At 36.8% G+C, this 121,896-nt stretch overlaps 1 long non-coding RNA gene across 2 annotated transcripts; it reads right to left on the bottom strand.

The window, feature by feature from the left end:
* Positions 1-18,143: 18,143 nt before the first annotated feature.
* On the bottom strand, positions 18,144-117,413 carry LOC145540946 (uncharacterized). 2 transcript variants are annotated; one of them, XR_014078655.1, is made up of 9 exons: positions 116,872-117,413; positions 99,710-99,791; positions 96,867-97,568; positions 93,502-93,624; positions 91,283-91,355; positions 34,465-34,503; positions 33,462-33,648; positions 29,950-30,090; positions 18,144-18,415 (listed from the first exon to the last, which is right to left on the bottom strand). It is a non-coding gene; the product is annotated as an uncharacterized LOC145540946 (long non-coding RNA). The 2 variants fall into 2 exon arrangements; XR_014078656.1 differs by lacking the exons at positions 29,950-30,090; positions 91,283-91,355 and having other exon boundaries at positions 18,152-18,415; positions 97,434-97,568.
* Between the last annotated feature and the right edge of the window lie 4,483 nt (positions 117,414-121,896).

The following is a 121,896-nucleotide window of genomic DNA, read 5'->3' on the forward strand; positions in this document are numbered from 1 at the left end:
TGAAACTTGTTTCTAAGTGTAATCTCTCCCAAGGTACAAAAGAATTAAGAATCTGATAACGATACAAATATTGCTATAGAGAATTCTTATTCTGAAAAGTTATAATTACAGCATCACATGATCAATTTAGACATCGTATTAAAATGAAGCAAAGCTTTTCCTGAAAGGCCATAATAAAGTACATTTGAAGCAATTGTTTAAATAAAATCTAATCCTAGTAATGGGAAACTCTGAAATAAAGAGCAGATGTCATAACATAGTATCACAAATAGCAAAAGGAGAAAACAGGACCACAGAAAAGGATTCAGAACATAGTGATTGTTCCCTTATGACCTTGTTGATTACAGGTTATCACAACCATTTCTCCAATGTTCCAGGTAAAACTGGCAGACAAATATATGAATCATCTCTATACAAGACAAAACTCAGCAAGAGAACAAACTCTTTATAATAAGTTTTATTCATTTTTACCTTCAAAAATATTTATAAAACTTCTTTTATATCCAGGACTGCTGTGGGTACAGGAAATACACAGGTGAAAAAGATTATAGAAAGGCCTACATTCATGAACTTTATAGTTTTGTATGTGCTGCTTATAGCAAACCAAATTGAGTTATCATAACAAGTTGTAATATGTCATTCTCAATAAATTATATATCAGATATATATCAGAGATGAATTCATGGATGTGTTGTAAGTTGGGACTTGAGGAAAGTAGGTAGTGGGAGAGATGAGACTCAGAGATGGAATCATAGTCAGTGTTTATAAGCAAAATGAATCTTTTAAGATTTAATGGCTATCCAAAATATGTCATTAGAGAAGAGAAACAAAATTTATATAGACTCAAGCAAAACTTTTGATGGCAATAGCTTGATTATAATAAAAAATATATGTATCATCATTGGGATGAGAATTCACTAGGTTCCAAAACCTGTTTACATATTTTGTTAGTTTAAGAATAAAAGAAGGCAATAAGGGAAGGGAAATACAAAAGGAAGAATGAGAAAAGGAAAAAAATAAGAGAGAGAGAGGGAGAGTGGAGGGAAGGAAGGGGGAAAGGAAGGGAGGTTGGAAAGGAGAGAAACTTACACCCCCATTGACTCTCTATTCTTAGGCACAGAAGAATTGTGCCTTGGTCCAGGTTGGTCCAAGTTGGTGAGACCTGTCGCATATGCTTTTCCCAATATTCCCAAATACTTTATTGCTTATTGTCAAATTAGATTACAGATCTTATTTTTATTTATAAAAACTATGCTGTTGTTATTTGCTAAGATGTGTCCAACTTTTTACGACCCCGTGGGCTGTAGCTCACCAGGTTTTTCTGTCCATGGGATTTCCCAGGCAAGGAAACTGGAGTGGGCTGCCATTTCCTAATCTAGGAGGTTTTCCCGACCCAAGGATTGAATCCACATCTCTTGAATTGGCAAGCAGATTAATCTGCTTTCAGTTCAGTTCAGTTCAGTTTAGTTCAGTTGCTCAGCAGTGTCTGAATCTTTGTGACCCCATGGACTACAGCATGTCAGGCTTCTCTGTCCAACACCAACTCCCAGAGTCTACTCAAACACATGTCCATTGAGTCAGTGATGCCATCCAACCATCTCATCCTCTGTCATCCCCTTTTACTCCCACCTTCAATCTTTCCCAGAATCAGGGTCTTTTCAAATGAGTCAGTTCTTCTCATCAGGTGGCCAGAGTCTTGGAGTTTCAGCTTCAGCATCAGTCATTCCAATGAATATTCGTAACTGATTTCCTTTAGCATGGACTGGTTGGATCACCTGCTGTCCAAGGGACTCTCAAAAATCTGCTCCAAGACCACAGTTCAAAAGCATCAGTTCTTCAATGCTGTTTTCTTTGTACTTCAACTCTCACAACTATACATGACTACTGGAAAAACCATAGCTTTGACTGAATGAACGTTTGTTGGCAAAGCAATGTCTCTGCTTTTTAATATGCTGTCTAGGTTGGTCATAACTTTTCTTCCAAGGGCCAAGCATCTTTTAATTTCATGGTGGCGGTCAACATCTGCAGTGATTTGGGAGCCCAAGAAAATAAAGTCTGACACTGTTTCCATTGTTTCCCCATTTATTTGCCATGAAGTAACGGGCCCAGATGCCATGATCTTAGTTTTCTGAATGTTGAGCTTTAAGCCAACTTTTTCACTCTCCTCTTTCACTTTCACCAAGAGGCTCTTTAGTTCTTCTTTGCTTTCTGCCATAATGGTGGTGTCATCTGCACATCTGAGGTTATTGATATTTCTCCTGGCAATCTTCATTCTATCTTGTGCTTCATCCAGCCCAGCATTTCTCCTGATGTACTGTGCATATAAGTTAAATAAGCAGGGTGACAATATACAGCCTTGACGTACTCCTTTCCCGATTTGGAACCAGTCTGTTGTTCCGTGTCCAGCTCTAACTGTTGTTTCCTGACCTGCATAACAGATTTCTCAAGAGTCAGGTCAGGTGGTCTGGTATTCCCATGTCTTGAAGTATTTTCCATAGTTTGTTGTGACCCACACAGAAAGGCTTTGGCATAGTCAGTAAAGCAGAAGTAGACTTTTTTTCTGGAACTCTCTTGCTTTTTCAATGACCCAACGGATGTTGGCAATTTGATCCCTGGTTCCTCTACCTTTTCTAAATTCAGCTTGAACATCTGGAATTTCACAGTTCATGTACTGTTGAAGCCTGGCTTGGAAAATTTTGAGCATTACTTTGCTAGTGTGTGAGATGTGTGCAATTGTGCAGTAGTTTGAACATTCTTTGACATTGCCTTTCTTTGGGATTGGAATGAAACTGACATTTTCCAGTTCTGTGGCCACTGCCGAGTTTTCCAAATTTGCTGGCATATTGAGTGGAGCACTTTCACAGCATCATCTTTTAGAACTGGAAATAGCTCAACTGGAATTCCATCACCTCCCCTAGTTTTGTTCATAGCGATACTTTCTAAGACCCACTCACTTCATATTCCAGGATGTCTGGCTCTAGGTTGGTGAATATGTTATCGTGATTATCTAGGTCATGAAGATCTTTTTTGTATAGTTCTTTTTGTGTATTCTTGCCACCTTTTCTTAATATCTTCTGCTTCTGTTAGGTCCATAGGTACTGGGGCAGCAGCTGCATAGCGCTGGAACAACTTTGAGGAGATACCCCGCGTCCAAGGGCAAATGAAAAGACCAGTAATATGGTAGGAGGGGTAAAATCATATGTAAGAATTAAACCCCATACCCGCCAGAGATGCTGAGAGGGCTCAAACAAACCTTGTGTGTACCAGGACCCAGAGACCCCACAGAGACTTAGACAGAACTGTGTTTGAGTGTCTCCTGCGGAGGTACCGGTCAGCAGTGGACTGTCACAGGGGCAAGGGCTCTGGGTGCAGCACACATGGGTATGGCATAAGCCCTCTTGGAGGAAGTCACCATTATCCCTATCATAGAGCTGCCAGAACTTATGCAAGACTGGGGTAACAGACTCTTGGTGGGCACAAACAAAGCCTTGTGCACACCAGGACCCAGGAGGAAGGAGCAGTGAGCCCACAAGAGACACCCATACTTTCCCGTGAGTGTCCAGGAGTCTACGGTGGAGGCATGGGTCAGTGGTGGCCTGCTGCAGGGTTGGGGGCACTGAGTGTAGCAGTGCATGCATGGGTCCTTTTGAAGGAGACTATCTTCATTACCTCCACCATAGTTTGGCCTCAGGTCAAATAACAGGGAGGGAACACAGCCCTTCCCATGGACAGAAAGTTGGATTAAAGACTTACTGACCATGGCCCCACCCATCAGAACAAGACAGTTTCCCCCTCAGGCAGTCTCTCTCATCAGGAAGATTCCATAAGCCTCTTATCCTTCTCCATTACACTGAAAACCACAATCACAGAAAACTAACTAATCTGATCACATAGACCACAGCCTTGTCTAACTCAATGAAACTATGAACCATACTTTGTAAGGCCACCCAAGATGGATAGGTCGTGGTGGAGAGTTCTGACAAAACGTGGTCCACTGGAGAAGGGAATGGGAAACCACTTCATTATTCTTGCCTTGAGAACCCCATGAACAGTAATAAAAGGCAAAAGGATAGGACACTGAAAGATGAACTCCCCAGGTCGGTAGGTGCCCAATATGCTCCTAGAGATCAGAGGAGAAATAACTCCAGAAAGAATGAAGAGACAGAGCCAATGCAAAAACAACATCCAGTTGTGGATGTGATGGAAGTAAAGTCCGATGCTATAAAGAGTGATATTGCATAGAAACCTGAAATGTTAGGTCCATGAATCAAGACAATTTGAAAGTGATCAAACAGGAGATGGCAAGAGTGAACGTCGACACTTAAGAAATCAGCAAACTAAAATGGACTGGAATGGGTGAATTTAACTCAGATGACCATTATATCTACTACTGTGGGTAAGAATCCCTTAGAAGAAATGGAGTAGCCATCATAGTCAATAAAAGAGTCCAAAATGCAGTACTTGGATGCAATCGCAAAAATAACAGAATGATCTTTGTTCATTTCCAAGGCAAATCATTCAGTATCACAGTAATCCAAGTCTATGCCCCGACCAGTAATGCTGAAGAAGCTGAAGTTGAATGTTTCTATGAAGATCTACGAGACCTTCTAGAATTAACACCCCCAAAAGATGCTTTTTCATCATACAGGACTGGAATCCAAAAGTAAGAAGTCAAGAAATACCTGGAGTAACAGGCATTTGGCCTTGGAGTACAGAATGAAGCAGGGCAAAGGCTAATAGAGTTTTGCCAAGAGAACACACTGATCATAGCAAACACCCTCTTCCAACAACACAAGAGAAGACTCTACACATGGACATCACCGGATGGTCAATATCGAAATCAGATTGATTTTATTCTTTGCAGCCAAATTGGAGAAGCTCTATACAGTCAGCAAAAACAAGACTGGGAGCTGACTCTGGCTCAGATCATGAACTCCTTATTGCAAAATTCAGATTTAAATTGAAGAAAGTAGGGAAAACCACTAGATCATTCAGATATGACCTAAATCATATCCCTTACGATTTTACAGTGGAAGTGACAAATAGAATCAAGGGATCGGATCTGATAGACAGAGTGCCTGAAGAACTTAGACAGAGGTTCGTGACATTGTACAAGAGGCAGGGATTAAGGTTATCCCCCAAAAAAAGAAATGCAAAAAGGCAAAATGATTGTGGGAGGAGGCCTTACAAATAGCTGAGAAAAGAAGAAAAGTGAAAGGAAAAGGAAAAAAGGAAAGATACACCCATTTGAATGTAGAGTTCCAAAGAATAACAAGGAGAGATAAGAAAGCCTTCCTCAGTGATCAGTGCAAAGAAATAGAGGAAAACAGTTGAATGGGAAAGATGAGCGATCTCTTCAAGAAAATTAGAGATACCAAGGGAAAATTTCATGCAAAGATAGGCACAATAAAGGACAGAAATTTGCTTTATAAAGGGACATATGCTCCAGATATACAATCACAGCCATTCAGAGATATGCAGGTGTTTTAAGGATACACAGCTCATTGTCCTATCATTCTTTGTAGGAAAAAAAGATTAGTAGAGCTATGCATCTTTGTTCCCTTGACTAGAATGTTCCCTTGATAAGCATTGTTTTACCATGTCAACTTTATGATTATTTATGCTTTATATCTAAGTTTTAATTTTATTAATTGAAAATCTGGAAAATTTTGGGACTAAGTATATTCAGTTTACAAAGCTTTCATGTTAAGTGTACCCATATGTTATATACATTGGATGAGGACATGAAATGAAGAATAAATTACATGTTGTGGAAATGGTGTTTCACAGCAGATTATATAAAGAATAATGCAAATTATTATATACAATCATGACAACCGGCTCAGTTTAGAGCTGTGGAGTTCTATTCTTTGAACCTTCTTTCTTTCAGAGAACAAGGCTAGTACCCATTTTTATAGAAATGCAGAAGTAAGTTATCACTGAAACCCAGTACTGATTTGATTAAATTTGTGGAAAGGTTCATTTTTAATTTTCTAACTTATGTACAAAAGATAAAGTCATAATGAAAGTATCATTTCTGCATAATGTATTCTGAGTCAAAAATAAAGAATCAAATTCTTAAATCCATTACTTTAATCTAAGCCAGGATCATATGTTACTAATGATTTTTAGGATTCAGAAGCAATTAAGAAGTAATTAAGAAGCAAAAGCAAAGTAAAGTGAGAGCTGGAACAGCTCCTGGGACTCCTCAAAAATATTTCTCTCTACATTGTACATGTACTCTGTATATAAAACCTACAACATATTTATTGTATAATAGATGAAGCCTCTGTAAATTGTGTTTGTTATCTCACTCAACAAAGAGCACTGAAGTTATGAAGCATATCCATTTTAACTCTATTATATAATCTTAGTTCTGTACAGCTTTATCACATTCTCCAGAAAGCCATGTCTTATAAGTACATAGATGTGTAAGGTTGTTGTTCTTATTGCTGTTGCTATAAGCAGTTCTCAACCAGGGATATCCTGCTCAAGGTATTCCACAGGTAAGGATTCTGTTCCTAAGAAGTGCCCAGAGTCCCGGTCACCTGCCTTCATTTTTCACTTCTGGAAACACCTCCCAACAATGTTGTTATTGTTGTTTAGTTGCTGAGTCTCTTCTGACTCTTTGTGACCCCATGGACAGTAGCCAGCCAGGCTCCTCTGTCCATGGGGTTTCCCAGGCAAGAATATTGTAGTGGGTTGCTATTTCCTCCGTCAGGCGATCTTCCCTACCCAGGGGTCGAACTTGCATCTCCTGCATTGTTAGGGGGATTCTTTACCTCTGAGCCAGTGAGGCTTCCTCCTCCCCCCAATAATTAAGGATAAATGAATCACACACAGATTAGTTGCTTTAATTTCTCCCTCCACATATTTAGACAGTAGTGCTTTACAAAAGAGAAAAGGGAGAACAAGCTATGCTTATTAAAAGGAAATTTGTAATCCTATTAAAAAGTAAAGGGTAGAGTTACCCATTGGATTCTCATCATAAGTTGCCTGCTGATCAAACAAATTTCCTGGATATCAGGCAGATTTTGCCCTCCTTAATGGAGACTGTGTTGCTATGGAAGTATGGTTTACATTCATTGGGTAAAATAGCTTTACTTTTAGAAAAGACACAAGCAGCTTCTCAAAGATATCTATCTGGTTTTAAGGGAGACAACATTTTTTCCCAAATGTGGATAAAACTTGCCACTTTAAAAAAGCTTTTAAAATTAGGGAGCAGGTATTTTAATTTTAATAAAAATAATAGAAGATAAAATATATTGGCCACCATTTTGATGATGTCAAATATAACAATCTTACTGAGCACATCATTTTTGTCAGATTTTGTCAGATTTAACTTGAATTTCTTTTATCCTAAATCCTGAGGAGAAGTTGAGGATTCCTGGTAGACAATTTTTTCTATTTTTAATATTTTGAATCTCTCAGTATTCAATAATTAATATTTGAATATTTGAAGTTAAAAAAACTCAGAAAAACAATTTGTACATATAGCTGTGTTCAAAACAATTGCAATATTATTATACCCATTTCACATCCAAATTAAACATAGCTGAAAGAAACTAACAGATATGGCTGCCAACATAAATCTAGTTGTTAAAGGCGGAGTGGGCAGAGTACAGTTCTTTCTTTCCTAGTGTTGGAAGAAAAATATAAATTTGCCTAGCACTTTCTGTGATCCAGGGACTGTGCTAAGTACATTTTCCATAACCTTAAGCCTTTAATATTATTATTCTTTATTTACAGAGTAAAAATCTTTGAACCTTAGAGAAGTTAAAATAAAAAGTTCATGATCACATGGCTATTAAGTTATATAGCTTGGATTCAGACTCACATTGGACACCAAAATGATTCTCTTCTCACTCAAGCCATCAATATCTTTTTCTTTTTTTTGGCCTAGTACATATTGCATTAGTGCTTCCCTCATAACTCAGCTGGTAAAGAATCCACCTGCAATGCAGGAGACCTGGTTCAATTCCTGGGTCAGGAAGATCTGCTGAAGAAGGGATAGGCTATCCACTCCAGTATTCTTGGGCTTCCCTGATGGCTCAGCTGGTAAAGAATTCTCTTGCAATGTGGGAGACCTGGGTTCAATCCCTGATTTGAGAAGATCCCCTGGAGAAGGAAACAGCTACCCACTCCAGTATTCTAGCCTGGAGAATTCCAAGAACTGTATAGCCTATGGTGTTGCAAAGAGTCAGACATGACTAAATATATTGCATTGGCCAAACTAAAGCGCAGACCAATAAAGTTCTAATACAACAGTCCGGTAGAAATATGATAAAACCACAAATACTAGCTAATATGTAACTTTAAGATTCTAGTAGTCATATTTAAAAAGCAAACACAAATAGTTCAACTTAATTTTTTAATTATATTTTGTTTAAATAAAAATATCATTTTACATGTATTGATGTAAAATTGTTAAAGAGCTATTTTACACTCTTGGTTTTGTACATAATTGTCTAAATGAGGTGTGCATTTTACACTTACAGAACACCTCCATTCAGACTAGCCACATTTCAAGTGTTGTAATAGTTAGGTTTAAAATAAATAAACCTGTGACTAGTGGATACTGTTTTGGACAATGCAATTTTAATGCATATGGGAATGTTTACTTTCAATTTAAAACAATGCTTCTCCTTTTATTATTCTTTAGGGCTTCTGCCTTTATGTATACATTTAATACATCCTACTGGACAGGGTCCAGAGGATCAGAGTAGGCAGGTGCTGTGCCAGTTTCATTATGCAGTTCTGCTGAAGTAGTTAGAATTTAGTGGGCCACTATCCTTAATCCCATTCCTTGTCCTCACCTAAGCGGTCCACTAAAACAAAAATGTGATTATTGCCACATCTGAAAACCAGAAATCCAATAAAGATGTTTCAGAAATAGTAGCCTTTCTATGGTAGGTGAGAGAACCAGTATATAAACTGGAGTTTTCAAAAATTATTCAAAACTTCTCTCCATGATATGTATAGCTCTAATTTACCTAAAGTAGTTATTTATATGTCATTTTATGATGAAATAGCAAAGTTTATTTTTTCATACTCATAATATGTATGCTCTATCTATTGTTGTCGTTCAGTCACTAAATCGTGTCTGACTCTGCGACCCCATGACCTGCGGCACACCAGGTTTCCCTCCCCTTCACTATCTTCTGAGTTTGCTCAAACTTATGTCCATTGAGTCAGTGAGTCCATCCAACCATCTCTTCCTCTGTCACCCCTTCTACTCTTTCTCTCAACATCTCCCAGCATCAGAGTCTTTTCCAGTGTGTCAGTTCTTCACATCAGGTTGCCAAAGTATTGGAGTTTCAGCTTCAGCACCAGCCCATACAACAAATATTCAGGGTTGATTTCCCTTAGGATTGACTAGTTTGATCTCCTTGCTGTCCAAGGGACTCTCAAAAGTCTTCTCCAGCACCACAGTTCAAAAGCATCAATCTTCAGCACTCAGCTTTCTTTATGGTCCAACTCTCACACCCATACATGACTACTTGAAAAACCATAGCTTTGACTATACAGACCTTTGTTGGCAAAGTGATGTCTATGCTTTTTAATACACTGTCAATTTTGTCACAGCTGTTCTCCCAAGGAGCAAGCATCTTTTAATTTCATGGTTGCAGTCACCTCCTCATTGATTTTGGAGCTCAAGAAAATGAAATCTGACACCGTTTCCACATTTTCCTCAAATATTTGCCGTGAAGTGATAGGACCAGATGCCATGATCATAGTTTTTTGAATGTGAGTTTTAAGCCAGCTTTTTCACTCTCCTCTTTCACCTTCATTGAGTCTCTTTAGTTCCTCCTCACTTTCTGCCATTAAAGTGATATCATCTGCATATCTCAGGTTGTTAATATTTCTCCAGGAAATCTTGATTCCAGCTTGTACTTCATTTAGCCGGCATTTTGCATGATGTACTCTCCACGTAAATTAAATAAGTTTTAAAATCTTTCTTGAATCTTCCTACTCAACTTGCTTCCATATGTATATAGTCTCCTGCTTAGTTGTCATAATATATTTAAATAACACGGTTATTAAATAAGCAAGTGCTTGTGTGTTCACCTTCACTGAGCATTGCTAAATATTTGCTTAGATCTATTTCAATAATTTGCCCTCATGCCTGGGAGGGTCTGTGAACTGTGTGATGTGTGCTCAGTCACGTCTGACTCTTTGTGACCCCATGGACTGTAGCCCACCAGGCTCCTCTGTCCTTGGAATTTTCCAGGCAAGTGTTCTTGCCTGGAAAGTATTTTCCTGATGCTGACTCTGACTCTTTCCTGGTGCTGATTCCTGACTCTGATGCTGGGAAATATTGAAGGCAAGTAGTATTTCTTACTAGAGGGAATCTTCCAGACCAAGGGATCAAACTCGGTCTCATCTCCTGAATTGGCAGGCAGATTCTTTACCACTACACCACCTGGGAACTTCACAATACTGTACAACAGAGATTTCTCTATTTTCCAAATGGAAATGAACCCCAATTCTTCCACTAACTTCAGATAGTAATTGTTTTGTTTCCCCACCTACACCATGCTGTTCTCCATCTGTATGTTGCAGAGACAATAATGACAAAAGTTGACCTCTGACTATTTCTTCTTTAATGAGGACCATGTGTAACTACCATTGTGTGTGAACACACATGATTATTGGAGCAAAAGGAAAATGGAATTTCTGCCAATGGTGCAGACTCTATATGAAATAGATTCATAAATCCACTGTTACGCATAATGGAATTGTTCTCTCTAAATCCTGGGTCCTGAAAATACAAACAGTGTCCACAAAAGGAAAGGGCTGAGGCTTAAACTCTTTCATTCCTTTGTAATACCTAAGAATACACAGAAGAACTATACAAAAAGATCTTCATGACCTAGATAATAACGATGATGTGATCACCAACCTAGAGCCAGACATTCTGGAATGCAAAGTCAAGTGGGCCTTAGGAAGCATCACTTCAAACAAAGATAGTGGAGGTGATGGAATTCCAGTTGAGCTATTTAAAATCCTAAAATATGATGCTGTGAAAGTGCTGTACTCTATATGCCAGCAAATTTTAAAAGCTCAGCAGTGGCCACAGGACTAGAAAAAGTCAGTTTTCATTCCAATCTCAAAGAAAGGCAATGCCAAAGAATGCTAAAACTACTGCACAATTGCACTCATCTCACACACTAGTAAAGTGATGCTCAAAATTCTCCAAGCCAGGCTTCAACAGTACATGAACCATGAACTTCCATATGTTCAAGCTGGTTTTAGAAAAGGCAGAGGAACAAGAAATCAAATTGCCAACATCCGTTGGAGCATCGAAAAAGCAAGAGTTCCAGAAAAAAATCTACTTCTGCTTTATTGAATATGCCAAAGCATTTGACTGTGTGGACCACCACTCTGGAAAATTCTTAAAGAGATGGGAATACCAGACCACCTGACCTGCCTCTTGAGAAATCTGTATGCAGGTCAGGAAGCAATAGTTAGAACTGGACATGGAACAACAGACTGGTTCCAAATCAGGAAAGGAGTACATCAAGGCTGTATATTGTCATTTTGCTTATTTAACTTATATGCAGAGTACATCATGAGAAATGCTGTGCTGGATGAAGCACAAGCTGGAATCAAGATTGCTAGGAGAAATATCAATAACCTCAGATATGCAGATGACACCACCCTTATGGCAGAAAATGAAGAACTAAAGAGCCTCTTGACGAGAGTGAAAGATGAGAGTGAAAAAGTTGGCTTGAAGCTCAACATTCAGAAAACTAAGATCATGGCATCTGGTCCCATTACTTCATGGCAAATAGATGAGGAAACAGTGGAAACAGTGACACACTTTATTTTTTGGGCTCCAAAATCACTGCAGATGGTGACTACAGCCATGAAATTAAAATTCACTTGGTCCTTGGAGGAAAAGTTATGACCAACCTAGACATCATATTAAAAAGCAGAGAGATTACTTTACCAACAAAGATCTGTCTAGTCAAAGCTATGATTTTTCCATTAGTCTTTAATGGATGTGAGAATTTGACTATAAAGAAATCTGAGCGCTGAAGAATTGATGCTTCTGAACTGTGGTGTTGGAGAAGATTCTTGAGAGTCCCTTGGACTGCAAGGAGATCCAACCAGTCCATCCTAAAGGAAAACAGTCCTGAATATTCATTGGAAGGACTGATGAAGCTGAAACTCCAATACTTTGGCCACCTGATGTGAAGAGCTGACTCATTTGAAAAGACCCTGATGCTGGGAAAGATTGAGGGCAGGAGGAGATGGGGACGACAGAGGATGAGATGGTTGGATGGCATCACCGACTCAATGGACATGAGTTTGAGTAAGCTCCAGGAATTGGTGATGGACAGCAAGGCCTGGCATGCTGCAGTCCATGGGGTCACAAAGAGTCAGACATGAGTGACTGACTGAACTGAACTGACTATGAGGTTCCCAGGATTCTCATGCAGCAACTAGACACAGAACTTTCCCCACCAGTCACTTAATTATCTCATCCTCTGCCCAATATGCAGAAGCCCTTGCCTTTACCTTATAACTTCATCCACAAGTCAAATATACCTGTCCTACCCTCATGGGTCAAAGACAAATTAGCTCACATGACTATATGAGCAAAATTTTACAGTAATATACTATTTTGCATAGACTAGTGTCCAAAGTCCTGACCATGGACTCCAAGCCCTAATACTTTCTGGCTTCCAAGTATGTCCTAATTTCATTTCCTTCCATTTTTCATCTCTATTATTTGTTTTAGCCATACTCTTCCTGCTGCTTAGTCAACCAAGTGAGCTCTCTCTCCAATGACTTTTTCCTTTATATGTAATACTCTTCCAGCAACCATTAGCTTGTTCACCTCTCCCTGCTTTTAGATCTCTGTTCAGATGTCCTCTGTTCACCGTAGCTGAAGTGAGATTTCCTCTCTCTTCCACTTCTGCTTTTTCTTCAGAGTAAAAATCATTATCAGATGTATTGTATACTACATATACATTTGTCTATGTTTTGCTGTCTATGTTTCCCAAAAGCTCACTATGATGGAGGCACCATGCATAGGAGTTGTTTGAAAATGTGCTTTCTAGTAATGTATGACTCATTTCCCATAATGAAGATAATAAATACTGCCATGTATTGAATGCTTATTTGAACAAGATACTTTATTATATCATATACTGGAATTTAAAAATGTATGTTGTTTCAGCAATGCTATGAGCAGATAGTATTATCTCTATTTTATAGATGAGGATATTTAGACCAGATGCAAACCTTATATCTTCTTTATTTCTATACAGTATAAGACCTTACAAAATTGTTTTACCTTTATTCATAGTCATGGAGATCAAGGAGGCCTGTGTGCAATTTTGTGGTAGTGATTTTAGGCGCCGTGATAGGCACACAGAAAACATATTTTTAGACAGGGATGTCTTTAATCATCCAACAAATAGTATCGTTTACATGACTACTTTCTTAGCCTGCCACTTGTAACAGTGCCTCCTGAGAAAAGAGTCTTTTTTTTTTTCTGTAATTGTACCATTTTGGTTTTAAGAGACTTGTATTTTGAATCTATGTCTTTTTTACTCCTGCCTCTGAATCATTATTCTAAAATTAGTTCCCTTTGTCTTATTGTACCTGTCATTCTTACCTCATGGTTTTAAAGGAGCACAGTTGTTCAGGCTAATACCTGCACTAATCCTGCCACCTAGACTAGCCATGTTAAACTGTTCTCAACTCACCTGTTGCATCATTGGTTCTCACCCCTGAAACATAGCCCCTTGACAACAAGCCTCATCTACAAATATATTTAGAAAATGGTGAGGACGTCAAATATTTATTCCTTTTAAAAGGTTTAATATGTTCTCTTGGGGCCTGATTACAGAATATCTTAATGCTTACAAATTTCTTCAGAAGAACAGTACTAGTTTGTCTCCTAGGAAACAAATGCACTTATACTGCAGTGCACACATCTTTAATCACTAAATTCTGTCATTTCTTTGTGAGTGTATAACTGCTAAAAAATTGTTTGTCTTTATAGGAGTTACCAGCTACAATATCACTGAGGGTAAATTTACAAATACATTATCAGTTAAAGATTATTTCAATTTATCCTAAAATATGAGAGAGAAGTTCAATGAAGTAAGCTTAAAATAAAAATACATATTCTTTCATGTCTGAGTTACATGCATAACTCTGAAGTGAGTTTGAGAGACATATATACTTGCCTCTCTTGTCATCTCCAGTCTCATTCTTTTTTTCACAGAAAAGATAGGTTAGTAATTTCTCCATTTAAGAAACTGGCTTGGATTTGGATGTCTTTCTCTGCTAACCAAATATTAACTGAAAGCTATTAGGAGCCCACAGAAGGGACAATGCATTTTTAAAGTGACATTTTAGCATTCAAGCCATTCATATTTCTCGATGTGAATATAATTTTTATCTAAATGATTTCAGAGGAAAATGGATTCATTTGACTACAGTGCTTCTAAGACCAGTAGGAAGCTCATCATCTTAATATTGAATCTGTAAATCCTTTCCACTAGGGATGATTAACAGCTTTGTCAAGTGTTTATTTTACTTTAAGAAGAATATGTAATTTCCTGGTATAATGCAGGCAGATTTCAGTCTATTTCTCCCTTCACATGTCACATTCATACCATGGACTGACATGATCTAGCTTACCTCGATTAGACTTCTATTTTGCACAGTGAAATGATAGCCTAACAAGTTTTTATAGTTTAATGGACATACATCAGTCTGTTCTATGATTCGTTTTTACTTGATAAAAAAAAAAAAAAAGAAATCCTCAACAATCCTGACAAGAAGCAATAATTGTGAATAACTTCCAGATGGCACTTTTGCTGTGCTACACATGTGGTCCAAGCTACCCATGGGACAGAAACTTCTATTAGTGCAGAGATGGACCAGTCATATTTATTTTTGTATTCAAAGCCTTGGTGACCTGTACTCAGTACAGCTCCAGCCATTAAGCACATTGGAAGTAGGTAGCTGTAAGAAAATTTGCATTCTTGGTTTATTCACATGATACCAAATCAACCATCAAACAAAAGCAAAAATGGGGAACAATTCACTGTACACAGGTTCTTTATGAAGTTATGATATAGATGCCTTCCGTGGAGCACCAGACTGTTAACAGATCCATAATCAAATGGAGTCAGCCAGGAAGAAGTCAGTGAAAAATCTATTTTCTGAAGTAACAGTGAAATTAGCCACATTTCTTGGCTTTGTAAAAAACTGAGAATCTAGGACATTGCTGTATTTAATCATAATATATCCATTTTTTTCATTGAATATTGAATAAAGGAATTTCAAGCAATCAGAACCCTCAGATAATAAGATTAAAAAAATTTTTTTCTACACTTTTTGTGAGGAGGAAACCAATAATTAGGGACAGCAAACTGATTGAGCAGTTGGTCCGAAAGTAGCTTCTCAATGTCCTTGAGTTACTGCTTTTACAGCTTAATCTTTTTCATCTACTTCTTAGCAATTATAATTCCTGCTCAGGATGGTGATCTTGAGGTACAATAAAAAGAATGAGCTACAGACATTAGATTGAATTAAGTTCAATATATTGTTTGAAAAACAAATATATTTTATAAAATTTTACAACTAATATTTAATCATATCCTCATCCTAGTTTAATCAGAAATTCAGTTAACCAGAACACAACCCAGAAACTGAGAATTCTTTTTATTGAGATTTAACATGTTTTAAATCTTGTACTGAAAAAGGAAATATATGTACATTTCAATTTAATTGTTCTCTTCATGAAAAATGAGAGAGAATAGTAGCCAAAACCATAGTCAAAAGAGTTTATTTTCTCATATCAAAATGATCTTTTTTAATATATATAATTTTATTTATTTATTTTTGGCTCTGCTGGGTTTTTGTTGCTGTGCGGGCTTTTTTTCTAGTTGCCATGCATGAGCCTCTTATTGCGGTGGCTTCTGTTGTTGCCAACCAGGGGCTTTAGGGCATGTAGGCTTCAGCTTTCTGGCTCTCGAGCACAAGCTCAGTAGCTGTGGCACATGGGCTTAGTTGCTCCATGGCATGTGGGATCTTTCTGGATCAGGAATCAAACCTGTGTCTCCCACATTGGCAGGAAGATTCTTTACCACTGAGCCACCAGGGGAGCCCCAGGTGATCATATTTTCTAATTGAAATTTGTAAAATTGTATGCATATGTCCAACATTACTTGGTTTCAAAATCTAAATCTCCTAATACAAATCTATATGGAAAGATTGCCTAAGTATTGGAAAATAACATACATTTACTGAATCACAATTTTCAAAATGACATTGAATTAGTGACAAATCATGTTGAATTATCTTTCTTTATAAATATATGGTGAGGACACAAGTGTCTTAATAATCCAAGATCCATGACTCTATTCAGCTTTTGAAATAGTATTATTTTCAGAGAGTAATACATGTTATTTATTTTTAATTTCCTGGTCAAAGTCTAAAATATAAATTGCAAATTAGAAAATCCTTTGAGGATAGAGTTCAGCAAAGGAAATGTTTCAAGGTGAGTTTTATATTAGTTTCACTCATTTTAATGAGCCTTTGTTAGAAACCAAGCAAGCAAATACTCTACGACTGAAGAGTTATCTTTTAAAGAAACCATCATAAATCAGAACCTCTAACTCCATGCTTATATTATCAGGTTGACACAACAAAAGCATAAACTGATAGCTAGATGAGATAGCTTTTATTAAGAAAGAAAATGAGGCTTCAACTTTGAATATCAGCTTAAATATCAGGTTTGAAACAGGCTAGAGACACCCCAATTGACAATACATTTCTATTGAAATTAAAAATTGACACTATTCTTCAATATATGATATATAAAATGGATTGAGGAAAATTTATTTTTAAGTATGGACATAAGTTGATAAAAATGCATACACATGAGTGCACATACATACACACACAAGACAATAGTAGAAAAATATTTCATTAATCAGTGAGAATTAGATGAGCCACTTTAATGCCTAGGAAGCTTGAAGGTAAAAAAAAGAAAAAAAAATCTTGTATTCAAGGGACTAATTTTTCTCAGTACTTGCTAACCTTGGGCTGTCTGCTTATAACTACAAGTTGTCCTTAGCTTGAAAAGAGCCTTTTAATATTTAAAATTATTGGTCTATAGTATCCATGTAATTTCTTCAGCTATGGGGCTTCATTTCCTTTGATGTGTATCGAGGTTCCAACTGATATTACTACAATTCCTGCTGTCTCTTAGCCCTGAGAAATGTTTCTATCTCTCTAAAACTGATAGCAATGTTTGGTCTCCACTCTGAGAGGGAATTTTATCCATTTGTATAATACTGAGGCTCAGATGGACATGGTACTCTTCTGAATAAGTTTGATCATTATTTTATCAATTTTAGCTTGTTTGTTTTGTTTTGTTTTTTTCCTCCAGGATTAAAGGTATCCACAACAAGTGTCTCTAAAAGTAAAATCACATTAAGTCTGGAGATACTAGTCTAGGCAGATTTAGGATCTCCTTTATAGGTATATAGATCTTATTTATACAAAGAAGATAAAGCGGCAGAACACATTTTATTTTCTGTTAATCTAATATTACACAAATATTTTTCCAGGAAAACAAACAAAAATTAAGAAAACCTCCAGCTTAACCAAAAAAAGAGCACTATATGCAAAAATGTAGTAGTTTGGTAATGTCACAAGAACTCACCTTCAACTGGGTTTTAAATGTGTTGATAAAAAATCAATTGGATTTTAATAGATCCCAAATGATACTGATATATAATACTAAAGCAGCTGCTCTGTTACCTTTATTTTTTCAAACATGAACTATATTCAAGTTTCCACTTCTTGAAGCTACATTACGATGAAAACATTTATTTTTCTCCACCACTGATAGCTAAGATTATCTTTTAAAATCATCTGTTCCTGACTAGTAGCTGAAAGTTGTTAGAGTGCAACAAAAACATTTGTTTTACAGAGCTCTTGTATGTAGACATCTTCCAATATCTTTGACATTCATCTTGATTTCTGAATGTGAAATAAACCAAATGCCTAAAAAGTCAATATATTATAAACTGAGATTAAAATAATTTTAAAACAGATTTTGAATAAAATATTAAAAAACAGAAACAGATTGATAAATGGATTCCTGAGGTTAGAGCCATAAAGTAAAAGTGCTTTTATTCCACATGATCATCAGGTGAATTTTGGCAACTCTAATACTGTGTCCCAAGAATGAAGAATTGGTTGTAATCGCCTTCATCAAATACAAAGAAACAAAGCCTTCAATCTCATAATCCAAATAAGACCCTGAAGAACTCAAAGATGCCTTGAAGTCAATCCTTTAGCTGACGAGAAGTCAATGGATGAATAAGATTTCTGTGATAACTCTGGTGTCACTTCATTTTGAGTTAGAAGAGGACTGGAATATTTTGCACCATGTAACGAATGAAATGATTGTTAGCAGGGTCAGCAGTCAAGATTTAAATAATCAGTGTTTGAATTAGTCATTCTTCATAGCAAGTCAAGTAATAATAACATGATATGACTAACATTAAAATTTCTATACTACAACTTCTTTAATACTGGAGATAAAGAGGAAGGTATAACTAACAATATACAGATGCAATCAATTGTTTTATTTATACCTGTTATTCTTTGAAAATATGTATATTGAAAATATTAATACTTCATGTGTGTGTGTGTGTTAAGTTGTGTCAATCATGTCCGACTTACTGCAACCCCGTGGACTGTAGCCCGCCAGACTCCTCCGTTCATGGGATTCTCAAGGCAAGAATACTGTAGTGGTATCCCATGCCCTTCTCCAGGGGAATCTTCTGGACCCAGGGATCAAACCCACATCTCTTACATCTCCTGCATTGGCACGCATCACCTGGGAAGCCCTATATATGTGTATGTGCGTGCTCAGTCACTTCAGTAGTGTCTGGCTCTTTGTGACCCTATAGACTGTAGCTATCCAGGCTCCTCTGTCCATGGTGTTTTCCTAGGCAAGAATATTGGAATGGCTTGTCACTTCCTCCTCCAGGGAATTTCCCAACCCAGAGATCAAACCTGCATCTCCTGTGTCTCCTAAACTGTAGGCAGAATCTTTACCTATTGAGCCACCTGTGAAGCCCATACACGCACACGTGCACACACACACGCGCGTGCACACACACACACACACACACACACACACATATGTGTATATATACATAAAATGAAAACACCCTACAATCAAAAACTTGTTTTAAGTTCTGTTTATCATTTGGCCTCAATCTTGTCATCAGTCTTAACCTATAAACTGGCCAATAAATTTTCACTTTGTCAGCCACACTTTGAAGAAAACAGATCTTGAATATTGTTTCATTACTCATTCTGAAAGTGAATATCTGAAGTGTGCTAACAAATATTTATCAATCAGCTTTGGAGGAAAAGAAAGAGCTTTGATGTACAGCATTTGCCAATTTTCATGGTGTAAATACTACCAACATTGCTAAATTCAAACTACCAGTAGTTTAACAGATGTCTTGAAAACTACTTCAAAATGTAACAATCAGTCCTTGAGCTAGTACAAGCCTGTTCTGTGCACCACTAGCTGATCCTTCACACACCCAAATATAACATCTTTAGTTATATAATGAAAAGTGAAAGTGAAAGTCACTCAGTCATGCCTGACTCTTTGCAATCCAATGGACTGTAGTCTGCCAGGCTCCTGTTTGTGGAATTCTCCAGGCCAGAATACTGGAGTGGTAGCTGTTCTCTTCTCCAGGAGATCTTTGCAAACCAGGGATCGAACCCAGGTTTCCCACATTGCAGATAGATCCTTTAGTGTCTGAGCCACCAGGATAGCTGGTTGATAAATATTTATTAGCACACTACAGATACTCACTTTCAGAATGAGGAGTAATCAAACAATATTTAAGATCTGTTTTCTTCAAAGTGTGGCTGACAAAGTGAAAAATTTTAAGAGTATTTTAAAAATATGTATATTTACTTTGTTCTCTCTATCTGCAATATACACATCTGTATTCCTGGCAGCCCTAAATTTTACCTTTTTTTCCATCTAATTTTTTCCCCAAACCCCCACACCCACAATTGATGAGCTCTGTCTTCTCCATTGTGAGGGCAAACCTCATCTGTGATTACCTGACAATTCCCAAAACCACTGCTGTAGATGACTATTCTATTATTGCGATTTGCATCTTTCTTTGACCCACATTTTTTTTTCTTAATTTAATTTACACTACCCAAGTAACATCACTATGATAATCCTTGCCCTAGTTTCTGCTTTCCAGAAATCCTAAGCTGGAGACATGTGGTTATAAAATACATTCCACTGGTTAAGTGTTGTGATGAAAAGATAATCATTTATTATAAAAATAATGTTGTTAATGTTTCTAAATCTATGATGTCCTGTTATATTTTTAAAATTAAAGCAGTTTGGGATAAATAAGATGGACGTATTTTTAAAACATTTTTTAACATATCAACATTTTTACTTTCCATAAATATTTTTCTTAGAGATTTATTATTAATAATATGTGATTTATGTATCATAAAATTAACCCTTTTAAAGTATACAATTCGATGGCATTTAGTTTATTCACAGAGTTGTGTAATTATCACTGCTATCTAATTTTAGAGCATTTTCATCACGCCCAAAAGAAATCCCATATTTGTTAGCAATCACTCTCAGTTCCCTCCTCTTTCTAGTCCCTGAGAATCACTAATCTGCTTTCTCAGCCTAAGGGATTGCTTATTCTGGACATTTTATATTGATGCCATCATATAGTACATCACTGTTTGGACTGACTTATATGACTTAACATACTGTTTCTAAGGTTCATCCATGTTGTAGAATGTGCTACTACTTCATTCCTTTTTATTGTCAAATAATGTTTCATATGAATATAGAACATTTTAATCTATTCATTAGTTGATAAACATTATGGTTTGCCTACTTTTTGGTTATTATGAATGCTTCTGCAATTAATATTTGTATACAATTTTATTTTGCAGGGATGTATAGTTTAATTTCTCTTGTGTATAACTAGGATTATAATTGTGTCAAATGGCTTACATTTAACATTGAGGTGTTACCATTCCGTTTTCTAATCGCTGTACGATTTTACAATATCAACAACGAATGAGGATTCCAATTTCTTGTCATCCTGATCAATATTTGTTGTTGTTGTTGTTGTTTCTATTTTACTCATTCTAGCAGCTATAAATCAGCCTCTCATGGATTTCTTTCACATTTTCCCAATGATTTGTGATTCTGATTGTATTTTCTTGTGTTTGTTGGTCATATACATATCTTTTTGAAGGAAAGATCTCTAAAAAAAAAACTACCTAGTTTTAGATTGATTGTTTGATTTTTTATCATTGAGTTTAGGAATATTTTGTATATTCTGTATGAAATTTCTTTAAATGATTTATAAATATTTTTCCTCCATTGTGAATTCCCTTTATATTTTTTATTTGAAGCAAAGTTTACTGGAGTATATTTGCTTTATAATTTTGTGTTAGTTACTACTATACAATGAAATGAATTAGCTATATATATATATATATATATATATAGACACAGACACAGACACAGACACACACATATATATAGACACACACACACACACACACACACATATATATCCCCCCTCTTTTTAGACCTCCTTCTCACACCACCTCATCCCACCCATCGAGGTCACTAAAAAGCACTGAGCTGAGCTCCTTGTGCTGTATAGCAGGTTCTCACTAGCTCTCTATTTTACACATTAGTGTATATATGTCAACCACAATTTCCCAATTAATTGCATTCCTTATTCCCCCCAATCTGTGTCCACATTTCCGGCCTGTACATCTGTGTCTCTATACCTGCCTTACAAAAAGGTCACCTGTACCATTTTTCTAGACTCCACATATATGCATTAATATACAATATTTGTTTTTCTCTTTCTGACTTACTTTATTCTGTATGACAGTTTCCAGGCCTATCTACTCTACAAATGACCCAATTTCATTCCTTTTAAGTGGCTGAGTAATATTCCATTATGGATATGTACCATATCTTTTTATCTGTTTATTTGTCAATGGACGTTTAAGTTGCTTCCATGTCCTGGCTATTGTAAACAGACCTAGAGTGAACACTGGGGTGCATGTGTCTGTTTGAATTATGGTTTTCTAAGTATATATGCTCAGTAGTGAAATTTCTAGATCATGCTGAGCTAAGTAGTCGCTTTAGTCGTGTCTAACTCTGTGCAACCCCATAGATGGCAGCCCACCAGGCTCCCCCATCCCTAGGATTCTCCAGGCAAGAACACTGGAGTGGGTTGCCGTAATATAGTAGTTTTATTTTTAATTTTTTGAGGAACTGCTATACTGTTCTCCACAGTGACTGTATCAATTTACATTCCCATCAATAGTGCAAGAGGGTTCTCTTTTCTCCACACACTCTCTAACATTTACTGTTTGTAGAGTTTTTGATGATGGCCATTCTGACTAGTGTGAGGTGATACCTTACTGTAGGTTTCACTTACATTTCTCTAATAATTAACGATGTTGAACATCTTTTCTTGTGCCTCTTGGCCATCTATATGTCTTCCTTGGAGAAATGGCTTTTTAGGTCTTCCAAACATTTGTTGATTGCTTTGTTTGTTTTTTGGATATTCACCTGCATGTACTATTTTATATGTTGGAGATTAATCCTTTGTCATTTGCTTCAATGACAAATATTTTCTCACATTTCAGAGCTGTCTTTTTGTGTTGTTTATGGTTACCTTTTCTGTGCAAAACCTTTTAATTTAAATTATGTCCCATTTGTTTATTTTTGGTTTTGTTTACATTAGTCTGAGAGTTGGGTTAAAAAAAAATTTTTGCAGTGATTTATGGCAAAGAGTGTTCTCCCTATGTTTTGATCTAAGAGTTCTATAGTGTCCAGTCTTACATTTAAGTCTAGGAACATACATATCAATAATTACCTTAAAAGTAAATGGATTAAATGCTCCGAACAAAAGACACAGACTAGCTGAATAAATACAAAACAAAACCCAGAAGCAGAAAGCAAGAGAGAATGGGAAAGATATACTCAAATGAATGCAGAGTTCCAGAGAATAGCAAGGAAAGATAAGAAGGCCTTCTTCAATAAACAGTGGAATGAAATAGAGGAAAACAACAAAATGGGAAAGACTAGAGATCTCTTCAAGAAAACTGGAGATACCAAGGGAATATTTCATGCAAAGATGGGCACAATAAAGGACAGAAACATTAAAGACCTAACAGAGACTGAAGGTATTTAGAAGAGATGGAAGAACACACACAAGAACTATACCAAAAAGGTCTTAATGACCTGGACTACCATGGTGGTGTGGTCACTCCCCTAGAGATAGACATCTTGGAGTATGAGGTCAAGTGGGCCTTAGGAAGCATTACTACCATCAAAGCTAGTGGAGGAGATGGAATTCCAGCTATTTAAAAACCTAAAAGATGATACTGTTAAAGTACTGCACTTAATTTGCCAGCAAATTTGGAAAACTGAAAAGTAGCCACAAGACTGGAAAACATCATTTTTCATTCAATCCCAAAAAACGGCAATGCCAAATAATGTTCAAACTATGGAACAATGCTTTCATTTCATACACTAGCAAGGTAATGCTCAGTATCCTACAAGCTAGGTTTCGGTGATATGTGAACCAAGAAATTCCCAATGTACAAGTTTTGTTTAGAAAATGCAGAGGAACCAGAGGTCAAATTGCCAACATCTGTTGGATCATAGAAAAAGCAAGGGAATTCCAGAAAAAACTTCTACTTCTGTTTCATTGGCTATGGTAAGGCCTTTGACTGTGTGGATTACAACAAACTGGAAAATTATTCAAGAGATGGGCATACCAGATAACATTACCTGCCTCCTGAGAATTCTGTATACAAGTCAAGAAGCAACAGTTAGAAGCAGACATGGAAAGTCTGGCAGACTGGTTCAAAATTGGGAGAGAAGTATGACAAGGTGATATATTGTCACCCTGCTTATTTAACTTATATGCAGAGTACATGATCCAAAATGCCATACTGGATGAATTACAAGCTGGAATCAAGATTGCCAGGAGAAATAACAACAACCTCAGATATGCAGATGACACCACTCTAATGGCAGAAAGTGAAGAGGAACTAAAGAGACTCTTCATGAAGATTAAGGAAGAGAATGAAAAAGTTGGCTTAAAACTCAACATTCAAAAGACTAAAATATGGCATTTAGTCTCATCACTTATGGCAAATAGAAGGGGGAAAAGTGGAAGCAGTGACAGATTTTACTTTCTTGGTCTCCAAAATCACTGCAGACAGTGACTGCAGCAATGAAATTCAAAGACACTTGCTCCTTGGAAGAAAAGCTATGACAAACCTAGACAGCATAATAAAAAGCAGATACATCACTTTGCTGACAAGTCCATATACTCAGAGCTATGGTTTTTCCAGTAGTTCTGTAAGGATATGAGAGTTGGACATTAAGTAGCTGAGTGCCAAAGAATCGATGCTTTTGAATTGTGGTGCTGGAGAAGACTCCTGAGAGTCCCTTGGACTGCAAGGAGATCAAAGCAGTCAGTCATAAAGGAAATCAACCCCGAATGTTCATTGGATGAACTGATGCCGAAGTTCCAATAATTTGACCACCTGATGGGAAGAGCTGACTCATTGGAAAAGACCCTGATCTTGCAGAGACTGAAGGCAAAAGGAGGAGGGTGTGGCAGAGGATGAGGTGGTTAGATAGCATGACTGACACAATGGACACGAATCTGAGCAAAATGTGGGAGATAGTGAAGGACAGGGGAGGCTGACATGCTGAAGTCCTTGACGTTGCAGAGTCAGGCATATTTAGCAAATAAACAACAGCAAATATACATGCTGTCTATAATAAAAGAGACCCACTTCAGACATAGGGTCACATACATACTGAATACGAGGTGATGGAAAATATATTTCATGCAAATGGAAATCAAAAGAAAACTGGAGTGGCAATGCTCTCATCAGATATAGCAGACTTTAAAATAAAGACTGTTATAAGAGATAAGGAAGTACACTATATAATGATTGAAAGATGAATCCAAGAAGGTATAACAATTTTAAATATTTATGCACCTGACATAGGAGCACCTCAATACATAATGCAAGAGCTAATAGCCATAAAAGTGGGAATTGATAGTAATATAATAATAATGAAGGACTTTAACACCCCACTTACACCAATGGACAGATCATCCAGACAGAAAATTAAGAAAATTCAGCTTTAAATGATTCATGTCAATGTATGGCAAAAACTATTACAATATTGTAAAGTAATTAGCCCCCAACTAAAATAAATAAATTTATAAAAAAATAAATAAATAAATAAATAAATAAATAAATGACTCAATAGACCAGATAGATTTAATGGATATTTATAGGACATTGCATACAAAAACAGCAGCATGAATTTTCTTCTAAAAAGCACATGAAACATTCTCCAGGATAAGATCACATCTTGGTTCACAAATAAAGTCAAAGTAAATTTAAGAAAATTGAAATTATATCAGGTATCTTTTCTGACCGCAATACTTTGAGATTAGAAATAAAAAAAATTCTAAAAAAATGCAAACACATGGAGACTGAACATTATGCTACTAAATAGCCAAGAGATCACTGAAAAAATCAAAAAAGAAATAAAAAATACATAGAAACTAATGACAACAGGATCACAAACACTCAAATCCTATGGAATTCAGCAAAAGCAGTTCGAAGAAGGAAATTTATAGCAATATAATCCTACCTCAAGAAACAAGAAAAATCTCAAATAAACAACCTAATCTTGCACCTAAAGTGACTAGAGAAAGAGGAGCAAACAAGACCCAAAGTTAGGAAAGGAAATACATCATAAAAATCAGAGCAGAAATAAATAAAATGTAAATGAAGAAAACAATAGCAAAAATCAATGAAACTAAAAGCTGGTTCTTTGAGAAGATAAACGAAATTCATAAACCTTTAGCCAGATTCATCAAGAAAAATACAGAGATGATTCAAATCAATAAAATTAGAAATGAATAAGGAGAAATTACAACAGACACCACATAAATACAAAGGATTATAAGAGACTAATACAAGCAAGTATTATATATGCCAATAACATGGACAATCTAGAAGAAATGGCCAAATTCTTGGAAAGGTACAGCCTCCTAAGACTGAACCAGGAAGAAACAGAATATAAACAGACCAATCGCAAGTAATGAAATTGAAACTGTGATTAAAGTCTTCCAAAAACCAAAAGTCCAGGACCAGATAGCTTCACAGGCAAATTTTATCAAGCATTTAGAGACGAGCTAACACCCCTCCTTGTCAAACTCTTCAAAAAAACTGCAGAGGAAGGAAAACTTCCAAGCTCATTATATGAGGCCACCATCACCCTGATTCCAAAACCAGACAAAGATATTACATGTATCTATTCTTTGTCAAAGTCTTTCCCCAATTAGCTTGTTATAGCATATTGAGCAGAGTTCCTTATGCTCTACAGTAGGTCCCTATTTTTTTCTTTTGTTACTTATGACTTTGAAATCATCACTAAGAAACCATTAAATAATATAAAGTCATGAAAATTTACTCATACGATTTATTCTAAGAGTTTTACAGTTTGGGCTATTACATTTATGTCTACAATGCATTTCAAATTACTTTTTTGTATATGATGCGAGCTAATAGTTCAAATTTTTTTTCTTTTGAATGTAGATATCCATTTGGGTACCATCTCTGTTTATTCAAAACAGTATTCTTTACCCACTGAATAATCCCTTCATCAAAATAAATTGACTAGATTTATTTCTGGTCTTCTAGTTCTATTACATTGACTTGTATGTGTATTTTTTACCCCCATAGTCTTTCTAAAATATAATTGAAATATAAAAAGTTACACATTTAATATACACAGTTTAATTGTTTCACATATGCATACAGCCAAGAAACGTGCACAATATATCACTGTTAACTACTGGCAATATGTCATGTAATCTTTAAATACTGACACTATGGTATATAGCAGATCAGTAGAACTTGCTTATCTTGCTTTACTGAAACTTTACATCCACTGAACAACTCCTTATTTCTCCCTCCTAGAGCAGCCCCTGGAAACTGACACTCTACTCTTTACTTCTGAGTGTAAGTACAGTTTTTATTTTTTTATTTTATATTTTTCTGTAAGATCAGCTGTATATTGCCACTCTGCTTATTTAACTTATATGCAGAGTACATCATTAGAAATGCTGGGCTGGAAGAAGCACAAGCTGGAATCAAGATTACCAGGAGAAATATCAATAACCTCAGATATGCAGATGATACCACCCTTATGGCAGAAAATGAAGAGGAACTGAAAAAACGTCTTGATGAAATTGAGAGAGGAGAGTCAAAAAGTTGGATTAAAGCTCAACCATCAGAAAACTAAGATCATGGCATCTGGTCCCATCACTTCATGGGAAATAGATGGGGAAACAGTGTCAGACTTTATTTTTCTGGGCTCCAAAATCACTGAAGATGGTGATTGCAGCCATGAAATTAAAAGACGCTTACTCCTTGGACAGAAAGTTATGACCAACCTAGATAGCGTATTAAAAAGCAGAGACATTACTTTGCCAACAAAGGTCCATCTAGTCAAGGCTATGTTTTTTCCAGTAGTCATGTATGGATGTGAGAGTTGGACGCTGAAGAAAGCTGAGTGCCAAAGAATTGATGCTTTTGAACTGTTTTGTTGGAGAAGATTCTTGAGAGTCCCTTGGACTGCAAGCAGATCCAACCAGTCCATCCTAAAGGAGATCAGTCCTGGGTGTTCATTGGAAGGACTGATGTTGAAGCTGAAACTCCAATACTTTGGCCACCTCATGCAGTTGACTCATTGAAAAAGACCCTGATGCTGGGAAGGATTGGGGGCAGATGGATAAGGGGACAACAGAGGATGAGATGGCTGGATGGCATCACCGACTCGATGGATATGAGTTTGGGTAGACTCCAGGAGGTGGTGATGGACAGGGAGGCCTGGCGTGCTGCAGTTCATGGGGTTGCAAAGAGTCAGACATGACCGAGCGACTGAACTGACTAAACTGAACTGATGTGGCATTCAAGATCTTAGTTCCTTGACCATATCAAATCCAAGTTCCCTGCATTGGGACCATGGAATCTCAATCAGTGAGCTGCCAGCGACTAATAACCTTAATAATTGTATTATATGTAATAATTATTCCTCTATAGCTCATTGAGATCATAAGTTTCTTTTTCATTATTTCATATTTGAGTTTGTACTGTTGTTACGCTGTGCTCAGTTGTGTTCAATTGTTTTTGACCCCATGAGCTGTAGCCCGCCAAGCTTCTCTGTCCATGGGATTTCCCAAGCTAAACTACTGGAGTGTGCTGCCATTTTCTCCTCCAAGTGATCTTCCTGACCCAGGGGTCAAACCTGTGTCTTCCGTGTTGCCTGAACTGGCAGGCAGATTCTTTACCATTGAGCCAACTGGAAAGGCTAACTGCAATTTTCACATCTCCAGAGGGTGCTTTACAAGTTGTATTCTGTGGAGAGGCTGCTCCTTAGAATCTATGCGATATTCATGTAGATATACATGTCCTCATATGTTACTCCTGCCAATTATATATATCTTTGATGAAGTAGCATACTTTTTTTGAGCATTAACTGTCTAGTAAATAATATCAATTGTTTAGACTGGATTATCTCAAAAGTCTTAGGACTCTGCCTTTTCTGATTTCCAGAAAGCTCTTTTAATGCTGTCTAGAAGTGGAAAACCTGTGGAGGACAGTTCCATATAGACACACCTCATTACCATGCACTGAAATAGCATCAGTTTCAAAAAGCTACCTAAAATCAAGGAGGTAAAACTGTACATTTTAAATAAAAAATTTTCAAGATCCATTTACATCACAGAGGGCATTAAGATACTTTTCAGTTTCCCTAGACACCCTAAACTGCTTATTAGTGGCCACAACCCAGGTTTATTGATGACACCTAATGTCCCTGTGTGATCAAAGACTATAAGTATTTCAGTTGCTATTATGGTTTTCTGTTACTTGACAGAGGCCACTCCCACCGTTTTGTATCACAAGTTCAGGTGACACTACCAGTTTTTAGTGCCTGATGGATCACATTGTTTAATAACTTACATGGAAACCCTGTATGTTAGTTCTAGCTATCTCATACTAATAAATGTTTTGGGGGTCATTTAGTTATATTATGCTAAAAAAGCAAGTTGGCTTCTTGTGATAATTCATGAGTTTTTCACACGTTAAAAATGACTTATCCAGATGTTTAGGAATCTTTCCTTTTTCTGTTGGCAGAAGATACACACACACACACTTCTGTAAAATTTATAATTCCTCATCTTCTAGCTTGAAGATAGAAACTCTGTTATTTGATTCATTGTCACTTTTTGTCCGTACAACTTATTAGCAGAGATTCATGCACACTTAATTGCTAAATAAATACCTAATGCAAGAATTTTAAAAATTAAAAGAATGACCCAGCCATTATATTATGGCAAAATGTCTCCTCATTGTTGGGATTACTAGCAGAAGTTGGATATGAAATGGCAAAACAGTATTGGGCATGTCTTCTGTTAATGGCATTCTCTAGTCTTCAAAGTCGTCTTATCGAGGATTGTGAAATATATTTTTAAATATCGAAAAAATATTCACTCCAGTGAAAAATAGTCTTATTAAACAGACCCAATATGTCTACCTAATTCTTAACCTCTTTATTCTCTACATGTTTAAGAGAGGTGTTTAGTCATTTCTCCACTATCCAGATTTTGCTTACTTTTCAAAATGGATTCTGTATGTAACAAATATTCCTGACAGTTTAAATAGTGTAAAAATGTTGATTTCATGTTTGTAAGCTTTGTCATTGGGAATTTTATACTGAATAAACCGTGTATATATACATACATAATCCACAGATGAAGATATATCTAATTGATTTATATTCACACAGCTACAGAGGTCTTTTGCCTTTATATGGTCAATCCTGGCACCTTACAATGGTGGGCATGCAGTTAACACACACAGTTCCGTGTTGCTTCAAGCAGTCTAAAGGCAACAAAAACAAATTGATGGAGGCAGAAATAGGAGAATCCCACCCTGTCAGAAGATGAACGAGCTAAACTTGCCAGACGTGAACCCTGGCTGACACAAGCAAGGTGAAATCAAAGACTGGGCAACTTTTGACAACCCATGCTTCACAGCCCTGACCACTGTGGATGGCCATGATTATCTCCAGACAAAATGACTGTGAGTAAAAGGCTTACATACACTTAAATTAAACACAGCAGGGTTTTAGCAATCTCTGTTTGCATTTTACTTTCTGTTAAGAAGGAAATTGCTTGGACTTGGAACATTTCATTTAATGGCATTTTTAGTTACCTTTTGTATTTCTAATGCCATGGTCTACATTCACTCCAAATTACCCAGTAAGACATGGGAAACTTTTGTCCTTTTTTGTTTATTTTTTTTTTTAATTGCAGTAGCTTCCTTACCAATTTTACTAAATTAAATGTGTTTTAAAGCATCTCAGTTCTTGAAACTCAATTATTCCAATCTCTGGGTGAAGTATAGTAAACAATGCAAACCCCATTTATGTAATTTATTTTGCAAAAGACAATAATGGAATGCAGTTGTGCTAATGATATATGTATTTCTGTATTTTTTCCTTTTCAACAACAACTTATCAAAACCATGTCATTTTGAAACAAAAGCTTTAAGGGCTTTTGGGGGTTTTGGTTTGTCCATACACTTCTTTCTGGAGAAGGAGAAAACTGCAAAATATGTGCCATTGGAATATCATGAAAGATTGTGTTCTGTTTCCTTCATTTTATTTTTCCATCAATGAGTATTATTGACATTCACTCATAATAAACTATGAATAAAGATCATGGCTTGTAATTGCAATGTGTAAATAAGAAGAAAAATATGTAGGTACTTCAGTAGCTGAAGCACCATTTTTTATGTCCCAGCAGAGAAAAAGTTTAATTGTTAGGCCACATATGGTCTTGGAAACTTTGGTTTAAACTCAAGCATAATAAGAAAATTTATCATTCTCCTTCTTGTTTAAAATGAGTGTTTTGAAATCCCTGAGTCCATGATTATGTATTATTTTATTCTGATATTCTTAATGCAATCAGTTAATTGTTCTAATTTACTGAATTTCACCTGCTGCATTACTTAAAACCTAATTAATCAGTTTATGTTGTACTTTTAGGAGGTGGTTAACTAGACTATGGTCCCAAGGTTGTATTGCTGGATGAGCCAGTGAGTGGTTGAAGGATGCAGCCATTTGGATAGTTGAGGTGCTGAATCCCATTTAGCTCAAGCCCAAACAGAGCAAATATAAAAACTGCTTTTTCTGTGAAACAAATCCACAAACAAACAAAAAAAAGTAAAACTAAAAATAAAGAAGTAATAGAAAACCTCAAGCAAGCTAAGTAAGTACATGTAAATATGCAGATGTGTATACTTTATATATACACGTCTTTCAGCCTGCATATAAACATATTTACATAAGAATAAATATTATACACACAGAAACATATGCAGCTAGACAGATAAGTAAGTCAAATGAGAGAATTTTGATTTACTCAAAAGGAAGAGATCTTACTGCCTTATAGACTGAGTATAAGTTGTGGTGGAAGCAAACCAAGTGTCCCCTTTCTGCAAGACAGTGGAGGGACCTGTTAGGTCACCGTGGGACAGAGTTGTGGTCCCAGGTCTCAAACCACCTAATTATTTGATGGAAATGTGAGTGGGAACTCTCTTCCTCCTGTCTCCATGCCCCTTACTGCTAACTTCCACCTGTCCTTAGTGACCCAGTCTCATGGATTGACTGCTTAGATTCCATGCTGAGGGAGCTGCAATCATAATCTGATTGTTAACTGCCTGTTGGATAGCCTCATCCTAGAAGTATGAGATATGTCAAGTTCCTTACTGCTTCCTAACTACAGTTAACTTACTTTGACAATTGAAGATTGATAATAGAATTATTTTAATATTGATTTGAATATACCCTTTATTCCCTGACATGCCCTCTAATTTTTAAACCTAAGTTGTTGAGAGTTAATTATATATGTTATCCCCCCATCAATATTTTAATTGTTACCAAGGAAATGTAGATGCCCTCATACTACACTTAGGAAGCAGATTTTTTTAATTATTATTGATTTCACAAGGATGAAACACTTTTTGGTAAGAGAAGGCAGTGCACCTTGCATCCCAAGCCTTTTGTTTCCTGAGAGATAAATGTGTCTACAATATCAATAGGGAAAAAAGAAATAATTGTCTACTTCACAGTTTCATTACAATTTTCTTCTGTGATTATAAACAAGGTGACATTCACCATACTAGATATATATATTTTTTCAAATGCTGATCTTTCCTGAGGTAGTAAAAGAAGGAGATCTAGGTGACAAGGACTTAAGACCTCTTCAGTGTATCATGCTGAGCAGTGGACGCTGAGGTTCCTCCAGACTATTTACACCTTAGTCATGTCTTCCTGATAATGATGCTTAACTTGACACACTCACATACAGTGTCATCTTGTGAGATTTCACTTAAAATTTCACTCTTACCTAGTTTCCTAAGTGAAATCACAATTGAACCCTGAGATTTAAAATTAAAAAATATGTATTGGCTAAACAAAGTACAAATTGTTAAATGTGAAGATTGACATATGATTGTGCACCCATAAACATACGAAAAAAGCAGTATATATTACATATATATGTATATATATATATATACATATATATATATACACCTACATATATGTATATTATATATATTTTTTTTTCCCCAGGTGGCTCAGTGGTAACGAATCTGCCTGCCAAGCAGGAGATGTGAGTTCAATCCCTGGTTTGGGAAGAACCTCTGGAGAAGGAAATGGCAACACACTCCAGTAATCTTGCCTTAGAAATCCCATAGACAGAGGAGCCTGGTGGGCTACAGTCCAGGGGGTCCCAAAGAGTTTGACATAATTGAGTGACTAACACTTTATATGCAGCATGTATATGTACACACATATATAAAACACAAATAAAATTATACGTAGCATACTAAATTAAAGTTAGTTTCCTCATTACCTAGCACATGTTTATTTATGCAGAACTCAGAAGATCTGAATTTCAACTTATCCTCTCAGGTTTACAGACATTTAAGCACATTAATAGGAACTGTTGATTATTCAGCACACCAACACTCAGGTATCACCCAACTTCATTATTACCTGATTAATTAACCTGTTTAAAGTGTGAAAGTTGGCACCTTGTCATTAAAATCCATGGGAATAACTAATGAGAAACTATGAAATAATTTGTTCCTCAATTAAAAAACCTGAAAGAAGAGGTTTTATCTCATTATTCTTATTTCCTGTTATCACCTATACAAAACCAAGAAGATTTTGCAAAACTTACTGTTTAAAGAGAACAGGCTATGTAACATCTCAGGGACCATTTCACAGACATTTAATAAAATGTGGTGTTATTCAGCAGCAAAAGGTAAGCCAAGAAGGTTGTTGGGATAATATATTCATGATAGAGCATCAGTGTGAAAATGAGGTACATTTATCTCATACCTGGTGTTCAGGTTTAAATGAGGTTTCTAGATAAGAAGAGAGAGAAGTAAAGATAATCTAGTTCAACTTAGGTCTGTCTAAAGAGACTTGAGAAAAAATATCAAGAGAGGTAATTAGTATTAGAGAATCATTAAATTACAACTTTTCCATATATTAAAAAACACTTCCCTGAGCCCCAGTTTCCCTCAGTGTGACTGAATTTATTCAGTTGCCACATTGCACTATCATTCAGATAGGGGAGAAAGGTAGTGAAGATATTCATTTCAATTGCTTGCCCTTATCTACTTTCATAAAATCATGCATATCATATAATAATACTGAAGTACTAAAGGTACTTTCCTAGCTTAGATCTTTTCTTAATATTTATAGATTTGTCCTCCTCCACACAAGTTGTTCATAGAGCTCACAAATGGCAATCAAAGAAATGTCTATTGTTTAACTTTAAAGTAGAGAAGCCAAAGTTTTTCTTGGAGGTGAAGTGAGCAATCTTTCTTGCACTGATTATTTTACATAGATCTTTCCAGTTAGAAAGAGTTTCGTGCTCTGAACCATGGCACGATACAGACTATAGAATCTATCCAATGTAAAAGTTAGGCATAAATGAATACAGATGTTAATTAATTGGATATCCTTATTTAAATTCCTTTAAATATATTCTGGATCATGTCTCTTGCTTCCTCATATAAATCTTTAAGCTGAGGCCACCCACATTTAGTGAAGGAAATAGTCAAATTTTTTAAAACCACATGCATAATTTTCCAAAATCAAGATTTTGTGAAGATAATGGCAAAGTTTGAAATAACAAAATTTAATTAATCAACTTTAGAAATAAAGGCTCATACCTGTTTAAGCTTTATAATTTTATTCAGTTGCAAAATGTCCTAGAAGAAAAAAAAAAATACTGTGGGTTGGTAACAAAGTCTAAATATCTCTGCTTTTTTTTTTTTTCTGAAAGCATTTCCATTACCATAAAATGAAAAATTTAGAGTCAAGTCCAGCATATATTTAATGATAATAGCTGCTATTTTTTGAACATCAATGGCATAAACTGCATGTTAGGCATTTTACATGCAAACTGTATTTCTATTTTAGCATTAAAAAAGTGTATTAGTCACTCAGTCATGTCCGACTCTTTGTGACCCATTTACTGTAGCCCATGAGGCTCCTCTGTCCATGGAATTCTGCAGGCAATACTGGAATGGATCGCCATTTCCTTCTCCAGAGGACCTTGCTGACCCGGGGATCGAAGCTGGCAGTCCCGCATTACAGGCAGACTCTTTACCAACTGAGCCACCAGGGAAGCCCCAGCATTATCAAAAGTTTATATAATTACACCCATTTATAGACAAGAAAACTAAAATCCAGTGTGATTATATCTAGTCGGACTTTATATTCTGACACAAAATTCCATACTCTTTCTGGCTATACTATGTTGCTCTAATGAACAAAATATTCTCAAATAGAGTTTTACCACGAGAACGCACTGGTCATAGCAAACAACCTCTTCCAACAACACAAGAGAAGACTCTACACATGGACATCACCAGAAGATCAATACAGAAATCAGACTGATTATATTCTTTGCAGCCAAAGATGGAGAAGTTCTATACAGTCAGCAAAAACAAGACAGGGAGCTGACTGTGGCACAGACCACGAACCCTATTGCCAAATTCAGACTTAAATTGAAGAAAGTAGGGAAAACCAGTAGACCACTGAAGTATGACCTAAATCAAATCCCTTAGGATTATACAGTGGAAGTGTCAAATAGACTCAAGGGATTAGATCTGATAGAGTGCCTGAAAAACTATGGATGGAGATTAGAGACATTGTTGAGGAAGCAGGGATCAAGATCATCCCCAAGCAAAAGAAATGTAAAAAGGGAAAATAGTTGTCTGAGAAGGATTTACAAATAGCTAAGAAAAGTAGAGAAGTGAAAGGCAAAGGAGAAAAGGAAAGATATACCCATCTGACTGCAGAATTCCAAAGAATAGCAGGGAGAGACAAGAGAGCCTTCCTCAGTGATCAGTGCAAAGAAACAGAGAAAAGCAATAAAATGAGAAAGTCTAGAGATCTCTTCAAGAAAATTAGAGATACCAAAGGAATATTTCATGTAAAGATGGGCACAATATAGGACAGAAATGGTACAGACCTAACAGAAGCAGAAGATACTAAGAAGAGGTGGCAAGAATACACAGAAGAACTAAACAAAAAAGATTTTCATGACCCAGAAAATCACGATGATGTGATCACCAACCTAGAGCCAGACATCCTGGAATGCAGAGTCAAGTGGGCCTTAGGAAGCATCACTTCAAATAAAGATAGTGGAGGTGATGGTATTCCAGTTGAGCTCTTTCAAATCTTAAGAGATGATGCTGTAAAAGTGCTGCACTCAAATGCCAGCAAATTTGAAAAACTCAGCAGTGGCCACAGAACTGGAAAAAGTCAGTTTTAATTCCAATCCCAAAGAAAGGCAATGCCAAAGAATGCCCAAAACTGTACAATTGCACTCATCTCACACACTACTAAAGTGATGTTCAAAATTCACCAACCAGGCTTCAACAGTACGAGAACCATGAAATTCCTGATGTTCAAGCTGGTTTTAGAAAAGGCAGATGGACAAGAGATCAAATTGCCAGCATCTGTGGATCTACAAAAGGCAAGAGAGTTCCAGAAAAACATCTACTTCTGCTTTATTGACTATGCCAAAGCCTTTGACTGTGTGGATCACAATAAACTGCGGAAAATTCTTAAAGAGATGGGGATACCAGATCACCTGACCTGCCTCTTAAGAAACCTGTATGCAGGTCAGGAAGCCACAGTTAGAACTGGACATGGAACAACAGACTGGTTCCAAATAGGAAAAGGAGTACGTCAAGGCTGTATATTGTCACCCTGCTTATTTAACTTATATGCAGAGTACATTATGAGAAATGCTGGGCTGGAAGAAGCACAAGCTGGAATCAAGATTGCCGGGAGAAATATCAATAACCTCAGATATGCAGATGACAGCACCCTTATGGCAGAAAGTGAAGAAGAACCAAAGAGCCTCTTGACGAAAGTGAAAGAGGAGAGTGAAAAAGTTGGCTTAAAGCTCAACATTCAGAAAACTAAGATCATGGCATCTGGTCCCATCATCTTCATGGGAAATAGATGGGGAAACAGTGGAAGCAGTGTCAGACTTTATTTTTCTGGGCTCCAAAATCACTGCAGATGGTGATTGCAGCCATGAAATTAAAAGACACTCACTCTTTGGAGTGTCCATCTAGTCAAGGCTATGGTTTTTCCAGTAGTCATGTATGGATGTGAGAGTCGGACTATAAACAAAGCTGAGCGCTGAAGAACTGATGCTTTTGAACTGTAGTGTTGAAGAAGACTCTTGAGAGACTCTTGGACTGCAAGGAGATCTAACAAGACCATCCTAAAGGAGACCAGCCCTGGCTGTTCATTGGAAGGACTGATGTTGAAGCTGAGACTCCAGTACTTTGGCCATCTGATGTGAAGAGCTGTCTCATTTGAAAAGACCCTGATGCTGGGAAGATTGAGGCCAAGAGGAGGAGGGGACGACAGAGGATGAGAAGGTTCGATGGCATCACTGACTCCATGAACATGGGTTTGGGTAGACTCCAGGAGCTGGTGATGGACGGGGAGGCCTGGCGTGCTGTGATTCATGGGGTCGTAAAGAGTCAGACACGACTGAGCGACTGAACTTAGCTGAAATATATTATTTAAGAATCAGTCAGTTCAGTTCTGTTGCTCAGTCGTGTCGGACTCTTTGCAACCCCATGGACTGCAGCACACCAGGCCTCCCTGTCCATCTCTAATTCCCAGAGCTTACTAAAAGTCATGTCCATCCAATCGGTGATGCCATCCAGCCATCTTGTCCTCTGTTGTCCCCCTTACCTCCTGCCTTCAATCTTTCCCAGAGCCAGGGTCTTTTCAAATGAGTCAGACCTGCACATCAGGTGGCCAAAGTATTAGAATTTCAGCCTCAGCCTCAGTCCTTCCAATGAATACTCAAGACCAATTTTCTTTAGGATGAACTGTTGGATCTCCTTCCTGTGCAAGGGACTGTCAAGTGTCTTCTCCAACACCACAGTTCAAAAGCAGAAATTCTTCAATGCTCAGATTTCTTTATAGTCCAAATCTTACATCCATACATGACTACTGGAAAAACCATAGGTTTGACTAGACAGACATTTGTTGGCAAAGTAATGTCTCTGCTTTTTAATATGCTGTCTAGGTCAGTCATAGCTTTTCTTGCGAGTAGCTAGCTTCTTTTAATTTCATGGCTGCAGTCACCATCTCCAGTGACTATGGAGCCCAAAAAGTAAAGTCTGTCACTGTTTCCATTGTTTCTCCACCTATTTCCCATGAAGTGATAGGCCTGGATGCCATGATATTAGTTTTCTGAATGTTGAGTTTTAACTATTTCACTCTCCTCTTTCACTTTCGTCAAGAGGTTCTTAAGTTCTTCTTCCCTTTCTGCCATAGGGTGGTATCATCTGCATATCTGAGGTTATTGATATTTTCCCAACAATCTTGATTCCTGTTTGTGATTCATCCAGCCTGGCATTTCACATGACATACTCTGCATATGAGTTAAATAAGCAGGGTGATAATATACAGCTTTGACTTCTTGCTTTCGCCATTTGGAACCAGTCTGTTGTTCCATGTCCAGTTCTAACTGTTGCCTCTTGACCTGCATACAGATTTCTCAGGTGGCAAGTAAGGTGGTCAGGTATTCCTGTTTCTTTAAGAGTTTTCCACAGTTTGTTTTGATCCACACAGTCACAGGCTTTGGTGTAGTCAATAAAGCAGAAGTAGATGTTTTTCTGGAACTCTTGCTTTTTTGATGATCCAACTAATGTTGGCCTTTTGATCTCTTGTTCCTCTGCCTTTTCTAAATCTAGCTTGAAAGTCCAGAAGTTCATGGTTCACATACTATTAATGCCTTGCTTGGAAAATTTTAAGCATTACTTTGGCTATCAATAAATTCTTTTTTTGTGTTGTTCTTTGAATTCTTGTCACCTCTTCTTAATTGCGTCTGTTAGGTCCATACCATTTCTGTCCTTTATTGTGCCCATCTTTGCATGAAATGTTCCCTTGGTATTTCTAATTTATTGAACAGATTTCTAGTCTTTCCTATCCATTGTTTTCCTCTATTTATTTGCTTTGTTCACTTAAGAAGGCTTTCATATCTCTCCTTGCTATTCTTTGGAACTCTGAATTCATATATCTTTCCTTTTTTCGTTTGCCGTTTACTTCTCTTCTTTTCTCAGCTATTTATAAGACCTCCTCAGACAATCATTTTGCGATTTTGCATTTCTTTTTCTTGGGAATGGTTTTGATCACCACCTGCTGTACAATGTTATGAACCTCAGTCCATAGTTCTTCAGGCACTCTGTCTTTCAGATCTAATCCCATGAATATTTGTCACTTCCATTATATAATTATAAGAGATTTGATTTAGGTCATAGCTGAATAATGGCCTAGTGGTTTTCCTTACTTTCTTCAATTTAAGTCTGAATTTTGCAATAAGGAGCTGATGATCTAAGCCACAGTCAACTTCAGGTCTTGATTTTGCTGATTGTACAGAGCTTTTCCATCTTCAGCTGCTAAGAATATAATCAATCTAAATTCAGTATTGACCATCTGGTTATGTCCATGTGTAGATTTGTGTCTTGTTGTGGAAGAGGGTGCTTGCTATGACTAGGGTGTTTTCTTGGCAAAACTCTGTTAGACTTTGCCCTGCTTCATTTTGTACCCTAAGGCCAACCTTGCTTGTTACTCCAGATATCTCTTAGCTTCCTACCTTTGCATTCAAGTCCCCTATGATGAAAAGGACTTTTTGGGGTTTTTTGGTGTTAGTTTAGAAGGTCTTGTAGGTCGTCATAGAACCATTCAATTTCAGTAGTTATGTATGGATGTGATAGTTGGACCATAAAGAAGGCTGAGCAATGAAGAATTGATGCTTTCAAACTGTGGTGCTGTAGAAAACTCTTGAGAGTCCCTAGGATAGCAAAGAGATCAAACCAGTCAATCCTAAAGAAAATCATCCCTGAATATTCATTGGAAGAACTGAAGCTGAATCTGAAGCTCCAATACTTCGGCCACCTGATGGGAAGAGCCAACTCATTTTAAGATTCCCTATTGGTGGGAAAGAAGGAGGGCAGAGGGAGAAAGGGGTGATAGAGGATGAGATGGCTGGATGACATCATCGACTCAATGGACATGAGTTTGAGCAAACTCAGGGGGATAGTGAAGGACAGGGAAACCTGGCATGCTGCAGTCCATAGGGTCGCAAAGACTCAGACATGACTGAGCGACTGAACAACAATTAATAAATGCCTAACTACACTAAATATCGAATTATTTACCTGTTTTTAAAGACATGAAACAAAATCTAGGGTAAAAACAGTTCAATACAATTAATTATGAAACAAAAACAAAGTTATATTCAAAATTAATCACACACGTTCTTCAGAAATAATATATCATATACATATTTAGTTTTATAAATAATATACATTATATCTAATATAGTTTAGCATTATTGACAGATAATATCATGAGCATTAAATTGGGTAATTAAAAGTTGCCAAACAGAGAGAACCAAGAAAATAATTTGTTAAATATAAAGGTATCAGGGAAAACTGCATAATATTTTTAATAATGTATATTCTGCTAAGTAAAAAAAGAAAAAGAAAGAAGGAGGAAATGTAATAAAGGAGGTTCCTGTCAGGCAGCTTTTTTATCTTATTTGTATAAGATTAGCTATTTAAACATTTATGCCAGTCCAAAGTGAAAGAAAATGATCTAAAACTTTAAAAGCATCATATCATTTCAAGATAAACAACAGCTGCATTAAAAATGATGAGAAGATTATTTGCACTTTCATTTTTAGATCAATATTTGAACTTTAAAAATAAAGTGCTACTTAAAAGATTATGTTTTGAGAACAAATATTTAGAGTAATAGAAGATAAAAAAAGTAAGTTTGAAATTATATGATGACCAATAATATGTCAGGGGAAAATAATTAAATAACAAATATAAATAAAACTAAATAGACTGAAAAATGAACTATGGATAAAGACACTATCTGAAGGAGAGCATTTAACTCAATAATAAAAGTAATCAGTGTGCCAAAATAGCAAAGTGTTCCCAACCCTTACAGATATTTGATACTAATACTTACATCTTTTATTCACTAATGTGCAATGTATTTTGAGTACAATCCCCTAAGACATACGTCCTTTCTCCTGTTGTGTTCAGTGATGTATTGGTACTCAAATAGACAAGTTTTTGAGAATATATATGTTGAGTGGCAACATCTAGTGCTCGTCTCCATTATTAACTAATATAAAACATTAAATTAAAGAAGTTCATAGCTTCAAATTGCTTGCTGTCATTAGCAACTTTCACATGTAAATTGATGTTCTGTGGGCTTTTACTCTACCTACAACTCGTTCTATAGGGGTAATAGTTACATCACTGCATTTTAATCCTTTTATTCACAAGTCTCCAGAGTACCAGGAAATGAGTGTCTCCACTGGGAGTATGATTGGGAAGCTCTGAATTAGTGGCATTCCTGGTAATGTTTTCCATTTATTTTTATGTCACTAGTGAGAAGCATTACTATTGTTTAATCTTATCTCCACTCCAGAACTTAAAGGGAGTGTATTGTGTGACTTCCTTCCTTTGCTGTCCCCAACAGCAAGGGTCAGGTTCTACCTTATTCAACATAGACTGGAAAGGAACACAAACGAGTAAATCAAGCTAAAAATAGTCACTGCCTCCTCACATCACTGTTTTGAGTCCAATCAGACTTCTCTCATGTCCCCTCACTCAAGTACTAAGACTGAGGTCTGAGCACCTCTAAAAGGCCCCATCTCCATCCTAGAATTCTTGACATGATCACTTTCATCAGCAGCAAATGCTAGTGCTTGAAATTCAACTTGGTTCATATCTAAAAATGAACAATGGAACAACATGGGAAACTTTCTCAAAGATGTCACTCAGTCTCCACTATCAAGTTATGTAGGAAACATGCAGTTGTTCAGTTTCTAAAGACAACTCCTGAGATTTTCCAGCAATTCAGTGGTTAAGACTTTGTTTTCCAGTGCAGGAGGTATAGGTATGATCCCTAGTCGAGAAAGTAAGATCCCACATGCCACAGGGTGTGCCTCCAAATTAAAATAAACAAACAAGTATATGAGTAAATAAAACTTGTTTAAAAAAGAATTATTAAAAAAAAAAAAAAGCATCACCCTTCTTTTAAGATATTATTCAAGAAACACATTGAACACTACCAAGAACACAACCTGGGAAACTGGATCATGATTTTGGACTTTTAAATCAGCCACATAGGAAATCCTTACAAAAGGAATCCTTTAAAAGAGGATTGTTCTCTATTAAACAAGCTATAATCATATTTAAATGAAGCAGAGAATATACTTTAGAAGTATTTCAAAATTTATAATTTTAGGTTTTTAATTATGAAAGATGTACATCTATAAAACCCTTCTTTGCAGTCAACTAACCCAGGTCAAATTCTACTTTTTAAAAAAATAGGGATGCCATCTATTCACCCACTGAAAGGATTATTCCTTTTAAGAAAAAAAAATGTGATGCTTAAGAGTTGGTAGCTTCCTAGTTTGTATTAATGATGGCAGGTAAAATATGACACATGTCTAAATCATTATCAGTCCTTAATCATTGTGTCTAGTCACAAAGGGTAGGAAAAAAATTGGACCATGTTCAAATGACTTAATGAGTGTTAGATATTTTATGTCCTTCATTCATTTTTCACAACACTCTAAGTGGTAGAAAGTATTGTCCTATTAGATAAGTGAGAATACAAAGTAGAGAGAAAGTAAGTATCTGATTCAGGAACATAGATAATAGTTGTTTCGCTAGTTTTTGGACTTTCCAGAGTTGTTGATTCTAGATTTCATGTTTGTTTATTTAGTTGGTTGTTTTTTTCTCTCTAAGCCATGCAGTTTCCTATCAATGACATGTAAATGGCAGGTTACCTTAAGGAGAGAAACTCTCCATCATGACTACTGGGTGGAAATGGACAGGCATGACATGACATAGTCAATGTGCTTTGTGACCATCAGCTCTCTTCCAGGTGCAGCACAGGAACACAAGAGACTGAAAATGCAATTAACTACTCCAAAAGTGTCCTGCCCATTGCTACTCTATTTAAGGTTTTTGACAACTGCTGCATTTCTTGTCTCCTCCCAAATGTTTTTTACCAAAAGAACATAATCCTTGTGTTTGATTCATATTCTACTTATTAAGCAATCATGGACTTCTCACTAGGATATTAGTTTGAGTTTCTCTGCTAAATTGCGTCAGTCATGTCCGACTCTGTGTGACCCCATAGATGGCAGCCCACCAGGCTCCCCCGTCCCTGGGACTCTCCAGGCAAGAACACTGGAGTGGGTTGCCATTTCCTTTTCCAATGCATGAAAGTGAAAAGTGAAAGTGAAGTGGCTGAGTCATGTCCGACCCTTAGCTACCCCATGGCCCGCAGCCCACCAGGCTCCTCCGTCCATGGGATTTTCCAGGCAAGAGTACCAGAGTGGGGTGCCATTGTAGTTTGAGTTTAGAAACAAATTAAATTATTTAACTTGAATATGTCAGTGGTGTCTTCACTCATGAACAGATAACTCAACTTATTTATTGATAAGAAATTGCTTTTGAAGCCTTAAAATTATTTTCACCTTTTTGAAAAAAAAAAAAGTATGATTAACTCTCCAACAATATTTGTATTGTGTTTGTATCAAATCATGGAGATTATCATGTTATTTACAAAATCCCATTTGTATATTTCCTTTTGTATAATAGTATACCTTTCATTGTAAGTAGTGGAATCTCAAAATGAATTGAAAACAAATCAGTCTCCAATAGATAAATGAAAAATGTGCAATGAAGCTAAAAATATCCTCCACCAAGGTGCTAGTTGGCTGTGTTGCTTAGCTACCCATGACCAAATAGACAGACAGCACCACGAACTCTCTGGCTGAGCTGGGTGTAATTAACAACCAGGTTTCCATTTCATTAAGTTCCACTTACAAATCTTAAGAATTTTGAAATGTGCATATTTAGAAGATTTCACCATCATAAATGTAGACAAAATTTATTTCTCAAAAAAATGATATTCCCCTATGTACCTCTAAGTAACTTAACTAGAACTTCCAAAGCTTTAAATAATGACATTTTTGAAGGCAAAATTCTATTTTTAAAGAAAATAACTGTAGTAAAGACTGAGGGAGAAGGGAATATTCTTTTTCTATTTAAAATCATAAAAATTGCCTTTTTAATTTTTCTTTTAAATATAAATATAATTATGAATGGGAAACTTAAGATTGCTTTGTCTTCCTGAAAAGCTTGAAAGCATTGATTTTTCTTTTCCATCAGAGGTAATCTTTTCATGCTTTTGTCCCCAGTTCTAATGTATAAAGGAGGTTAATTTCTGAAATATCTTAGATGATTTAGCAGAGTCCTGTGCAGGGAACACAATAATTCAGTTCAACAGACAACAAAGCCCATTAGCAGATATTACCAAGTCACTACTAAAAGGCAAGAATAAAGGAAATGGAAAGATTCATATCCCTTCATAATTAACACACAAAGCTTTGAGTGCAGATTACAGTAGATTATGGTGAATTAAAGGAGTACATTTGATGCTCCTTTTGAAGATTTCTTATTGCTTATCATCCTATTCTGAAATATATATGCATTCATTTAATTCCATAAGTGTATAATTGAAACAAATAGCTGAAATCCATTTATACCATTTGAAAGTAAAAAAAAAAAAAAAAAAGATTATGTTTCAAGCACATTTGCATCCATTTATAATCTAATAAACTGTACAATGTTTTACTGTTCCATTTTCTCTGCTCTCTGTAGAGAGACAGAGATTTTGTCTGATATTGGCTGAATTTGTGTTATTTAAAAATATTTTTAAAGTATATTTATCAAAATAATACATGCTTAAGGTAATATAGCCTATAGTATACGCAAGTTTATGATGAAAGTAAACAGGCTCTGGCTTCTTTCCTTATTATTTCAGTCCTATGGTTTTGGGTTTGCTTTTTTTAAGAAGTTGACAACTTTATTGAGATGAAATTTACATAACATAAAATTAATCCATTTAAAATAAGCAATTCAGTGGCATTTAGCTCTTTTACAATGTTGTACCTCCACTATCTTTATTAGGTTTCAGAAAATTTTCATCACTCTAAAAGGATAGCTCATACCTTCTAAACAGTCACTCCCCACTAGCCCTTCCCTCCAATGCTGACAAGAGCCAGTCAATGCTTTGTCTCTATAGCTTTATCTATCCTGGATATTTCATTACATGGAAACACACAATATTTGACAATTTGTATCTGGTTTTTTTCATTTATCATAGTGCAATAATTTTGATTTTAATTCTTTAGTAAAGTATCTTCATAATATTTGAAACTATATTTATAGCTCTCTGTCAGGCAATATCTATTGATTTCTTGATATGAAATAAGAGCCTTCATCCTACATTCACAATTCTCCCTTCTTATTCCAGTGTTTGAATTACTTTGCTGTTTTTAATTTTTCTATTGGTTGCTATTGTAATTTAAGTGATATATTTAAACTCACATTTTTTTTTTCATTTTTCAATAATATTTTGCAACTCTACATTTTGCAAATTAGGGTATTCACATTGCTACATTTCTTCTTTCTTTCTTTCCTTTTGTTATGTTTTGTCTTCTTTCAGAGTTGCTGTACTTTTAAATTGTCAAAATACATGCATTTATTAATTTTTCAAATATTTATTGAGGACTCATATTTATTATGGACATAATTTTAATTTGCTTTTAATTTAGATCATGATTTTCTTATATGTTGTCTTTGGATTTTTTTTTCTAGGCATTTGTAATTTTATTTTTGTCTAACATCTGACTTTATCAGATTTCCATTTTTTAATATAAAATTTCAATCAGAATTTTTCATGCTTAAGGACCTTTTTAAAAAATAAAAATTTTCTCTGAAAACTATAATCCTCCTTCTTCAATCTAGAACATTTACTTTTTAACTTGTCACATAACTTTCAACTTTCACTGTGACGCTTCCCTTCACAGATGTGCAGAATTGAAGTTATTGTTCCCTGGAATATATAAGTGCTTCTTCTGGGCGTTATCCCTTTATTTTACCATTTATCTTCAATCTATCCCTGTGAAAAAATGAGGTAAGTTTTCTGTAGAATTGCATGTTTGAAAATCTTACTCCTTTTATTTTACTTGAATGACAGTTTGTCTGGGTATAAAATTTTGAAAGCATCATACCTTTTCCTTCTAGTATTCAGTGGCACTGATGACAATTACAATTCCAGTATGATTTTTTTTTTAATGAATAACATTTTTCTTGTCTATAAGTTTTGAAGATCTCCTGGAGAGGGAAATTGCAGCCCACTTCAGTATTCTTATCCCATGGGCAGAGGGGCCTGGTGGGCTATAGTCCATGGGGTCACAGAGAGTCAGACATGATTAAGCCACTAAGCAGCAGCAGCAGCATAAGTTTTGAAGATCAGGTTATGTTTCGCGTTCTGAACTTTTACAGTAAAGTCTATGATCACGAATTCTTTTGTTTTCATTGAGTGGAGTAAATGGGCATTTGTTGGCAATGTTATGTCTCTCCTTTTAAATGTGCGGTCTAGGTTTGTCATAGCTTTTCTTCCAAGGAGCAAGTATCTTTTAATTTCATGGCTGCAGTCATCATCTGCAGTGATTTTGGAGCTCACGAAAATAAAGTCTGTCACTGTTTCCATTTTTTCTGCATCTATTTATCATGAAGTGATGGGACTGGATGCCATGATCTTTGTTTCCTGAATGTTGAGTTTTAAGCCAGCTTTTTCACTCTCTTTCACCTTTCACCTTCACCAAGAGGCTCGTTAGTTCTTCTTCACCCTTTTGCCATAAGGGTGGTGTAATTTGCATATCTGAAGTTGTTGCTATTTCTCCCCATAATCTTGATTCCAGCTTGTGTTTCATCCAGGTAGGCATTTTTCATGAGGTACTCTGTATATAAGTTAAATAAGCAGGGTGACAGTATACATCCTTGATGTACTCCCTTCCCAATTTTGAACCAGTCCATTGTTCCATGTCTGATTCTAACTGTTACTTCTTGACCTGCATACAGGTTTTGCAGGAGGCAGGTAAGTGCTCTAGTATGCCCATCTCTTTAAGAATTTTCCACAGTTTGTTATGATCCACACAGTCAAAGGCTTTGGTGCAGTTAATAAAGCAGAATTAGATTTTTTTTTCTGGAATTCTCTTGATTTTTCTATGATCCAACAGATATTGGCAATTTGACCTCTTGTTCCTCTGCCTTTTCTAAATCCAGCTTAACATCTGGAAGTTCTCGGTTCATGTACCATTGAAGCCTAGCTTGGAGAATTTTCACCATTGCTTTGCTAGCATGTGAAATCAGTGCAACTGTGTTTTGTAATGTAGAAGTTACTATAAATGGGTGCATTTTGATGATTTTTAATCAAGATCATTTATTTCTATGGGTGCATGTTGGAAAGTACTTACGTCTTTGAAAAGTTTTGTTATGAGGGATTAGATATCTCAATACTTTGTGTGTGTGTGAATGTCTATGTGTGTACCAAGACTTTCAGGAAAGATCAATAATTTTTGGTTGAAAAACAGCCTTATTAACTTAGGAAAATGTATACTTTCTCCTATGTATATTTTCCTACTTTATTAAGCAAAATTTCATCCACAAACACAAACAAATGCTTCATTGCCCGTCATTTCATTTCTAATTATAAAAAAAATTCTAGTTCTGTTCTTCTTTTTTCTCTTTGGAAACAAGTAAAAGGTGTTAGTAATAAGAGAAGGAAGAGCCATTATGGTAGCCTCCTGACAGACAGACATAGAAAGAGATAACCTCCTTTCCTTACCAGTTGACATAATTAAATGAGCATTCAATAAATGAAGAGCATTGCACTTGCTCCTTGAATATTTTTCAAGAATTTGAGGGCTTAAACCAATAAACATTTTTAAGTAAATGACTTTAGTTATTAAACTGTATATGATTTTTAAAAATAAAACAAATGAAAGAATATTATATTCTTAGAATGGGTTAAGTCCTGTCATCTTTCCCCTGGTTTCTATTACTCCATTTTTCCTACCTACCTTGAGCCCCTGCCCAAGGTAACATGAGTGTGAATGAATTTGTGACTTGAATGAATTGAATGTGCCTTCAGGAAACAACAGTGGATGTTGCTGCTGTTACACCCCTCCTATGGTTACTCTTTAGTGTTTCCCCTCCTATAGGTTTGCGGAATGAAAGAGAGGTCATTGAATAAGGCTGGTGCAGAAAACTCTTGTCATGGATACTTCCAGTTATCAAATCTAAAGTGAATGAAGATGGCCAAACTTGTAAGGTCTTTTCATGGTAGAAAAGAAAGTGGGGTACTCACAATAAACAACAAATCTAGCAATGAGAGTATAGATAAGAAACAATGAAGAAACATTCTTCAAAATTGAAGGCAGGTCTGACTTCTGATGAGAAAAATATTAATTGGACAGGGCAAGGTTTCAATTAACAAAGTGATTAAAATGTAAAAGTGTTTCATTTTTTCATTTCAATAAGTTTATTTTTGAGATGTCTTTGCTATGTATGGCCAGTACAAGTTGATTGCTGTTATTGTTCAGTCACTCAGTGGTATCCAACTCATTGCGACCCCATGGACTGCAGCACGCCGGGCTTCCCTGTCCTACACCATCTCCCAGAGCTTGCTCAAACTCATGTCCATTGAAATGGTGATGCCATCCAACCATCTTATTCTCTGTCATCCTTTTCTCCTCCGAACTTCAGTGTTTCCCAGCATCAGGATCTTTTTCAATGAGTCAGTTCTTCACATCAGGTGGCCAAAGTATTGGAGTTTCAGTTTCAGCATCAGTCCTTCCAATGAATATTCAGGACTAATTTCCCACAGGATGGACTATTTGATCTCTTTGCAGTCCAAGGTCTCTCAAGAATCTTCTCCAACACCACAGTTCAAGAGCATCAATCCTTTGACACTCACCCTTCTTCATGGTCCAACTCTCATATTCCATACATGACTACTGGAAAAACCATAACCTTAACTAGACAGATCTTTGTTGGCAAAGTAATGTCTCTGCTTTTCAGTACACTCTCTAGGTTTGCCATTGCTTTTCTTCTAAGAAACAAGTGGTTTTTTGTTTGTTTGTTTGCTTGTTTTTTAATTTCATGGCTGCAGTCAGCATCTGCAGTGATTTTGGAGCCCAAAAAAATAAAGTCTGTCACTGTTTCCATTGTTTCCGCATTTATTTGGCATGAAGTGATGGGACTGAATACCATGATCTTTATTTTCTGAATGTTGAGCTTTAAGCCAGTTTTTCACTGTCCTCTTTCACTTTCTTAAAGAGACTTTTTACTTCCTCTTCACTTTCTACTATAAGGGTGGTGTCATCTGGATATCAGAGGTTATTGATATTTCTCCCTGTAATCTTGATTCCAGCTTGTGCTTCATCCAACCCAGTATTTCCCTTGATTGCAGCCTTGAAATTAGAAGACGCTTACTCCTTGGAAAGAAAGTTATGACCAACCTAGACAGCATATTAAAAAGCAGAGACATTACTTTGCCAACAAAGGTCCATCTAGTCAAGGCTATGGTTTTTCCAATAGTCCTGTATGGATGTGAGAGTTGGACTATAAAGAAAGCTGAGTGCCAAAGAATTGATGCTTTTGAACTGTGGTATGGAGAAGACTATTGAGAGTCCCTTGAACTACAAAGAGATCCAATCAGTCCATCCTAAAGGAGATCAGTCCTGGGTGTTCATTGGAAGGACTGATGTTGTAGCTGAAACTCCAATACTTTGGCCACCTCATGCGAAGAGTTGACTCATTGGAAAAGGCTCTGATGCTGGGAAGGATTAGGGGCAGGAGGAGAAGGGGACGACAGAGGATGAGATGGTTGGATGGCATCACCAACTCGATGGACATGAGTTTGAGTAAACTCCGGGAGTTGGTGATAGACAGGGAGGCCTGGCATCCTGCGATTCATGGGGTCGCAAAGAGTCTGACACGACTGAGCGACTGGACTGCACTGATTCTGCATATAAGTTAAATAAGCAGGGTGACAATATACAGCCTTGACATACTCCTAATTCTTTAAATGATCTAAAAACAAAACTCTGTACAGTAAATTTGTAATTTGTTTCAACAAGTATTTATCAACTAATTTGTACGGACATGTGACTGAAGTCATTCCCTTATTATTTATTTCTTTTGTGTAAAACACTTATTACGTATATAATGTGAGTTTTAAGCAGCATGAAAAATTTAGTAATTACTTCATTAGATTTGCTTTAAATGTATACATGCACACAGGAGTAAGGGGATGGAGAAGAAAAGAGCTTCAGAGAGGAAGATTGCCACGATAAAATAAAATTATTCTGGGATGTGTTACAAATGAGAAATTTAGTGAAGGAATAATAATAATGATAATGATTAAAGAAGTATGTGTAAAAATTTGCTTAAGTTCAACAAAAACTCTTAGGAAAATAATATTATCAAGAGAACAGTTGTAATGAATATGAGAATGTGTGAAGCAATTCTCTTAGAATTTTTGTGTCTGAAACATGTGATCTTCAAATTATGCCAAAATCTAGCCTTCTTAAATCTTGAAAAAACACTTATGTGGGAAAATACAAGCTGTAGTCTTCAGACTTACTTTTTCTTCAACTATGTAATTGTCAGGGAGCTAAAAAAAATAGTGAATAAGTTGATGATAACAATATTCTATAATTTCTGAAAGAAATTTGGTTTACACAGTTGTATGCACTTGACAGAACTCATTGTTTTACTTATCTGTGTTCACTCCAAGACCCAGATACATCACATGAAATGCCAGGCTGGATGAAGCACAAGCTGGAATCAAGACTGACAGGAGAAATATCAATAACCTCAAATATGCAGATGATACACCCTTATGGCAGAAAGTGAAGAAGAATTAAAGAGCCTCTTGATGAAAGTGAAAGAGGAGAGTGAAAAAGTTGGCTTAAAATTCAACATTCAGAAAACTAAGATCATGGCATCTGGGCCTATAAGTTCAGTTCATTTGCTCAGTCATGTCTGACTCTTTGTGATCCCATGAACTGCAACACGCCAGGCCTCCCTGTCCATCACCAGCTGCCGGAGTCTACCCAAACCCATCTCCATTGAGTTAGTGATGCCATCCAACCATCTCATTCTCTGTCGTCCCTTTCTCCTCCTGTCCTCAATCTTTCCCAGCATCAAGGTCTTCTCAAATGAGTCAGCTCTTCGCATCAGGTGACCAAAGTGTTGGAGTTTCAGCTTCAACATCAGTCCTTCCAATGAACACCCAGGACTGATCTCCTTTAGGATGGACTGACTGGATCTCCTTGCAGTTCAAGGGACTCTCAATAGTCTTCTCCAACACCACAGTTCAAAAGCATCAATTCTTCAGAGCTCAGCTTTCTTTATAGTCCAACTCTCACATCTCTACATGACTATTGGAAAAACCACAGCCTCGACTAGATGGACCTTTGTTGGTAAAGTAATGTCTCTGCTTTTTAATATGCTGTCTAGGTTGGTCATAACTTTCCTTCCAAGGAGCAAGCGTCTTTTAATTTTATGGCTGCAATCACCATCTGCAGTGATTTTGGAGCCCCCCAAAATAAAGTCTGATACTGTTACCACTGTTTCCCCATCTATTTGCCATGAAATGATGGGACTGGCCTATCACTTCATGGCAAATAGATGAGGCAACAATGGAAACAGTGAGAGAGACCTTATTTTTCAGGGCTCCAAAATCACTGCAGATGGTGACTGCAGCCATGAAATTAAAAGACTTGCTCTTTGGAAGAAAATCTATGACCTACCTAAACAGCATATTAAAAAGCAGAGACATTACTTTGTCAACAAAGGTCTGTCTAGTCGAAGCTATGATTTTTCCAGTAGTCATGTATGGATGTGAGAGTTGGACTATAAAGAAAGCTGAGTGCGAAGGAACTGATGCTTTTGAACTGTGGTGTTAGAGAAGACTCTTGAGAGTCCTTTGGATGGCAAGGAGAGCCAACCTCTCCATCCTGAGGGAAATCAGTCCTGAATATTCATTGGAAGGACTGATGCTGAAGTTGAAACTTCAATACTTTGGTCTCCTGATGTGAAGATCCGACTCATTAGATAAGATCATGATGCTGGGAAAGATTGAATTCAGGAGGAGAAGGGGCTGACAGAGGATGAGATTGTTGGGTGGCATCACCAACTCAATGGACATGACTTTGAGCAAGCTCTGGGAAATGGTATAGGACAAGTCAGCCTGGCATGCTGCAGTCGATGGGGTCACAAAGAGTTGGACACAACTGATCAACTGAACAACAGCAAAAGGTTCATGTTGAAGCTGAAACTCCAATACTTTGGTGACCTGATGTGAAAAACTGACTCCTTGGAAAAGACCTTGATGCTGAGAAAGATTGACGGTGGAATGAGAAGGGAATGACAGAGGTTGTGATGGTTTGATGGCTTCACCGACTTGATAGACATGAGTTTGAGCACACTCCAGCAGTTTGTGATGAACAGGGAGGCCTGGCATGCTGCAGTCTATGGGGTGTCAAAGAGTCGTACACGACTGAGGGACTGCACTGAACTGAACTGATTCAGTATTTCATTGTACATAAATTTACATAAAAGAAGTGTAAACTATTATTGAAATGTAGCTAATGATATGAGTCCAAAGTATTTAAGAGGAAATATAGTAATACCTGGGCTTCCCAGGTGGGGCAGTGGTAAAGAATCTGCCTGCTAATTCAGGAGACAAAAGAGACCTGGGTTTGATCCCTGGGTCGTGAAGATCCCTTGGAGTAGAAAATGGCAACTCACTCCCTTATCCTTGCCTAGAGAATTCCACGGACAGGGAGCCTGGCAGGCCATAATCCATGGGGTCTCAGAGTCAGACGCGACTGAGCACATACACATGCATGTAGCAATATCTACAATTTACTTTGAAATATAAAAATATAACGATATAAATCAGGAAGAGCAAAAGAAATATCATATATTAACACTTGTAAGTAGAATCTAGAAAAATAGTACTGATGCACCTGTTTTCAGGGCAGGAAGAGATATGCAGATGTAGAGAACAGACATACGGACATGAGAAGGAAAGGCCTGATGGGATGAATTGTGAGACTGGGAATGACTTATATACATTACCATGTATAAAATAGATAGCTAGTGGGAAGCTGCCGTATAGCACATGGAAATTAGCTCGGTGCTCTGTAGTGACCTAGATGGGTAGGAGAGGGGTAAGGGTGGGAAGGAGGTTCAAGAGGTTGGGGATATATGTATACATATAGCTGATTCACTTCATTGTACAGCAGAAACTAACACAATATTGTAAAGCAACTATGCCCCAATTTAAATACATATATATATATGTATATATTAAAATGGATTGAAATATGAATGGGAAATGGATGATTAGACATGTGACAAAGCAAGTATAGTAACAGTCTATGTGCTGAATACATAAAATATACTGAAATATGCATAAAATATACTGAAATATGCATAAAATTATTCCCACTTATCAGTATGTTTGACATTTTTCACAATGAAATTAAGGTGGGGGGAGAAAATGATGCTAAACATTCTTTAGTAAACAAATTAAAAATATTTCATGTTCACCTATACACATGTGTAACAAAACCTTCCCAGTTTTTAAAGTACAAAATCTTTAGATACAGAAATACAAGTGCCAGGGCCATAACTTAATTCTGATTCAAGGAGATAGGCTTAAAATATAAACGTTTTACAAAACATAGTCTAACATCCTTTATAACCTATTCTATAGATTTACAAGTTATTGTGGGCTCGGTATGATATTGGAAGATATAAATGGGGCAGTGGGATTTAAGTGAAGTGCAAAGGACAAAATATGGAGCACTCTCTGGGGTGAAGTCCCCAAGATCTGAACCCGGAACTCTCAAGGCAAAGCAGTCACATGGTGGCATCCTCATATACAAGTCATAATTTCACAAAGGGATTGAACTGATTTCTATCTAAAATCATTGAAAAATAATAATTTGAAAATAAATGCAATTTTTACAAAATTAAAACTTGCTTTTGAAACATGAGCAGCCCTGCTCTTCTGATCTAGTATGTCTCTGCATGTTCATTCACTTGTTTGTTCTGTAGAGATTCTGAAGTCAGAATTGGCTTTCACATATCAAAATAAATCTGTCTGTAATAAATACCACATCCTAAAGTAGATTTAAAATTACACATAACACTTTAAGAAACACACTTGCTCATGTTTCTTTAAAAAAGATGTCTAAGCTATTGTTTACTAAAACTTCATATTTGCCTAAATGTATAAATGCACTAATATCCCAGGGGTATTTCTTTATGTTACATAAAAGTCAGTTATAATCCTGATTCAAGTGGGGAAATTTGTGAATTTGATCAATGAACTCAATTATGGCCCCATTCCAAGGATTTCTACCCTTCTTTTACAATGATACATAGCTGTCTCTGCAACTGACACTGCTCCCCAAATCTCTTTAATAAATAAGTAGAATACGTCAGAGCATGTGTATATATTCACGTTGCCTTTTTGTCTCTCTCTCCTTTCTCTCTCTCTTTCATTTTACAGCTCTTCTGGGTCCCCAGTTGATTTTCTTCGCAAGGTTAGTTGCTAATACATTCCTAGCACCCATGCATTATTAATGCTCACCGCTCTCCAAGGTGGCAGTGACAAATAGGAAGCAAAATCTACTTACTAGTGGGGAATGTACTTTTTAGTCATGCTTGAATTTTTTCAATCCATTCTGCTTGTTGAGGATTTTTCAGTAAAGGGTCTGTGGCAGAATGTGCTTTATACTTCTCTTTTCCTTCACTCTCTCCAAACCCTTTTGTTTTTCAAATCTAAGAGGTATTTAAGTAGCAAGAGAGAGGATTATGCATCAGAGTTTTGAGGGAGAGTAGAGCAAAAGGTACTTTAGATGATTGCCAAAGCAGGAAGGTCATTGTTCCTCTTTACATGGTGAAAGTGGTAGTTATGATTCCAAAAAGACTATGTATGTAGTCAAGTAAATTATACTATTTTAACTAGGTTATACCAGCTGTAGTATTCCCTGATATAATACTAAGTGTGTATCATGAGTAACATTGATTTTTTAATGTGCAGATTTGTTTCTTCAGATATAAAATCCTATTCATTTTGCAATATAAAGAAGCAATCTGTGAGGTATATTCTGAGATGGTTATTGGGTACTATAAATCCCACTAGCAGTTCTATTACATTTGTTTAATTCAGAATTTCTGCATTTAGAGTATTATACCTTTGTGCATGTAATGATGAGATTTTAGAAAATTTATTTTCAGTGAATAAAAACTTAATTCACAGAGAACACAAGAATTGGAATTCCCCCAGTGACTGGAGTTGGGAGTAAATCCTTTCTTTACCACATTTCCCTGGGTTAAAGATGAAAATAGCCATTCTTAACAGCAAATAGTCAATTGCCATAATATCCATGTTCTTGAATTCTTAATAAAGATTTCACTCAAATCACAGCAATCCCTAATTCTTGGGTGAGAGAAAGTAACACTTTGGATAAATTAAAACGTAGTTAGAACCAGAAAAGCATAGTGGCACCCTGGCCCTTCATGTGGAATTTTAATTTCTCCCAAGGGAAGAAGGTTGAAACAAATTTTTGAGTGAATATTTTCTACCTAATATTGTGTTTTCAATACATTATCTCATTTATGTGATAAATTTTTATGAGGTAGGTATTATTATATCTGTTTTACAGTTAAAAATTAAACTGAGACAGTATAATTTAGAGCCTCAAAAGTGCCAAAACTAATCTGAAAAAACCAGTTTGACACCAAAGACTATATTCTGTACACTACACAATTGTTGTCTTCTTTGACTTTGGGAGACTTTGACTCCCTGCATTACAATATCATTACATTTGATTCATTTAATTGCTTAGTAATGATGATAGGACATGAAACTATGTAGTTATTTATAGGTAGGTATCATTGACCTAACCCACTTAGAAGCATTTTCAAACATGGATAATTGGTTCAAAAGCCTGAGTTTTACAGAGCCCATTACATGCTGTGAACTAACACATACATTGAGTCATGAAAGAATTAGTTGAAATGAATAGTGATGTCTTGAAGATGAATGTTAAATTAATATCTGTGTATAATCATAGAATCAGGTATTTTACAAGTGATAGAAGCAATAAAGGAAATCTCTTGGGTTTCTAAGCATGTGAAATAGGTAAGTTTGGAATCCAGAAGTGAATATAAAATAAAGGGGAAAATAGTTGTATGACTCTAAAAGTTATTCCACTGCTGGTCTTCATAACTGATGTAATCCAGGTATCTCAATGCATATCTGTAAAATTTCCACTAACCATATAGTTTTAGAAGGAGAGTAAGTAAAGCCACCCATAGCCCATATATACAGCATAAGCAGAGAAGAGAATGCAAATACTTGTATTTATATGCAAGTGCAAGAATATACACTGGAAACCAACAATAATTTCTGACAACCTGGCAGTGTTCAGTTAGGTTTACATCATACAAAACAGAGAAGATTACTAGTGATAGTGGTCACACAACTCAGATAAGTTTAACCTCAGGAATTAGTTGGTCCTAGTCTTAGTGAAGGGGCTTTCCAGGTTGCTGCTGCTAAGTCGCTTCAGTCATGTCTGACTCTTCGTGACCCCGTGGACTGTAGCCTACCAGGCTCCTCCGTCCACGGAACTTTCCAGGCAAGAGTACAGGAGTGAGGTGCCATCGCCTTCTCCAGATATAAGGCTAGGGTTGACTAAAATCACAAAATAAATTTCAAGAAAAAGACAGCATTATAAATGAAGGTTAAATTACAAAGAGCTCATGGAAAAGCAGATTTGACTAAAAATACAGTAAGAGACATTGGAGAATGAAAGCAACCAACATAATGAAAATGTCTAAAAGAAAGTAATAGATATAGAGGGAAGGCAAATAAATGATTTGTTACATTTCTCGTCTTGTCCCATCAACTTGCACATTCCAGTGGAGACTTTTTTCTAGTCCCACTAGCTGGTAAGCAGAAATTCTAGTGTCACCAGATACAACTTTCCTGAATCCCAAGGCTAGATCAGGCTATGGTTGAAAATGACACCATTATTAAGATTAACTGGAGTTGGGTTTAGGACAGGTAGTTATTTATCCAAGCACCAATTGCACTGAACCAAGTGATATAAAAAAAAAAGAGATGGGAATACCAGACCACCTGATCTGCCTCTTGAGAAATCTGTATGCAGGTCAAGAAGCAACAGTCAGAACTGCACATGGAACCACAGACTGGTTCCAAATAGAAAAAGGAGTACATCAAGGCTGTATATTGTCACCCTACTTATTTAACTTATATGCAGAGTACATCATGAGAAACACTGGGCTGGAAGAAGCACAAGCTGGAATCAAGATTGCTGGGAGAAATATCAGTAACCTCAGATATGCAGATGACACCACTCTTATGACAAAAAGTGAAGAAGAACTAAAGAGCCTCTTGATGAAAGTGAAAGAGGAGAGTGAAAAAGTTGGCTTAAAACTCAATATTCAGAAAACTAAGATCTTGGCATCTGGTCCCATATCTTCATGGCAAATAGATGGGGAAACAGTGGAAACAGGACAGACTTTATCTTATTAGGCTCCAAAATCACTGCAGATGCTGACTGCAGCCATGAAATTAAAAGACTCTTGCTCCTTGGAAGGAAAGTTATGACCAACCCAGACAGCATATTAAAAAGCAGAGATATTACTTTGCCAACAAAGGTCTGTCTAGTCTAAGCTACTGTTTTTCCAGTAGCCATGTATGGATATGAGAGTTGGACTATAAAGAAAGCTGAGCACTGAAGAATTGGTGCTTTTGAACTGTGGTGTTGGAGAAGACTCTTGAGAGTCCCTTGGACTGCAAGAAGATCCAACCAGTCCATCTTAAAGGAAATCAGTCCTGAATATTCATTGGAAGGACTGATGCTGAAGCTGAAACTTCACAATACTTTGGCCACCTGATGTGAAGAACTGACTCACTGGAAAACACCCTGATGCTGGGAAAGATTGAAGGCAGAAGGAGAAGGGGATGACAGAGGATGAAATTGTTGGATGGCATCACCAACTCAATGGACATGAGTTTGGGTAAACTCCGGGAGCTGGTGATGGACAGGGAGGCCTGGCGTGCTGCAGTCCAAGGGGTTACAAAGAGTTGGACATGACTGACCGACTGAATTCAACTGAACTGAAGTGATATAAACTGTTAAAAAAGCAAGATTTAATCCTCAACAGTTTCCAGTCTTATCAGGAGAATGAAATACTGGTACAACTAAGACACCACTCCGACTAAGACACCACTCTGGTTCTTTACCTATGGGTGATAGAGATTAAATTCTACTGTGAGTTCAGAGGTGGGAGAAACTATCACCATCTGGCAATAGAAGATGTCACCTATTCCAAACATGGTGTAATTGCTTAAAACATGTTTGTAATTCAAACTTTGAAAATGTTTTTACATTAAAAGCAAAATAATTTAATAATGATCTTACCAAAGTATATGGTCCTCTTTTATTTTCCTATTTTTTTTTTGCTAGGTTAGACTCCAAATGCCTTTATTCTGCCCATAAAAATCAAATTCACTAATCACAGTAATTAAGGAGGCTATCATTTAAGGTACAAAAAGGTACAGTACAGGCTCAATCTCTGCCAAAAACATTTCCAAATATGTTATTTCAAATAGTGACGTTGTTGGAATTGACATAGTGTCTTGTGGTTGTGATTTAGAGCACCTCCCCTCTTTGGATATATAGATTTCGCAAGTATTTTAACATTTATTAGATTGTAGTCACACATCATATGTACTAAACAAATCATCAAGAATGGATCCTTCCTTCAGGTTACCCATGTCTCTTCAGCAGCTGGAGGTGGTCCTCAACAACTTATGTGATTTCAAGCCATGGTCCTGATTAAAACTCTGTGAAGATTTTCAGGGAAGAGTCACAGCTTCAAGATGCTACTTGAGGTCCTGCCTGGTGCTAGTCGTCATCCCCTCAAGCACTCATTTCCAGCCACACAGCCTCCTTCCTGTTCTTTATCAAATATTACCTAAACTCACCTCCACAGAGAGCCCTTTCTTAGTCACTTTAGCTAAAGTAATGCAAAATCTACCCACTTCTGCCATCCTGATTCACAGAATCCTGTAACTCTTTACACAATTTTATTGTTTTCATAACACCTACCAGGAGTATATTTGATAAAGTGTTTAGTGTCTGTCTCCACCTATTCTACATTGTAAGCTCCATATCTATCTTGTTCATTGCTCTATCTGCAGTGCCTAGAACACATTTATCAAACCAATGCGAGAATCAATGAATTAGTTCATGACAGAATAAGTAAATGAATGAAAGAAGGTAGTGTAATTTGATTCATCTCACTCAGCTTTCCTTGTTCCTTATGATTACCAGGAACATTGGGCTTCCCTGCTATCTCAGTTGGTAAAGAATCTGCCTGCAATGCAGGAGACCTGTGTTCATTCCCTGGGTTGGGAAGATCCCCTGGAGAAGGGAAAGGCTACCCACTCCAGTATTCTGGCCTAGAATCGTAAAGAGTCAGACATGACTGAGCAACTTTCACTTTCTTTCACCAGGGAACAGTAGCTTCCATATTCTTCCCTTCTTCTTCTCTTGATTTTATTAGCATTGAGAGGATGACTAAGCAAAATTAGTTTAAAAACTGGGATGAACTAAATCTCCTTAGTGTTCAGTATTATGTTACCTAACTGACATGATTTTCAATCTTCACTTTCCAACTAAACATTCTCATAAGGTTAGTTAGCTGATGTTAAAACATGAGCCAGAGGAATAAAAACCATGGACCCCATGTCTGTGCAGTTTCACACTTACTGATACCTGCTGCTTTGCTACAGGCAAACACTCAAAAGAAGCCAGGGAATGTCAAAGATGTTTCCGAGTAAAATGACAACTAGCGGGTATTTCCCTGAGTGGACTTTTTCAGCTGTTCTCAAAGTTATGTTACATCTTTCCTTCTAATTTTTAGAGGCTTGAATTTTCTTTGAGTCAAAGTAGTATTTGGGGAAAAGTGACAGTTACCAAATACAAGGGAAGCAAAAGTTTCATGTTTATAGAATGGCAAATAGAAAGACACATTTTTATATTTCCTTGTGTGAGTGAATTTTAACATTTCTTGCGGTGATATAGACATTAAGTGAGAAAGGGAAGCTGTCACTGGCTAGGTATAGATAGAAATGTACAACTAAAGATCAGGAGGGCTTCCCAGGTGGTGCAGTGGTAAAGAATCCATCTGCCAACACAGGAGACACAAGAGATGTGGGTTCCATCTCTGAGTCAGAAAGATTCCCTGGAATAGGAAATAGCAACCTGTTCCAATATTCTTGCCTGGAAAATTCCATGGACAGAGGAGCCTGGAGGGCTGCAGTCCATGGGGTTGCAAAGAGCTGAACACAACTGAGCAGCTGAACATACACACACACACACAGAATCAAATATTCTTTTGAATATTTGAATATTTTGAATATTTGAATATTTTGAATATTTGAATAGCTCAGGAACAGAATCAAATATTCTTTTCAGTTCTCAAATATTTCCTATATTTGAAATACCCAAACATTAGTTATGACTGCTACTTTTTAAAGCATTGTGGTGAAGAATACCAGATCAAACAAAGAAACAAAGAAAAAATATTTAAGAGTAAAAATAATAATAGATACATTATTATTATTGCTTTACTGAACAAAAAGCAATTTGCTATTTTTCTTTGATATTTTATGTTCTAATTTTTTCTTAGCTATAAGTACAAATGATATCCAGTCCAAAAACATGAGATCACAAGGAAACTTCATGGTACCTCTCTTGGGAAAATCAGTAATAAAGAGAGAGGGCTTGGAATGAAAACAGCAGAAATGAAGTCTGTAGTCAAAATATTATAGGAGCTAAGTTATCGATTATGTATAGTGATGAAGTTATCTAACCTATAAATTACAAATATCTGTAAATATTTCTGAATGTTAAAGACATACATATTATAACTACAATTGTGATAGTTTTGTACGAAAGTGTGTAATTTGTTTCAGTGCCTTATTTCATTGTCATAAGGTATTATTCTTCACACAGAATCTGTACCTGTACCTCACTCAGGCTCTGTTGTTTTGCTTCCTGGATAGATTTACTGAAAATTTACAAAAGGAAGGAAAGAAAGAGATAACAAGAAAGGAAGGAAGGGATGGAGGATGGGAGGGAGGAAGGAAGGGAGATTAAAAAGTTAGCAATTGAAAAAAATTTGGTTTATGGGGGAAACTAATCAAACAAGATTTTTGGCAAGCTTTTCTAGTCAGTTTGATGAAGTCGCTTGATGCATATTTATCCAGGGAGTCTCATTCTATATGGAAATTTACTATATAAATATTTGAAAAATCTCATAAACTTTGACCTGGTAGCTCTTTCAAAGCCCTGTATGTGAAAGACTTACATTATTCTGGAAAGGAGAACATCATGACACATGTATCAGCTAAACATTGTATACTCTGGTTGTTTTCTCTTATTGTAAAGAAATTTTATTTTCTTTTTAATTTTATAAAATTTATCCTATAACCTATACTCACTTAGGTAAGCAATGTTTTTATTACTTAGGACATAAACTATCTATGAAAATATATATTCAAATACAAAATCAACACCACTATGTGACTGCACTTATTTTGCCATTAGTATGCACCACTGGGACTCGCCATTGCTATCACATGCCAGGATTAAGTACCATATTCCCAGATCCCAACTCCATTAGGAACACATAGACTCTTGTCACTCTAGGTCAGCTGTGAAAGTAAAGAAGGCACAAGTGCAGAAAGGCCAAAGAGGTCCCTCTCCCTAGGTAAAAGGTTTAATGCCATTTTTATCATACATTTTAACCCAGTGATTTTGTCATAATCTCTGGGGAAGTTTCCCATTTACTTGATCAATTCTTTATCAGTTATGGTATCTACAATATGAAAGAATTCATTTATACACAAGCCATTTGCTGATGACCTTTAAGCAAGGAGCTTTATGTTCTAGTTCTTTCTGAGGTCTGTAATACAACATTCCTGACTAGCCCTAAAATAATGGCAAAGGGAGTCAGTGTCTCTTTCTATTTGAAATAGCTATGTGTGATCACGATACAGCAGGGATTCTTTTCAACCTCAGGCTTCTATTGGCATCATATTCAAAGCATAGGTAATTATAGAATTTATGTCCAGGTCACAACAGTTTGGGGAGGAAAAGAGGGCATTGATAATATACCAAGAAAACAGGCGACTGGATATATAGTTACTTAATTATCTCATGATACCACCAAAGAAAATTCTATTTTAACTAAAAACTGGTTTAATTATTTTAAAAATGCACAGTTCAGGGGAAAGTCTAGTTGGGTAAACATAAGGTCACTAGGCCTGATGGGAGAAGCTGAGATGAGAAGAGGCTGTGTTAAATTTATGATTTTCTCTTTAAAAATTTTTCCTTTGCATTAAATGTAACAAAATCTTGTAATTCCTAGAAATATTGCTGTTTCATTTTTTCTTTGCTCAAAATAAACCTTAATTCCCTATTGAGAAACATTTGTTAAGTTCTAGAATGTTCATTCATACAGTCCCTACAATTATTGAGAATATTAATACTTTCTTATGTCCAGGCACAGTGACAAGAGCAAGAACTAAAAATACAAGTAAGATAAAGTGCTGTCCTCAAGATAAGAGCAGGAAAAGACGATTGTAAACGGTGTACTAAGTATATAATGGTTAAAAACTGACACAGAAAATTATGGAAGTTTCCTGGAGGAGGCAGTGGCTGGCTGGCACATTTGCATTCTGTAATGTGTGATACTGAGAGACCCACATAGACATGGTCATTCCCCGCAGAACTGATGACCAGAATCTGACTTATATGAGGAGTGGCAAGAGAGGACAGAAACAGCTATAAACTGGGTATTGAACACATGAAAATTTTAAGGAGTTACCAGCAGAGAAAATTTTCTCTTTAAAGTATATAAAACAGATTTAAAAAATGGACACAGATTCTTTGCTTTTCAATGTATTTCACAACTCCTTGTATTTGAACTAGCTTATTGACTTCCCAGACAAATAGTGATGGGAGAAGCAAGGTTGTTCAAATTTTAAATTTGGGATTGAAGAGACCTTGCATACTTCCTCTTGCTCTAAATAGCCCTCTCAGAGGATGAGAGCCTACATGGAGAGAATGTGTGCACCCTAGCCAACAATGAGCTATCTCTCTGCTGACCAGCACTGACTGCAGAATTAGGAGCAAGCCCATCAGAGATAAAAAACGTCCACCTGAACCCAGCACAAATTGCCAAAATGCAGTCATAAATTATATAAACAGGTAATTGTTTTAGGCCACTTAGTTTTCTGAGTAGTTTGTCACTCAGTAAAAACTAACTTATTTTATGTATAAATACACACACACTGTCATGTGTGTATGTGTGTATAATGTATGCATATACCTATAGGTATATATGTTTATATGTTTATATAAATAATACAGTAGGGGGATTTCCCTGGTGGTCCAGTGGTTAAGAATTTGCCTAGCTAGGCAGGGGATGAGAGTTCAGTCCCTAGTCAGGGAACTAAGATCCTACGTAATATGGATCAACTAAACCTAAGCACACCAGCTACTCCAGAGCCCATATTCCCTGGAGCATTTGTGCCACAGTTAGAGAGTATGTGTGCCGCACAAAAGATCCTACATGATGCAACTAAGACTTGATGCTGCTAAATGAATAAAAATTTTTTAATAATACATGATTATGGTGATGTGTATATATTGTAGGTTTATATGTACAAATATATTACATATACATATATTTAAGTAGACAAGTATGTATATACGAATGCATATAGATATATGGCTTTGTATATGTATACAGACATATGTACGTATGCCATATGTATATAGAAAATGGGCTGCCCAGGTGGCTCAGTGGTAAAAAATCTGCCTCCCAACGCAGGAGACACAGGAGATGTGAGTTTGATCCCTGGGTCAGTAAGATCCCCTGCAGAAGAAAATGGCAACTCATTCCAGTATTCTTGCCTGAAAAATTCCATGGACAGAGAAGCATGGTGGACTACAGTCCAGAGGGTCTCAAAGAGTCAGACATGACTGAGCCTCCAGGGGATCTTCCCAACACAGGGACTGAACCTGGGTCTTTAAGTCTCCTGCATTGGCAGTCAGGTTCTTACCACTAGCGCCATCTACAAAGCCCCCAGTGTTAGTTTCTCAGTCGTGTCTGACTCTTTGCGACCCCATGGACGGTAGTCAGCCACGCTCCTCTCTCCATGGAATTCTCCAGGCAAGAATACCTGAGTGGGTAGTCATTCCCTTCTTCAGGAGATCTTCCCAACCCAGGAATCAAACCCTGGTCTCCTGCATTCATTGCAGGCAGATTCTTTACTGTCTGAGCCAGCAGGGAAGCACCACGTTACACACACACATATAGAAATACACACACACACAAACTACTTTAGTATGTTTTTTTTGAAATCTTTACTCGAAATTACACTTATAAAATGACAAATAACAAGATTTTTTGTAATTCTTTTGTAATTTTGTATAATCCTTTTGTAATTATAAATTATGTAACAAATGGTTAATTTGCTGTTTGACCATGTGATTCCCAAGCTCTTTCAGACTTCTTTTTCCAAGAATCTGATTGGTTCTGATAAAACCAACTGAATCTCAAGGAATGTGAGTTTTAACATGACTCCCAAGTCTTACATTGACTTTCTTATTGCAACTCACTGAGAAGAGCTTTCACCAAACATTTGCATCTTGCAAAATAGATTAGAGGGGTGACAGAAGTATTTCTTATGTTGGCTATGTGTTCCTGCTGTTGGATTGTTCGTACATGAGGAATAACTGGGCACTGGTCACTGTTGCCCCAGCTGATGCAAAATAGTGCTACCCTTGCTATTAAAGGAGAGGAAAGGGAAAAGTGGAGCGAAAATGGGAATATTGGCAGGAGGGTTCTTTGGATAGCTTGGTTTGTTTATTTTCTCTTCTAGAAATTTAACAGGAAGAATTTGCTTTTATATATTTAAATAACCTAAGATATATATAGGTTAACACGTGTTTCTTAAAAAATTGTGTTACCTGTCTGTAAATTTCTTTGATTAGCATATCTAAACTATATAATTTGAAGGAATTTGAAATTTGACTGGAAATCTAAGGAGAAGAGAGCAGAGAAAAAGATATAGAAATATCACACATATATGAATTTACCCTAGATTAGGCACTTCATGTGTTCTAACTTGAGAGTAAATGAATCAGAGTAAATCAATACCATAAAATTGGGTATTTCTGAGACTGACCTAGAGACAAAAGAGAAACACTAAAACATAAATCAATAAATAAAAAGTGAAATATTGGAATTTTGAATAACAGTCTCAAACCCACTTCCCTTCTTAGTCTGTCCTCTCACTCCCCAAATTTACTTTTTTGCCCATAAATTTGTTAGCTGGTGTGTCAATGATCCTTGAGTGTTTATTTTTTAACCAGAAATCTCTTCTGACCTCTATGCTTGTATATCCATTAGAGTGTGTCACCTTTAAATGTTACGAGATTGCAAACTCACTAAGTCATTAACTGAAATTGTCATCTTCACATCCAGATTGGAATTTTGCTTTTATTGGTGAGTGACCCTGGCATCTATCCATTCCTGTGAGTCAGAGATCCAGGCATTACTTGTGATACTTGGCTTTTCCTTACTCCAGATCCAACATTTTATTAGGTCTTATCAGATTCACTCCCTAAAACTTCTGAAACACATTCACTTCTCTCCACTTCCATTGCCATCTGTCAGGTCCAGCTTTTATCATATCATGTCTGAGTTACTTCAATGGGCTTCAGTTTTTCTTTCCAAATTCACTCTTATTCCTTACCTTCCTTCTCCATTGCAGCCAGAGTGATCTTGTACAAACACAAATATGATAATCTTCCTGTTTAAAATCTTCAATAATTTTTCAATTTGATCACCAAGATAAAACTATTTATTGTGGTCTAGAAGGTTTCACATGAAGTGAACCTTGCTGACTTCTCTCACCTGTTTATCACCACTGAATTCAGATGTTGAGGTGATAGAAGCAAAGTGGAGAGTGAAATAAGCCTTCAGTCTGTTCATTGATATCTTTGATTCTAGGTATGACACGCTCCTCTTTCCTCTTGTTGCTCTGCATATCTTGCTCACCTTGCTTCCACCCATCTCTCATTATCCTCCCCCTGTTAATTCCTAGACATTTTTAAGACTTTATGGAAATGTGATTTCTTCTGGAAACACTTTCTTGACCATCACATCCCAGGTTAGTAAGGTCATCCTGTTTAATTGTATTATTCCTACTACTTTTCCTTTAAAATGCTGTCATAATTTGCAATTACATACTTTTTAAATTTGTTAGATCAATCTCTCTAGATTAATACTGACCAATATGTTAGTCACCACTCACCATGACTATATAAATGTAATCTAACTGAAATTAAAAAAAAAATCATTTCCTCAATCATATTAGCCGAGTTTCAAGAGCTTCATACTGTTAAATAAAAATCGTTCAGTTCAGTTCAGCTCAGACATGTCTGATTCTTTGCGACCCCATGGACCACAGTATGCCAGGTTTCCGAGTCCTTCATCAACTCCTAGAGCTTGGTCAAACTCACGTCTGTCGAGTTGGAGATGCCATCCAACCATTTCATCATCTGTTGTCTGCTTCTCTCCTGCCTTCAATCTTACCCAGCATTAGGGTCTTTTCCAATGAGTCAGTTCTTTGCATAAGGTGGCCAAAGTATTGGAACTTCAGCTTCAGCACCAGTCCTTCCAATGGATATTTAAACAGATTTCCTTTATGATTGACTGGTTTGATCTCCATGCAGTCCAAGGGACTCACTAGAGTCTTCTCCAACATCACAGTTCAAAAGCATCAATGCTTCAACACTCAGGTTTCTTCATGGTCCGACTCTCACATTCATATAAGATTACTGGAAAAACCATAGCTTTGTCTAGACAGACCTTTGTTAGAAAAGAAATATCTCTGCTTTTTTAATATACTGTTGAGGTTGTTCTAAGCTTTACTTTCAAGGAGAAGCTTCTTTTAATTCCATGGCTGCAGTAAGCATCTGCAGTGATTTGGAGCACACAAAAATAAAATCTCACTGTTTCCATTGTTTCCCCATCTATTTGCCAGAAAGTGATAGGACCAAATGCCATGATCTTCATTTTTTGATTGTTGAGTATTAAGCCAGATTTTTCACTGTCCTCTTTCACTTTAATCAAGAGGCTCTTTGCTTCCTCTTCCCTTTCTGACATAAGGATGGTGTCATCTGCATACCTGAGGTTATTGATATTTCTCCCCATAATCTTGATTCCAGTATGTGCTTCCTCCAGTGTGGCATTTTGTGTGATCTGCTGTGCATATAAGTTGAATAAACAGGGTGACAATATACATCCTTGATGTACTCCTTTCTCAATTTGGAACCAGTCTGTTGTTTCATGTCCAGTCCTAACTGTTGCTTCTTGACATACATACAGATTTCTCAGGAGGCAGGTAAGATGCTCTGGTATTCCCATCTCTTTAAGAATTTTCCACAGTTTGTTGTGATCCACACAGTCGAAGGCTTTGGCATAGTCAATAAAGTAGAAGTAGATGTTTTTTTGAAACTCTCTTGCTTTTTTTGATAATACAACAGATGTTGGCAATTTGATCTCTGGTTCCTCTGCCTATTCTAAATCCAGCTTGAACATCTGACAGTTCTCTGTGTACAGTTTGAGCCATGCTTTGGGAATGTGAGCATTACTTTACTAGTGTGTGAGATGGTGCAAATGTGCAGTTGTTTGAATATTCTTTGGCATTTGCGCTTCCTTGGGATTGGAATGAAAAGTGACCATTTCCAGTCCTGTGGCCACTGCTGTGTGTTCCAAATTTTCTGGCAAGTTGAGTGCAGCACTTTAACAGCATCACCGTTTAGGGTTTGAAAAAACTGGAATTCCATCACCTCCACTAGTTTTTTTCATAGTGATGCTTCCTAAGTATTCTTGCCTTGAGAACCCCATGAACAGTATAAAAAAGCAAAGAGATAGGACACTGAAAGATGAACTCCTTAGGTCGGTAGGTGCCTAATATGCTACTGGAGATCAGTGGAGAAATAACTCCAGAAAGAATGAAGAGATGGAGCCAAAGCAAAAACAACACTGAGTTATGGATGTGACTGGTGATGGAAGCAAGATCTGGTGCTGCAAAGAGCAATACTTCATAAAAATCTGGAATGTTAGGTCCATGAATCAAGGCAAATTGGAAGTGGTCAAACAGGAGATGGCAAGAGTGAACGTCGACATTTTAGGATTCAGCAAACTACAATGGACTAGAATGGGTGAAATTAACTCAGATGACTATTATATCTACTACTGTGGGCAAGAATCCCTTAGAAGAAATGGAGTAGCCATCATAGTCAACAAAAGAGTCCAAAATGCAGTAGTTGGATGCAATCTCAAAAATGACAGAATAATCTCTGTTTCTTTCAAAGGCAAACCATTCAATATCACGGTAATCCAAGTCTATGCCCCAACCAGAAATGCTGAAGAAGCTGAAGTTGAGCGGTTCTATGAAGACCTACAAGACCTCTTAGAACTAAAACCCAAAAGAGATATCCTTTTCATTATAGGGGACTGGAATGCAAAAGTAGGAAGTCAAGAACTACCTGGAGTAACAGGTAAATTTGGCCTTGGAGTACAAAACAAAGCAAGTCAAAGGCTAACAGAGTTTTGACAAGAGAACATGCTGGTCATAGTAAACACCCTCTTCCAACAACACAAGAGAAGACTCTACACATGGACATCACCAGATGGTCAATATTGAAATCAGATTGATTATATTCTTTGCAGCCAAAATGGAGAAGCTCTATACAGTCAGCAAAAACAAGACTGGGAGCAGACTGTGGCTCAGATCATGAACTCCTTATTGCCAAATTCAGACTTAAATTGAAGAAAGTATGGAAAACCACTAGCCCATTCAGGTATGACCTAAAACAAATCCCTTACAATTAAACAGTTGAAGTGGGAAATAGATTTAAGGGACTAGATCTGATATACAGATTACCTTATGAACTATGGACGGAGGTTTGTGACATTGTACAGGACACAAGGATCAAGACCATCTCCAATAAAAAGAAATGCAAAAAAGCAAAATAGCTATCTGAGGAGGCCTTACAAATAGCTATGAAAAGAAGGGAAGTGAAAAGCAAAGGAGAAAAGGAAAGATACACCCATCTGAATACAGAGCTCCAAAGAATAGCAAGGAGAGATAAGAAAGCCTTCCTCCATGATCAGTGCAAAGAATTAGAGAAAAACAATAGAATGGGAAAGACTAGAGTTCTCTTCAAGAAAATTAGAGCTACCAAGGGAACATTTCATGCAAATATGTGTTCAATAAAGGACAGAAATTGTATATAGACCTAACAGAAGCAGAAGATACTAAGAAGAGGTGGCAAGAATACACAGAAGAACTGTGCAAAAAAGATTTTCACGACCCAGATAATTTCACGGTGTGATCACTCACCTAAAGTCAGACATCCGGGAATGTAAACTCAAGTGGGCCTTAGGAAGCATCACTACGAACAAAACTAGTGGAGGCGATAGAATTCCAGTTGAACTGTTTCAACTCCTGAAAGATGATGCCGTGAAAGTGCTGCACTCAATATTCCAGCAAATTTGGAAAACTCAGCAATGGTCATGGGACTGGAAAGGTCAGTTTTCATTCCAATCCCACAGAAAGGGAATGCCAAAGAATGCTCAAACTGTCGCACAATTGCACTCATCTCACACACTAGCAAAGTAATGCTCAAAATTCTCCAAGCCAGGCTTCAACAGTACGTGAACTGTGAACTTCCAGATGTTCAAGCTGGATTTAGAAAAAGGCAGAGGAACGAGTGATCAAATTGCCAACATCCATTGGATCATTGAAAAAGCAAGAGAGTTCCAGAAAAATATCTATTTCTGCTTTATTGACTATGCCAAAGCCTTTGACTGTGTGGATCACAATAAACTGGAAAATTCTGAAAAAGATGGGAAATCCAGACTACTTGACCTGCCTCTTGAGAAATCTGTATGCAGGACAAGAAGCAACAGCTAGAACTGGACATGGAACAACAGACTGTTTCCAAATAGGAAAAGAAGTGTGTCAAGGCTGTATATTGTCACTGTGCTTATTTAACTTATATGCAGAGTACATCATGAGAAATGCTGAGCTGGAAGAAGCACAAGCTGGAATCAAGATTGCTGGGAGAAATATCAATAACCTCAGATATGCAGATGATACCACCCTTATGGCAGAAAGTGAAGAAGAACTAAAGAGCCTCTTGATGAAAGTGAAAGAGGAGAGTGAAAAAGTTGGCTTAAAGCTCAACATTCAGAAAACTAAGATCATGGCATCCAGTCCCTTCACTTCATGGCAAACAGATGGGGAAACCATGGCAGACTTTTTTATTTGGGGCTGCAAAACCACTGCAGATGGTGACTGCAGCCATAAAATTAAAAGATGTTTACTCCTTGGAAGGAAAGTTATGACCAAACTAAATGGCATATTAAAAAGCAGAGACATTACTTCACCAACCAGTGTCTTTCGAGTCAAGGCTATGGTTTTTCCAGTAGTCATGTATGGATGTGAGATTTGGACTACAAAGCTGCATGCCAAAGAATTGATACTTTTGAGCTGTGGTGTTGGAGAAGACTCTTGAGAGTCCGTTGGACTGCAAGGAGATCCAACCAGTCCATCCTAAAGGAGATCAGTCCTGAGTGTTCATTAGAAGGACTGATGTTGAAGCTGAAACTCTAATACTTTGGTCACCTGATGCAAACTGACTCATTTGAAAAGACCCTGATGTTGGCAAAGATTGGAGGCGGGAGGAGAAGGGGATGACAGAGGGTGAGATGGATGGCATCACCAACTCAATGGACATGAGTTTGGGTAAATTCTGGGAGTTGGTGATGGACAGGGAGGCCTCTTGCGTTGCAGTCCATGGGGTTGCAAAGAGTCGGACATGACTGATCAACAGAACTGACCTGAACTGAAGGTCCACTTGACTTCATATTTCAGGATGTCTGGCTCTAGGTGAGTGACCACACCATCTTGGTTATCTGGTTCATTAAGATCTTTTTTGAATAGTTCTGTGTATTTTTGTCACCTCTTCTTAATATCTTCTGCTTCTGTTAGGTCCATGCCATTTCTGTCCTTTATTGTACCCATCTTTGCATGAAATGTACCCTTGGTATCTCTAATTTTTTAAAGAGAACTCTAGTCTTTCCCAATACATTTTTTTCCCTCTTTTTCTTTGCAATGATCATTTAGGAAGGCTTTCTTATCTCTCCTTAATATTCTTTGTTACCCTTATTCAGATCTTTCCTTTTCTCCTTTGCCTTTCACTTCTTTTCTTTTCTCAGCTTTTTGTAAGGCCTCCTCAGACAACTATTTTGTGAAGGCAGCTCAAGGTGGTCAAATGTAACCCAAAGGATTCAAAACCCAATTAGATATTGAGGGTGATATAGAAAGTGGGGAACTATAGCTTACCAATTTAGTAGGGTTTTGCTAAAATTCAACAATGCTGAGGGCTCCCTAAGTGATGCAATGGTAAATAATCCTCCTGCCAATGCAGGCGATGCAAGAAATGCAGGTTCAATCCCTGGGTTGGGAAGATGCTCTGGAGTAAGAAATAGTAACTCATTCTAGTATTCTTGCCTGGAAAATTCTATGGACAAAGGAGCCTGGCAAGCTACAGTCCATGGGTCTCAAAGAGTCAGACGTGACTGAGCAACTGAGCATACACACAGACAATTCAGAGAAGAACATGGAGGTTCATAAGCTGAGGACTTTGGAAAGTTTAGGGGAGGGTGAGTACAGTTTGGTCAAGAAGAGAACTTTTGTCAGTAAGCACATATGACTCATTGCTACTGTACTGGACAGTGTAGTTAATAAACATTTCCATTGCTACAGCAATTTCTATTTGGTAGCAGAGGTTTAGACCATAAGCTCTCTGAGAATGCAGTCAATACCTATTTGCTCAATATTAAAATCCAGTTCCTAGTAGATGCCCAATAAATATTGGTTGCTTATTATTAAAGGGAAAAAATCTTCTCCAGGCTTCATTTCAAATTTCTTATTCTCTCTTTTGAAACGATTTAATTAACATTCTTCTTGTTAGATTTGTTCACTTCCTAAAAGATTAATGAATTGGCTCCTATGGTCATGTCATCATGGTTTAATGATTTAATATAACTGTCATTGATGGTCCTATCTTCAATTCAGGGTTGTCCAATAGCACACAGTTAAAATTTTCTTAAATCTGACCCTAGGCAATAATGATTTAGTAACATCTCAGGATTAAGAACCTCTGTCGATAAGGGCAAACAATTCTCTTCAGAGCTTCCTAAATCACAACTGCCTCTCTCTAAACTGCAATATCACCTTTTTCTTGTGTAGATTGACTGTGGGCCAATTGGCTTTCATCCATATCTGTAAATCAACCATGCACTGGTAAAGCTGGCAGGTTGCAGGAGTAATTAGAAACAAGGCCAGTGAAGCTCTGCTGAAGTCTCCCTGTTTATAACCTTGAGTTAGGATTCCTTGCAGTCTATGGCCTCTTCAGGAGAGACTTGAGGGTAGTTTCACCTGGAACTCTCATTTCTCTTTGATTTTTACTTCTACTTTCATCACCATATCTAGAAGTTTCCACAAAAACATTGAAGACTTTAAAAAAGCTGAAAAGAAAGACATTTTTTTGTATGATTGTAGGATCCAGATTTCTGACCGCTTTGAAATAAATTGAACTGTCAAGAAGGCTCTGAAGGGTTTGTATCTGATCTACCACCTAAGGCTAAACACAGTCTGGCACCTTCAATGGATTGATGTTAGAGCCATGGTAAACATTCTGAATGAACCTCAGAAATTCCCTGGGATGCCACAAAAATGTAAACAATTAGAGTGTATAAGATGCCAATTAAAGAAAAGACTAAATTTAGTGAATAAAACTCTACTTACTAGTACCATCAGAGAGTGTAAAGTTTCAGAAAGGAATCTTGGATGGATTTGCTACTTCTACATAATATGGAAGGTATTTTTGGATCAGGTGTAAGTAAGAAGTATTTATTTCCAGCAGCTCCTAAATTATCCTAAAATTAGCCTTCTATGATCTCCATAGGCAAAGCAATAGATGAACCAGAGAGACTTAGGGAACCACAGGGCCACTCAAATAGAGAAAAGACAGTCATATTGAATTAACAGCTCTTGATAGCTATTTTTGCATAGTCTATTGGGAGAGAAAAAAAACACACTCATAAGAAAATGAAGAACTTTGGACAATCAGAATTCAAGAAATATATAATTCTTTTGGATTAACACTGACACTTAAAATTATCATCATAGTATAGATAAGATCAGAGTGCTTACAAAGTGTAGGATGAGCAGTATACAAATCATAAAACTTTTGACTTCAGAGTCTAAACAAAAATGGTTTGGGTTTGGGTTTTCGTGTCTTTTTTTTTTTTTTTTTTGATATATCCTTAGTTACAAGGATGGAAAGTTAATATCAAAAGCAAGCTATCTGACATTTGTGGATCATTGTTTGTAATTATCCATAGAATAAATGTATAATTTTTCTATATAGATGTTATTCTACAGTGTTATAACATTCATCTCAATGAGGTTTGTAAAGTCCAAATGAACCAACACTGATAACAAAGTAATATTAGATGACTCTTGAATATTAAATGTACTAAATATTGACTAGATCAAGCAGAGATCAGAGAAAGAAAGAGAAGGGTGAATCAAAGAAACATGTAGTAAAACTTTACTACCGTTCAGCTAATTACCATGCAACAATATGGTACCATAAGAAGCCTGTTTCTTTGCTAACATTTTACATGAACTTCTAAGGCAGTTTAGGACTTCCCAGGTGGTGCAGTGGTAAACAATCTGCCCGCCAAAGCAGGAGACACAAGAGACATGCGTAAGGCATTATAGTTTAGAATATGAACTTCTAAATCATCCAACATCAGCTTTAAACTTTCATTCTGCAGCTAACTTGATAAATGACACAAATATTCTCACTGTTCCTGTCTATAAAATAAGGCTACTCATTTTCCAGGGTAATTGTTAAGACTTAAGTAAGGTGTTGCACATAAAAGCACCTATTACATTGTTGGTTCTTAACTGGCACCCACTAAATGAAAGTATTATGGCTAAGAAAGAGAAGTGTTTTCTTACTGGAAAATTATTAGATAAAATGAGCATGGTTTATGATCACATGACTCCTGAATAAAGTTAGTTAACATATTTAAAAAATACTTTAGGATCAGAGGAAATGTACCATATTCATCAGCCCCCTCACATTCAATAAATTCTGTCAATATCTGGATATTTCTAAAGAAACAGACCAAATATATGCTTCTTTAAAGTTGATTTTATTCTAGTTGTCATCTGGGTGTTTGAAATTATGAAGAAATGATTTAGTAGCAAAGATATATCAAATATAAATGACAATTAGGACAATTATAAGATTGAGGAATATTTTCCAATTTTAATGAAAATGTTTCTGGACTCAGTTTACTTTTTCAAAGCATAAAGTCATGCCTTATAAGCATTTGGGAAAGGCTAGAGACAAAGCAAAAATTTTGTTGTATGGTATCTTCATTGCTGCTGCTGCTGCTAAATCGCTTCAGTCGTGTCCGGCTCTGTGCGACCCCATAGATGGCAGCCCACCAGGCTCCCCCGTCCCTGGGATTCTCCAGGCAAGAACACTGGAGTGAGTTGCCATTTCCTTCTCCAATGTATGAAAGTGAAAAGGGAAGGTGAAGTCGCTCAGTCGTGTATGACTTTTAGCGACCCCATGGTCTGCAGCCTACCAGGCTCCTCCATCCGTGGGATTTTCCAGGCAAGAGTACTGGAGTGGGGTGCCATTGCCTTCTCCTGATATCTTCATCACAGTGTGTGAAAGTGAAAGTGAAGTTGCTCAATCGTGTCCGACTTTTTGCGATCCCATAAACTGTAAGTCTACCAGGCTCCTCCATCCGCAGGATTTTCCAGGCAAGAACACTGTGGTGGGTTGCCATTTCCTTCTCCAGGGGATCTTCCTGAGCTAAGGATTGAACCCGGGTCTCCCGCATTGTCAGTTCAGTTCAGTTCAGTCGCTCAGTCGTGTCCGACTCTTTGTGACCCCACAAATCGCAGCACGCCAGGCCTCCCTGTCCATCACCAACTCCCGGAGTTTACCCAAACTCATGTCCATCCAGTCGGTGATGCCATCCAGCCATCTCATCCTCTGCCGTCCCCTTCTCCTCCTTCCCCCAATCTTTGTAGGCAGACGCTTTACCGTCTGAGCCACCAGGGAAGTCCAGTGTGTGCGTGCGTGCTAAGTCGCCCACTCATGTCCGACTCTTTGCAACCCTATGGACTATAGCTGTCAGGCTCCTCTGTCCATGGGATTCTCCAGGCAAGAATACTGGCGTGGGTTGCCATGTGTTTCTCCAGGGGATCTTCCCAACACAGGGATCAAACCAAGGTCTCCTGTGTCTCCTGCATTGGCAGGCGGGTTCTTTACCACTAGCATCACCTGGGAAGCCTGATATCTTCATTAGCTTTATAAAATGACTGAAGCATAGGTGTCATACTTTTTTTTTGCACTGCCCATTTTGAAATATGTACTGAGAGCAAAGATGATGAATATTTAGCGACAGTTTGAGAATAGCTTCAAAACAGATGAATTTTTGTATATATGGTCAAATACTTAAAATTTTATATATTTTAAATGCAGTTAACCTTTGCCACTGTCCTGGTATACTTAGTAAATCTGTATGTCATATATTTCTTGATAGAGGCATACTACATTTCCAAAAGTTTAGAACCCAACTTTCAGACATTGCATAAAAAGTAAATTATAGCAGACATTCAGTTCAGTTCAGTTCAGTTCAGTCGCTCAGTCATGTCTAACTCTTTGAGACCCCATGAATCGCAGCACGCCAGGCTTCCCTGTCCATCACCAGCTCCTGGAATTTACCCAAACCCATGTCCATCGAGTCGGTGATGCCATCAAGCCATCTCATCCTCTGTCATCCCCTTCTCCTCCTGCCCCCAATCCTTCCCAGCATTAGGGTCTTTTCCAATGAGTCAACTCTTCGCATGAGGTGGCCAAAGTATTGGAGTTTCAGCTTCAACATCAGTCCTTGTAGTGAACACCCAGGAATGATCTCCTTTAGAATGGACTGGTTGGATCTCCTTGCAGTCCAAGGGACTCTCAAGAGTCTTCTCCAACACCATAGTTCAAAAGCATCAGTTCTTCAGTGCTCAGCTTTCTTCACCATCCAACTCTCACATCCATACATGACTATTGGAAAAACCATAGCCTTGACTAGACAGAACTTTGTTGGCAGCGTAATGTCTCTGCTTTTCAATATGCTATCTAGGTTGGTCATAATCTTCCTTCCAAGGAGTAAGCATCTTTTAATTTCATGGCTGCAATCACCATTAGCAGTGATTTTGGAGCCCCCAAAAATAAAATCTGACACTGTTTCCACTGTTTCCCCATCTATTTCCCATGAAGTGATGGGACAAGATACCATAATCTTAGCTTTCTGAATGTTGAGTTTTAAACCAACTTTTTCACTCTCCTCTTTCACTTTCATCAGGAGGCTATTCAGTTCTTCTTCGCTCTATCTGTGTTAAAAAACCAATGTACTGCATCATCTAATTTCATAAAAATATAGTATGTGCCAGATTGCTGAGAAAATAGTTTTGCAAAAGCACATAAACTAATATTGTTACCAAAAAAGAAAATGGCTCTTTTTTACTTTCCTCCTTATCAAAAGACCCCAACTCAAACAGGACAAGTTTTTGGCAGAAGAATCATTTGTGTTTTCTAAATGAAGCCACTTTGTGCCAACTAAGTGTTTCTTCTCTATTCTTCTTTACTTGGTAACTAAAGAAATCCAAGTGCATTTTATGGTTTAGAAAGGAACATTGCTACTGGCTTGGGACCTTGCCCACCAAATATTGGCCTGGAGTTCATTTCGTCAGTCATCGGTATACCCAGAAAACAAAGAAATGGTGGGCAATAGGAATGCCAACAGACAGTTATTGGGACACAGTTCTAATTTAAAACTAGTCTTGACTAGTTTCCTTTTCTCTCTCTCTCTTCTTTTTTGTCTGTTAGACTTAGAATGATCTAAATCTGTTTACTTCTGGCTGTCAGTCTCCACATATCCACCTTTCCTGCCAATGCAGTGTCATCCATCTAGAACTCTGGGTTTTTTGGTTTCTTGCTTTCAATCTCTAATTTATTAAGCCAATTTTCCACTTTTCCAAGACTCCCACACCTATCACTCTGCCATTTACTGCTGATGTGGAACTCTGTCAAAAATGCTTTCAAAATGCAAGCATTTTATGAGAATTTGTGCAGTTGTTTGCAAAAAGTTTTTTTTTTATTTTATCAACAAAATAATTACTTTTTTAATGGCTTCCCCTAGAGCCATAGATTTTAAAGGTGAAGAGAGTAAGTATTTACTCTATTCTAAAGAAGAGCAGAGCAAGTATGAGGTCTAGAGGCTAGATTCTAAAATCAGAAGAATAATAATTTTATATTTTTATACTTGAGATGAATAAATAGCTAACATTATCAGAAAACATATTTGATAGATTATAAGATTTGATTAATTCATAAAATACTGGAAAGGCTTGCATTTATTCAGTTTTCCTATGCAGAGGGAAAATACAATATTGCTTTTTTTTATACCACCAGGTAAACATTTTCCACCTGTTAAAAGGCTCAGCAAACTACAGAAAAAATTAGCATATGCTCTCTAGAATAGAGAATTACTGAGTATCATTAAATGTAGAATAGAGAATTACTGAAAATTAGTAAACACAGATTAAAAATATTAAATAAGCCAGGGGAGATGGCTCTCACCTATGGGTCACCTATGGAAGGCAGGAGGATGTCTTGAACCCACAAGTTCTAGGCTGTATCTACACTAAATTAAGTATTAATATGGTGACCCCCTCAGCAATATGAACATTAAAATAGTTTTGATTTGAAGTGATTTATTATTAAATGCAATAATATTTTTGATGTGGCAAAGCAGGGACCTGACAGTAGAATGAAGACCATCATTTTGGGGCTTACACAATTAGTAAATCATATTTAATCTCTTTTTTCCCCTTGAAACATTAACTTGAACCAAAGGCCTTGAAAAGTTACTGAGGTAAACAACACCATTAGACAAAAAAAAAAAAATTAATTCAGATATACTATTGAAAAGGTATTAAAAAATAAAGCAAATTACGGTCTTACATTTTAACTCCTGCATTATCTATTATTACCTAAAAAAAAGTTCCCCAAATTTTGTTCCACAGTACATGTGAGAGTGTTTTACAGTAGAAAAAAACTACCACATTTAAGTCAGTTTGGGAAATGCTGCATGTAATGTCTCTGTCTTGACATGCAGATTAGCATATTAATATGAACATATTTAGCTGTGTTGGGAGTGAAATTCCCCTCACATATTTTAGCACAGAATGCTTTTGGTAGCATTTTACCAGACTGTCTTCTGAAGAATACATATTGGGAAATGTTGGCTAGACCTAAAGGTCCATCTTTCAGTTAGTAGTTTGTCACTAATTTTAATTTCAGAGAAACTTTCTTTTCTGTCTCCTGTGTGTGCCATACAACAATAGTTATCTAGGGTGTGTTTGTTTGAACAGGTGAAAACATGGATAGCAATTTCAGAGCCTTAAATCATAGTTTATTTTTTTCCCTAAAAATTAAATAGGCTTTTTCTTTCATAGAAATTTCTTTTCAGAGAAATTTTCCAAACCAATGTTTTTTATAATTTTTCATAGTGTGTGAATAGATTATGTTACAGAAAGACAAAGCAATAATATTGAGCCTATACCAGTGATATACTATTTAAATAAAGTAAAACTTACAACAAAGCAAATCTTAAGTTTAAGTAATGCATAATTGTTATTATCCTACAGAGTTCAGCATAAGTTATAAGCAGTCAAAGTGAATCACTGGAATTAAAAGGACTGTTTTGTTACGTAACCAACTTTTGAAGTTTCTTTTTTTGAAGCCTGTACTATCACTTGAGCTACTCACACACACACACACACACACACACGCACACACACACACACACACACACACGTAACATATTACTGAGGGAATACTTTCTTACCCATTATTGAAAGTTAATTATTTGCACTTACAAAGTCTCTCATATTTGAGGTAAAAAAGTAAAACTATCTAATCAGCAATCAGACTTCAGTAAGCATTCATTTCTTGTTTCCCCAGGAATCCCTGCACTTAATGAGTGTTCTAGATCTACCCTCCCATACTTTCCTCCATATGAAAGATTTAAGACTGAGGGACAAAGCTACTGTTTGGAGACCAGTGGGATGACGTTTATTATTCAGCCCTGTAATGGCAAGAGCTAAATACTACTTTTTTCTTTTAGTAAGAAGATATTTATTTAATAAAGAAATGGTTTAATAGATCTATTATCTAATAGAGAGTAAAGCCCTCTAACAATTAAGCTCAACAACCCATACAGAGTGCTTGTTTTGTGCAATTGCTCTATGCTAAAAATTTACAACTCTGGTCAAAGTGTTCCAAGAAATTTTCTTCATTCTTGTTTCCAGATTATGCCCATGTTTTACTGATATCTTGTTTTGTTGATACCTTGGCAGGGATATATTTTGTAACAGATTATTTTTCTGTCATGAGCATCCTTAAGATCTATATCTATGTGTGGAACTTCTAAAAGTCCACATTCTGTGCATGACATGAACCAACTTTGTTTCCTTTAATGAAGTGAGAAGGAAAACATAAGAGTACATGGAAACACATGACTAATGGAAACAGTAAAGAGATCCAGAGTCTCCCTTCTCTTCTGTTACAAAGTTGTTCCCCATCAGGAAGAGAACAAAGGTTGAAAGTAATTTTGAAAGGAGATTTCATGAGTCAAGGAAACCTCTAAAAGCACCAGTAGTTCCATAAAGTGATGACAAGACAGAGAAAGAGAAAGATCAATAAGGAATGATCATGTGAAACCAATCTATAAAATATTACCTATTCAAAAACAGTGAATGAAGTAAGTTTTTTCACTTATTTTTATTACTCCTTGGCTAATTTTAAATCTAGTGAATCTTTTAAAAACATGATCTAAATTTAACATTTTATTGCTGCTTCATTATTCAAATAAAGATTACAAGTCTTTAATCTTGCTGGCTTGAAAACTAAATTATTTTCTAGAAGCTTTTTGAACAGAAGCAGTGTAACTCTCTTTCATGAAAAACATGATGCAGCAGAAAAGATAAAAGATTTATAGGGAATTTCTTTTTCCTCTTTTTGAAAGCTGATGCCTATGGCTTTCACTAATTGAAAATTTTCTTTATAAAAACAGGCCTGTAGGCAGTCTATTTGCAGCCACCAGCATTAACTGCACGTTGTAACTTCCTGCATTTAGAAAAAATTTACCGAGAGATCAATGGGACCGGATGCTGACAATTTGAGGAAGGCTTCACTAATTTGTAATGACATGGGTGTGCAGAAAAACAAGTGATTACTTAGCCATTTATTTCATAGTTTCAAGTGATATCCCTGAAACTATCATTATCCATGAATAAGAATAAGAGAAAAATTTAGTGGTCATTAACATTCAAAACACTTATGGTTCAATTTTACTGAAGTTTTTCAATGTAGTAACTTTCATGAATTAGGGGTGTTGTGTGTGTGTGTGTGTGTGTGTGTGTGTATAAAATTATGTCTATCGACATTCCAATGCTAAACCCTAGAAAGTGTTATTTAACATATGATTAAATGTTTAATGATACTGCCTTCAAATATTTTGTCTGTTATAGTCTTTATAAGTCTGCCTAAGATACCAGCAATAATTGAATAAAAGGATTGTACTATTTCACTTAGGGATTCCCAGGTGGCACAGTGGTGGTAAATAATTCACCTGCCAATGCAGGAGATGCAAAAGACTCTGATTAGATCCCTGCATCCGGAAGATCTTCTTGAGTGGGAAATGGCAACCCACTCCAGTATTCTTGCCTGGACAATTCCATGGACAGAGGAACCTTGTGGCTACAGCCAATGGGTTTGCAGAGTCAGACTCTACTGAGTGTACAAACATGCACTACCATGCTTATGCTTAGGGAAAAGATTCTGTGTTATTTTTACTTTTATTATCTGTATTAAAGCTTTGTGGATTCCATGGAAGAGAAAAGTTGAATTTGTTATCTGTCCAGCTCTATATCAATTTAAGCTCTGCATTTCTAATACATTTCAAAATCTTCGAAGTAAAACTATACAGCAACCATTTCCTTGGTGATATAGGCAAATTGATTTTTTGTTGTTCTTAAGTCCAAATTGTCCTTTTTCATTATGTTCAGGTGAATAGACTCTGAATTCCAGGTCAAAGACTGGAGTTTGGCTTCTAGGGGAAAGCAAAGAGTACATAAAGAAGGATGTTTACTTTCTTCAGTTGGCGTAAGTGAATGATAAACTCTGACTAAAAAGTCATAGCGTATTAATTTTAGATTTAATTAAATGAAATGCATTCTTTCATCATATTTTTCTTTCTTCTGGTCATATTACAAAGCTTATTTTTTAAATAAAAATAATCATTTTGTTAAAGTAGTAATGAATATCAGTACATTTAACTGAAAGAGTAATATTAAAAAACAAAACAAAACACCTCTCAGCACTCAAAAATAGCCACAGAAATGTTTTGGTGCAGTTCCTTCCAATCTGTTGTCTAGGAAAAAGGAGGCATCTCTATTTCCTCTGTGACAGCTGGAAAAATTCTTTATACGATATGGAAGCATATAAGTCACCCCTACCCCCTCTAGTCAGAAAAACCCCGCTGGGGCCATTCACACTTGAAACAAACTCCAACATTCTTTGCTCATCCCTCAAGGCCCTGTATGATTTAACTGAGTACTCACCCTCTGACCCCAGCTCTCTTAAAGGGAGTTGTGTAGATATCTATTGATAGTCCCAGAAACTAGACCATCAGTTCTTTATATCATGACCTCCAATATTCTAGTTTGGCGTCATTTAAGATGATCAAATTATCTCTATTTTCCTTGGATTGTCCTCATTTTAAATCTGACAGGCTCACGTTCCAGGAACATACTCAGTTTTTGGCAAATAAGATATCCCTAGAATAAGGGTATTAATTATAATATTAGCATGTTGGTCATTTTAGATACATCAACCATCGAATAATGTTTATTCTTAAGCCCACAGTTTTGTGCTTCATGGCACAACTTATTGATGTTATATATTCCCCACTGATTTGGAATATTGTCATTACTAAAAGTTAAAATGAGAAATGATTGACACCGGTTTTTGACTATACATTCTCATGCATTACTCTCTATATCTATGTAAGTAATAAGACCATACTTTTTAAGTAATTGTGACTTTATGGCATTTAATGATACATAGGAATAGAAATGTCCATCTCATTATTTTTATTTTCAATATGCTATTTTTGTTTATTTATTTTTCAGATATATTTCAAAACAGTTTTTTCAAATTACAAAAATGCCATATTGAAATATAAATTTGAATTAGAATGTACAGTTTGAGAAAAATGCTTATAGTTATAATATTGGAATTCTCCATTCAGAACATATACATATCCATGTAATTTTTCAGATTATCTTTATGACTTTTAATAATGCAATTAGTAAAAAGTTAAGAGCATTTGTACCTTTGTTTTAGTTTTAATTGATTTCTCCTTAATCATTTTGAGTTGTTTTAGTAGGTATTTCAAACTCAAAAACAAAAGTTATGACCAACCTAGACAGAATATTAAAAAGCAGAGATATTATTTTGCCAACAAAGGTCCATCTAGTCAAGGCTATGGTTTTTTAGTTGTTTTAGTAGGTATTTCAAACTCAAAAACAAAAGTTATGACCAACCTAGACAGAATATTAAAAAGCAGAGATATTATTTTGCCAACAAAGGTCCATCTAGTCAAGGCTATGGTTTTTCCAGTAGTCATGTATGGATGTGAGAGTTGGACTATAAAGAAAGCTGAGTGCCAAAGAATTGATGCTTTTGAACTGTGGTGTTGGAGAAGATTCTTGAGAGTCCCTTGGACTGCAAGGAGATCCAACCACTCAATCCTAAAGGAGATCAGTCCTGAGTGTTCATTGGAAGGACTGATATTGAAGCTGAAACTCCAATTCTTTGGCCACCTAATGCGAAGAACTGACTCATTCGAAAAGACCCTAATGCTGGGAAAGATTGAATGGGGGAGGAGAAGGGGACGACAGAGGATGAGCTGGTTGGATGGCATCACCAACTCAATGGACATGAATTTGAGGGTAGACTCCGGGAGCTGGTGATGGACAGGGACACCCAGCGTGCTGCGGTTCATGGGGTTGCAAAGAGTTGGACATAACTGAGTAACTGAACTGATACTGATACTGACCATGGCTACCCTTGTAATGCCTCTCTTTCTTACCTATGTGTGCTTAGTCAATCAGTCATGTCCAAATGTTTGTGACCCCAGGTTCCTCTGTCCCTGGGAATTCTTCAGGCAAAAATACTGTTGTGGGTTGCCATGCCCTCCTCCAGGGGATCTTCCCAACTCAGGGACCAAACCCACGTCCCCTGCTTTGCAGGCAGATTCTTTACCATCTGAGCCACCAAAGAAGCCCTTGAACTTCTAATCCAGTCTAATAGGAGGATCAGAAACAGTTGACATTCATATGACAAAAATATTCATTTACAGTTTTACTTCAAGGAAACATTAACTCTCTTCCCTTTCTCATAATACAGTCTGATTTGGACATCCTGGTCATTCCTTCAAATATCACAGTGATCCATTACTTTAATGGCACCATGCTGATTGGACACAGCAAACAAGAGCTGGCTATTACACTGATAACACTGGCAGACCTGGGAAGATACAGTCACTCCAGAGAATGGGAGATAAATGCTTGGAAGGTACACAAAGCTATGAGTTCAGTAAAGTTTTTAAGGTCCTGATGGCCAGAGGTATCCTGGACTATCCTCTGTAGGGTAAGAGAAAAACCCCTGCATCTTGCATCTTCTACTACAAAGAAGGAGGCACAGTGCCTGGTACACTGTTGATATTCTGGTGATAGTAAATTACATCGACCACTTATCATCATGTGAAATTACCTCCTTTATTTAATTAGTTACTTATTTATCATCTGAATTTTCCACTTAACTGTAAGCACAATGAGGGAAGGAAATTGCTGTAATTCCAGTATCTAAAATTATGTCTGGCTCAGTGGGTGTAGGAGCAGCATACCCCAGGTGCAGGTAAGGAGGGGTGCTTAGAAATAAAAAACAAAAATACACACAAGTGCAAGTTAATTTGCTTTCCATGATACTCACACACCAGAAACATGAAACAATTTCAGTAATAAAATTCATCTCTCTCTAAAAATTATTTTAGTATAAATTCTAAACAATCATTGTGGTTGCCATTAAGTATTGTACATATATATATTTATTATTTTAAATATTTCTCCTTTAATAAATATAGTATTCTACCTATGAGGTGATTCTGAGATCTCCAAGTTATAGCCGATCCATGACTCAAAAAAGAGAAAACTACATGAGTTTCCTTAAGATTGTAAACTAGTAGAGATTTGAAATTATTTAAGCCTCCTTCAGATTTTGTCCCTGCATCCAGTGGTACTACATATTCTTGTCTTTGAACAATGGCTACAAAAGACAGTGAAATAGGATGTGAGTTACTTTAACTGTATTGTTATATGTGACCACTTAAATTTTTTTTGTGTGTTTAAAACTTAAGGCAGTGAAACAGTGTGAACTTTGGGATGTATTATCTTTGTTTGATAAGTGAAAATTGTTATTATTCATGAAACATATTATTGGATTTTGATATCATTAACATGAAATTTCATCTTCTTTGTTAACTAAACTTTGTTTTAGAGTGGTTTTAGGTTTACAGAAAGATTGCAAAGATAATGTAGAGTTCCTGAATACCTTAAACACAATCCATCTTATTATTGATGTCTTACATTAGTATAGTAGATTTGTCATAATTAATTAACATTGATGCCTCATTATTAACTAAAGATTGTCTTAGTGACATGAAAAGTGGACATTTGATTTCCAAAAACATAGATATAGTCTATCAACTTGACTGTGCAGTCATAAGAGCAATAATTATAAAAAAGATGTTATAGGGAAAGAGGTTGTTGAATGTTAAACACAGTAAACAGTATAAAATTGTATACAGTGATGGTGACTATGTGAAGATATAATATGGACATATTATATGAACTAGAGGGAAATAAAGAGAAATGAAATTAGTGTTAATGTCATGTGATATATTTGTAGTGACTAATTGATTTTTTAATTAAGCAATTTATTTAGAGATAATTGTAAATTCACATGCCATAAAAAATAATATAGAGAGATCCCATGTATCCTTCACCAAGTTCCCCCAGTGATAACATCTTACAAAATTGTACACTATCACAACCAGGAAAAGGATATTGGTCCAGGCAATACATGCATCTTCCTTTAAATGTCAATTATTTCTAAACTAAAGCTCAATAAAGAAAATGATGATTATTGCTGATTGTTCTGTATGTATTATTGAAAACAGTTTTGTTACAGAGGAAATAGGATTATGCATCTGGGTATCAGAATTGGTAAGTATGCAGTGGCCTGGCCTTTTTAGATAGTTATAGAAACCCAGAAAGTAGGACATTATGCTAGTAAGTAAGTCAAAATGCATATTTACCACATCTCTCTCTTTAAATTAAATTAACAGTTTCTAATTTCTCATGAAAAATAGTTATTATAATCATTCTTTCCTGAATGCTTTTCCTCTGACTTTTTAACTCAGTGGTGAGTGCCCCATAACTGATCTCTGTTGGTAAGAGACACCAGACTCTCTGTTTCTCTATGTCCACATCTCACTCTACTTCTCTTTAACCTTGAGCAGGAAAATGAAATCAAGCAGTTCTCTAAATAAAACTCAAAGGCAACTTGCCCCTTATGTACATTTAAGGAATCATAGGAAGATTTAATTAATTTGATTCTTAACAATCTGAAAACAGATGGGCACTAAATAAAAACAGGATATTGCTATATTGTCAATCACATCAATGGAACTCGAAGTTGTTGATTTGCTTCCCACTTTAAAAAAATGAATATAAATTAAAATGCAAATGAAATGACAAACGCAAGCCCATTTGAAAATTAAAATACTACCCTGTAAAAAAATTAAATAAGACAATGAGCCTATCATAGAGGAGATAAAATATCAGTAGGTTCTTACTCATTTGGTCCTCAAACTAATGATCAAGGTGACAGGGCTTGAGTATCCTGGTTGAAAACTGTAACATATTTTTAAAAATGTTTCTCAGAAGAAGTACAGCATAATAACAAATATCATCATCTTGCACATTGGGTGAGCTACATGCAAATTAGTCAACAATTATGGTTGACTAAGAATTATATTTAACAATTGAATGTCATTTCATACATGAATTATCATAAGGCAATTGAAAAGTAGTATCATACAGCAACTGAAAAGTAGTACTCAAAGTAGTCATCTTTAGAGAGGTCAGTTTTAAAATGCAAATTTGGAGTTAACGTAGATTATTCGTTAAATAGAAAGAGGGTCTGGAGAAGGAAATGGCAACCCACTCCAGTATTCTTGCCTGGAGAATCCCATGGAGAGAGGAGGTTGGCAGCCTATAGTCCATGGGGTCACAAAGTCAGACACGACTAAGTGACTAATACACACACACATGTATTTTATACTGGTCCTTTGAACATAGGAGTATCAGAAGTGGTAAATAAGTGATTTATTAATTTGAATTAAAGTCACTTTAAGAAAATATGATAACATACAGGATAGTTTTCTAACACAATAAAATAAAGCTGATGCCAGTTATCACAGAGAGGATGGGGGTTCTATCCCACATGTGTGCTTACAGAAATGGACCATTTACTTTTCTGTCTCAGGAAGTGTGACTCCTCCCTAGAGCATCCTCTGAATTTGAAGGTGAGCTGCTGGTCCTAAGTTGAATGCAGAGGGAAAGTAATCAGGTAATCAAGGAAATCTATGACCTCTACTGGAAAACAGCTTCCACAGTACATGCACTCCTTCTTGCCCAGGGGAGAATTATTTACAAATACAAAGGACTGTCTGCGTCTATTCCTTAATATGAAACTTCCTGCTAATACAATGTGAAGGCTTTAAGCCATGATGTTTAGAAAAGGTCCAAATTGTGAAGCTCTAAAGTTCTCATTAGAATGGTAACTTGACAATACTGCACATTTTTCATATAATAAAACACCAGAAAGTTTATCCAGAAAAAAAAAAAAAAGAAAGAGGGTCAAAATCCTTCCTTTTATTGGACAGAGAGATTGGAGTCAAAGCATTATAGCTAGACTCTGAGAATAGAGAAGAGGAAAAAAATAGAACTTTGACAAGTTTAACTATGGTTTCTTGAGAACTTCATAAACTTTTCTTTTCAAATAAAACTCTGAAGACTACATTTTGGATATTCAACCATATCTTGTCAAGCCTCTTAGTCAAGTGACCTGAAAGTAATTTTAGATGTGTAAGTTTTTATCTCTGCTCTTTTATGTCCACATATATTACTATTGGTCTCTTTTCCCTTTTAAATTCTTATGTTTCTATTAAAGCCATACTTTTGAAAATAAACAGTTGTCATTTGGAACATCTATTTGCAACTTTCTACTTTTCATTGTGGAATTTGGAGGGAGTATTTTCTTTTTCTTCTAGATATATTTTGAAGCTAATAATATCAGAAACATTTTAATTTTAAAGCTTCCATCTTTAAAAAGAAAAAAAAAACCTCTTCTTTCAAACCACTTAACTCTGTTGTTAATTCATATTTGAACCAAAGTTAATCCTAGAGATTTTCAGAAATCCCATTCTCTAAAGAGATCCAATGGAGAAGGCAATGGCACCCCACTCCAGTACTCTTGCCTGGAAAATCCCATGGACGGAGGAGCCTGGTAGGCTACAGTCCATGGGGTCGCTAAGAGTCAACTTCACTTTCACTTTTCCCTTTCATGCACTGGAGAAGGCAATGGCAACCCACTCCAGTATTCTTGCCTGGAGAATCCCAGGGGCGGCAGAGTCTGGTGGGCTGCCGTCTACGGGGTCGCACAGAGTCGGACATGACTGAAGTGACTTGGCAGCAGAGAGATCCAATTGTTAACAAAGCTGAAAATACCAATTTTATAAGATCAGGAATTTATTCATACAGTATTAACAACTAAAAGCAAATTTAACCAAGGAGCTGAAGTATCTGTATACTGAAAAATACTAGACATTAATGAAAACAATTAGTGAAGATACAAATAAATGGAAAGATATTCCATGCTCATGGTTTGCAAGAATCAGTATTGTTAAAATGCACATACTATCCAAATAAATCCAAAGATTCAGTGATATCCCTATCAAAGTTCCAATAGCTTATTTGAAAGAAATCAGATAAATAATATTAAAATTTGTATGGAGTCACAAAACACTCTGAATACTCTCTCTGTTCTTGAGAAAGAACAAAGCTGGAGACAACAGACTCCTTGACTTCAAATTATGTCACAAAGTTATAGTAATTAAAATAGCATGGTAGTGGTATAAAAACAGACATATAGATCAATGGAAAAGAATAACACAGAGCTCATATATGGTCAATTAATTTACAACAAAGGAGACAAGTATATTCAATGGGAAAGGACAGTCTCCAATAATTGTTGTTGAAAAAATTGATCAGCCGTATGGAAAAGAATGATACTCAACCCTTATCTTATGTCATACACAAAAATTGACTCACAATGAATTAAAGATTTGAATATAAAACCTGAAACTATCAAAATCCTAGAAGAGTACATAAGTGGTAAGCTGTGTGACATAGGTCTTGACTATGATTTTCTAAATCTAATACCAAAAGTAAAAACAATGAAATCAAAAATAAATAAGTGGGACTACACTGTACTAAAAAGTTTCTGCATGGCAAAGAAGTCATCAACAAAATGAAAATGCAACCCACTGAGTGGGAGAAAATAATTTGGAAATCATATACATATATGATAAGGAGTTAATATATAAGATTATATATAAGATAATATATAAGATTCTTAATATATATATTAAGAATTCACACAACTCAATAGCAAAAAAAGCCACACAAAAACCCCAAATAATCCAAATGTAAAAAGGAGAAAGGACTGAAATAGACATTTTTCCAAAGAATACATCCAAATACCCAATAGATTCATGGAAAGGTGCTCAACATCACTTATCATCAGGAAATTGCAAATTAAAACCACAGTAAGATATCACCTCACACCTTTTAGATGAGATGTATGTGCCAGGCATGTGATAAACATTTTATAAATAATAACTATAATATTCATGGTCATTATTATCATCATTGTAATATCTGATGAAAGGGCTACAAAACGCATTTCACATGTTCTCACTCCTTTATCGGTTACTCTCTTATAGCAAGGCCTGACTTATGTACTCAAATACTTCCTCAGACTACATTAGATTGTAATGAGAAAATCAGAAAGAGGATCGATAACAATTTTCTGTGTTTTTGACCAACTTATATATATCTTTCCTAGTGGCTCAGACAGTAAAGAACCGGCCAGCAATGCAGGAGAACCTGGGTTTGATCCCTGGGTCAGGAAGATTCCCTGAAGAAGGAAATGGCTACCCATTCCCATATTCTTGCCTGGAAAATTCCATGGACAGAGGAGTCTGGCGGGCTACAGTCCATGGAGTCGCAAAGAGTTGGACATGATTGAGCGACTAACAATTCACTTTCTGTGACATATATATGTTGCATATAGAATACTTTGAAAAGCTATTGAGCAATGCATATTTTTAACGCTTTTATATCTATAAACACATATGGAGACAAATGAACAAATTTGTAGGTTATTTCAAATATGAGAATGTATGTAACCTTTCTACTCCTTTCTTTTTATATGACACTGTGCTTCAGATATCTTATTCCAGACCTGCTAAATGGAAGGGGGATGAAGAGAAGGAAGGAGAGTAGAAAAAATTCAATTTATATTGCAATAAATTTGCCAGATTGTACTCATAATACATCTTCAAATGTAATTTGTTAAAGCCACTGCAAACATACATCACAATCTAATTGTGATTGCCATATTATATTAAATCATAATTAATAAATGTCCTGGTGATAGTCATTAATTCAATTCATTCCTCATTATGCTTTTTAAAACATATCTATTTCATTCTTCTTATTATTCTCTAGCTATTAAACTGACCTGTAAACAATTATCAATAAGGGGTAACTATCCTTGCTCAGTGATATCAGAGTTTTCCTTCATAATACCTGAGTGTAGACAAGTGACTCACCCTAATGGGGGGCAGCCATGGGATTCAGGTAGAAGATGCTGTTGCCTTTACTATCAGGAAGAATTACCTGATTGTTTGTGGAAAAAAGAATTACCCCTCTTTGTTTCTATTCTTCTCAAATATGTCAAGTTCTCTCCCACTACAAAGTCTCTGTAACATCTTCCTCTCTGCTTGGTATGTTTTTCTTTACTCTTCCCATTTTAGTCAAGTCAGAGAAGACAAAAGACAGATGGGGAGTGGTAATTCATAAAGGCGGAGTGGGAGAAAGGCCCTAGTCTAAAGTCCACATTCTCTTGCTATTTAAAACTGAGAAAATTAGTTAAGAACCCAGGGCAACCATTATTTCACTTTGAAAAAATAGAACCAGTGCAATCTCAGATTTTATCCTTATCCCTTATTTTGAATGTCTGTATCCGTATTTTATAAGAAACTTTTCTTTATATGAAGTATAAAAGAGGCTCATTCACCTGTTCATTCATTCAGTAAATTCTTATTGAACAGCTACTATATGTGAGGTGTGAGTAAAACAAAGGAGAATGAAATAGAAAGCTCATAAAGTTTGTGGTAAGTTCAGTAATAGGTTACAGATAAATCTTTATGGTAGCAGAGGAGGAATGCTTAAATTTGCTCTATTAAAGTCAAGGAAAAATTCATGTAAGAAATAGAATTTAAGTTGTACTTGAGTAATAAATGTTGCTTCAGTGAATGGATCCACTAGCTGCACAAGTCAGAAGTCATCATCCTTGACCCATTGTCTTCCTCTTGTCTAATTTTTCCTTCAGTATATAATAATTCTGTGTACTTTTCTCTAGTTAAGTTATCCCTGTCCAAGTTCAACCTACTATCTTCTCTCACTAGACTAGAGAAATAGCCTCTTAATGAGCTGACCTGCTTCCACTCTGCACATTCTCTAGTCTTCTATCTGCAACCAAAATGAACAAGTATAAATACCATCACCTCCCCTTCCTGCCTTCCACAAACAATGTTTTTTCATGTATATTCAGATAAGGCAAAATCTCCTCACTAGAATCCACAATACCTGGGGTGGTTCAGTGCTCATCGATGTGAACTCTTCATTTAAATATTGCACTCTTCTAACAGCTAGCTCTCTTCTGGAAAATAAAATTACCCCTCTTTGTTTCTATTCTTCTCAAATATGTCAAGTTCTCTCCCACTACAAAGTCTCTGTAACATCATCCTCTCTGCTTGGTATGTTTTTCTTTACTCTTCCCATTTTAGTCAAGTAGTCTCTTTTTCTTTTCATATCTCAGTTTAAGCATCACTTTCTGAGGAGAGATTTACCTTATGGACCCCTCCTTACTACCATCTCAGATGGTAAAGAATCTGTCTGCAGAGTGAGAGACCTGGCTAGATACCTTGGTTGAGAGGATCTCTTGGAGAAGGGAGTGGCAATCCATTCCAGTATTCTTGCCTGGAGAATTTCATGGACAGAGGAGCCTGGAGGGTTACAGAGTGACTGACAGTTTTCTCAGGAGAGATCCGCCTTATGGACACCACCTTACTACCACCTCCAGTGAAAGCTAGTTTTACCAACCATTCTCAAAGAATTATATTCCTTTTCTTCAAAACAACATTTATTTTCATGTTATTACACTTGTGAGGTTGTTTAATAAATATCTTTCTCCATCAGGAGATCAAACCTCATCTCACAAGAGCATGTTTCTACTCACTCTTGACTCTCCAGCAGCTAGCAGATTACCTGATCCCAAATATATGCCAAAACAATAAGTAAACTAATAGATAAGATGAATGAATAGATAAACAGGTGGTTGAATGACTAAAGGCACAGATAAGTTAGCAAATAGATAAAGGAAAAGAAGAGACATCCAGGCACTGCATGAACAAAAACAGGAGAAAATAGCAGCTTGTGGCTTTGCTTTGAGTGAGCATAGAGTACATGGAATGTGAAAAGATGAGGTTGGGGGAGCAAGTTGAAGCCAGACTGCAAAATTGTTGTTTGCCAAGTTAAGAAGCTTTCATTTTTCATCCTATGGGCATTTGACAGTCAGAGGCTATTGGGAGGACAAACAGTATAATTATATTTGATTTTTTATTAAGATAACCCTAGCAGGAGGTGAAGGGGAGACAGTACTAAATACAGGGAGACTATTTAGTTACAAGGCAGCTCCAGTTATGCAGAATTGGCATTCAACCTAGAACAATGGAGGGAAGCAAAAGTCCAGAATATAGAGTATATGGGTTCCATACAGGAGGACGTTCAGGCTGACATGTGGGATTACATATGGGATGAGTGAAGGTCCAAAGGATGAAGGTCAAATGAAGTCTGGGGTGTGACTACAAAGGACTGGGAATAGCAAGTTAAGAAATTCTGTGATTGTTTTTTAATCCCTGTCTAACCTGATTATTATTTATCAGCAGCATTGGTGAAGCCATTGACAAAATTCAAGATATGGAATTATTTTTAAAGATAATCAATGAAATGGAAGTTGCAAGGTCTCAGTTGTCAAAAAGATACAGAAATAACAAAATGTTTCCATTTTAATGAAAGAATTAGGATTTAATAGGAGAATCAGGTTTAAGAATTAGTTTTAGGATTATATTTCAATATTATTTGTACATTTAAAACATACTTTTAGAAATAAGAGTATAAATCTCTAGAAACATTTTAAGTTAAACACTAAAGAAAATTTGCTATACCAAGTTCATTTATAGGAAGAAATTTAAAAATACTCTGTAAACTGGGAAGAATGCAATGAAAATTATTTTTTTTAATTTGGTTTGTCAGATGTTCTCTGTGAACATTGCCATTTCTTTATAGGGTGGATCACTTCCAAGAAATGGACACTGGCAGACACAGGCTGAATTATCACTTGAAACTTGGCATATCCTTGCAGATAACCAATTGGTTAGTGTGCATGCTTATTTGTCTCCCCTGCCACCTACTCCCATCCATTATTTTCTGTCCTTCCTTGCCATTCTTTGAAATCTAAAGTGCTGACCTCTAAAGACTATCATCCAGGCTCCCTTGTTGTCTGGCTTCTAGTAAGCTGAACACAACTTGGAGAACAGGCAGGTTATAGACATCTTGGTACCATGCTTCTGTCTCTGGTGTGGATCTTTGGGTGTCTCTCCCCTTAGCTCTAAAGATGCTCCAATGACTATGTTCCTTGATTCCCTTGCTCAGTCAGCCCCATGAATGCCAAGTGCTCACATTCTTGCAAATCTCTGGGTGTTTCCCTATCTTTGTGGTTCCTTTAAATATGGCCACATACTTACATAGGTTTTTTCCCCTTTTTTAAAGTCTCTTTCAGTGATGAATTCTGTTTCCTAATGGATTAGCATGTTCCAAAGTCAGACAGACATGGTTCCAATAGTTGATTTACTCTTGTTACTGTGGGGCTAAAGCAAGAAATGAATTTAAGTGTCCTTACCTATAAAATGTACATAAAAATAAGATGTACTTAACTGAGACCTTATAAAGACTAGATGAGCAAATGTATATAAAGTGCTTTTCACAGAACTTAGCACTTATTAATCATTACAGTAAATGCTGGGAAGAAAATTAAAATAAAAATAAGGTACACTTCCATGAACGCTGCCAAGGAAAATTCTTACATACTCTTTGGGGTGTCTTGAGAAGGCAGTGATAGAGTGGTCATACTATCTTCTACCTCTAAACTCATGCATTTCATAATTGGAGAAATGAATGTTAGGCCAGAGTGGTTTAAGTCTCTAGAACTCCAGACAAGGTGTAGACAGCTCTTACTATCAAAGAAGGGTATACAGAAGTCACTATTTCTACCAGGGCTTTTGTAAATCAGGTTTTTAAAAGCTACATTTTTTAATACCTGTATTAAGTTATTTGTATATTTTAAATTATTAGTTTAAATAGTTTAACTTAATTTTTACTGCCCTAATAGCATCTTTATTTGAGAGGCATATTGCACATCCTTTCTTCTAAAATCACTAGGAATGCACATTGGAAATATCACTAAACCTCAGTGTCTAGATTTTCCAGCAAGTTGTGAAAAGGAATAAGGATAACCAACTCTTAAGTTAATATACAATTTATCTGAAATGAAATGGAGCAACACTACATGAGGACAAGGCTTACAGAGAAAAAAAATGGCATAAAAATAAAGTATATTCCAGAGGCCAGAATCAAAGTTTGTAGATGACAATAAATTCCCTGAGAAAGATGACATTATATAGTGGCCAGGAAAGCAAGAGAAAAATAAAGTGCTGTAAGGAATGTATCAGTTCCTCTTGAGCCGTCCATCTACATCGGATCAATAGCTCTTCCAACCATGGGACATGCAAGCTTTCAGCTTGAGAAATTGAAGTTCTCAAAATAAGTCAGGGTTGCAACGCAAGTCCATCATGGTGTGTCACAGAAATGAAATGAGTTGTCTCCTGCTCGATTGATGACTGACATCAAACAAGGAGGAAAAAAGAAGAAAATAAACGAGATGCAGGTTTTGAAAAGTTGTTGCAGAGACTTCCGTGGAAAAGTTTACACTAAGAGGTCTGTTCTCTGCTTGAAGCATGTGCATAACTCCCATCACAGTAATGAGAGTTCCACAGCATGCCCAAGAAGCCGTGAGGCGAGTGCACGCATGCTCAGTCACTCAGTCGTGTTCGACTCTTTTTTGACCCTACAGACTGTAGTCCACCAGGCTCCTCTGTCTATGGGATTTTCCAGGCAAGAATACTAGAGTGGGTTGCATTTCCTCCTCCAGGGGATCTCCCTGACCCAGGGATCCAACTCACATCTCCTGTGTCTCCTTCAATTGCAGGTAGATGTTTTACTGCTGAGCCACCTGGAAAGTCTTAGGGAGGGGAGAGTGTCCAGGAAAATAATTTACTATGATGATGTTTTCATATAAGCTCTAAATAAGAAACCCAGAACTTCTCAGACCAGGGCAGAAAACAACCCATGGAATGTCCAAGGATTGGTAGAAAATGAGAAAGGCAAAGGGGAGGAACAGGTGATTTTTCAATACAAAGTGATGATCCATATCTTGTATAATGACTGAAGCAACACATGCTGCTAACGGCCTATCCTGTAAAACAAACTTGTCAAGAGGAAATCAAAGGCTGTTCAGCATATGTCTGTGTTGCACAGCTAAAAAGACCCCTGTAGAGCTTACAAACAGGCCAGCAAAATCAATGTTTGGTGCAATTTCTAACTGAGCTTTATGATGAGAAAAAGGAAAAAAGCAACTTTGTTATCCATGCTACAAGTCCTTTTCCTCCTCTGTTATCCAGGCTTCAAAGTGATTGACCTGAAAATGTTTTCCATCAGTGTCTACAGATACCTGGACATGTTAGAGAACCGTGAACTGACTGTCTTACATGTATCAGCTCTTCTTTCCTTAACCATTGCCTGGAGCAAAAAAAAAAAACAAAAAAAACAGAATGAGAAGCAACGCACCCCTGGCACCAAAGGTGAAGGAATTTACACTCGAAGGTGAGACAACTGCATTGTCTCTTGTAAATCTCAGTCAATGCCTTTCAGTTAGCAGCCATTTGCTCTAGAAGGCTCTCTACCTTTGCCACCTACTGGGAGGCCAGAGTTGAATCTAGTTAAATCAACAGCCCATTGTCTATTCTCTCTTCCCTCTCTTGATCTTGTTTGGTATTATCTGAAAAATGTTTTTTATTCATCATTGCCTCAGTCAATTCATCTCTAAAATGGACCTTTCTCCTCCTACACAAGATGGGATGAGATTTTGAGCTTCTCTAACAGTATGTGAAATGACTGGCAGGAAATTCAAGGACTTGACTTAGAAATATGAATGTATATGATTTCCCCTCCTTCGTGTGCCTGCTGTGCAGAAATCGTGTGGCACCACGGTGAATACAATGCAGCTATGCAATGTTTACTGAATTGGCAGTCACTCTGTTATTAAATATGTAATTTGGTTCGGAATTCCTGAAATATATACAGTATTTACTTCAGTGTAGCAGGAGGAAGCTTGAAGTACAGCTGTAAATTAGTGTTCAGAAAATTGCAGTTAGAATATAATGGAACACACTTGGAAACATATACTAGTAACTCTATCCTCCAGAATGTGTTCACAGATGTGATTACATACATGAAAACATGATTTTTTAAAAAAGCATAAAGTATAACAAACTCTTTTGATATTTTGCTTGGTAGTAGAAATTAGAGCTAGATGCCTTCTGATATGCCTTTGATTGACATAAATGAATTGCTATCTTTTTATTATCAATAACATTTCTGTCTCTCTCTGTCTTGCTTTCTCTATCTCTCTTCATCTGTCTCCTCTCTCTCTTCTTCTTAAGATACAGAAGCAAATTTTATTACACCCACATTTCTCAACAAATCAGTAGAATTTGAATGTTAGAATTTGAAGCAGTATTTCAGCGACTAAACTCATATCTGTAAGTTTATAAATTTGAAAATTCTACTTTAAGAAGTGATATTTGCTGATAGTTAAGGGAGTTGGTGATGGACAGGGAGGCCTGGCGTGCTGCGATTCATGGGGTCGGAGAGTCAGACATGACTGAGCACTGAACTGCTCAGTTCAATACAGAACTGAACTGAACTGAACTGAAGCCCCTTCTATCTGTATACTTTTTATTGATATAATTATTTATACTATTTATTTACTTACACACTTCTGTGCATTTGATGATATTAGCTTCTGATATACAAAATGTTTAAGCTGTTTAATCATTTGATTGGTTGAAATATTGAACATGACCTTTCTCCCAAGGAAACAATTCCAAATTGTTTTTCGGCTTTGGTTAATTGCAAAGTATATGTTCTGTTTTTCAAGTCAGAAATGAATCCCAGATAGTGTTCTAACCTAAATCATTCTCTTCATTTTCTCCATTTGAGCACTGCTGAGCAGCCCCTAGGACAGAGTCCCATAAGAAGACATGAGAATGTTTTTCAGTTGTAGAGTTGAGAGGGGGCAGCCAGTTTCAGAAGTGAGTTCACCCTCTGTGAGTGGCAGATCAGACTTGCACCCTATTGGTCAAGAAACAGGGTAATTCTTCGAATTGAGAAGAGAAACCAATTTTAGACAACTGAGCAAATTCTTGCTATTTTAGCCGATTTCACCAAAGCAGTTATTCTTTTGTAAGTGTAGGCTATTATATATGAGAGGTTTGTCATCATACTCAGCAACTAAAATATCTTTAATTGACTGTACTGCCTGAAGAAAAAAATATTGCACCTTCCTGGATGTTCTTGGGATCTCCTCAGAATCTGAGTTTGCAAAACTTAGAAGATTCTTTGATATTTTCTCCCAATTCCTTTGGCAGCTATAATTATCTACAGGAAAACCTCCATCTCCAAAGATAATTGGTACCTGAAAAAAAAAAAAATCTTAGAATGAACCATCTAAAATGGGAAACAAAGAGAAACAAAAACAAAAAGATAAAATGGGGAACAGTGTTTCATAAGTAAAATGCACAATTATAAATTTAAAATGTTCTGAAAAATTGTATTTCTCAGAACAAATCTATTTAAACTTTACTGATAATTTTTTACGTTCTTTTGAGATGCAATGGAACTTTTATATTGCTAACATGTTAATGAAAACTACCTGAAAGCTGTCTAGCTCAAGTGTATTTCTTCCTTCCACAATCAAATTATCATGATTTGATGCTAGATCTTAATCTTCCTTAGGACAAAAAAATCACTTAATTAACTTGCTATTGTTAATTTCTATAACTTCTATCCTGCCAGCAGTTAATAGCACTTTCAGTTTATTATACTACTTCCCCATAAGCTCCCCCAAACTATCTTCAGTAGCTGATATTTACTTTTGATGTATGAAGCCATACCAAACCTTTACTATGTCCCTGAATGAGGCCTGGCCATCCATTATATGTGTTACTCCCTCTCTGAATGCTGTTTCTCCTTATCCCATTCTCTATCCTCTCTTTTCCCTTCTTAACCCTGTCAAGTCCTACTTTTGCCTTTTATAATCTTTTCCAGAAAACCTGCCATGAACTTTTCCCACCTATTCTCTTGGATAAATTGGCAACTCACCTCTTTTCTGAGATTTTCTTGTATCATCTACCATTCTGTCTTTGTATTTTAAATCACTTATCTCCCCTAAATAAACTGTGAGTTCCTTGAGGAATGGAACTAAGTGGTTGAGGCTGATAAATCATCATCTGTTCATGAACCTTGCTTGGAGTATTTGTTCAATAAATGTTTGCTAATGAAATAAATGAAGGCATTACCCACCCACCCATAGTCTTTCCCCACTGAAATCTAGTCATTTTTAATAAAGTGAACTAATCAGGTTGAAAGAGATCTTGTGAAGACAGCAATTTTCTAAATAAACATATAAGAGCAGGCAGGCTCATAGTATGAGCTCCGAAATATTTGCAGAATTAATTCAAAATGGTGCTTGTATATTAGGCTGATTTTCTACCATGTATAGGTTTCCCAGATGTGATAATCACAACAATTACTTAATAGTGCTTGCTATGCTCTTCGGGCCTAGAAATGATAATTAATGTGATGATTGAATAGAATCATAAATTAAATAAGGAGCAATTACTTGTCTTTCAAAATTGCTCATGCTAACGTTGAAATTTTGAGTTCTGCATAGGTATTTACTTGTTCAGTAAATTCTTTTATACTGAAATGATATGAAGTAGAAAGTAACAGGGAGATAGGGTGGTTATGAGATAAAGATTTAAAAAATTGGTTAGTGTGAATTACTTAATTTTTTGCACTTGTCTTTTTTTTTCCCTGAAAGATCCTTGTCCAGTGGATCAAGTTGTCATCAAGAAGATAATCTATATTTACTTTGTGGCAGGTACTGTAGCTCTTAACTCTGCATTTGGCTGATTCAGCTCCTACCCAGACTACTTTGACCTCAGAATTTTCCCTGCTAACTGTCCCCCTGTTCACTTCAATTTGTACTGCCTAAATGCTTACTGCTGAGTGTCCCTCTGGCCATTTTGAAAGGTGTTTCATCACACTATAATAAACATGAAATACTGATGCACTCAAAATGGCACACACACACACATGAAAGGCAGCTAGATATCGACATGGGACTGGACAGGGGCATTTGTTACACTTCCCTCTTATACCACTGTCTACCTTTGGCAAAGGAAGATTGTGAGTGTCCCTGGTGGTCTGTGTCGATCAATACTACATGGGAGTTAAATTAGACCTCAAGTCAAGCACACATCTATGTTGGCTGAGATACCTTCAACCTAAAATCCCTGGAAAATTTACATTTTTCCACTAAGTTAACCAGTAATAGAGTGAAATGAGTGAGAAAAAAGCAGCTGTCTAGTTTGCGTGTTGCATTTCTCCAAATAAACCTAGTCCAATTTTTAGCCCCTGTAGGTGTATTGCAGTAATTAGCTTAACAGTCTTGCAACATTTTAGCTTAGAAACACTGTCTATTTCATGGCAAAGCTTCATAAGGAAGATAAAATATTATGACACAAAATTGTGACATTAGGGAAATTCTCTTACCTGTTATCAGCCTTTCCTATGTACTCTAGTTCAAAAATGTCTTCTAAATCCTTCAAGTGAACTTGGAAACAGATGTAAATTTCTGAAAACAGAAGTACTATCATGTTAGTTGTTAACTGAGTTGCTGAGTCAAAGGTAAATTTAGGTGAAGTGGTCAATTCAGCCCCTTCAAATGAGTATTTCTTCAATTATTTTGGTTCTTTGTAGGATTCAGACATAATCTGGGAAATATTTAGTCCTGTCTACAGACTACATTAACTTTGAGTTTGTCCCACTTTTACATTTTGTGATTTTTGATCAGAATACTTTATGTTTCAATGTATTATTACTTTTAGTTCCTTTTAGCATTAAAATTATTTTCCACAGAAGACAGAAGAACTTCTAACTATAAATCAAGCTTCCATTTGAAATGAACATCACAACAAAGAGTTTTGTAAAAAATAGTGGATATATGTGTATGTATAGCTGATTCCTTTTGCTGTACACTTGAAACTAACACAACAGTATAAATCAACTCTATTCCAATAAAAGTTTTTTAAAAAGAATTTTTTGCCCTAACTTTACATAATCGGAGGCAGTTTCTGTTTCTGGTCATCTGACTAGCTATAAAAGAGATAAGTAAGTGGGCCAAATTTCTTACAGTGGGAAAAAATGTATTCAAATAATTTAAAGGAATGTTTATGAAGAATTCTTGAGAATATTGGCACATGTTTAAGACCAAAACGAGTTGAACCTATTGAAAATTGACTCAGTAGATTATTTTCAGTGGTATTCTATAAATGTTTAACAACAAATTCTTAGGGTATGGAGAGGCAGATTTTCAGTGTTTTCAATTTCTATGGTATAAGAACACCCACTCACAGCTGATTTCAATCTGCCAAAGTGATGTCACTAATGGAGAATCAGGAAGAGATGCCCACAAAAGTCTTTCATGAGCTGGTCCATACCAGCTCTAGCACAGTACTAGTTATTTTGCCAATTTAACTTCTCAACCCCAGCTTTATGACTGAGAAAGTAGAAAGAGCACTATGAAATGCTTTGTTGTTCAGTCACTGTTATGTCTGACTCTTTGCAACCCCATGGACAGCAGCACGCCAAACTTCCCTGTCCTTAACTATCTCCTGGCATATGCTCAAACTCATGTGCATTGAGTCAGTGCTACCATCCAACTATCTCATCCTCTGTCAACCCCCTTCTCCTCTTCCCCTCAATCTTTTCCAGAGTCAGGGTCTTTTCCAATGAGTTGGCTCTTCTCATTAGGTGGCCAAAGTATTGGAGCTTCAGCTTCAGCATCAGCCCTTCCAATGAATATTCAGGCTTAATTTCTTTTAGGATTGACTAATTTGATCTCCTTGCTGTCTAAGGGACTTTCAGGAGTCTTCTCCAGAATCACAGTTTGAGAGCATTGATTCTTTGGTGCTCAGCCTTCTTTATGGTTCAGCTCTCATAATCATACATGACTACTGGAAAAACCATAGCTTTGACTATATGAACCTTTGCTGGCAAAGTGATGTCTCTACTTTTGAATATGCTGTCAAGGTTTGTCATAGCTTTTCTTCCAAGGAGCAAGCGTCTGCCTGGGAAGCCATTAGTTAAAAATGCCATGAAGTGCTATCTTGCTTTCTCTTTAACCTATACTACATAATGAAACAACAGCAACCACATTTTATTTTTGTGCAAACTTTCCAAATTTTTTACATTTATTTTAATTGCTTTTCTTTATATTAGAGGTTGGGGACCTTGGCTTCTCTTACTGAATCATGATTGAAAGCATTTGGCTAAAATTTAAGTGTAAGTATAATTTATACAATTGAATGTTTGCTGAAAACGAAGCATGTGTGTATTATTATATGTTATTATGTATACATTATTCCCCAGAAATCCACATGACTACCACCTTCCTGTCATTGACCTCTCTGTTCATATATTACTTTCTGAAATAGGCTTACCCTAACTACCTCATTTAAAATTGCCACTAATCCCTCTTATACTTCTATTATTTTCTTTTGTCTTCTAATATTATTGACAATTTTACTTATTTTGCTAATTGAATATTATCTGTCTCTGAAAATATATTTTGTCAGTTTTGTTCACTTATACCTCTCCCATTCCCAGAACAATGCCTGTTATAAAGTAGATGCTCAATGAAAATTTGTAGAATGAATGAGATGATCCCAAAGTCTGATCGAATTAAAATCTATAATGCATGGGAAGAATTTTCTGGCAGTGTTGGTTACTTAATTGAGTGACAAGAAACTATGGTATCTCACTCAGCAATAAGTTTATAAAATAGCTTAGATTCTCATTCTTCTGAAATTATTTAGATATGGTCCCATTTAAAGATGGAACATTACTCAGTCTAGTGATTTTTTGGGTTCTTTAGAGAACTCTCAAAGACCTCACAAAGAGGAGATATAAAGGGGCCAAATGGATGGAGTTTATGTCTCCACTCTGACTCTATTCAAGGACTGTGATTTTATCAGCTCTGATTGGGATTGGACAAGTGTGTGTTTGGGGCAGGGAAGCTGTGTCATAACATTTTATTTGAATAAAAGATGCCTATTGCAAAAGTTTGGAACATCCCTGATGGCTCAGATGGTAAATAATCTCCCTGCAATACAGGAGACCTGGGTTCAGTCCCTGGGTAAGGGAGATCCCTGGAGAAGGGAAAGGCTACCTATTCCATTCTTGCCTGGAGAATTCCATGGACAGGGGCCACATTCCCTGGGGGACACAAAGAGTCGGACATGCCTGAGTGACTAACACTTTCATTTTCACTTTAGGTTGCTTTCAGCTTAAAATTCTATATTTTCTTCTATATTTCAAATTATTTAATAAACAGAAAAAAAATCCATCTTTCCCTTAAAGCAAATAACAAAATATACTTGTATAAAATATTATCTAACAGGCAAGGGCCATAATTTTTTAACTCTTCCCTATTTTTCTAAAATGTTAAATGTGTCTATAATACACTTGTCTATAGCATTTACAAAATAATTTTGAAGATCATAGACAAGATTTAAGAAGATAGATTTGAAAAGAAAGACAGTTAAAAAAAAACAGAACAATCTATTAACAAACACATGTTAAAGAAAATTATTTTGAAATATGAATCAGGTAGAGTCAGATGCCTTCTCCTTGTAAGCAATTTGAATTCAATTTGTGACAGAACGTGCAGATTCTTCTGTATCAATAGGGCGCATTCAGCACAGCTGACATACTACACCTGATCCAGAGCCAACCTGACTGGGGACCTATTAGTCATACCTGAGGGACTTTCCCTAGCTTCTATCTCGAGGTACAACTCCTAGGATTACAAGTACTTGAGGCTAATTAGTCTGTTCTATTACCTGCCAGGGAAGGCCTCTGTTTCTACAACATCCCGTTACCTTTTAATCTCAATGAGATAATCAGGATGCCATGGTGCACTAAAGGTAAAATGATAGCCTTGCATGCACTACTGACTGCCATGTGCCAGCTTGTGGGCACATGCAAGGTCGACACACACACACACACACACAAACACCAGAGCTAAAGAGATAATAGGCAGACTGAACTGTTACAATTTTACCTTCTTTGCTTTGTTGCTTTTCCCCAGAAGTGAGCTCCCTTCCAATGTAATTATGTAATTAGAGCTAATGACTAGAAACAAATAGAGACTGTCCCCTCCCCCAGCTCCACTGTCAACCCTTTGGGATACTGAGCCTTTGGTAGGGCAGCCTGTACCTGGCAGACACGGGGAGGCAGACCTGAGGCATTGAAAGCCTGTCACAGTCCTGACTCACCTTTTCTTCCTCCTGGACTTGATGCACAAAGGGAGCACAAATAGGAGAAGAGTCCAGGCTTTGCTGTTGCATTTGTTCATTTTAGAACATAATCAAAGTGCTTTTCTCCTTTAAATTAGCATTTTATTTCACTTTATGGCATATTCATCAGTTCAGTTCAGTTTAGTCGCTCAGTTGTGTCCGACTCTTTGAGATCCCATGGACTGCAGCACGCCAGGCCACCCTGTCCATCACCGACTCCCGGAGTTTACCCAAATTCATGTCCACTGAGTCGGTGATGCCATTCAACCATCTCATCCTCTATCATCCCCTTCTCCTCCTACCTTCAATCTTTCCAGCATCAGCGTCTTTTCAAATGAGTCAGCTTTTCGCATGAGGTGGCCAAAGTATTGGAGTTTCAGCTTCAACATCAGTCCTTCTGATGAACATTCAGGACTGATTTCCTTTAGGATGGACTGGTTGGATCTCCTTGCAGTCCAGGGACTCTGAAGAGTCTTCTCCAACACCACAGTTCAAAAGCATCAATTCTTCAGCTGTCAGCTTTCTTTATAGTCCAACTCTCACATACATACATGACCACTGGAAAAACCATAGCCTTGACTAGATGGATGTTTACTGGCAAAGTAATGTCTCTGCTTTTTAATATGCTGTCTAAGTTGGTCATAACTTTTCTTCCAAGGAGTAAGCGTCTTTTTATTTCATGGCTGCAGTCACCATCTGTGATGATTTTGGAGCCCAAAAAAATAAAGTCTGCCACAGTTTCCACTCTTTCTCCATATATTTACCATGAAGTGATAGGACTGGATGCCATGATTGTAGTTTTCTGAATGTTGAGCTTTAAGCCAACTTTTTCACTCTCCTCTCTCACTTTCATCAAGAGGCTCTTTAGTTCTTCTTCACTTTCTGCCATAAGGGTGGTGTCATCTGCATATCTGAGGTTATTGATATTTCTCCCGGCAATCTTGATTCCAGCTTGTGCTTCCTCCAGCCCAGCGTTTCTCATGATGTACTCTGAATATAAGTTAAATAAGCAGGGTGACAATATACAGCCTTGACATACTCTTTTTCCTATTTGGAACCAGTCTTTGGTTCATGTCCAGTTCTAACTGTTGTTTCCTGACCTGTATACAGGTTTCTCAAGGGGCAGGTCAGATGGTCTGGTATTCCCATCTTTTTCAGAATTTTCCGCAGTTTATTGTTATCCACATAGTCAACAGCTTTGGCATAGACAATAAAGCAGAAATATATATTTTTCTGGAACTCTCTTGCTTTTTCGATGATCCAGCAGATGTTGGCAATTGGATCTCTGGTTCTTCTGCCTTTTCTGAAACCAACTTGAACATCTGGAAGTTCACGGTTCACGGATTGTTGAAGCCTGGCTTGGAGAATTTTGTGCACCAGAACCCAGGGGAAAGGAACAGTGACCCCACAGGAGACTTGCCTGTGGATGTCTGGGAGTCTCTGGTGAAGGCGTGGATCGGTGGTGGCCTGCTGCAGGGTTGGGGGCACGGACTGTAGCAGTACATGCCTGGGATCTTTTGAGGGAGGTCACCATTATCTTCATTACCTCCACCATAGTTTAGCCCCAGGTAAATAGCAGGGAGGGAACGCAACTCCACCCATCAAAAGAAAATTGGATTAAAGCTTTACTGGCTGTGTGGATCACAATAACTGTGGAGAATTCTGAAAAATATGGAAATACCAGACCACCTGACCTGTCTCTTGAGAATCCTCTATACAGGTCAGGAAGCAACAGTTAGAACTGAGCATGGAACAACAGACTGGTTCCAAATAGGAAAAGAAGTACATCAAGGCTGTATATTGTCACCCTGCTTATTTCACTTATATGCAGAGTACATCATGAGAAACGCTGGGCTGGAGGAAGCACAAGCTGGAATCAAGATTGCCGGGAGAAATATCAATAACCTCAGATATGCAGATGACACAACCCTTATGGCAGAAAGTGAAGAACTAAAGAGCCTCTTGATGAAAGTGAAAGAGGAGAGTGAAAAAGTTGGCTTAAAACTCAACATTCAGAAAACTAAGATCATGGCATCTGGTCCCATTACTTCATGGCAGATAGATGGGGAGACAGTGGAAACAGTGGCTGACTTTATTTTTTAGGGGCTCCAAAATCACTGTAGATGGTGATTGCAGCCATGAAATTAAAAGACGCATGCTCCTTGGAAGGAAGGTTATCACCAAACTAGACAGCATATTAAAACGCAGAGACATTACTTTGCAACAAAGGTCCATATAGTCAAGGCTATGGTTTTTTCCAGTAGTCATGTATGGATATGAGAGTTGGACTATAAAGAAAGCTGATTGCAGAAGAATTTATGCTTTTGAATTGTGGTGTTGGAGAAGACTTTTGATAGTCCCTTGGACTGCAAGGAGATCCAACCAGTCCATCCTAAAGGAGATCAGTCCTGAATGTTCATCAGAAGGACTGATGTTGAAGCTGAAACTCCAATACTATTGCCACCTGAGGCGAAGAGCTGACTCATTTGAAAAGACCCTGATGCTGGAAAGATAGAAGGCAGGAGGAAAAGGGGACAATAGAGAATGAGATGGTTAGATGGCATCACCAATTCAATGGACATGAGTTTGGGTAAGCTCCGGGAGTTTGTGATGGACAGGGAGGCCTGGCGTGCTGAGATTCACGGGGTTGCAAAGAGTCAGACATGACTGAGCAACTGAACTGAACTGAGCATGGCTCCACCCATCAGAACAAGACGCAGTTTCCCCCTCAGTCAGTCTGTTCCATCAGGAAGCTTCCATAAGCCTCTATCCTTGTCCATCAGAGGGCAGACAGACTGAAAAACATCATCACAGAAAACTAACCAATCTTTCACATGGACCACAGCCTTGTCTAACTCAATGAAACTATTTGCTGTGCCATGTAGGGCAGCCCAAGACAGATGGGTCATGGTGGAGAGTTCTGACAAAATGTGGTCCACTGGAGAAGGGAATGGCAAACCACTTTAGTACTCCTGCCTTGAGTACCCCATGAACAGTATGAAAAGGCAAAAAGATAAGACACTGAAAGATGAACTCCCCAGGTCAGTACGTGCCCAATATGCTACTAGAGATCAGTGGAGAAATAACCTCAAAAAGAATGAAGAGATGGAGCCAAAGCAAAAACAACACCCAGTTGTGGATGTGACTGGTGATAGAAGCAAGGTCCGATGCTCTAAAGAGCAATATTGCATAGGAACCTGGAATGTTAGGTCCATGAATCAAGGCAAATTGGAAGTGATCAAACAGGAGATGGCAAGAGTGAACATCATTTTAGGAATCAGTGAACTAAAATGGACTGGAATGGGTGAATTTAACTCAGATGACCATTATATCTACTACTGTGGGCAAGAATCCCTTAGAAGAAATGGAGTAGCCTTCATAGTCAACAAGAGTCTGAAATGCAGTACTTGGATGCAGCCTCAAAAATGACAGAATGATCTCTGTTAGTCTCCAAGGGAAACCATTCAATATGATGGTAATCCAAGTCTATTCCCCAATCAGTAATGCTGAAGAAGCTGAAGTTGAATGGTTCTATGAAGACCTACAAGACCTTCTGGAACTAACACCCAAAAAAGATATCCTTTTCATTATAGGGGACTGGAAAACAAAAGTAGGAAGTCAGGAAACACCTGGCGTAACAGGCAAATTTGGCCTTGGAGTACAGAATGAAGTAGGGCAAAGGCTAATAGAGTTCTGCCAAGAGAATGCACTGGTCATAGCAAACACCCTCTTCCAATGACACAAGAGAAGACTCTACACATGGACATCACCAGATGGTCAACACCGAAATCAGATTGATTATATTCTTTTCAGCCAAATTGGAGAGGCTCTATACAGTCAGCAAAATGTGACTGACTGTGGCTCAGATCATGAACTCCTTATTGCCAAATTCAGACTTAAATTGAAGAAAGTAGGGAAAACCACTAGACTGTTCAGGCTTATTCATAGTATCATAGAACATTAAGACTATGAATCAAAGCAAATTCTTTGACAATATTTACCTCTTTTTTCTATAACTATCCTTCATTGTTTGGAAATCTCCTGGCTTATTATATTTGTTCATTACAGGAATTATATTTGAACAGATGGTAGGATACCTAAGAAGTATGTTCTATCATGATGCAGTTATGTGAGGTCAAATGCGATTTTTACCCTGAAAGTTATTCTCTCAGCTCATATGGAAGACAAGAAATAGAAGAGAATGTGGGTGCCCACTGTACTGTAGGGGCAGAAATGCACTTGCTATGATAACAAGAACAGTTAGCAATATTACTATGTGCTCTGGCTTTGCTAAACCTTTGTCGCTAGAAATAATCAAAGAAGTTTCTCTCTAGAGAAATTTCAAGGTCCTCTTTATCATGCTGATTTTTGTCCACTGTTTCCTGCCTCCTTTGATTTTGTTCTGTCTCCAGCTTCAAACCCACAGCAAGTCCTTTGAAGGGATCCATTCTGGGCTTCAGGAGTGGCCATGTGAGTGGCCATGTAAGGCCATGTAGTTTTCAGGAGCTACATGCTCAAAATCTTGCAAGGACCAGGCAGATGACTTGGGTAGGTAAAGAGGGCTTATAATGGGCTAATTGTATAACCCTCTACAAACTGTTTCTTTTTCCACTTTTTAAAAAATATTTTTGAGATACTTGTTGATTCACAGGCAGATACATGAAATAATCTTGAGAGATCATATAGGCATTATCCATTTTCCCCCAGTGGTAATATCTTAAAACACTATAGTATAATATCACAGGAAACTGACATAGAAACAATCTGTTATTCTTATTCACATTTCCCCAGGTTACCTATATGTATGTGTGTGTGTTGGTGCATTTATTTCTATGAAGTTTTATCACTTGTGTTTGTGTATCACTGCTATAGCCAAATCAAGAAACAAAACTATCAAATCATCATAGAACCCTTAATGTTGCCTTTTTATACCCACATCCACTCCAGTCTTGCACCCACCTTTCCATTCTCATCCCTAACTCCAAGCACCGATTAATCTGCTTCTTATCTCTGTAATTTTGTGATTTCAATACTGTTATACAATTGCAATTGTGTAGTATACAAACTTGTGGTCATCTGCATTGACATTTTTTCACTTTGTATATATCCTTTGAAATTCATACAAATTGTATGTATCAAAAGTTCATTCCCCTTCATTCCTGAGAAGTATTCTATAGCATGGACACACCACAGTTTGACCACTCATCCTTTGAAGGATATCTGGATGTTTTCAGTTTAGGCTATTACAAATTAGGCTGCTGTAAACATTTGTGTACAGGCTTTTGTATGAACTTAAGTTTTCATTTCTTGCTCACTTATGGCAGGGACATAGACACAAAGATTCCCCTACTATAAGAAAAATGACTACACACATACCACAAAAATTGGCAAGTGGTACTCTGCTTGCTTCAGTATGTTGGAACAATAGGTAGTTGTAGGTACTGTTGGGTACTATGCTCAACTGAAAAGATTGTCCCGGGAACTTCCCTGGTGGCCTGTAGCTAACACTCTGTGATCCCAGTTCAGGGGGCCTGGGTTTGATCCCTGTTTGGAGAACTAGATTCCACATGCCACAACAAAGATCAAAGATCCTGTGTGCCATGACTAAGACCCAGTGCAACCAAATAAATAAATAATTAAAAAAAAAAAAACCATAAATCTTGTCCTGGGGAGAAGTCACTTCCTAGATCTAGTAAACAATGTCAAGTGGTAATGTGAGTCCCATAATGTCAAATCTGTATATTTGGAAGAAAATCTTGAAATATAGTAATGTATATAAAACATTTTGGTTTACATATTTTATATATGGGGCTTCATGTTTGGAAATAGTGTGACAACCAAATGAAATATGATTGCAGACTAGATTTTTTAACCATAGGCCACTTTTTTTTTTTTTTTTAAAGCACAGAATTCTCATTTAACCTCTTGGAGCTCATGACCTCACTAAATTTACATATGTATTGCTACTTTTTCCATCATGTGTGTTTTATTTTTGAATTCATGTTACTTGATGGCATGTACTTAATTGGCTACTGAAACTATTCATTCATTCAATAACTAGAATGGGCCTTCCATGGGTTCAATCCCTGAGTCAGAAATAACCCCTGGAGAAGGGAATGGCTACCCACTTCAGTATTCTTTCCTGGAGAATTCATGGACAGATGAGCCTGGTGGGCTACAGTCCATGGGGTCACAAAGAGTCTGCTTTCATAGAGTGTAAGGTGTTTACAGACTGGTAACTGAGAGTGAGTCTGGCCCTGGTGGTATGATTTTTCTGATAATAAACTATCAACAATTATTAACTTCTTACATTTATATATATAGGATGAAAGTGAAAGTGAAAGTGAAGTCGTTCAGTCATGTCCAACTCTTTGTGACCCCGCAGACTGTAGCCTACCAGGCTCCTCTGTCCATGGGATTCTCCAGGCAAGAATACTGGAGTGGGTTGCCATTTCCTTCTCCAGGGGATCTTCTCGACCCAGGGATCGAACCAGGGTCTTCCGCATTGGAGGCAGACGCTTTAACCTCTGAGCCACCAGGGAAGCCGATATATATAGGATGATATCTGATTTAAAAAAAAAAAAAATATATATATATATATATACACACACACACACAGACTTCTGGCTTTTGTTGCAAAACCAGAAACTCAGATATGTCTGAACTCACTTGCCAGCATGGGCAGGTCAGTTTAAGATGAAGAACAGCCACCTCATTAGGCAGGACAGGCACCCTTCTTTCTCCTAGATTCCCCATAGCCAGCCTCTCTCATTTATGTGAACTTCCTGGCCTCTATAAACATGTGAGTTTGCTACCTCAGGGTTAGTGAGAGACAAAATATTAAGCAAACTGTAAATGTGCTAAATCCTGACTTCTCCTAATAGTTACTTGTTCCTTCCAGGGAAATTACCACTGAACTTGAGTTGTTATGGCCATCGTGGACAGTTGCATAGAAACTAAGGCAGTTAAGCATGCTTTGTATGATTGGGTCATTGTATATACCTGCTCTGATATTTAATTCCTCATTCCTCAATAAAACATCAGTCTTAAGACCCACAATCAGGAAGGTCAGAATATATGTGGAAAACAAGCAGGAATGTGTAATTTTTATCTGTCTTACAATGTCAATGAAAAGCCCCAGACTGTGCTAGATTGGAACTTAGAGAAGGTTTCTTGGATAAAGATGATAGGTCTAACATCTATATTGCAGATATGAACATGATCAAGAGACTTTGACAGTTCTCTCTTTAAATTTATCAGAAATACACTCATTTCTATAGGTTAGTATTTGGAGTAAGGGGACAAAGTGGCTGTGACTGTAGAAAAGAATCATACTACTTCTTCCAAAGAGAGAAAATATTAAGACATTGTTGACTGTAAAGTGATGTTTTTGAAAGAGATGCCATAATGCCAATATTAGCAAACAATTTTATTTTTGAATCAGTGCACTGCCTTCTCAGACAATCATGAAAGAACAACAAATAATCAAACCCCAGGGCATCATCAATGAACTTTAATCCAGATTCTGGGTGAATTTCTCAAGTTTCATACCATTCTGAAGTTTATAAAACTCAAGAGAATATACTAAGGGTCTTAATTTTTCTTTAATATAAGATACTTAGCAATAAAAAAGAGGAGTTTTATTTTTTCCCCAAGAAAAAAGCTACTTGAAATACACTGTTTGGTTCATACATGAACTAATCTTAGAAGGAATATTTGTGCATAACCTGGTCTTAAGACAAGGGTGAGGAGAAGAAAAAATTGCCTAAGGCATTTACAAGCCCTACAAAGATTTTATTAAAAAGAAAAATACCCACAAATTTACTACCAATCCATCTAGATCTTTTGCCATGTTGTGTCAGCTCTCATGGGGGACCTGTAACTTGAGAGATTTAACAGCATAAAGGCATAAAAGCAAACTTTACAATGCAAAGAGTAAACAATTTAAAGATATAAATTTTCCATATACATACTTGAGAGAACAAATCAGAAGCTTCCAAGAAATTGAATTTGCATTTACCAAGGTCGAAGAGTGCTCAATCCAGCTGGCCCATTAAATATTTACTAAAATCACAACTTGTGCTGCTATTATAATTATTATTTTATACATTCTATTTATGACATCAGCAAAGCTTCCAAACAAAGGGAACAATGCCAATCCTGCTCTAAGTCATTTTTGGTGATGTTAGAATTGACAAAGTTGTCTCAAGATTGTTACGCTCATTGGATGGTATGTCCTTTCACGCCCTAATTTAAAATTCTGCACCAAGTACATAAAACCCATCAAATGGCTTAGAGATCCTAGGCATTTATTGTTTCTGTTTTTGTTTTTTTCCCCCAAATTTATAGCTCTTAAACTATTTAACCATTGATTTCTGCAGTCAGGCTGATCTGCTGTTTCAAGCATGTCATATAAAACCACCTCATGCCTTGTTGTTGCTATTACTGTGCTAAATCGCTTCAGTCGTGTCCGAGTCTTTGCGACCCCATGGACTTAAGCCCCCCAGGCTCCTCTGTCCATGGGATTCTCCAGGCAAGAATACTGGAGTGAGTTACCACCTCCTTCTCCATGCTATTACTGTGGTATGTAGAATTTTAAGATGGTTAGGAGAGTTCTGCTCACTTGTGTATCCACCTTGGGCAATCTTGTTCCAGTGCATGTGAGTAAGATTTGTGAATATGATCAGATTTCACTTCTCATACTAATCAGGTTGACTAATTTTCTAAATGTTAATTAATTAATTTTAAGGGAGAGTAACTTGGATGGGCCTGATTTAGTTGTGTGAGCCTTTAAAGACAGACTAGGCTCTTCCTGCGGAGAAGGCAATGGCACCCCACTCCAGTACTCTTGCCTGGAAAATCCCATGTACAGAGGAGCCTGGTAGGCTACAGTCCATGGGGTCGCTAAGAGTGGGACGACTGAGCGACTTCACTTTCACTTTTCCCTTTCACGCACTGGAGAAGGAAACGGCAACCACTCCAGTATTCTTGCCTGGAGAATCCCGGGGACGGCGGAGCCTGGTGGGCTGCCATCTATGGGGTCGCACAGAGTCGGACACGACTGAAGCGACTTAACAGCAGGCTCTTCCTAAAGAGGTCAATTTGAAGCAATAAACATTCTCCTAATGGCCTTCGAAAGGGAAGCTGCCGTGTTGTGAGAAGGCTTCTGGAGGGGCCACATGGCAGGGACTTAAGACTGGTCTCCAGGAGATGAGCATGGTCCTTGGACAACAGCTGGCAAGACAATGGGAACCTTAATCTTATCACTGCAGGACAATGAATTCCGTCAACACCCACAGGAGTTTGAAAGAGACTTTGAGGTACAAATATCAAAGCCTCCTGGATAATACCTTATTTGTAGTTGTAGAAGACAGACCCTAGTCAAGCTTTGCTAGCCACTTGACCTACAGAACTCCTACAGGAGAAAATAAATAAATAAATAGGTGCTGTTTTAAGTGATTAATTTTGTGGTGATTTGTTATACAGAGAAGAAAACTAAAACAATCACTACACCCAATGCCCTTGATTGTTCTTTTTCTTACTTAATTCCTATCCATCTTTTCAGTCCCACCATCATCATGAAGCTTTACATGTAGCCAATCTCTTTGCACAGTAATTTTTCATGTTTTACCAGCCTTAGCAAATATGTCTGTGCCAGGAACAGAGCATTTGATATAAACAGGTTTTCAATATTGTTATCATAGGTTATACCCTCAGTTAAGAAAGAAGTGACTTCAGTACAGGGACCATCTCCTACATGTCCCTATATCCCCCCGTCTGGACTATAACACAGTCACTAGCTATCAGAGATACTTAATAAATATTTTGGTAAATTAATAATATTGTCACTTCTGTTATATACCATTGCTGCTATAGCGCTATTCAAATTATTCCTATGGATTCTGAATTAAATAAGGAACGAATGAAGACTCTATAGACACAGAAGCAACTGGTAGGATTGATTGGACTTCAAAATAGTGCATCAGAAAACCCAGTCTATATCAATTCAGCACGAAAAAACACAGCAAAACTTCTGAACCCAAAACCACACTATCTCCTGTAAAATTTTCTAGGTGCTATATTTTCAAGCTGAAAAGAGTTGTAGAGCACAGCTTTCATGTGTGCAGATTTAGAAGACAGCACGGAATGGTGCTAGGGCAAAACACACATGTGCCATTGATAGGCAGGCACATGCCACAGCAACACCACCCAGGTGGCCACGTCTCCTCTCAAGCTATAATGGTAAGTGAAGTAAGCTGCTTAAAACACTACAATCTCCTAACCACAGCCACCTGGCTTATAATTATAGACTTTATTATAAATAGATGTAAGCTTTGAGTGATTAGTTATTGTGTACAAATAATTCAACCGTAGACCACCTGATTTTCACTCACTTCTGTACCTTCTCCTTCCTTTGATACATCCTAGCTATTAATAGAAAAACACCTGTTTCCTGATAGTCTTCACAGCTATAGAGACATTCATTTATATAGAAACAGCTAGAGAAAGGTCCTTGTGAAGGACAACTAACTCCAGTTCTTACCATCAAAAAGCTTTCTCCTATAGCTGCTGATGGAAGCAGTTAAGTCTACCTTGCAATACTCCTGCACAAACAACAACAAAGTGAAGCTAGAGATAGTCTTTAACTCCTGTGGAAGGATTAAGAAAATCCCATCGCAATAAGGCAAGGATTTCCATTTGATCTTAGAAACAAACAAAAATGTTTTTAAACCCACAGGTGAATGACATAAGCTGACAACCAGGAGCTAGGTGGCAAGCATTCACTGCCTCCCTTTCATTTCTCTTTCCAGCACCTGCACACACCTATAGTCTTCCCTTCCTGATACACAGATGCAGAGGGCATTTGACTCCAATGATAAACTGGGAGCAGCTAATGATGAATGATGACAGGAAATGAAAGTGACAGTGACAGTTTGTGGTTGTTTGATTACTTCAATGCAATGAATGGTGGCCACAGAGTTTCCTGTCAACAAGTGTCTGTATAGAAAAATAAGAAAGCAATCAAAGCAGTAACTGACATTTCAGGGCATTTCAGAGAAACTCAGCATTTCATGCTCAACAAAAACCATCTGTTTAATATTCTTGATAGAAACTACCATTCACCCTGAAAAGAATTATCAGGATAAAGGTGAGGTGAATGGATTTTAACCTCCGCGAGAAGGTGGGCCAGATGCTGGAAAACCAGCCTAAATGACCTCAATGGTCACATCCAATGCAACAATTCTAGAAATGATACAGGATGTGGGGTTAGACATTGACCCTAATGCAAATCCCATTAGTAATTTAATTATGTGACCTTAAATCAGTTCATTTACTTCTCTATGTCTTAATTCTTCCTTATGTAAAAATGCTACTTTCCCTTTTTGCCCTTAAACCAGAACTCTGATAGATGTATGAGGTACATCAAAATGATCTGCAATGTTAGAGTCGTTGGAATCAACATGTCATCATATACAAGTACGTGTCTGGAAAAAAGAGAACACTGAATACAACATCGTGCAGATTTTCTTGGCTGAATGAACATATTTACATTTCACTATAGTTTCTCTTCATCTTTCCCCTGAGAATTCCCTCTCTTCAAATCATTCTTGACATAGCTTCTTTTGAATCTGGATTTAGCATTGCCTCTTGACTTGTAGCATTCTGAGTTTCTGATTTCCACTTTCAGCTACTCCAGCTAATGCCCAGCTCCCTCTTCTCTGGTAGGCAGTCCTCCAATGCCTTCATCCCAGTAAGTTCCTCTCCACACAGAAAAACATCAACCTAGAATGCATGGTTTAGCCTTTTTCCTTGAAAAGCTTCTCTTCCCTTTTTTTTCCCTTAAAAAAGAAAATGCTTTAGAGAAATATGACTGTAATTAGCAACTGACAAAAATATCTGGGCTTGAGCTGAAGTGGGAAATCACAGAGGTTAGTTACTTATTTTCTCATGCATTTACCATTTGTTCTCTTTTCTCAGGGAAGTTGAAAGACCTGAGGTTCAAACATAATAAGGCCCCATACTGTTTCTAAGAGTATTTACAACATGCAAAGTATAAGGCAGTGCATTGCTTATATTTAAATTTGTTTTCACTCATCTGAGCTATTACACAGTATGCCATCCCTAAACCTTTTATAATAAGGAACACAGGTTTCTCAGCCACGAAAGGGAATGAAATGTTCAGCAATTTGAGCTCCCTGGTACCATGGAGGTGACAAAACATATATATGTATCCAATCCATTCTACTGATCTGGCGCCAGCATTAGGAGGGACTGCCTGGGGCAGAGACCTTCTGCTATATACACGTTCCTGGGAATTAGCAGGTGAACCAAATGGCTCATAGTAATGACAGCAACATCTTTCAAAAGACTCAACCTTACTAAATGGATTCCCCAAATACATTTTCTCTTTCTGAAAACAGCAGTGTTTTTAAAGCTTAACTGATAGTACAAATGTTTGTTGCCATGTTAAAAAAAATATTCTCAAGAACTCAAGGATCAAGTTATAAACAAATCATTTTCACTTATTTTAGAATGAATGCACAATCCACTTTCTACTAGGTATCTTCATATTTTCACTAATCTTTTAAATCTCTAGCCCATGGCAAATTAATCTAGAAGAGTAATAGCGTGCTGGGGTAACCATGGCCTGGCACTTAACATTTATAAGATTAGACCTTAAAGGTAAAAATAAGCAGAAAATCATCCACTATCTGGATAATTTTCACTCCTTGAATTTGAAGTAAAGCAATCTCTGGGTTCTAGTCTTAATCTTGTAAATAAACTGTTGTGGCACCTGGAGAAGTCATTTAATTTTTTTTGACTTAATTTTCCTTATTCATATAATCAAGAGGTTATAAGATAGTACTTAAAGTCTTTTCACAAACTTATGATTACATTATTTAAAAATAATTCTAGTGTACACATTGAAAAATATATGTCTAGAGTTTAAAAGAAAGTGTTTTACTTGTAAATTATGCTTGTAATACTCCTTGTATTTCTTGTATACTTATAATACTATAACTACCATTATCAGATAGGAATATCTTATTTACCATTATTAAAAATAGAAATAATACTTTACATTCAAATAATATATTTTGATTGCTTAGAAGTATTTTGCATATATTATTGTACAGAAGAGCTTTCTATGGTCAATAGGTTAGGAATAATTATTTCTATTTAAATGGTCATTTGTGTCCAAGGACATACAAGATGTTAGCAGCAAAACCTAGAACAAAAATTTTTTAATTTTGAGACCTAATTTTCAATGTAATTTGTAGAGAAATGTATCTTTCAGATAATAGATCTAGCTAAGCAAATTTAAGGAGCCATCATCTTGAGCCGTTCACTTACTTCCTGCCATTGTCAAGAGCTGGCCATGAGGTCTCTTGGTGCCATCTTTTGCATTCTTCATGAATTGTGAGTGGGTTTTTCCAAGTTTCAAGGTGAAGAGATGTGTATGTAGCCATTGGAAATTTCCTGGGGGAGGGTAAAACTTCTTTTAACATAGATATGCCTCTTACTTTCTATCCATTCAGAAATTGAAGAGCAAGTGCTGAATTATTTAATTTTAGTATAAATTAGAGTTGCAAAAAATGACAAAAGACAACATTAAGACGTATTTTCTGTGTTGTCATTGCTCAACTACCACTTTGTTCTTCCTTGCTGCCACCCACAACACCGTGTTGTGCTCTCCAGAATCAAGCAGCTGGATAAAGAACTACATTAGGATGAAAGTATTTTCCTTTTTGTTAGTATTATACTCCATAAGAAAGTGCTGGTGCTGTTCTATGATCCCTTTGGGTAGATAGATACTCCTGGGTAGGACATGAGGCCATTCAGAAGATGTGTGTTATACTAGGATACATACTACATTTCCTTCAGTGAGCATCTCTAGAATCTTGGAGATGGCCTGAATCTATTATTACCAAGGTATCAGAAAGCCTTGTAGAAGGGAATGGGAACCCACCCTAGTATTCCTGCCTAGGAAATCCCATGAACAGCAGAGACTGGCAGGATAGAGTCCATGGGGTTGTAAAGAGTTGGACATGACTGAGTAACACACACACACACACACACACACACACACACACACACACACCAGAAAGACTAACATTAAAGTGAAAACACTGAGGCACAGTGGTGCCTCAGTGGATCAGTAGCATCAGTATCAGCATCCAAGGAAATTTGTTCAAAATATAAATTCATTGGTCCCATCTCAGACCTACTGAATTATAAACTCTGTGGATTAGTTTCAGCAGTCTGTTTTTTAACAAGCCCTCCAGGATATTCTGAAGTATATTAAAGTTTAGGAAACAATGTGTAGGAGAAGGCATGGACAGTAAAATGACTTAGAAGGATTTGGGAACCATGGAAAGAAAAAGAATGTTTGCTTTGCTTGCCTGTTTTGCCTTGAACTCCTGAGATTCTGACAATGGGGGGCCGGGGGGGTGGAGGGTTTATGGAAATAACCTTTGAAAATCACCTTTAGTGTTAATCCATACCTTTGCCTCAAGTAGATCAGCAACCAGTTCCAATTTAGACTCTGAATTATCCTTCCAGAATCTGGTCATACAAGACATGTGGGCAACTGGTAGTAGTTGACAGTAGCATCCAATAAAGGGTGCTCACCTAGTCCTCACACATGAAGGAAAACTCCAAACTGTGAAAATGAACAAATCAACTCATCATCTAAACTTTGAAAGTATATTTCCTACAAATTAATACAAATAAAGAAGAAATCCTATAAGGTAAGATTTTCAAGAAGTAATTTACTAATGTCTTTGTAGGAAATTCATTTTCCAAATCTGTGTCAAAAATAAAAAGAATCATAAAGGAAAAACTTTGCAAGAATATTCATTGTTGATTTGAAATTAGAGCAAAATATCAGCGATCTTCATGAGGGTTTGAAAGAAAATAACACTCAGTTCAAATCACAATCAAAATCAAGTGCAAAGAAGTTCCAGGAGGACTTAAGCTTCCGTGACAAAGACTTCTCTATTCTAGGGAGAACTTGACTTAAGTTATCGCACTCCTTATTTATTTAATTTAATTATATTGACGTTACTTTTTCTCTAAAGAGCCCCAAGCATAAAGACATTGAAGTAGTGACAGTATAGTGTTTGATCAAGAAATACAAAAAGAAATATATATGTATATATAATATAATATACATATATCTATAAGAATCACACTTCTACATAACAGTCATAGCTGTCTGAAACACAGCTGTTACATCATTGAGGGCACCCTAAATGGAAAGCCCAACCAAAAAAGCAGAACTAGAAGAGAACATGAGTGTGAAAAGTCACTTTCAAAAACCATGTTTAATGCTGATCATCAAGGTTTAGTTTTCAATTCATATAATGATTATAAAAGTCATTTTATCTTTGAACTGAAACATAACCCAGTCTATTGACTAGTTTTCCATCCAAGAACACATCACATAAACCTTTTCCTAGAGAACACTTTCTCGGTCTCTTAAAAATCCATCCATCAAGCTAACTGAGGGCGTGAACAGCAGATGATCAGTTTGAGAATACTTGAAATCAACACTGAGAGTTTGCTCAGGAAGCTTTGTTAAGGAGTGAGGGTTTCCCAGCATCTCCAACAGCCCAAAGTAGAGACAGTCATCAAACCAAAGGTTAGCTTGATATTCATGTGGACTAAAAAGGATTTCCTCTCTCCTCCTTCTGTAGATATCAATTGCGGAGGTGGGGCGGGTAGCAACAACAACAGCAGCAGCAGCAGAGAGAATGGGGGAAATGCATTTGCTCTTTTGTAAAGCACTTAATCTTCAAAAGGCCCATTTTTCCAAAGACCTAAGATACTCATGTGAGATGCTCCCACTTCTAAGTGCTCTGAATGGGCTATACTTTTACCACATTGTTTTTTTAAGTGCATTCCACAATCATTATCACCTGGGAGCTTGTATGAATGGCAGAATATCAGGCCCAAACTCAAAACTAAAGGGTCAAAAATCCACATTTTTAATGAGATACTCATTGAATTTTACATATTAAAGTTTGAGACATATTAGGCTGTAGGACTATATGCCCACTGCTTTTTCTCTAGTTATTATTTTCTCATGTTTACCTGATTATTATATTTACCTGGGAACATGTAAAAACTCTCAAGCCCCACTGAAAGACTAAATCAGAATCTCCATATTTTTTTTAAAGTGTCCCAGTTTCTTTTGACCCAAGTATGGTTGGGAAGCCTTAAAGAATCTGCCTGCCAAAGCAGGAGACATGGGCTCAATCCTTTGGTTAGGAAGATTCCCTAGAGACAGAAATGGCAACCTACTTCAATATTCTTGCCTGAGAAATGCTATGGATAGAAGAGCCTGGTGGGGTACAGTCCATGGGGTTCAAAAGAATCAGACATAACTTTGTGACTAAACAACAACAACATTTGGGAAATAGTTCCTTTAGGCAGTCGTGAAAGGGCTTATTCCACATTTGTACCCTATAAAAACCCAGTTGACATACAATATAGATACTTTGTCTTTATTTATGTAAATTTTAGGTATATTTGGTGGTAAAAAAATAAATAAATGTCAAATGGAATAAGAAGAAATAAGGAGGTGGCAGCATTGGTAAGATGAACAATGACAAGCGTAACGCTGGCCGTGTGCGTGTGTTTGGGTGCATCCTTTACGACTTGCCTACATAAAGACACCTGTTCAAATCAGTAAACCAAATCCCACTCCAGATGGCTGGGTACCTCCAAAGGTGTTTCAGATATAAAAGATTAAGACAGATTTCTTAATTTCAATCAACTGTACTGCCCTAATAAACACACAACCTAAGATTTTTGTTTGTGTTTTAGTCTGAGTGTATCAGGTCGGGCTCTCTAAGAAACAGATTTCGAATCTGAATTTATGTACAGGATGTTCATTGGGGATACACCCTGGTTCACCTAGGAATAGGCACAGGGAAGGTGAATCTAACTCAGTCACACAAAAAGTCATGCCAGAAAAGAGACTCAGCTGAGAGCTGCCAGCCATGCATACTTTGCAGTTGGAGGAATAAGTGTCTCAGTCTTGAAGGGGAATCCAGGCTGCACCTCACAGCATGCAGTACAATGGAAGTCACTGCAATGATAACTAAATTTTCCATTTTTAAATCTTCAAGAGGCTATCATAAATGCCTTATGGCTCTCTTTATCTCAGAATCTTACTTAAAGAATGGTCAGTGCAATTCTGTTTGTATTCTCTACTTTCTCCTGCTGCTTGACACCTTTTAAATAAATTCTTCCACATATTGATTGTTTGAGGAACTGCAAAGTACAGAACTTCTTTTTGAAAAAAACTACTTTGTTAACAGATGAAGGTTTTGTTTTATAGAGTCTAAAAAATCCCCACAAAGGTGTCTGAAATTAACTAGGCTATTAACCAAAGTTCACATCATTTTCCTTAACTTAATTTTTGTAAGATTATGATTCATGTCATAATTTTCTGAAGGTGCTCATTTTCCTGATTGGATTATTAATTTGTGTTTATTATAGAGACTATGATATAATGTTTTATCTTAATTAGTATTTTTATGCTTATGATTTTAAATATGTATATAGCCAGTTTTTATGCTGTTTCTCTTCCTAACATAACTAAGGTTAAGTGTTTTCTTTTAACAAAGGAAATTTATATTCAAATTAAAAGTAATTACAGATGCTTTATCAAAAATAAAGCAATTGGTAGTTGTGTAAATAGACATCTCCACAGTAATAAAATGCAGTCTGGGTAACCTCTGTGTTTATGATTCTGACGATGTTTCTTCTACAGGAAAAATAATAAGTTTTATGTATAGAATGTATTTGCTAACAAGGAAACATCCATCTTTAATTCCTAATGGTATCTTTTTCCTTTGTTTTTCAGGAGATGAAGTTGATTGGCCTTCCATTCATAGTATATCCAGAAAGTAGATCCAAATTATATAAGCAGATTGTAAAATGATGGGTATATTTTTTTTTTCTTTTTAACTCACTGTTTTCACAATGAATTGAGCAGTTTTCAAGCTGTACACATCACTAATATATATTAACTACCCTCTTTTTTGCTAGATATTATGGTAAGTGCCAGAGCTACAAAAAATAAAATAAAATAAAAATAAAACAGAGTCCTGGTCCACCAGGGGTTCAAATTCTAGTGAACAAATTGTGTTGAGGTTCAGTGATTAGGAAAATCAAAAGAATTGAACAAATGTTCCATTTTCCATTTATTTTGGTTGTCAAGAAGCAGCTACTGCAGCAACTATAACCTTAGAGAAATTTTTTTCAAAAAACAGACGAACAGTTCATGTAGGTATAAAAATATTCACCCAAAATATAAATGTTTAAATCCACATTTAATTGAATAACAAAAAAGACAATGTATTTAAT

Source organism: Giraffa tippelskirchi, chromosome 3 (assembly GCF_054371585.1).
Source record: "Giraffa tippelskirchi isolate mGirTip1 chromosome 3, T2T-mGirTip1v1.2.pri, whole genome shotgun sequence".
In the NCBI taxonomy this organism is placed as follows: Eukaryota; Metazoa; Chordata; class Mammalia; order Artiodactyla; family Giraffidae; genus Giraffa; species Giraffa tippelskirchi.